This window comes from Pinus tabuliformis, chromosome 8 (assembly GCF_031772625.1).
Source record: "Pinus tabuliformis cultivar Carrire ecotype Pingquan chromosome 8, CPIR1, whole genome shotgun sequence".
Taxonomy (NCBI): domain Eukaryota; kingdom Viridiplantae; phylum Streptophyta; class Pinopsida; order Pinales; family Pinaceae; genus Pinus; species Pinus tabuliformis.
The window spans coordinates 180,430,221-180,574,399 of record NC_142294.1 but is presented as its reverse complement, the minus strand read 5'-3'; positions in this window follow the sequence as shown (position 1 = coordinate 180,574,399).

The window sequence follows — 144,179 nt, the reverse complement described above, 5'->3', positions numbered from 1 at the left end:
GCCAACGTAGTGGAACATCATCAATAGTGGCATACTCTGGGACTCCACGAGTTATCACCTCCAGATTGCGCTCTGGTCCAGATTTAAATAGGAACGCAACAAATTACAGAGATAACCATAAACACAAAGATGCAACAGAAATAATACTTCATTTCATTAATGTAAAATACTGAAATATGCTTACAAACAGAAATGGAAATAAACCAGCTAGGGCGATGGTAGCTTATCTTTGAGAAGAGATGTGGTGGCTACATGCCTCTGAACTGTCTTACAATGAGGCTCAAGGGCCTTTTTATTATTGAACAGTAAGAGAAAACCCTAAACAACCAAAACCCTAACCCGAGGAGATGTAACACCAAGAGTTTATAGGCCCCGTTGGGGTTAGATGGACAACCAACTTCCTGGGGTCGTGACTTGGTCATATTATCTCCATTTGACATGCATGATAACCCATTGGAAAGATCTCTTCGAGGACTACGATGAAAAAGACAATTTTAGACAAAAAATAGCAGGTGGTAGATTTCCAAAAAAACATTGTTTAGGGCCTCAAAACAGCTCCAGAAGTTTAGGACCCGAAAAAACCGCTAAAAATAGTAAACTGTGCTACAATTAAGGAAACTGAAAAACTTAAAGAAGCAATGGTGGGGGTCCAAGTGGAATTGGTGGGTGGCCACCAATATCCACCTGGATCACGCTCCATCTCAGCTAAGGCATCTACCCCTTCCTCATATTATGTGCTGACTATCTGACGCGCAACTCATTGTACTATTGGTGACATATCTGGTGGTCTCTCTGGTCCCACATCTGCACATTTATCATAAGTTGAGTCTCATTTTACACTTTTACAGAAAGTCATAAAACTTGAAAAAAAACCAAAAAAATAAGTTTTTACTTGCTTTGGTCCATTGTTCTTCTGGTGGCAGAGGCAGAGTTGGATCCCACCTAAAATCTGTGCCAACATAACCATAGCCATCCACCACGAGTAGTTGGAATTCTAGCCAAACGAAGAATTGTGGTGGGTAATGTATATGCTGACCCGTTCCTCCTCGAGGCATGAGTTGACTCCATCGCACGAGTCTCGGATCTCGGGGGGCAGGATCTGATACCTCTACCCACTGATACCAGAATAAGGGAACTCGCTCTAAAAACAAGGTCATCAATATAGAACCAAACCTGAATTGCTTCAGGTGTCCATGCTTCCCCTTGGTAAATTTTCGTTTCATGTTTTCCAAAAGACCTCCACACCAGTTGAAGACAGTGGGGGTCAAGCATGTGATAGCATATTGGAACTGAGATTTTGAAGCCTCATGTAAGGCTTGTGTGCCAGCTACGCATACCATAGTGAACAAAACTGTTCTCAAGGCGAGGTTGTTGGTGATTGTTGCTATCTTCACCTTACCTCCATTGGTCATTTTGGCACCGGGACGATGCCTTTGGACTAGAGCCCTTGTGCTTTTACCTCCTTAGTGAGATCCAAAGAGTTGGACTGCTTCCCCTTGTTGGGACAATTCCGTGATGAAGTAGATATTCATCTCCTCAAGTTCTAGTTCATGGGCTTTTATTATGAATATCTCTTGATCTACATCCCAAAGGCTGATCAGATAGGGCATCAATTCCATCTTAGCCCTTAACCCTGTAGTCCTGAAGAATTTCAACAGCCCATAATTCCTAAGAGCGTTTATGCATTCAGGATCCTGAGCTTCGTAGAAGTCGTCGGCCTCATGGCCTCTTTCTTTCCACTCCAGGACCATGATCTCCTACAAAACATCGTTTGACACTTATTAATGCCTTTTTCATGGATCAAAATCATCAATTTTTGCTTAAAAAGAGAGTTTTCTTTCCTAAAATCCGCCCTCGGTGCCATCGCTGTGTTTTTACAAACAGTGCGATGGCATCGTGCGAGCCTTTGGGTTCAAGCGCGATCATTGCGGGTCCGATGACCATACCTGCGATGGTTGTTGGCGCCCTAAAAAATCAAAATCCTCCCTTGTAGCATAAAAACCACCGTTTAAAATGCATAGAAAAGTGATAAAATGCAAGAGAAGGGATGAGCCTCTTACTTATTGCAGACGGTACCCTGGATCTCCCGCAATAGCCACTGGAAAATCAAGAGAATTAGGGCACAAAATGCACTTTCAAAGCTCACTTTGGTAAAATTTAAAAAAATAAAATTACTTTTGACTATTTATAATTTTTGAATGTTTTCATATTTCTCTCTCGATATCAGTGATGGGTGTGTTTCTTGTACAGTTACAGGTACCTTCTAAGTGAACAGTGATCATTATTGACCGATTATTGAAAATTTATTTATATATTTATTTTTATTTTTTTCAAACTCATTAAATAAACGAAAAAGGAACCCCCCTCGAGTCATCTTTGAGCTCTTTTTTGACTCTCAAAAACTGAAAAGATTGTCGAGTACTTGTAGTTTTGAATTCGTTAAAGTAAATGAATTGACGCCACCTCAATATACGTTTACCCCTTTTTCGTGTTGAGATTGACTATTTACAAAAAAAGGTACACCTTGGTCGACATGGTCAAGAGGTTCCCTCAGATATTGAAATGTTCAGTAAAATATGTCCTCCAGGAATGCCTAGATATGGATTAGGATATATTGAACGACTTGGCATTTTCTTGAATTTGAGACACACATTATTTTGCAGTTACTCTAGTGACTGCTTTAAGATGAAAGACAGACAAATCTGAATATACAGTGGATGGATTTATAGATGGTAAAGCCCATTGGGCTGAAGGCTGACTTTAAACTAGTTCTAATTCTGCATAGTTAACTTCTCTAGAAGATGCAGATTGAAAAAGATTTGTCATATTAAATTTGTCGTCTTGTGCCTCCTATTGAAGTTCTCTGAATGAAACATATTTTCTTTCTGAATCCATTTTATCAAAAAAAAATTAAGGATAAATACCCGATAGAACCAAAGTTATGGCTTTGATACCAATTTTAACAGGGGCTTCCTCCGCAGAGTTCTCAAAGCTTGCTTATTCAAAATCTCCTTTCTTCTTTCGTGATACATGACCTGTACACGAACTTCTGTGTCGTTAAGTATTAATGCTCTTCAACAACCTCCTTGCCTCAGTGAGCGGACGTCCCTAGACACCCAGCAAACCTCTCCTCTCACATAATATGAAGATTTCTACTCAGAAACGACTCAATACTCATAAAGAAAAAGTATTACTCAGAGTTATGACACAGATGAGTATATCAAATGCATAAATATTTCTTTCTATTGATTTCAGAAGATGGTTACAATTTTGAAAATCTTCAATTTTTTCAATCCAGATATTGACTGTGGGGGCATTTACCAATTATATCATCTGTTAAGCAAAAATTTATGCAGATGAGATTTGGGGGCTTCCTCGCCCGACATGGACTCTGTCTTTGAAGAAGATATAAAATTTTGAAGACTCTACCTATAGAGTTCAACCACTTTAGGTTCTCACCAAGGTTTTTAGGCCTTGATGTGTAGGCTTCCAAACTTGACTCTAAAGAGATCTTGCTTCGTGATGCAAGCAGATCGAATAGAGTGTTCGTAGATGCGAAAAAGGGAGATAACTCTCAGACTCAAAACACACAAAGCTAGAAATTTATCTAAGAATCAGATTCAACTCTCTCCAAACTCAGATGCCCAAATGAGCCTTACTCCTCTCCTTATATAGGATGAGTTGAAGGGGACAACTTTCCGATAACTCGTGTTTTGTACTATGATTCCGAGATGTGGATCAAATCACACCAAAAGTTGGAGAAGTGCTCCGAGTCTCGGAATAGTACATGACAGCTATACAAAGTGGAGATTTAAGGGAATCCCACAAAACTATAATTTATTTATATAGATATGGGAGATTTTTGTCGGGAATCTGAAGAAAAAATTTGGTCTCTATCATAGTCAAGAGACAAGACTTTATTGTACACTGTGGATGCTTTATATCAGGAGCCCACGTGAACCCATGAATATTTAATCATGTCCCTAGTGCGTTTGTACCAGGGAATCTTCCAAGTGTTGGATGATCATATGCTCCACATATGTCCCAAGCCTTTGAGTAAATTCTTCTAACAATCATTGGTTTTCCCAAGACAATCTAATGCTTGATATTGGTTAAGACAATCCACTGGAAGTGTCCACTCATAAAGGTCTTCAATATCCAGTCATTTGAGTATGAATTTAGGCATGCTATGGTTTTATAGGGATAATGGAAACAATCATGAGAATTTTGAGCACATGTCATGCAATCTCTTTGAGTATACTTTTCAAAATATTTGGGATCTATAGCAATCTTGTTGACTCCAAACCACATCCACCAAGTTTTCAGCCATTCTGGTCACCATAAAAGTTGATTTACAAATGTTGGCCCAAATTTTAAAATGGTGTAGTGGATTTTTGTTTTCTCATCTCGACATAAAAGCTCCCACCATAGATTAATGTAGCCTTTGAAATTGTAGATGGTGTCTGGAAATAATATTTCTAGATCTTTTTGTGGCCACATGTATTTTGAGAAATGGTTTGGGTTCTGTGTCCTGTTTATAGTGTAACTTTTATGATAGACCTTTGTCCTATCACTTCCTTCGGTCCAAATTACACTTATATCTTTGAAGCTTTCATATAAAGCTTCTTCTACAAGATTAGCTGCTAATATTGATCTTTTGTAGATCATGTCATGAATCCACTTGCTGGATTTTGGATAGATCTTCCTTTCGAGCACTAGATGTTGTAAGTCTATGTGGGGCTGCAAGTTGGCATCCATGACCTTGGTGTTTCTGAGTTTCCATGTTGGCTTCCATTGTTCTGTGTATACTAGCCAAGGAGTGTCATATGAAATATTTCGGAGTTCTTCTTGCTGAGTGTTTGGATTCCATTCAGTTACTATAACCATCAAATGGTCATTCTGTTCTAGATATTCTCTTCTTAGGAAGTCAGGCAAGCAATTGTGTCTGCCATCTGGAAAACGTGGCTTCTCTGGGCTTTTTATTTCTTTAGTTAGAACCTTTTTCAAGGCTGAAGCATCAGTTCTAAGAAAAAATTGTTTATGTACAAGGTGTATATCAAACTTTTCTATACTGTTCTATACAACTTTTACCTCTTTTTCGATAGTGGAGTAGTTTTTTCTGCTGGGTTCCATGTACCTGAGGAAAATTGTACAATTTTCTCAATCCTTTCTTTGAATTACTTTAGTATTCCTCCCCATCCAAGGTTGCTAACATCACTCTCAAAAATTTTGGGGAGATCTTCATCTTCCAGATAGAGGATTGGCAATGTATGGACTTTGCTTTTGATTTTCTGGACAACTTTAGTGTGATCATCTATCCATGGTGAAGGCTCTTTTTTCAATATTTGATTAAGAATCTTGCGGTTCACTACACACCCTTTATAAAAATTACTAACATAATTCAAGCAACCGAGGAACCTTTGCAGCTGTGTTTTGTCTGTGATTACATCTGGAAACTTATTAGCAAATTCTAGAGCATGCTTCTACAAAGTTATCTGGCCATCTTCTATCGTATGTCCTGGAAATTTGATTTTGGTTTGGAAAAATTCCATCTTCTTTTTGCTTAAAACTAAACCACTTCTTTTTACAGCTTGAGCAAAAGTGTGGATATGTTTGAAATGTTCATCTATGGTGTTGGAGAAAATTAACGCGTCATCTATATACACAATTAGCCATTCAAAGTAGGGCTTAAAAATTTGATCCATTACCTTCTGGAACTTAGATGGAGCATGCTTTAGTCCAAAAGGCATTACATTCCATTCATAGTGCCCTACTGGAATGTTGAAAGCAGTTTTGAATTTGTCTTCTTCTTTGATAGCAACTTGCCAAAAACTAGACTTCATGTCGAATTTTGAGAATACTTTGGCTCCTGCAATTTTTGCAATTAAGCTTCCTTTATGTGGAATAGGATAGGTATCATCTGCTAAAACAAAGTTTAGAGGTTTATAATTTATAACAAGTCTGGGCACTCCCTTGATCTGTTTTGAATGCTTATTTACATAAAATCCATAACAGTTCCACAGACTGCTGGATTCTCTGATGAGTCCTTTTTGCAGAAGACCGAAGATTTCTTTTTGGCAGAGATTTCTATAGTCTCTGTTCATGGGAATTGCCCTACTCTTACAAGGTTTTCCTTCATATTTATCTTTGAAAGGCAATTCTATTGTGTGTTGCTTTCTGTGCTAGAAAGCCTTTGGGTTTTTTGAACAACACTCAGTTTCCAGGTGCTTTCTTAGTTCTGCAATTTTTTGTATGATTCTGGGAAGTTGGAGTTGTTCTTTGATTCTGATTGAAGATTTAAAGTCTTTCAATTCTTCAATCTTTTTCTCTGACATTTCTACTTCTTGCATTGTTTGTACCATTGTGGAAATTTTGGGAATAGAAATATATGGTAAGGTCAGTGTTTCTAGAATTCATTTATGATTTGGTACTAAAATGAAAAATCATGCTTTTCCATTAGGTAATCTAGTTGACCCATGGGGTTCAACTGCTGCTAGAAACACATTTACCAATATGTAGTCTATGGGAATTTCTCCTACTGCAAATTTGAACTTCATACAATATTTTTCGAAACAAATGGTGGCAATAGGAACTTCATGAATCTGCACTGGGCATTGATGAAAGAATACAGAAAGCTGGCGAGCAGATAAATTGGAAAAATACTGCTCTTGAAGGGTTAGAAATGAATATGATCAAATCCCAGGACCATAAGGACTATTTTGATTGCTTACACGTTGCTGTAAAGTATGTAAATAATAATATGAACAATGTAAATTATTTTGTTTCTGGTTTGAAAGGATTCGTTAGAGAATCTTCTGTTCGAATAGAAAGCATAGAAAAGGAAGTAGATTTTGAATTCAAAACTACTAACAGTCTTATGGGAGAATTGGCTGAGAAATTTGAAAACCTTTCCATAGCACCTAAAGATAAGTGCATTCCTTATTCTATGATTTTTAGCCACCCTGTAAATATCCAACATGCTGTCAAGAAAGTAGAAAAATTTCCTTATTCATTCCAAAAGGAAAAGCCAGAACTGCATGAACAATCTCCCAACAGTCCACCAAAAGTCTCCTACTCATTGTTTTCAGCAGCTTTCACTAAAAATGAATATCCTAAGTCTTTTGAAAAGCATTTACTTCCCATCTATGAGCGCCTCTCAAGCCAATTTTCTAGATATCTAGCCCTTGACCTAGTTGGTAAGGGTAAACTTCTAGAAACTCACACCTTTCAAACTGGCTCTTTCAAAGAATGGAACATTGACAATCTCAACACTGGTCAAATCAGGAAAATGATTGATCAAATTTTTACTGAATATAAACTTATTTGTATGCGGGGAAAAAAAAAGTTTAAGCCTGTAAAACAATCATACAATGTTTTACCGGTACATTACAAAGATGGTGGGATGTTGAATCATCTCTTGCAATTATTACAGAAATGGAAGCAGAAGTAGTTAAGGACGAAGAAGGTGATGTCATCTACAATGAAGATGGTACTCCACAAGGCAATATGATAGGAGCCCTCATCCCCTTTCTTCTTGAGCACTGGTGTGGAGCTACAATTGAGATTGCTAACAAGCATGAGATGGTACTGATGAACATCAAGTGTAAAACCAAATGTCCCAGTATGAATACTTTCATCGTGACTGGACACAATGAATTTATGAAGTAAAAGAAAGCTAAAATGCATTATGGAAGCAAGTCTATCTTGTTGTTCTATCTTCTAAATTCATTGAGTATATCCAGAGGGAAGAAGTCTTCCAGAATTCTTTTGAAGCATACACTTGGGGTGAAATTTATTGCAATATCACCAAAGCACTGGTAGGACTTTCTGCCAGCATGAGGGTGAACAAATCAATGGAAAAGATGTCAAGACTGCCAGACAGAAAATCAATTTGTAGTAAGTATGGGCCTGCAATTGGTGATCCAATTGTTCAGAGAAGAAAGAGTAAGAAAAGCAACAAAAAGGCCCAGAGGCAGCCTACAAAAAATTCAAAAGTCCGTGCTTACATAACAAACCAACACAAGAAAGGATCTTACAGATATGTCCCTAAAACTCATTATTATGAGCCAAAATATATCCATATTAAAACACAAAGACAAGATGGAATATTATGTTGGTTATGTGGCCAAAAGGGACATACAACAAATAAGTGTCCTAAAGGTAAAGAATCTAAGATGAACAAAGGAAAGAAATCACAAGAAGTTGCCTCACGAAGATCCTAGAGAGAGACAAGAAGACATTATGGAATCAACTTCAAAGAAGAAGTGCATTTAATGAAAAATGATTGTTGCAGCACTTCAGAAACAACAAGCACTACTTCCTATAATTCTGATTCCACCATTAAGCATGTAAATATACAGCAATGTGAATGTACAGAATCTAAAGATTGCAATTGCAATAATTTAGAGTCAGAATCAATCCTCAGTTCAGAAGAAGAGACCGAACTCAGGTCAAATAAAGAAAAAGAAAAAATCTGTATGGCACACACCATTGAAGACGATGAGTCAAAGGTTTTGTCCAGTATCAAAATATTGGCAGAAGGAGAAATGAAAGAAAAGCTGTTAGAAGCTTTTCTACAAACAATGAACAAAGAATAGAGCATTAATTGGTTGTGACTCTTTCATTTATGCGTTCAAATTATTGTTTTGTCTTTCAATTACGGAATATTTAGGAGTCTTCAGTCTCGATGCTGACCGGATTAGAGAATCATAAATGAAAGAATCATAACCAAATAATGCACTCAAATTTATCAAATGTAAACCTCACCGAGCCCAATATCCACAAATTATTCAATCTCAGAGAAATATCAAATATATAAATGCCATATAGCAAGACAAATGTTTCAAACGATAGTGACAATAAAGAATTTACAAACATTTCAAACAACATAATTCACAATCAAATGCGAGTATGCTAAACTATACAAATAATGACCACATGTTAGTATTTTGTGCTAGGATTTCAAATTAGCAGCTAATTATAAAAATACGAGAATTTTATTGTTGAATGCAAGTATTTTAGTGTAGAAATGCGAGTAGTTTGAGCTAGGATTTTTAACTAAAAATACTTTTCTAGCATTCTAAGCTAGAATTCGAATTAATTAATGTTTGTTGAACTATGAGCATTTTAATAATAAAATGTGCCTTTTGTTCCACTTGCTTTAGTTTTTCCATTGTTGTACAAGTTCAGTTAGCATTCTTCTCTTCACTTGAACCTTTGGTGCCATATCATTTCCATGTGAGCCATTATTTTTTTATTTTAATTTCATTTCATGATTAACGACATTGGTATTTGGTAGTCTAATCTCAAATTATTTGTAATATTACGCAAATAGATATTAGAATAAATCTATTGGAAGAATTTTTTCTTTTATATGTTTCAATGTACTTTTTGCATAAGTTTTGATATACTTTTGTTCTTATCTAAAATCAATTATTTTAATGTTATAGGCACTTTCAAAATAAAAAAATATACTCGAAATTTTAAATATACAAATTTTGTTTGAAGTCTTTTTATTTCAAATAATTTCATGTTCACACATATCATTTCAACCAAATAAACTAGATGCACACCATTCATGTATGCAAATAAGCAGTGACATGCCACCACATGGCTCTTGTTTTTCTCTTTTTTGTTTTGTTTTTATTCTTAAGCTTTTTCCTCATTCCTTTTAAACCTTTTATTGTTTGTCTTTTTCCTTAATTGTGATTTTTAGTTGTTTTATTTATACAATTGTGATTTTTAGTTGTTTTATTTATACATTATACCATTGATTTATATTATGTTTATAGTTTTTTGTTATCTATTATTGTTGGTATATAAATACATATATAAGTGCACATATGGATTTATAATATTAATATTTTAACTGTCTAACTATTTAATTCTCTATTATATTATAATTTTGATTGTTAAGCCTTTTTAATACTAGTTTTTTCTTTTTTTTCTTCATTATTTACTATAATTTTTGGTATTGACCATTAATAAAATAGTCAATTACTTTATTTTCACTAACCTTTTTAAATTATTAATATTAATATTTTTATTTTCTTTAATCTTTTAAATTATTAATCTTCTTAATGTTTTAGTTTCATATTATAATTATCTTCCCATTAATTTAGTCTTTTCTTTTTAAAATAATCTTGACTTTTCCTTCCGATATTTTATTTTTAATTTCTTTGTCGCATTTATAAATATATTTATGTTCCTTTAATGTGAAAAAATTGTTATTTCTTAATTAATTAATTAATTTTGATCTTGATTTACTTTTTATAATATATTTTTATTTTTTAATATTTTTGTTAGTTAATTGATCTACATTTTTTCCTTAGATTCCTTATTGTTTTATTTTGACCTAGACTCTCCAATTTAATTTATGTATAACTTTTATTTGAATATTTTATTTCACTTTTTAATATATTATTCTAAAATATTCATTTTTAATAAATATTATATTGCATTATCTTTATTTAATATGATGCCAAGAATTGATTCTCCATCTTGTCCTGACGATGAACCACATGAGATGATTTCAGACATGTCCACAAAATATTTATGATATAATTTTGACCAAAACTCAATGGGAGCCTGCCTTTCCTTGATGTTCTTATTTCAAAGAAGGATGATGGTTCTTTCTCCAAGTTTTCCAGAAGAAAATCCACACGGAGCAGTGTCTTCATGCTAAGTCCCATCATTTCCATACTCAAAAGTTGGGTGTTCTCAACACTTTAGTTACTCGCGCATTAGGGGTTTCTGATGAAAATTGCCTTAATGATGAGAAAACCCATCTCCTTAATGTTTTACAAATAATGGATATAGTAGGCACCAATGTCTAAATTATTTCCTTAAAGTTGACAAAGGCCCTAAGATTATAAAAGAACCCAAAGATTGGATTTCAGGGGTGTATCTTTCGTTTATCCAAGGGACCACTGACAAGATTGCAAGTATCCTAAGGAAGCATAAGGTTCCCTCGACCTTTAGGCCCCTAAACATCATTTGAAGCTCCCTAAGATCAATAAAAGACACAGTGGACCCTAAGAATATGAAAGGTGTTTGTGTTATCCTATGTTCATACGGGACACCCTATATTGGTGACACTGGTTGCTCAATAAATCAAGGGACTCATGAGCACGCAACTGACCTCAAACATGGGAGGACCCACTCCTCATCATTAGCAGAACATGCAAACAAGATAAAACACCACATATACATTGAAGAGGTTCAGGTCATTGCAAGAATTGATCATTTCCATCACCATAAGTTTAGAGAGGCTTTAGAGATTGAAAGGAGGCCAAGTAATATGAATAGAGACAATGGCTGGAAAATTAGCAGTTGTTGGATCTCTGCCCTTTCTTTTTAATTTTTTATTATGTCACTGTTTACACAGTGACATCTATGATCAGTTTAGAGTTAATAGTTTGTCCATACTGCTTCAATTTTTCATTTGTCCATAGTTAACATTAGGATTTTAAGTGAAATTTTTGGATGACTTCAGCCCATCGCCACATGCTTGACTCCGGCTTTCGAGGGTGGAAATCATCCCAACAACGAACATATTAGTCTAGGTATAATACAATTATGTCGAATATTAGCTCGTATTGGATGAATCGTCCCACCCCTTTGCCATTTTATACTTTCCCAAAACTTGTCGTGAGTTTCTCAATCTCTTAACCATGTGATCCTATTGTTGGAGATCGAGTGTGGAAGTTTTGTCATTACCATAGTAGTGATCTAAACTTGCAAACAAACTAGTTGAACATAGAAGTGCTATAGTGGCTAGAAGTTTGATGCGTCGAGTCTCAATCACAATATAGAGGACTACAATGCAATGGTTTGTAGCTGGTTGGCCCCACCATTTACCTCTATCTTGAACTATTGGTTGAGATGGCACAACTTCTTTTCATCATCGAGCCATCCGTAGATAGTAGTCTTAAATACCGGTGAGCTTAAGTCAATTGCAAATTCCCGAAATATTCTGGGAACTGTAATTGACTTAAGGATGGCCCTTATATACGCCATATCGATCTCACTTTTATTCCAAAGGGTCTTTGTTTCTATTGATCTTTCCCCTGGCTTGCAGCTTGCTATCAATGGCAAGGTTCATCAACTCAATTCTTCTTATTACATAAATTGATGTCTCCAGTATTATCATAGTAAAAAATGACTTCTATTGCACTAAGTGTTTCGTTAATGGAAGACACTGTGAGTTTTGATTCTCAAAACTCAAGACTAACGATGGATGACATCTTGGTTTTGAAGCCTAGGCCTCTGGTGAAAATGAGTGTCAATATTTCTAGTTCTAATGACGACAGATTCATTGTCAATAGACAGACAAATTTTTGTCAAGAAAGCCTAGGTTATGAGAATCCGCGAAGAAGATAAGCATATTGTTGAGGATTTAATGGATGGTGTGAATCCAAAGGAAATATTTGGGTTTTTTCTAATGTCGTCGCAGATAAAGGACATGTTCTTTGAGTATTTGAGGCCAACATTCCTATGACCGCTAGGCATGAACACTAGAGTTTTCTCGCTCTGAGAAGACTCTGACACACATTTGAGTTTTGAGAAGGTTTTGTGTGTAGATATTTGGCTTTGAGCCACGAGGCATTTGAGGCCTTTTGTATATTAAGCGTTGTGAAGTTAGTTCTGTTTGTAAATGTTTTCCCTTTTAGTTTTGTTTAATACCATAAACTGGTTTCTTGGTTCCTTTTTCATTTTTGTTTGGTTTGTATCAGTTTTCTCCATATTCACATGCTTCTTTCCATTTTTTGTTTAGTTTGTAATAGTTTCTTTTGTAATCCCGAGACTTGTTTGCCGATTTTTATGATAGATTTCTTTTATCTTACTTTTAGTTTGTAGTTGGTTTTCTGGTTGATTCTTTTTTCTTTGTTTGTTTGTTCTGAGAGGACGGATTTTGTTTTATAGTTGAATATTAGCAAGGGAAATGAAACCTATGATATCAGAGGAGGATCAATTCTTCCACTGGAGATATGGTACTGAAGGGTGAGAACCATTACTAATGATAGTTGTAATCAAATCATCGCTTCGTCTGTTAGTTTTGTTGACAGAGAGAATGTCATCAAAGATATCTCTACAATGTTATCTAAGGTCAGCAATTGGTACCCATATTGACGATGTTTACTATTTTTTCTCTCTCCCAATGCATTTTTTTGGATAGTTTAGGGTAGATTCCAATGATTTTATTTTACACATAAAATATGTTTTATTTTATGTCCAAGTAGCACATTCCTTAAGAACGCCTCCCTAAGCTCTCAGAGGATGGAAGGGATTAGGGCCATAACTATGGAATAATGATGGTATGGTTTCTCAGAGGTTCCTCTGAGCCCTTCTCTTTTTCATGCGTGTGGCATCAACTTTTTCGATTTGATGCTCTACTTTACACATATGACAATTGTATAAACAAGGTGAAATATCTCATGTTGGTGATGTTGTGCTATGTGTGCAGTTTGAGCTACAGGAGTCCAGCTATGCTATGCTAGTCACTGGAGTACATTCTTAATGGTTTGAAATTCTTAGAAGGTAAATTTATTCCTATAGTGGTTGATCCTTTTATTCATTTAACAGTTGGGTATATTGCCCTTGATTTAGGGTGTGAGTTCGTTATTGCATTCTTCATGTTTGTGTAAGCCTTAATAGTTAGGGATGCATTTAACGGTTAGTTATGTTGCTTTTGATTTATAAATACCTTTGTTACTGCATTCCTCATATTCATGTAAACACTAATAGTTTCTTTGTACAAATATTATTATGCTTTCTTCTATTGCAAAGGAAATTATTGAAAGTTGTCTATCCAATGATGTAAACATAAACTGATTAGAGTGGTTGTTTGTGCCTTCTTTGTAAGCTTGATGCTCCGCCTCTTTTAGTCTTGGATTTATTAACCAAAAGGTCAAACATTGCCTTCAATATAACTTCACTATGTTATACAGTGTCATTAGTTTTAAACCCTGCTTCCATCTTAACTCCACCAATGATCTATTCTTATTTATTCTTATTTTTCCATGTTCTTTCCTTTTCCATCTCAACCCTCTCTATCCATTGGCCTCATTACATCATTAGTTTCAATGCATTTTTCCTTTCAAATAGTATTTGTGGAGTAATGGGGTTGCATTTAAGGATCGAGCTTACTCTAAAGGCACTTACTTTGATGCCACTAATGAAGGCTAAGCTATGAGAGTTGAGGACACAATATGATTTTGTAGATTCTTGTTTGACTTGGTTCTTAATGTTCAATGTTTTATGCCGTTGGCTATGAAAGTATGATTATTATGGGTATTTGCTAGTCCCAAAGCTTTATTTATTTTCTCGAGGGAAAGTAGAAATTAGATATATTTTTGGTATAGATGGCATCATCATCTTAACATTTGCCTAAGCCTATTTTTCAAAATTTGTGATCTATGTGTTGATAATAAGTTCATTGGACGTACTTTACTTATGGTGGTGGACTGTACAAATGGTGACCACTCTGTGTTCATCAAATTTTGTGCTCGGAAGTTCATAAAATTTGAGTGGTTGATTGCCCCTACATCACTCATTCCCACTTTGGAAGGGCATTGCTCACTGACCATCAAATTTTTTGATTGAAGATTACTAAATTTGGGTATTTGATTGCCATGATAAATATTATGGGAAGAATTTGTAATCCAATATCAAAATTTTCTAAAGAAAACTTACTATTGGATTTATCAATGTTATAACTTGTTTTATCAGTGTTTTCACCAAATTACCAAACCCACAACATAAATTTATCCCTTGCAATTTATGCTCTTATGAAAACTTAACAAATTTGGAGTAGCACTTGATCTTGAAGCAGTACCATGGGAAAATCATATCTTGCCAATAAATAATTTTTAAACAATTTCCAACTTTCATATATGAATTAGTAGATAAGCAATAGACATTGTAACCGCCATATATTATTTTGAGGAGTTGATATGGTGTTCGCTACCAAGTTAGGAAGTCTACTCAAGCAATTTGTAACTAAACATGTCAGTTCAACTCCTTCTATATACGTGTTGGTCATCTACAACATGTATCAGTGCATGTCCTCTAAAATTTTCGTTAGAGGAAAGCAGAAGAAGATAAAGGACCATCGTGCCCAAGCTCAACAATGAATTATTTGCCGGTAGTGGGCTAGTTGTTGGGGTCAGGGTCGAGGAGGAGGAGGGCCAACGACTTATGCCCACCCGACTTGAGGTCGGGGTTGGAAACTTCTCCTTATTCGTTAAACCTTCTCTCCGGCGAGCTCTGACTTTCGACTTTCGGAGGCACCCAAGATGCAAGGTTGAAGTCAAGCTATGTAATGGCTTCGTAATATGAAGAAATTTGTATGGCCGACCTCAGACCTCCCACAAAATCAAAATTAAGGAATAAAAAACCTGATTTACAAGATCCAAATTTAGGTATAAAAAGGCCACTCATTTAATCCCTGTAATGGTCAAAAGATAGTTGTCATAGGGCACAAATGAAGACAACAAGATTTCAAAGGTTTGTCTTCTTTGACTAAAATAGGCAATAAAAATTAATATCACGCCACTATCAAGGAATACACCCACATTCTCAAAAAACAACAATGCCTAGCTAGTTTTAAATTTTTTGTCATGTGCACATAAATCTACTTGTTATATTGTTGGCTATCCTTGTGCCTAATCTAGGCTTGCATTGCTAACAACATAAATATTTTTCCCTTGATTAAAAAAAGCTTTAAATGCACAACTTAATTAAATAAAACTAGCTACTTCTCTTTTTCTTTTGATTAAAAAAAAACATTTAGATGCACAACTTAATTAAATAAAACTAACTAGTTCTCTTTTTCCTTAAAAAACATTAGATGCACAACTTAATTAAATAAAACCAACCACTTCTCTTTTCCTTTGATTTAAAAAAACATTTAGATGCATTTGAGTCCTTTATATTTGGATCAAAGCTTTAAATTATAATATATAATTAGCCATATTATTTAAATGTTGATTACTCATATGAGAACAACGGTCAAGGCGGTTGGCTTCTAATATACCCTTCATGATTGCAATTGGTCATGCACACCTGAAATGGATATTTCTACATTTACATGTGACTTGAAATGGATATTTCTACATTTACATGTGACGTGACCTTGACTTCGTATACATAGTTCTGAGTTGGGATTCAAAAATGGGTGATTTTCTTGTTATGGGGTGATTTGCTTGTCAAATAAAGTTTAAAATTTTATAAAACCATTAAAATCTTTACTTGTTATTAAATTAGACGTCGAGAAAGTGTGAAAACAGTCAAATTTAACAAGTGAGTCTGTTTTGAAATTCCAACCCTAGTTGAGAGTAAGCCCCAAAACCAGTGGTAAACATTGCTTAACTAGCACAACCACATTTACCAATGTGATTGATAAACGCCGATATACGTATATGAAACATATATACAACCACATTTTCCAATATGGTTGATATAGGCCGATAGGATTATATCATCCACATTAATAATTATTATCGGTATTTAGGAGTATTAATAACTATATAAATATTAACAACCAGATTATTTATATATATTATTATATAAATATTATATTAATAATATAAACTCCTAATATATATTAATTAATAATAAAAATAGCTCATAATAATATATTATCATTATATTATTAAAATAATATAATAATATAAAATAATAATAATATATTAGGGTAAAGACTAATTATTTATGATAATTAATAACTATACAAATAATAACAACTATATTCTTATATATTTATATATTTATGATTATTATATGAATTTTATTATAATAATATAAACTCGTAATAATATTAGTATTATTAATTATTATTATTATTATTATTATTAGCCTTTAATATTTTTAATATTTATTTTAGGGTTTGTATACATTGGGTTTATAATATTAGTCCCTTTTGTTTAATATTGCCTAAGGGTTTGATACTAAAATCCCAAGGGATTATGAATCAACGGGAATAATATTAAACAAAAAGGACTAATATTATAAACCCAAGGAACTACCCAACTCTTTAATATTATAAACCTAAGGAATTAGTGAACCCAACAGATAAATATCAAAAACCTAAGGGATCAAGAAGCACAAGGAATTGATATTACAAACACGAGAAACATAAAGATGGCCATGATTGATATTATAAACCCAAGTTAATAATAAACCCAAAGGATTAATACTAAAACCCCAAGGGATTATGAATCGAAGGAAATAATGTTAAACCCAAGGGACTAATAATATAAACCCAACATTGGCAAACCCTAATATAAATATTAGAAAGACTAAAATAAACATGGTTTATTTTCATGGTGAGAGAATCCTTCTCACATCGTGACATCCAAATGATTGACAATGGTTGACCATGATCGATATTATAAACCTAAGGGAATAATAAACCTAAGGCATTGATATTATAAACCCCAAGGAATAATAAAACTAAGTGATTAATATGAAAACCTCAAGGGATTATGAACCCAAGGGAATAATATTAAACCTATGGGACTAATATTATAAACCCAACATTGTTAAACGCAAATATAAACACTACAAACACTAAAATAAACACGGTTTATTTTCATGGTGAGTCAATCTCTATCAAATGCGACATTCAACCAAGGGACTAATATTATACAACCAACATTGGTAAACCCAAATATGAATACTACAAATACTAAAATAAACATGGTTTATTTTGACGGTGAGACAATTCTTGTCACAATGCGGCATTCAACCATGGTTGACAATGTTTGGATATGATTGACAATGGTTTACCATGATTTATATTATCAACCAAAGGGAATAATAAACCCAAGGGATTGATATTATAAACTCAAATGAATAATAAACCCGAGGGATTAATACTAAAGCCCAAGAGATTATGAACCCAAGGGAATAATATTAAACCCATGAGACTAATATTATAAACTTCACATTGAGTAAAGTCAAATATCAATACTACAAACACTAAAATAAACATAGTTTATTTTGATGGTGAGACAATCCTTTTCATAATGCGACATTTGGCTACGATTTATATTATAAACCTAAGGGAATAAAATAATCCAAATTTTCATATAATAAATCCAAATGAATAATAAACCGAAGGGAGTAGTACTAAAACCCCAAGGGATTATGAACCCATGGGAACAATATTAAGCCCAAGGGACTAATATTATAAACTCAATATTCGTAAACCCAAATATAAATATTACAAACACTAAAATAAACATGTTTTATTTTCATGGTGAGGCAATCTTTGTCAAAATGTGACATTCAAGCATGGGACTAATATTACAAACCCAACATTGGTAAACCCAAATATAAATACTACAAACATTAGGTGAGACAATTCTTGTCACAATGCGACATTCAACCATGGTTGACCATGTTTGGCTATGATTGACAATGGTTTACAATGATTGATATTATAAACCAAAGGGAATAATAAACCTAAGGGATTGATATTATAAACCCAAATGAATAATAAACCCAAAGGATTATGAACCCAAGGGAATAATATTAAACCCAAGTGACTAATATTATAAACCCAACATTCGTAAAACCAAATATAAATATTACAATGTCTAAAATAAACATGATTTATTCTCATGGTGAGACAATCCTTGTCACAATGTGACATTCAACCATGGTTGACCATGTTTGATATTATAAACCTTGTTGGAATAATAAACCCAAGGGATTGATATTAAAACCCAAATGAACAATAAACCCAAGGGATTAATACTAAAACCCCAAAGGATTATGAACCCAATAGAATAATATTAAAACCAAGGGCCTAATATTATAGACCCAACAATCATAAACCCAAATGTAAATATTACAAAGACCAAAATAAACATGATTTATTTTCATGGTGAGACAATATTTGTCAAAATGGGACATTCAACCATGGGACTCATATGGTAAACCCAAATATAAATATTACAAACACTAAAATAAACATGGTTTATTTTCATGGTGAGACAATCTTTGTCAAAATGCAACATTCAACCATGGGACTTGTTGTACCTTAAGAAACCAATTTCATGGCTGTAGAGACATTGTGCTTAAGACATTAATAAATATTATTTACTGTCACTTATTGTTTGTTGTGTTCTCAAATGAAGGACCTGGAAAACTTGGTCTTTAACCCTTAATACATGTATGATCGAAACATTTCAGAATGCCATTTATTGTTAGATATAAATGATGAGTGAAGAAAGCTTGAAGGAGAAGTTAAAGACAATATGCTGGTTTTTCACAGAAACTACTATCTGTAACTTAGAAGAATTATGAAAATGAGAACTAAATCATAGACAATATGTTGCTTAACACAGAAACTACGATCTGTGACTCTTGGAGAAGATAAAGATAATATGTTGGTCTTTCACATAAATTATTGTCTATAACTTAGAAAGGAAGGTGGAAACTTCAAGTATAAGAGCGCTCTTTTAAGGAATTTTAACTTTATCCAAATAAGCAAATAAAGACCTACAACTTCATTACTATACTTGAAAGAAGAAAACATAACATGACACATGATAGAGAAGGTTACAAAATTATACCCAACAACTCATGGAAACTTCTGATTCTTTCATTAATCAACGATGATATAAGGAATACAGTGGCCTAGTCTTCGGGTTCTCCAAAATTCGAACCACCAACCTCTTCTCTGTAAATTTTCCTCTTTTTATACATTGTGAAACAATTGTTGATAACTGGCCAAATTATTTAACTGCTTCTCTAACTATATGAAGTAAAAACTATTACAAAATTTTACAGAGGGTAAAAGACACTTCAAAGAACATGAAATAACAAGAACATAACTGAATTTAGAAGAGGACGATAACTGTTGGCTTGCTCTGTTAATCTGTTGTCGAGTTCCTCTGTATATGCCCTAATGATGTTTAATTCGCTTTAGCTATAATGAAATGTGTTTAGCCTGTGTAATCCTAGGCTTACATATGTATCAAGCGTTTTGATTAGCCAAAATACAAAGAAAACATGCCCAACTGCCTTCCTCTTCAGATTTAGCTTTAACACTGATTTTTCCTTTTACACAACAAAATTAACGCAAAGCACGCAAAAGCGGAACTGAAAAAGAATTAATCCAGTTTAATAACTCCATCGGATCTAGAATCCCATCACATATCGCAATCGACACTTTTCATTGTTATATCAACGTAATGTTGGACTTATGCATAAATCCTTCATATTTGTGCTATTTCTATTATATCTCTTTTATAATAGAAATACACCATGAACATGCCTTTTCTGCTTTTAACGCGGGCTCTGCACAACTATCGAGGCATACCTTTATTGCAATCACAATCAGCGCTTTCCATTGTTATATCGACCCAACCCTTAACATTTTGCGTTATGACAGACGTGTCATAATTATAAAACATAACATGTAAACTATCGGGCCTGGATCGCATATCGCAATCAGGGAAACCATATATGTTATGCGATATGAAGGACCCTCCACAATTATAAAACATGATATATATGCTTTCAGGACCCGCCGGGACTTTTAAATACAGTGTATATATGTTTCGAGTTTGGCCTGCGATCACAAATCGCAATCAGCGGAACCAATCATACATATCATTGTGGACTCGCCAAACTTTATAAAACGGAACTTATAGTATTTCGAGTCCGGCTTTAACTCTTTAGCACTTGTTTCTTTTGCAAATCCGATATATTACTTTGTTTCTTTCTTGTTTCAATATGCACACACACACACACACACACATATATATCTGTGTATCGGGTCTAGCTCCATATAACCATTTATATAGTGATTTGTATAGCAACCTTGGTTACTCTGGGGCCGATTCTTTTACAAATCTTTTAGCGATTCCGCTATGCCATTATCACTTCTTCATCTTGCTTTTATCTCTTCTTTTCGAAGTATTTTCAAGTGATTCTTGAATGAAAAATGAATATTATAAATAATAAAAATGCATGTTACAACAGGACTAATATTATAAACCCAAATTTGGTAAACCCAAATATAAATACTACAAACACTAAAATAAACATGATTTATTTTGACGGTGAGGCAATCCTTGTCACAATGCGAGATTCAACCATGGTTGACCATGATTGATATTATAAACTTAATGGAATAATAAACCCAAGGGACTGATATTATAAACCCAAAGGAATAATAAAACTAAGGGATTAATACTAAAAACCCAAGGGATTATGAACCGAAGGGAATGATATTAAACCCATGAGATTAATATTATAAGCCCAATATACTACAAACACTAAAATAAACATGGTTTATTTTGATGGTGAGACAATCCTTGTCACAATGCAACATTCACACATGGTTGACCATGGTTGGCTATGATTGACAATGGTTGACCATGATTGATATTAAACCTAAGGGAATAGGAAACTCAACTTATTTACATTATAAACCCAAATGAATAATAAACCCAAGGGATTATGAACCCAAGGGAATAATATTAACCCCAAGGGACTAATATTATAAACCCAAGATTTGTAAACCCAAATATAAATATTAGAAAGACTAAAATAGAAATGATTTATTTATGGTGAGACAATCCTTGTGACAATGCGACATTCAACCATGGTTGACCATGATTGATATTATAAACATGAGGTAATAATAAACCCAAGGGATTGATATTATAAACCCAAATGAATAATAAACATAAGGGATTAATACTAAAACCCTAAGGGATTATGAACCCAAGGGACTAATATTATAAACCCAACATTCGTAAACCCAAATATAAATATTACAAACACTAAAATAAACATCATTTATTTTCATGGTGAGACAATCCTTGTGACAATGTGACATTCAAGCATGGTTGACCATGGTTGGCTATGATTGACAATGGTTTACCATGATCGATATTATAAACCTAAGGGAATAATAAACCTAAGGGATCTATATTAAACCCTAGGATTAATATTATAATCTCTATCAATAATATTATACCCTAGGAATATGAACCCTTATATTAATAAACCCATAAGAATGATATTATAAACCCAAGGGATCAGTAAACCCAAGAGATTAGTATTATAAACTTAGGGGATTAATATTATAAGCCATAATATTACAAATTATAAATCTAAGATATTAATATTAAACTTAAAATAAATCCAAGAGATTGATATTAATATTAAACCCAAGATATTAATATTCTAAACCAAGGGATTCATAAACCCAAGGAATTTGTATTATACACCCAAGAGATTTAAATTAAACCCTAGGATTAATATTATAAACCTTATGAATAATATTATACCCTAGGAATATGAAACCTTATATTAATAAACCCAAGGGATTGGTATCATAAATGCAAGGGACTAATAAACCCATGGGATTACAAATGCGTAGGAATATTATTAAACATAAGGAATTAATATTATAAACCCAAGGAAAAAAATATTATAAAACTTAGGATTAACATTATAAACCGATCTCATTAATAAACCCAAGTGATTAATATTAAAAACCCAAGGGATTTTAATCCCAAGGGAATAACATTAAACCTTAGGATTAATAGGGATTAATCAACCATGGATTAATGTTAAACTTGAGGATTAATATTAAATCCTTTCTCACAATAAAAATAATTACAGAGTCTCGCCTTGGCATGATTACACAAATAAAATACCTCTGTTTCAAATACAATCCAAACACCATTCTTGTTCTCGCTCCACTCAATCCTCTCCTGAATCCTTTCTCTTTGGCCTAATCCTTCAAATTAGTGGCCTATGTTCCTAATTTTCCCGTAGGCTTACAATTCAATCGTGAATCCTATCTCTCTGTCTCTTTCAGAAAAGAAGGAAAATACATATATGTTCTATCTAACCATCTCCTTCCACAAATGAAGGAATTCACAATATATTTAGAAATCAAATCCTACCCTAACTAATCATTCTAACTACTTGGCTTGATCTCCACGCAGGGAGGATCACTTGCCACTTATTCCCAATTCTGTTCAGAATTAGGCAACAATTAACTACTTACATACTTTGCAATTAATAAAATTAAACAACCAATTCTTCCTCCAAACTTTCATTAGCCACAACATGTGACCACACCATCACATTGCTGGCTAGGCCTAGATGCTCCTGCATCATTTTTATACTTGGAAATAAAACAATAATTATATTATTGAGGGGTTTTCATTATAACCTATTTTTTTTAAATACCCTATATTATTGGAATGTGGATTATGGGGTAATTATTCAAAATCAGAAAAATTACATATAATTTATAAAATTAGTTTGAAAATAAGTTTAAAACATTTATCTGTTAACATTCAATACTTCTATGATATCTATTAACATTCAATACTACTATTATATATAAATAGATGAATGGAAAATGTGGATTATATAAAATAATTATATTTATATGCAGTAATTATTTAAAATAAGAAAAATTACAATATAAACTATAAAATTAGTTTAAATATAATTTTAAAATATTTATTTATTAACATTCAATACTACTATGATATCTGGATAAATAGATGAATGGAAACTCATGTGTCTAAAATCTTAATTCATAAAAAAAACATTTAAACAATTTATAAAAGAAATTCTATATGAATTAAAATTAATATGTTTTGAGATAAAACCAATTTATTTATCATTGTAAATTTACAAACCAACACTAATTATATAAACAAAGTTTTTTTATTACAAGAATGGATTTCCTTCAGATGCATAAGGCCCCTACATATGCCAAAAACAAGACAAAAATATTTAATACAATCAGAATTTTTGGAACAACTACTTTATCAACAACATCCCGTAACAAACATATGTCTCTAGTTGATGGTTCTAGTCCATGACAAATTCAACAGTAACCTTATTGCCAGACAATATCATCACTAAACAGGAATAGAAGTTGCCCTAATGCACAACAATGTCAACAATAACCAATTGACATTGAGCTATTAGGGTTACCAATAAAACTATATTTAAACTGGTGATGCTCCCACGAACCGTTACAAACGGGTATTTGTGGGCAACAATGTTAATGTAATCTCCCTCAAACTTAATGTTAATGTTAATGTAATCAAACTTTTGTTACTTTAGCCATAATCCCTTACTTTAACAATTATCAGTCATGGGTCTATGGTTTACACCCTCAAAATCTTATCGGAAGCATTCTTCAAATGCATTAGGCTTTAAAAACCCGGGACCATACCTTTTTACCGAAATACACAGAAACACGGGAAAACCAAAGAAAACCCCGCTCTGAACGCTTTATTCGGATCTCAAATTTTATACATTCGCGACCATAATTATCGGCGAATCCATCTTTTGGTCCATCGCCTTTCTGCTGTCATTCTATATCTCTGATCTCCAATCGACTGATCTCCGTCCTCCAATTCTTCTCTGATCTAACAGTCAACATTCATTCCAAAAATTTAAACTGACACGTCAATCCTCCACCGTCGATCTGTGCGTAGTGGATCCAATGGTCCACATCTATTTCGGGCAGACAAGTAACACGGGAATTAACCGCCTGATAAAGCGGTTTCCCTATTCAACCTCGTGCTATGTGTCGAACGTTTAATGGGATCGGGCGACTGCCCTTCAATACAGCTTACGGCCTTTCGCTCGCCCGAAAACCACTTCCACTGTTGCGAAACCACTTTTGCGATCCAACGGTTGTAATTTATTCACGATCCAACGGCCACGATTGAATCGTGAATGAATCTGCCTTCCGTCGTATAGATAGCTACACATGGTCCATCGTGTACCAGAGGTGGTTCCCCCTCTCGGTATATGAAGATCTTGAAACGCTTCTCTAGTTCCCTATAACTCTTGATGACAAAAACACAGAAAAATTCAAATCAAATAAGCTCTACTAACAGTGACCGAAATCCATGTATTTAAGATATAATGAACCAGTGTGTGTATATATATTTTTGAAATAAATTTTTACTGCTGAAAGGCACGAGCATTTCGGTAGATGTCGCCGGTTGGAACAGAGAAATCCCCCGGCTCCGGTTTCTGTTCCCTTTCTAAAATTGCTTTCCTTATGGCTGCCCGAGCGTGTCTCAGGTCGATTTCCACCTTCGGAACATTACGCCTCCCCTTCTGCATTGCTTACCATGCATCCATCCACAAAACAAAATTCAATTCAATTATGTTCCCATTTCTTAAAACCCATTAAATTAACTAAAAATTATTATAAAAGTATCGTAAAATATTATTAAAATTGGTTGACCCATCTAAAATATTTCTTAGAATACTATTGACTATTATCAATGAGAAAACAGAAAAAGATTCACTGATATTAGGTTCAATCACCTTATGGACAAAGCTGCTGTTATAAGGAATTCCACCAATTGATTCGATCGAGGGTGAGGGTGCTGGGGACTGGGATTCATGTATTGATACAGAGGGACCAGGCGAAGGCAATCCATGATTCTTTGCGAAATAAACGATAGCACCAGATTGACACGATAGGAATCGAGGAGCAAAAAACCAGCGACGATTAATATAAGAGCGAGCACTAGACTCCGCTTCGGGTTACACAGTTCATCCATAATGACCAGCCTTCATGGCATATCCCCTTAACAAGATTTCTTCCCATGTATTTGAGGGGATCATGCATTCATCTGTCAAATCTCTGCAACTGTATTAATTTGCATTATATACATAGTTCCCGACATACACTATGTTACATCCCTCGAGCGAAGCTTCATCTAATGTGTTGCTCCATCTAATGTGTGGTTATCTGCATGGAGGAGGCCAATTGAAACATCTGCATGGAGGAGGCCAATTGAAATGATAAGTGATGGTTGTATGAAATTGAAACTGTTAGTGATTGCCACGCTAAATCAATGTCTTAAATCCCTCTGGCCATGTTTCATATAGGAGAATTGAAACGGTGAGTGATGTCTAGGCGGAATTGAAACTGTTGGTGTTCCTAAGGTAATTGAAACGGATGGTGATGGCGATTCGTACGTTTCACAACCATTTTTAATCTTTCCACTTCGTCTTAATCATAATAGGTGGCGATTAAAAAATGGTATGGTAAATTTTTAATCATTCTTTGTAAAAAAATAAAGTATGCTTTAAAAATGTGATTTAGATATGCAAGTATGTTAGTGGTGTGAATTCTATCCATTGATATAGTGGCAACCACTAGAATATACTGGCATCTTTCAATTTAGGCCATCCGATCAAAAATATTAATTAAGAAAATGATTAAAATGCCCAACTCCAATAGGAGAGACGCCTATCAGCGTAATTACACTAGACCTAACTCCAACCTTGTGTATGGTATGTAGTTGAGGGTCGGCCCAAAGCACCATAAGAGATATAGCCTCAATTGTACTGGCCTGACTCGACTCCAATTATTAATCGTTAACGCGAAGGATGTATAGTGGTTTCAACCAGTCTTAAATGAAATGCATGCCAATTTGGTTGTCATGCTAATTTTTTCAGTGCATTAATTGGTTTTGATTTATGCGTTCAAATTATTGTTTTGGCCTTTCAATTATAGACAATTTGGGAGTCTTCAGTCTCTATGCTGACCAGATTAGAGAATCAGAAATGAAAGAATCAGAACTAAATAATGCACTCAAGTTTATCAAACGTAAACCTCCCTAAGCCTAATAGCCATAAATTATTCAATCTCAGAGAAATACCAAATATATAAATGCCAGACAAATGTTTCAAACAATAACGGCAATAAAGAATTTACAAACGTTTCAAACAACATAATTCACAATCAAATGTGAGTATTTTAAACTATACAAAAAATGACCACATGTTAGTTTTTGTGTTAGGATTTCAAATTAGCGGTTAATTATAGAAACGCGAGAATTTTATTGTCGAACGCGAGTATTTTAGTCTAGAAATGTGAGCAGTTTGAGCTAGGATTTTTAACTAAAAATATTTTCTAGCATTATAAACTAGAATTCAATTAATTAATGTTTGCCGAACTATGAGCATTTTAATAATTTATTTATAGTATTAATCAAATAAATATTAAAAAAAACTCTTTGAAGAGTTTTTCCTCAAATACATTTCAATGTACTTTTTGCATAAGTTTGATATACTTTTGTTGTTATCTAAAATCAATTATTTTGAAGCTATACATGCAAAATAAAAATTATAATTGAAATTTTAAATATATAAATTTTCAATGAAACATTTTTATTTTAAATAATTCCATTCATTTTAAATAATTCCATTTTCATACATATCATTTCAACCAAATAAACTAAATGCGCACAATTCATCTATGTAAATAAGTACTAACATGCCACCATGTGGCTCTTGTTTTTCTCCTTTTGTTTTGTTTTTATTCTTAATCTTTGTCCCATTCCTCTTAAACCTTTTATTATTAGTTTTTTTCCTTAATTGTGATTTTTAATTGTTTTATTTATACACTAAATCATTGATTTATATTATGTTTATAATTTTTGATTATTTATTATTGGTATATAAATGCACATATGAATTTATAATATTAATATTTTTAATTATCTAAATATCTCATTTTATATTGTATTATAATTTTGATTGTTTAGTCTTTTGAATACTAGTTTTTTTCATTTTTTTATTATTACTATTTAATTTTGGTGTTGACCAAATTTAATTTATTTATAATTTTTTTTAATATTTTAGTTCACTTTTTAATATACTATTCTAAAATATTCATTTTTATAAATATTATATTGCATTATCATTATTTAATCTGATGCCAAGATCGATAAACCACACGAGATAATGAGATGATTCGAAATAAGTTGACAAAAAAATTCTAATGTAATTTTTATGAAAAAATTTCTCATCTTAAAAATAAAATTACAATACAACAAATTGAAATAAATCGACTTATTAATTTTATTACTTCTACTTATTATTATTTATTAAATTATATACTATTATCATTATTTTTAGATATAACACTTAATTTAATTCTTACAATAACATCTCCCAATATAACATTGTAAAATGCCTTTTAATCCGCTAACAATGAATAAAAGTTTTTCATAATCAATCACAACGTTAGATACTTATAAATATAAATATTTCATATTCAACCTTAAACATAAACACATTTAATGAAACTTTCTTATATTATAAGATTAAAACATACTCCAATAAGTAAATTTCAGTGATCAACAATATGCACACCTCAATATGCTTTAGAGAATTAACATTTTTTCACTGAAAATGCCTTACCATTTGGAGAAATTGACATCTTTTCCCTGAAAAACCTTAAAATTTGGAGAAAGCGTTCAAATTGGATTGCTTTGGAGAATTGCAATCTTTTCCCTTGCGAATGCCTTACAATTCTCCTTCCCGTTGTTTGACTCCGGTTTGTGGATGGTTGCCAAAAATATAGACCTGGCATTTGCCTCCAAAATTAAAATGTTTGGATGGATTGTGGGTCAAAATAAGATTCTCACATGGGAGAACCTCATCAAAAAAAGCTTCCATGGACCGGGCCAGTGCCATTTGTGTAAGATGGACAATGAAAATCATATTCACCTATTCCTCCATTACCCTGTTGTTGTTGCTATGTGGATTGGTATCCTTCAAAGATTAAACATTATCACTGGGTGGTGTCACACATCTATTGATGCATGTATTATGGATTGGCAACTGAATTTTAAGACTGAAAACACTCTCCCCTTTTCATCTTTTGGCGAATTTGGAAATTCCAAAATGCCTACATATTCAAAAATATTATGTCTTTTGAACAGAACTTGCAACAAGATATGGTCATTCTACAGGGAATATAGGATGCAACAAAATATGCTCGTTCTACAGGGAATATAGGATGGTGAACAAGAATGGGATTTACAAAGAAATCCAGCTAACCGATTGCTGGAGGAGATATCCAGTTGGATTCTTCGACAATGTTGCTCAAAATATGGTTTGTGAATTAGATGCTATCATTGTGATAGATCTGGGACATTTTTATCTTTTCAGCTGGAGTAGTGGTCATGGTGGTCATGGGACAAATTCTAGGGCAGAGATCACAGCGCTTTGGGGTCTTCTATATTGTGCCCACTAGTTAACTCTTGAGAGTATCTATGTTTTTGGGGACTCTAAAGTCTCTATCGACTGGATCAACCACGGGTCTATGTTTGATCCTCCTCTCCTATCAAATTGGCTCTACCGTATTAGATATATCCTTTTGCTGATGCCCAATCCAAACTGGGTTTGACGCTTTGGTTGGGTATGATATTCTATCAAGCTTATTACAAAGGCAGTTTCATTGGTGGTGGGCAGAGAACTGTTTATTGATTTTTGACGGTTTATGTTTATGATTTGTAAGGACTCTAATGTTTCTTTATCATATAGATTCTTTTCTTTTTTTTTGGATCGATTAGGTACATGGTTTTTTTGGTGATGGGAGTTAGGCACATGGTGCTACTTTTAAGGCGATATGATAATTGAAATAGTGTCCCCTGGGGATACAACCCAGAGATTGTTATATGACGATTAACTAGGACTAGACAGTGAATCCTTGTTATATGAATGTAAACTGGTTTTATTTTAATATAAAATCGGTTGTTTTTTCTTCCCTGAAAAGAATGCCTTACAATTCTCCGATTAGTTTCAAAGACTTACATTTTTTCACTGAAAATGCCATACAATTTGGGGAATTGACATATTTTTCCGGAAAATGGCTTACAGTCCTCCGAAATGCGTCCAAAAATTGACAAATTTTCGCTGAAATGCATTTTTTTTAGTACAAAAAAAGCTTGATTGTATTATGCTAGATTATCATATAAAGTCCAAATACATCTGAATACTCTGATATGAGAGATACTCCCAAACCTATACAAAACTGTAGAGGAAACAAAAATAACGTTGATATGTCTGAAAGCCAATATTCCACCAGAACTAGTGAAGAAAAAGAAGTATATGAGCTGCCAAACAAATTATAAACCAGAAGGGAAGACAATGCTTGAAATAGATAGATAGTCTAGATAAGTCAAGGCCCCATTAAAGGGAATCCTCTACTAGCTGAGAGGAGATATACAAAGTGCAAAATTGCAAGACAAACAGTACCTGGGGATTTTGAAATGAAAAAAGTAAGATTTATGAGCCGGGAAGAGAAAAATCCTGAATCGAATAAGTTTCAACTTCTATTTTAATATCCATTTTCCATTTGCCCATTTTTGATAGGAGTCCTCTCTTTGATAAGACATCAGCTTCGGTATTTTTTGCTTTGTTGACATGCTGAATAGAATAATCATTCATCCTCCCCCATAGTGAGTCAATTTTGTTCATCCAACGAGATAGATGCTGATTTTTAATATGATTCTTTGTTGTGACATGATTTATTATGATTTTGGAGTCACCAAAGATCTGTAGGGACTGTATATTTAGGAATATGCTGAAAGAAAGAAGTCCTGATAGCGCCATTTCCTCTGCTTTGTTATTAGTTCCTTTTCCCCCATTCCAGTAGATTTCAAACTGCTGATCATCATCCATGACAATGAGGATCCCACAAGCACATATACCATTTTGTGCCGCCCCATCAAAATAAGCTCTTGGGAAAACCATGTGATCTGTCGTTTGCTCTTTTGATTTTTCCTTATTGTTCCGAGAAGACTTATCAGGAATAGAGTTATAAAGAGAAATAATGTTCTCAAAAACTACCCCAAAACCTTTCGTTCTGTTTTGAAACAAAATATTATTCCTCCATTTCCATATAGACCAGAGTACTAGTTGAGGAATTAGTCTTCAGGATTCTTTCTGGTTACTCCCCCATTCAAGTGCTTCTTTTAGTGAAGATTGTAAAACAAAATTAAAACCATAATAAGAAGCAAGGTTTCTCCAAAGCTGTTGGGAGATAGAACATTGTAGAAACATGTGGTAGTTATTTTCTTCCGCTGTTTTGCAAATTAAACATATTCTAGGTCCTGACCAATTCCTCTTCTGCAAGTTTTCCCACGTCAGATTTTTGTCATGAAAAACTATCCATGAGAATATGATGATTTTATGAGGACAACCATTTTTCCATAATGATAAAGGAAAGATGTTAAGAGATTGATAAATGTTAATACTGATAAGATTTGTGTAGATATCTTTAACACTAACTGTGTCCTTTCCACTGATCCCCTTCCAGATAAGAACATCATCATCCTCGGTGCGGCAAAAGCCTTTGTACCTTAAACACCACTGAATCTGAGTCCACTGTTGTGCTAAAGATCCTATCAAGCCCATAGACGAAGCATTTTTCCAAATGGGGAAAGGGCCCTACCAGTCAGCAATGACTTGATTCCAGATAAAATACCCTTTTCTATGAAAGAATTCCATTAGCTGATGAGATGTATTAATGTCGTCTCCCCCACCCAGAATAGGATCAAGACCAATGAAAATCTTTTTACCTGTTTGAAGACTCCAGACAAGGTTTCAGAGGAAAATAGATTCAAGTTTACGGAAGCTCATCCATATGGCTGAGCCCAATGAAGACCCTATCTTCCCCTTCCTGTACCAATATGAGATATCTCTGCTAGCCATATATTTCTTCTTGATAGTTATTCTCCATGAGCTATCCCCAAAAACTCCCCTCCATAGAGACTTACATAGCAAGGCCTTTCCAAAAGTCCGGAGATCCAATATATTCCATCCGCCTTGCTTCTTTGGAAGGGTGACATCAGATAATTTTGACAAATGATATTTGCTTTTCTCCTTATTACCTCCCCAAATAAAATTTGTAGTCATTTTATTTAGCAGATGAATGATACTCGCTGGAATGTAATAAAGATGAGCCCAATACACTGCTAGTTGGGCTAGTACTGATTGAGCTAACACCGCTCTACCCGCCATTGAGAGACACTTATATTCCCATTTATATATCCTTTTTAAATATCAATACGAAATCCATAGCGAGTCAGATTTAGTATAGCCCTTTGATTTTAGATAAAACCCCAAGTATTTCATACCATCCTTTATGGGCCTCGCGTCAATCCAAAACAGTTGAACCAGATGCTCTATAATTTCCATATTAACTTCCCCATGATAAAAGGAGAAATTTGAATTATTTATGAGAAGACCTATAGCTCTTTGAAACTTATCCAAAATATCATGTAAACATTTCCAAGTAAGTCGACAGAGCATACTGAAGATCAAGATATTGTCCACAAATAAATTGTGAGAGATGAAATTACCCCTGCTGATATTCAAAGGCCGACATCTTTTTTCCATGACTGCTCTATTGATATGGAGGCTTAAGGAGTCCATAGCTAAAATAAACAAGAGAGGAGATAGTGAACACCCCTGTCTCAAAACCCTAGCAGCCAAGAAAAAGATGGAAGGCATATCATTTATGATAATTGCATAATTAACTTTTTCAACATTGGCCATTATCCAATTTGCACAGTGAGAATTTAAGCCAATTTTTATAAGAAGAAATCTTATAAATCCCCACTCCAGGCAGTCATAAGCCTTTTTAAGATCAATCTTTAGAATGGCCGCTTCAATTTTTTTTGTATGCATAGAGAACAGACTTTCCTGAGTGTTTGCTACTGCGTCCAGGATATTCCTTCCCTAGAGAAACCCGTGTTGATCCTGAGTCAAGTACCTGGATAATGTACCCCGAATTCTGCCCACGATAATTTTTTATATAATTTTATAAGAGATCTTACAGAGGGATATAGGTCTAAAATGCAGGAAAGATGATACTTCCGATTTTTTTGGAATGAGTGCCATGTAAGTAAATGAGATGAGTTGATGATTTTTTCCTGAGATTCTTGACTCCTCAACCATCTCCAATAATTCATTCTTTATCAGGGCAAAGAAATGAATGAAAAACTCAATCGTCCATCCATTAGAACCCGGACTCTTGTCTTTTTTAAAAGACTTCATTATCATCAAGAGTTCCTCCTCAGAGACAGGTTTGAAGAGACTATCGTTTTATTCCTCGTCAAACATTTGTGGGTATAAATCAATTCCCCAGAGGATATCCTCAATTCCACAAACCCCAAATCTTTTGTATGATTTTTCAAAATATTTAACTGCCTCTTTTGTGATGTCTTCCTGTGTGTGGAGAAAATTACCTTCCTCATCATTTATCCGCCAAATAGTAATTTTTTCTCGCCTGGAGTTTGCAAATCTATGAAAAAAATTAGTGTTTATATCACCCTCTTTTAGCCAAATTGCACGACTTTTCAGTCTCCTGGAAACTTCTTCAATGTCCAAAAGATTCTTTTTTTCTTTCCCAGCTCCTTTATACGACAGCACAATTATAATGAAATGGAGTTTTCTGACAATTTTCCAGTTGAACTGTCCAACTCCTTTTGAATGACATGAAGGGCATTCCTATTCAAGAATCTTTTTCTGTAATGCCAATCTTTTACACTTTACTTTAGAGATGTAAGCTTACCTATGAAGGACATAGAGTGTGAAATTTGGTCCTGAGAAGGAAAATTAATCCAGGATTTTTGAATAGGTTCATTAAATTCAGAATCCTCCAACCAAATTCTGTTAAATTTAAAAGGATAGCCTTTCTTGTAACCTTGATTCCTCCATTGTAGAGAGATTAGTCTGTGGTAAAAAATGAAACATTTTTCAATATTTAATACTGGTAAGCCCAGTCTATCTAATATATTGTCATGGATTATAAACCGATTTAACCTTTTTGCAATATATGCATCTTCAATTCTACCGTTGTCTCATGTTGGTCCCATCTTGGAGGGACAAATATCAACAAAATTATGATGAAACATCGTATCTTTAATGGAGTCTGCCAAAGGATCATTTTTCCTACCTCTACCCCAAACTTCGTCTGAATTCAAAGTGCAATTCAGATTACCAACTATCATCAAGGATTCAATATCCAATAACTCAAATGCCAAGAGTCTGTTCCAGAAAGTGAACCGATCCTTGTAAGGGGCATAAATATTCAAAATATGAAAAGATCCAACATACCCCCGAAAGTTTGCAAGGAGCAAGATGCAAGAAAAACCTTTGAATGCTTTTGCCCTAATCCAGCTAGAGTCCCATAAAACTACCAAACCCCCCGATTGACCATTTGCCTCTGTAGCCACAATGTGCCAACAAGGAAACATCCGTCTAAAGTAAATTATGGATTCAGGAGCACCATGCATAATCTCCTGAATGAGGATAATTTTGGATTGTAATGAATAAAATAGATGCTTTAGGGCCAAGAATTTTTGGTCTGCCCCAAGACCTCTTATGTTCATAGATAGGATGAGAGTTATGATGGCCTATTCTCAGGCTGGCTTGCTCTAAGAGGCCCATTTATAGACAGATTAATAATAGGGATATCAATGAGAGAGAGGTCACGTATCTCAATGCCAGACATTTCCTTCCTGCCCCTGAAATGCCTACTGCCTCTGTTTTGCTTTCTCCTTATAGTAATGTTCTTTGCCGAATTAGGACTAATAAACGGAGAAGAAGGCTTATCAGGTTTGTGAATCGTGAGAGGATGTAATTCAAGTGATTTTTTCCTCAAAAGAAAATCAAGATCACTTCCCACAGAGTTTAAGGGGGATGAGACAGGCGAATTTTGGGGAGTGACAGTAGTGTAAGGTTCTTTTCCTTTAGCTGAAGGTAAAATTTTAACTGGGGATGGAGAAGATGAAGGGATGTAGGTGATGTGAGAAGTAGATGGTATGTCATAATAGGGAGGAGGAATAGGAACAGGGGAGTGAATTTCTTTATCAGTAGGAGGCTCCGGGGGATATTGGTTAAAAAGATTATGATCTTTCCTCCCAGATGGAGTGGTCGACCTTCGGGATTTTTCAGATAAGGTATCTTTCTTCAGAGATTGATTCCTAGGAGAGATATGATTCACTACATAATTCTCAAGAGGAGATATAGATTTCCGGGGCAAATGAACATATGAATCAGTCTTCATAGAAAGGCTTCTAGACAATTTGGGAGATGAATCGAGTGGAGTAGATAACTTAGACATACATGTTGGTGAAGAACTTTCCTGCTCTTTTTTCGAGGATTTATTGGGGAATTTCTCTTGAAAGTTTCTTCCATATGATTTATAACCAGGATGATGAGGACAATTTCTTTTTAAGTGTCATGTTCTGTGGCAAGCCGAGTATCTAAAAGGGACCCCTCAGAAATCAAGTTTCTGTTTGATATTTAAATCTCCCCATAATAGTTCAATATGATCAGGAAATCCTCCTCTATATACCTATTCAATTAATATCCATGCTACTTTTTTGTCCTTTTCCCCGAGACACTTCGGGTCTACATAAACAAATTTTCCTATAGCATTTCCTATGTCAGGCAGCGTTTCCTTTGTCCATAATTCAATGGAAAGTCTAGGCAACTTCACCCAAATTAGATTGTTTGATGGAGTATTCTACAGAGGATTATATCCTATATACCATTTATGAAGAGCAAGAAAACTTTTTCCGTGAACCCATGGAAGAGTCTAAATAATTTCCAGGTCTTCAGCACTTATGAAATGAAAGCTATACCAATCCTTCATTAGTTTGACAATTGTTGGTATGTATCCCAATAAAGAATACCACTTAGTGCCAAGCCACTTTCTCATCTGATCCTCATCCATTCCTGGAAAGAACCAGCGACCAACAAGCGCTCGATTTTGTAAACTGGCTATGTGGTCTGAGAGAAAGACATTGTCCAAGTTAATAGCAGAGGGTGGCGGGATAGTTTTTATGGGACGCTGGTTCTGTTTAAGTCTCATGGATTCATATCCGCCACCTTTTAAATCACGACGCACGAAATCCTGGCTACCACCTTCTTGCACATGTCGCGCAAAATCTTGGCTACCACCATCCCCCCCCATGTGCCGGCAGAGTAGGAGGGATTATCAACTCCGCTAGCTTGGATTGCCAGTCACTTGGGGGAATGGATCCACCGTGGATCGCTTCCGCTTGGATGGTGGCCCGTACCATGGCTGACGAGGCAGATATGTCTAAGAGAATTTCCATAAGACCGGAGAGGAAAATGATAAGGACATCAGCCACGCTGACCTGTGATGAGATCGATATTTGGGTGCTGATTACCAAGGCTAAACGACTTTAAATGGAAACTGACAGATCTATGTACATCCAGATAAGGAATGATTTGGCCAAGTAATGTGAGAAAATTCCCATGACATGAGGACTGACAAAACTTAACACTAGAGAATTTAATAAATGCCTTTCCAGAAAAATCTAGGCCAAAAGTGGACTATGGCTGACATAAATCTAATATGGAAATGACCTAGCGTCCAGAAAGGATATGATGCAGACTAAAAGGTTTAAAACGACAAATACTTTTTGACATTACCAAGACATATCCTTCTAAGGACAAATGTCACAGTTCACCCGGTACCGGAGAGACAGAGATTTGAATTTTCCGATCCCGGAAAAACCAGATAGTAGGGAAAAACAAAAGGTTGGCCCTCAGAGGCTAAGACTCTAATGGATAATGAGCGAGCTTGATGATAGAAAGCCCCCTAATGATATCAAGAAAAACTTGATAAACTTATGCAGCAACAGTAACAACCCATGCATTTACACCACCAATTTCCAATTCTAAAACTGAAATCAACACATGGCCTGGATATTACATAGATATCTGATATTTTGAAGGAAGAATTACAAAAAAAGTTCAAAAACAATGCTTGCTTGACAAATATAGTTTTTATATCCTCCAAGGAACCGTTAAAACATTTTAGAGGCATATACAAAGCCTTTTGCTTCCTCTCAGATAACGAGAAAAAGGCAAGATATAAACTACAGAAACAGGTTCTCCTTTCTTCTTTTGCTTCATAAAAAAAGCTTTCATCCCTTAAAGACACTGTTAATACAAACCAGTAACATATATTGATCTCTAAACCTCGTCTCAGCTAAGAGAAAGAAAAGCAAATCAAGTAGGAACCATGGCAGATTTTTCCAAATATATACTAAGCTTTTCGAAGTTTCTCAGGATTTTACTGTAAGATATGTCTGTAAACGGCTTACCTCTTTTAACACGAAAACACCGCAGCGGAGCCACCCAAAGAACCCATGCTCCCTTCGAACAATCACGAGCCTTCCTCAAAAGTACCAGACGCATATCCTTTACGCAGACCAACCAAGATCAGAAACAAGTGAAATAGGCTTTAGGAACCCCAGGGCTGATGTCGATAAACAGAATAATCTAGGAGATGAGGATAGAATATATGGAATCAGGTATGTGAACAGAAAGATCCCAACAGGTAAAAAAATCAGCTGATTCACTGAGAGGCTCAAGGTAGAGAAACTGAAAATGAACCTATATTCAAGGAACTTAAGATGGACCCAGAGCATAAGCTCTCAGCCGATGCGCTGAGATCTTCAGGGAAGAGGATCGTAAAAAATAAATTAAGGTGAAAAGATCCGTTCCAGAAGAAAATACCACTATATACGATCATCGCCGAAAGAGAGGATAGGTGTTGTCTTTAAAAAATAATGACACGACACGTCTCATATAGAGAGCTCAGGAAATTGCATGTGAGGACTAGGTGTATCATTCATGGTCCATGAAACATCCCCGAAACAGTTGATACGTGTCCGAATTTACGATTCCTGCCTAGTCCCCAGTGAATGAACACCAGCTGTCGCAGCCCATGATCCTGTAGCACAGATAGTCATTGGCGGGTACTCAGGTTCTCGGCTCGTCTCCGCTCCCCCCAAAAATGCCTAGCAATTTGGACAAAGACTTCAAATTAAATTGCTTCGGAGAATTGACATCTTTTCTCTGAAAATGACATACAGTTCCCGAATTGTGTCGGAAAATTAGCATCTTTTCCCTGAAAATTCCTTATAGTTAGGAGAATTGGCATTTTCTTGCCCAAAAAGCCTTAAAAAATCAGTGTGCTGTAGACAAATTTTCACTGAAAGGACAAAATGGTTGAAAATGCCTTACAATTTGGAGAAAGCCTTCAAATTGAATTGCTGCTTCTAAGAATTGACATTTTTCCCCTGAAAATGACTTGAAAGTTCTGGAATTGCGTGGAAAATTAACATCTTTTCCCTGAAAATGCCTTACAATTTGGAGAATTGACATCATCTTCCTGAACAAGCCCTAAAAATCAGTGTCCTGTAGACCAATTTTCACTGAAAATGACTTACAGTTCTCGAATTGCTTCGGAGAATTAACATTTTTTCACTGAAAAAGCCTTACAATTTGGAGAATTGTTTCCCTGAGAAAGTCTTAAAATTCAGTGTTGTGTAGACAATATTGTGCCTTAAAAGCGAATTGCTTCGGATGATTGACATATTTTCCCTGAAAATGCCTTACAATTTGGAGAAAGCGTTCAAATTTAATTGCTTCGGAGAATTGCAGTCTTTTTCCCTGCAAATAGCTTACAATTCTCAGATTTGCTTAGGAGACAAACACTTTTTCACTGGAAATGCCGTACAATTTGGGGAATAGACATATTTTCCCTGAAAATGCCTTACAGTTCTCTGAATTGTGTCGGAAAATTGACAATTTTTTGCTGAAAATGCCTTATAATTTGGAGAAAGCCTTAAATTGAAGTGCTTCTGAGAATTGACATCTTTCCCCTGAAAATGACTTACAGTTCTCCGAATTGCGTCGAAAAATTAACATATTTTCCCTAGTAATGCCTGTCAATTTGGAGAATTGACATCTTCTTTAAAAATCAGTGTCCGTAGACAATACTTCTTCAAAATCAGCACACGCCTTACAATTTGGAGAATTGACATTTTCTTACTGAAGAGACCGTAAAAATCAGTGTCCCCGTAGACAATGCTTCTTCAAAATCAGTAAATGCCTTACAATTTGGAGAATTGGCATCTTCTTCCTGAAGAAGCCTTAAAAATCAGTGTCCCGACCAATGCTGCTTCAAAATCGGTTCGTGCAGAGAGTACTTCTGCAAAATCAGGAGAAGTCCTGCAGACAATGTTTCCCAGGAAGTGACAAAATGTTTGGAGTACTGTAAAGTACCGCCTTTCATGCTCATCTTCTTCAGCTCCTGCGGCTAATCGAACTCGCTACCTCCCACACCATAGTTATTTTGACAACCAAGAAGTTAGCCGGAGCCGCGGCAAATGTTTTTTTGCGTTTCCACTAAAATTTGAGGTCCTTAGATATACATCACTCATCATTCAAAGGATTTGACGGCTGCCGCTAGCCATGTAGAAAGGATTTTTTTTTTTTTAAATGTTTACCAAAATTCCAATTTAATATCTTTTAAAAAACTAAAATATTATTTTAATAAAAGTGAGTGTATTCAATAAAAGATCGTTTTATTATGGATGTAATTTTTTTATCATCATTCAATGAAAATGGGTGAACATAGATCTTCTAAGAAATTAACACCCAATACTAGAATTAATTGCACTTTACACTATGTTAGGCTTGGGAGGACATGTGAAATAGAGTCCTTGTGTTCTCAAAATGGATGCCCATTTTACCAAATTGGCACTAAACTAAATTCTATTAATATTTTAGGCTTTAAACACATTATAGGTAGATTTAATGAATTAAGTTAAGGATTTTATTGAGTGTAGATTTCAACATGAGGACGTCCACATTATAAGGTGGCAGGACATATTGACCAAAGTAAACCCACCATGTTGCATGGAGAACATCAACAAAAGAGGATCAACAACACAAGTATCATTTTTAGAATGTATGTTGCATCCTTACAAGTAAAAGGACCCTTGTTTATCAAAATTATTCAAAGCGTTCAAGCCCTCAAGTAGAAAGAGACTTAATTGAATATTATAATGCATTTTGAGTGTTCTTGGATAAGAGGATTTCCTTCTCAATTGTTGAACTTGCATAAATCATGTCCTAGACTCTATGTTGTACTAGCTTATATTTCACTACATTTTTCTAGTTCGAGAACTCAAGTAAATATTGGCCCTTGTGTTCTTCAATGTTGCTTGGATCCTTCCCAAGACATGACCATTGATTTAATCACATTTGATCATATTTTGGGTCTAGGATGTGGGTTGTAATGAGATTTTTATGCCCTCCTAGTTGCACGGTTTCTCAAAAATAAAATGCTCTTGGTCTTCAAGTTCCTAGGACCCCATTGCTACATAAGACCCTCTAATTGTTATTTGTACATGTTGGAATTTGGTTGTCATTGATATCAGCCCAAGCACTAGCCAGAAAAAGGCCCACATTTGATGAGGAAATTAAATGAGAATATCAATGAATTTACAAGCAATACCATCATAGGATGATAATACTCATCATGTCATTTCTAACGGTAGGTGACTCATGGTGCCCAATTTGAATCAGGAAAGGCACCCTTTGAATGGTCAAATCTTAGCATTAAAATTTATGAAATTAAATGGAAATATTATGGTCCTAGAAGTTTCAATTTGTTAACCAAATTGGTCCTTAAAAGAGGAATTTTTATTATTGAAAATTGAGATATGGTTGGCTCCCCTTACAAATTCAAACTTATATATTTAATTTATGTCTAATGAGCAGGTTGGCTCCGACTTTAAGAGAAAGTCGACCCTTCCATATTAGTCCCCCCAAATTGTATAAGGATAGGAGCTTGTCTCCATTCATGCATACAAGCTTTCATGTATATATGAAGGATGAGTGAACATAAATAGGTAACAAGAAAAGGGGTTTTCTTTGGCATATCAATTGTTCTTGACATATTCATCTTGATCCAAGATCGCATCTACTGTATGATTTAAGTTTTCTTCTGTGGAATTTTATATAAGTTATGGGCACAATTGAGGAGTTTTTGGTTTATCTATTGTTTGCATGACGTGAAAGGCATAACCATGAATGAAGCTTGATTCTGGTTGAACTTGTGAAGCTCTTCAGTGCTAGAACAAAGTTAACGTTGCAGGTCTAATCGGGGAACAAGTGACATGTCCTAATGTGAGAAAGGTAATTTTTATTATCCTAGCAACATTAACACCCCTTAACCAATTAAAATCAGTAATGCTTGTGGTGTTGGATGAATTATGACTATGCTAGAGGAAATCGATCAAGTAGTATGATTTGGTGAATCTTCGATGTGGCTCCATCTCATATCCGATGTGATGCAAGTGTGTTTCCCACCTTTACTCCCTCATATTTGATATCATTAGCATATACACATATGAAATGAATGATAAGCTGCATTTGTAGAGTGATCTAGTTGCTCACTCAGAGTGATGATATAGTTTGATTTGAGTATTGTCAACAATAATATTGTAACAAAATCTCTATGCTACTACGATTCTCAATGCTTATTGGTCATTAGTAAGTCGTTGTTGTTGGAGAAAATATTAGGAAAGCTTATGCATGTTTAGGACAATCATTTTATATTATATTCTTCCATTCCAAGGCTTTGAAATCACAAAAGGAGTCACACATTTATTTATAGATTTATTACATCAGGGAGACGTTGTTCAGTTTCATGAGGGTTATATTCCACACCTTTTGTCACATTCATAGTAGTGATATGAATTGTCTGTTGCATCTTCTAATTCTAGTATTGATGTTTTCTCAGCTATATAACTTGATTTAAAAAGTGTTATACTCTAGTTGAGCTGATGGATTATGCTTTGATTTCTATCGAAGTGGTTGTTTCACATTGATTTGCAAGGTACTTGTTTGAGACTGGTGTAGACACAATGTGATGTCCCTCTAATTGATGAAATGTAATCATTATTGATTGATCTATCATACTAAAATTGTGTTGTACTAGTAATCTATCATTGAGCTAAGAAAATGATACTGAGCAGTGACCTAGATTATTGGATTATGAACCGTGTTGATACAGTTTCTTGCAAACTTGAACATGAGAACATACTAGGCCCAATATTCCTTGTATTATGTCTAGATCGAAATTATAGTTGTGACATATTCTCATTAATATTGATAATTATATTACTGAGTATGCTAAAATTCCATTGTTGGTGTAAGTGTTTGTATTGGATGACATTATATGCTGCTAATTCAGTCTGATGAACATGGAATGTAGGCCATTCATGAGGATGTTGCTGCAGAGTTGAGAGGAAAGAGTTTGTTTTGTTGTTATTATGTGTATGTATTGATGCTTGAGGATGTATTCAGGAATTTTAAGCTTGATATTAATGATTTGTTTGTTACTACTCAGAGTTGTCATAGATCAGAACATGTACTAGGCTTTGTGACCATATTTCTTTATTGCAAAGAGATCGGATTGTTATCACTCCGTAATTTTTTAGGCTGCGAAAAAATCACAGAGGTAACCAAATAACCACATAACCACTTTGGAAACTGGAAGTCTAGCCCTTCTAGTTTCAGAGAGGGATCTCTCTTTATGATTTAGCTTTGTTTGACTAAAGGTATTAGGCTAGCTATTAACTTCAGGTTTGGGTTTTTTAGGTTGTTGGGTTGAAACTGGGAAGAAAGACCATCGTGCAAATGGACTCACAGGTTTGGGATGATCAAATACAGAGTTTACAGGCTAAACTTATAGGGCAAGTTAGGAAAATTCAATGGATCCTTTAAGATCTATGATGTGAGGGAGAGGAAAAGATTTAGAGATCCAATTAAAAACATAACAGTTAAGAATTTTGATTTTAATCTTCAGTAGAAAACATAAAAATTATTCTTAAGCCAGAGACAGAGTGTACATTCAAACAAATTTTGTTCTTTATCTTCTTAGAATAATTCAGATTTTAGAATCACATATGAGAATAAAAATAAAACAAATTGACAAAGAGAGATGCACTTCACCAATAAAAATGACACAATAATCCTATAATGATTGCACTGTATTACTGAAATCTGATCAATGGTGGCTCTGTGAGCTTCTTTACAATACAAGTCTTTTTCTTCAAACAAGTCCCAACCCTTTTTTATTACTTCAATTGATGAAGTATTTATACAAATTCTTCACAAAATATCTTGATTCAAAATATCAAGATTTATTATAAATATTTTAAAATTGTTTACAAAAATTAGACTAAAATATAGGACATTCAAAACTAATGAATCTGCTTGGCACTATCTTTGATGATTTCTGGTGGTAAGGAACAACAATTTGAATTTGATAGCAAGTCTTATTTGATTAGGTGGCATCCAAGTCACTAACTACCCATGAGATTTTTTCACATGAAATTATGAAAAATAGGATCCACTGATCCTTTTGAATATCTCAACCCACAACAATTGTGCAAAAACTGAGAGAGGTTTTTGTAGAGGAGGATGTTACCAACAAAAACCTCTTTCCGTTTTTGAAAATTCATTTTCATATGTTTGGAAACCACCCTTGAAACCAGTGGATTAAAACAGGTCATGCAAATCTCCTAAACCATAATAGATATTAGAAGATTGAGACATGCTTTTTTTAAATAGGTATGTTTTGGACAAAAACCTCTTTCATTTTTTAAGAAATTCATTCTTATTTGTTTGGAAACATGCTCTAAACCACAATGTTGCATAGGAAAGAACATATTTTTAACTTATTATTTTTCCAACTTGGTGTTGACTTCGATTTGCCAACATTCACTATTGATCTAGCGGGAGTGAGATGGAATGGATATATGACGTGGAGGCGGGAGGTGACATGGATGTGGGGGATGACGTGGAGGCACATGGTTGGTGGAAAGGAAGTGGGGTCCGCCAGTGTGAGGTGGCAGACGATGAGTGGAGAGAAGGCTAGTTGAGGTGGCGAGAGATTGTTGGCACGAGAGTAGGTGGTCAACGACGGATGGATTTTTGAAGGGGGGAGTGACGAGTGAAAAGGCAAGGGGGGTGTGAAGCATGATGAGGGTGACACGTAGCAGAGCCTTTCGGACACCCCACCGCCCCCCGTGGGTAAAATGGGATGGAGCTCGGGGGGGGGGGGGGGGGGGATTGTGCAGTTGATAATCATATGGCGATAATTAATCTTTGTCGCTTTTGACTTTGTTATAAAAACCAAACATTAGATCCAACACATATTATTACAATTTAGTAATCGTGTTTAAATGACACGATTATTTTATTACAAGCAGTATTAACTTATACTAAAACATACTTATTTTACCTTAAAGGCGCATTTTGTCTTGCAATCCCACTTACTTTTTCTATTTTTTTCTTAGAAATAATTTGCAGAATACAATATTATTTACAATTGCATCAACTGAAAGATGATAGCCAATCATCATTTGATCCTATGAATCATAGGACCCTAATAATGGCTACAGTGGGGGATGGCATCCTCCCCGTGAGCTGCCAAAGAACACGTAGACTAGTAGCCTGATCCATTGGGTTGAACCCAAGCCTACAACATGCTCTACCATGAAATCACTACAACTCAAAACCAATTGATCATCTGCTCTAATCCTCAAACAACACCAAATCCATTCATCAAGTTGTAATCTGAACTGTACACTGCAAACTGAAAATAATGCGACTAAAAAAATTCTCAAAGTCTTAAGCTTATTGGCACACACTTACCTACCCTACACTGCTGAGAATTCACTGAATCAAATGACACAAAAATGCCAATGAAGCCAGTCAAGTAGCTGCTAAAATAAGTGGACTGCTTGACTATGTGTTAACAAAATCAAAGCTGGAATACATAGTAACAATGGCAACTGATGATGGATCTGGTTCTCATAGTAAAAACATGATTGAAAACTCAAGCTGAAAAGACCCTTCATGTAGTTCACTACAGGATCAATAAAGACATGATCTATTAGTTGATCCTCCAGGTATTCAATGACCAATTTAACATGGCTGAGTTTTCCAGTTGTATCTTCAATGTTAATCCATGATTTAAATTGTACAGTGTCAATCTTGTGTTTAAAAACAAAACAATCATCAATCTGAAAATCAAAGGGCAGTACAATCTCCTCTCATTTTGGTGAAGGAAGATCTTTAAAGAATTGTTTCAGATCTTGGAAACTGTAGGACTGAATCTGAGTATCTAAGAGTTCAATATCCTTCTCAAGTCTTTCAACAAATAACTCAAGAAAACAAACTTTAATTTCAGATGAAAATTTGCATGATTTCAAACAATAAAACACGACTATTGAAAAAAATTCATCAATTTGATAATCTGCAAACTCATCCCAGAATTCTTTTAAAGCTTCAATAGAAAGATAAAATTTTACATATCTTGACATTGTGACTAATGTGGCAACTAGTTGTGCAATTTAAGCTCTAGATTCTTCAGTCAGTGGAGTTGTCATGAAAGATTTGAGCTCTAGATTCTTGAACATGGAGTCGCCAGGTGAATGTTTCAGCCTTCATATGTTTGACTGTTGTCCACCACCAGCAATCAGATCTGAAATTTGATAATCTTTCCTGGGGAAGATGAAACCGTTCATTCCCCAGTGTGGTCACTCGGATGTTATCACTTCGTAATTTTTGAGGCTGCGAAAAATCATAGAGGTAACCACAATACGACTTTGTAAACTAGAAATCTAGCCCTTCCACTTTCAAAGAGGGATCTCTCTTTATGATTTAGCCTTGTTTGAATGAAGGTATTAAGCTAACTATTAAGTTTAGGTCTGGGTTTTTTGTGTTGTTGGGTTGAAACTGGGAAGAAAGGCCATTGGGAAAATGGAGTCACAGGTTTGGGATGATCAAAATACAGAGTTTACAAGCTAAACGTACAGGGTAGGTTAGGCAAATTCATTGGATCCTTTAATATATATGATGTGAGGGAGAGGAAAAGATTTAGAGATCTAATTAAAAACAGAGAATTTAAGAATTCTGATTTTAATCTTCAATAGAAAACATAGAAATTATTCTTAAGCCAGAGACAGAGTGTACTTCCAAACAAATTATATTCTTTATCTTCCTAAAAGAATTCAGATTTTAGAATCACATATGAGAATTAAAAGAAAACAAATTGAAAAAGAGAGATGCACTTCACCAATAAAAATGACACAATAATCTTGTAATGATTGCACTGTATTATTGAAAATCTAATCAACGGTGGCTCTGTGAGATTCTTTACAATACAAGTCTTTTTCTTCAAACAAGTCCCAACCCTTTTTTATTACTTCAATTGCTGAAGTATTTATACAAATTCTTCACAAAATATCTTGATTCAAAATATCAAGATTTATTACAAGTATCTTAAAATTGTTTAAAAAAATAGGACTAAAATATAGGACATTCAAAACTAATGAATCTTCTTGGAAATATATTTGATTATTTATGGTGGTAAGGAACATAAATTTTAATTTAATAGCAAGTCTTATTTGATTAGGTGGCATCCAAGTCACTAACTTCCCATGAGCTTTTCCTCACGAAATTATGAAAAATAGGGTCAAGTGATCCCTTTGAATATCTCAACCCATGATAGTTGTACAAAACCTGAGAGAGTTTTTGTAGAAAAGGTTATTACCAACAAAAACCTCTTTTAGTTTTTGAAAATTCATTTTCATCTGTTCGGAAACCACCTTTGAAAACAGTGGCTTAAAATAGGAAATTTCTGGAAAATATGCCTTCAAATATTCATGTGAATCTCATAAACCATAATAGTTGTTAGAAAAATGAGACAATATTTTTTAAATAGGCTCATTTTGGACAAAAAACTCTTTCCGTTTTGACAAAAAATCGTTCTTATTTGTTTGGAAAACATGCTCGAAATCATTATGTTGTATAGGAAAGAACATAGCTTTAATTGATTATTTTTCCAACTCAATGCTGACTTTAATTTGCCAACATTAACTATTGATCGACAGGAGTGGGATGGAATGAATATATAATGTGGAAGTGGGAGGTGACATGGAGGTAGGGGATGATGTGGAGGCGCATAGTTGGTGTAAAGGAAGTGGGGTCCGCCGGTGTGAGGTGGTGGACAATGAGTGGAGGGAAGGTCAGCAAATGTGGCGAGTGATTGTTGGCACAGGAGTAGGTGGTCAATGTCGAATGACTTTTTTTTTTTTGGGGGGGGGGGGGGGCTGAGTAAAAAGGCAAAGGGGAAGGTGACACGTAGCGGAGCCTTTCTGACCCCCCCCCCCCCGGTGGATAAAATGGGATGGAGCTCGGGGGGGCTAGAAAGCACTCCCCCACCATTGATCCAAGGGAGATCTCAACCGTTGTTTCTTGCGCAGTTGATAATCACATGCCAATAATTAATCTTTTTTTCTTTCGACTTTGTTATAAAAACCAAACATTAGCATCAACGCATATTAATACGATTTATTAATCGTGTTTAAATGACACGATTAAATTATTACAAGAAGGATTAATTTATACTAAAACACACTTATTTTACCCTAAAGGCGCATTTTGGCTTGCAATCCCATTTAACTTTTCTATTTCTTTCTTGGAAATAATTTGCATAATACAATATTATTTACAATTCCATCAACTTAAAGATAATAGTCAATCATCATTTGATCATATGAATCATAGGACCCTAATAGTGGCTCCAACGGGGGATGGTATCATCCCCGTGAGGTGCCAAAGAACACCGTAGACTTGTAGCCTGATCCATTGGGCTAAACCCAAGCTTGCAACATGCTCTGCCATGAAATCATGTTGAGAAATGGCAACAAGAAATTCCAGTTTAATTTGCCCTTGAATTAAACTATGATTAAAATAGAATTCTTTTCTCATAGCAATTTGAAAATAATTAATTAAGTTTAATTAACTTAATTAATTTAGGAAATTCGAATTGGAAGTATTTTAGAAGACATGTATATGTTCTCCCTAACTTATAGGAGTTAAGGATGAGTTATGAATGAGTTATAATTAGTTAACTCAGTTTATTGAGTTAACTCCAGTTAAATTAGTTTCAATCAGTTTCAGGAACTGATAGTGAGTAAATAGTCAGTTGGGACACTAGTGACTTAATTAGTGCTACTCTAGTTAACTAAATATTTACCCATTAGAAACTCATGCATGTCGATTCCAAGAAAGACCGAGTTGAGACTAGAATGCAGGGACAGTGTACTGATTTTTTTAGATTTTTCTAAGTTGCACTGAGAGTGCATGCAATCAGGAATTGATCCTTGAGGGATTGCGCTATTTTTAGAGACTTTATTTCCCTTTAAATACAAGCTATCCTTCATAGGAATTACACATTAGAATAGAGACTTGGAGAGCTTGTGAAGAGGCTAAAGATTTGGCCTTGAACTTGCTTATGAGTTGGAGATTTAATTTTCTGAGTGTTGGGATTGTTATAGAGAGAACAAGCATTGTAATCTCATATTGATTTTCTAGATTAATACAAAACAGATAGTGGGGTTTTGTGTTGTGGCTTTCCCTGTATATTTATTGTGTTATGTGCCTTTGATTCTCTTCCTCTATTGATTATTGTTTGCTTGATGTTTATGGGCTTCCACTGTAAAGAGTAGGAGTATATTCTTGTCTCTTGTTTTAGTAGATTACATGAGCTTGTGAATCTACAGGTTTTTCTACAAACCACTACAGCTGAAAACCAATTGATCATTTGTTCTAATCCTCAAACAAAACCAAATCCATTCATCAAGTTGTAATATAACCGTACATTGGAAAATGAAAGTAATGCAACTAAAAAAATTTCTCAGAGTCCTGGGCTTATTGGCACACACCTACCTACCCTACACTGTTAAGAAGTTGTTGAATCAAATTACACAAAAATGCCAATAAAGCCAATCATGCATCTGCTGAAATGAATGGATTGCTTGACTATGGATTAAAAAATCAAAGCTGGAATACGTAGTAACAATGGATACCGATGATGGATCTAGTTCTCATAGTGAAAACATGATTTAAAACTCAAGCTAAAAAGACCCTTCATGTAGTTCTCTATGGGATCAATAAAGACATAATCAATTGGTTGATCCTCCAGGTATTTAATCACTAGTTTAACATGACTTAGTTTTCCAGTTGTATCTTCAATGTTAATCCATGATTTAAATTGTACAGTGGCAGACTTATGCTTAAAAAAAGAACAATCATTAATATGAAAATCAAAGGGCAGTACAATCTCCTCTCATTGTGGCGAAGGAAAATCTTTAAAGAACTATTTCAGATCTTGGAAACTGTAGATCTAAATTTGAGTATTTAAGAGTTCAATATCCTTCTCAAGTATTTCATCAAATAACTCATGAAAACAAACTTTAATTTCAAACGAAAATTTGCATGATTTCAAAAAATAAAACACAACAGTTGAAAAAACTTTATCAATTTGATAATTTGCAAACTCATCCCAGAATTCTTTTAAAGATTCAACAGAAAGAGAGACTTTTACATATCCTGACATTGTCACTAATGCGACAACTCGCTGTGAAATTTAAGCTCTGGGTTCTTTGGTTAGTGGAGTCGCCATGAAAGCTTTGAGCTCCAAATTCTTGAACATGGAGTCACCAGGTGAATGTTTCAGCCTTCATATGTCCGACTAATGTCCACCACCAGTAATCAGATCTGAACTTTGATAATCTTTCCTGGGGAAGTTGAAACCATTTATTCCCCAATGTGGTCGCCAGGATGTTATCACTCCGTAATTTTTGAGGCTGCAAAAAAATCACAGAGGTAGCCATAGAACCAGTTTGGAAACTAGAAATCTAGCCCTTCCATTTTCATAGAGGGATCTCTCTTTATGATTTAGCTTTGTTTGAATGAAGGTATTAGGCTATCTATTCAGTTCAAGTTTGGGATTTTGTGTTGTTTGGTTGAAACTAGGAAGAAAGGCCATTGGGAGAATGGAGTCACAGGTTTGGGATGATCAAATACATAGTTTATAGGCTAAACATACAAGGGAGGTTAGGAAAAATCACTGGATCCTTTAAGATCTATGATGTGAGGGATAGGAAAAGATTTAGAGATCCAATTAAAAATAGAGTCGTTAAGAATTCTGATTTTAATCTTTAGTAGAAAACATAAAAAATATTCTTAAGCTAGAGACATAGTGTACATTCAAACAAATTTTGTTCTTTATCTTCTTAGAATAATTCAGATTTTAGAATCACATATGAGAATAAAAATAAAACAAATAGACAAAGAGAGAAGCACTTCACCAATAAAATGACACAAGAATCTTGTAATGATTAGACTGTATGACTGAAAAATCTGATCAATGGTGGCTCTGTGAGCTAATTTTCAATACAAGTCATTTTCTTCAAACAAGCCCCAACCCTTTTTTATTACTTCAATTGATGAAGTATTTATGCAAATTCTTTACAAAATATCTTGATTCAAAATATCAAGATTTATTACAAATATCTTAAAATTGTTTACAAAAATAGGACTAAAATATAGGATATTCAAAACTAATGAATATCCTTAGAACTATCTTTTATGATTTCTGGTGGTAAGGAACAACAATTCAAATTTTGTAGCAAGTCATATTTGATTAGGTGGCATCCAAGTCATTAACTGCCCATGAGATTTTTCCTCTTGAAATTATGAAAAATAGGGTCCAGTGATCCCTTTGAATATCTCAACCCATGAAAGTTGTACAAAACCCGAGAGATTTTTTTGTAGAGAAGGTTATTACCAACAAAAACCTCTTTTAGTTTTTGAAAAATCATTTTCGTCTATTCAGAAACCACCTTTGAAAACAATGGCTTAAAACAGGAAATTTATGGAAAATATGCCTTCAAATATTCATGTGAATCTCATAAACCATAATCACTGTTAGAAAACTGAGAGAGACTTTTTTAAATGGGTTCATTCTAGACAAAAACCTGTTTCCATTTTGACAAAAATTCGTTCTTATTTGTTCGGAAAACAGACTTGAAAACACTGTGTTGTATAGGAAAAAACATAGTTTTAATTGATTTTTTTACCAACTCGATGCTGACTTTAATTTGCCAACATTCACTATTGACCTGGTAGGAGTGGGATGGAATGGATATATGACATGGAAGCGGGAGGTAACATGAAGGTAGGGGATGATGTGGAGGCACATGGTTAGTGGGAAGGAAGTGGGGTTCGCCGACGTGAAGTGGTGGACGATGAGTGGAGGGAAGGTCAGCTGAGGTGGCGAATGATCGTTGACACAGGAGTAGGTGGTCAACATCGGGTGACTTTACGGGGGGGCGTGCGATGAGTGAAAATGAAAGGGGGGGTGTGAAGCATGGTGAGGGTGACACATAGCGGAGCCTTTTGGACACCCCCCCCCCCCCCCCTTCCGTGGGTAAAATGGGATGGAGCTCGGGGGGGCGAAAGCACTCCCCTGTCAATGATCCGGGGGAGATCTCAACCGTTGTTTCTTGCGCAGATGATAATTGCATGCTGATAATTGATTTTTTTATAAAAACCAAACATTAGTGCTAGCGCATATTATTACAATTTATTAATCGTGTTTAAATGACACGATTAACTTATTACAAGCAAGATTAACTTATACTAAAACATACTTGTTTTACCCAAAAGACACATTTTGTCTTGAAATCCCATTTACTTTTTCTATTTTTTTCTTGGAAATAATTTTCAGAATACAATATTATTTACAATTCCATCAACTAAAATATAATAGCCAATCATAATTTGATCCTATGAATCATAGGACCCTAACAGTGGCTCCAACAGGGGATGGCATCCTCCCCGTGAGGTGCCAAAGAACACCATAGACTAGTAGCCTGATCCATTGGGTTGAATCCAAGCCTACAACATACTCTGCCATGAAACCACTTGATCCAGGTGGATATTGGGGGTCAACCTATTCCACTTGGACCCCCACCATTGTTTCTTTTAGTTCCGGTTTCCTTATTTGTAGCACAAATTACTATTTTTGGTAGCTTTTCAGGTCCTAAACTTCCGGAGCCATTTAGAGGCCCTAAACGACGTTTTTTTTGGGAAAATTGGGACCAACATGGGACTAAAATCAATGTTGGCCACTTGAAATTTCTATTCCTCGATAGATCTTTCTAATAAGGTATTGTACGCGTCAAACAAAGATCGTATACCAAAGTTACGATCCCGTGAAGTTGATGTACCAATTTACCCAAACAAGGCCCATAGTTTGGCGCTTCATCTCATAGGGTTAGTTTTTTGAATGTTTAGGGTTTTCCATTGTTTCTCAATAATAAATAGGACTTTGAGCCTCATTGTAACATAGTTCAAAGCCATGTAGCCGCCACATCTCTTCTTAGATATAAGCTACCATCGCCCGAGCTAGTCTTATTTCCATTCTATTCGTAAGAATATTTCAGTATTTGATATTAATGAAATGAAGTGTTATTTCTACTTCATATTTTTATTTATGCTTATATCTATAATTTGTTGTGTTCCTATTTAAATACGGATCAGTGGTATTAGAGCGATCTGCTCTTTCTTTGTTTTTCTTTGCATGTCCCCAACAAGGTTGGGATATAAGGTGTTAGGGCTCGATCTGGTTGAACCTTTGCAAGATCAGCCTTGCAAATGCTGACGGTTGTCCATGGGGGAAGAAAAGAAAGACGAGGGAGTAGGAGATCCTATCAAAATATTGCTCGAGGAGGCCCTAGAGAAACAAAAGAATGCGATGATGGATAACTTTGCGCAGATCCTTCAATGGTTGCCCACCAGCGGCACATCCACATCGAATAGCCACTCTGGAGGCTCCACTCCTTTTAAGGTACAAGTAAACTTTGACATTACCATATTTGAGGGCCAAATAGATGCAGAAGCCATAAATAAATGGTTAAATTTGCTAGAAGTATATTTTTCTATTCATGATTTTTCCAGCGGGGAAAATATTACTTTTGCTATTCTCAAAGCTGACCCCCATGTCAAGGACTGGTGGAAAACCTACTGTGAGAAAAAGGATGAAATTTTTCCCTCACTGTTTTCAGTGCACCCACTTGGAATTCGTTTTGGGATGTCATCAAGGAGCAGTACTACCCTGTCGGGAGCTATGAGGATAAATAAATAAAGTGGACCACACTACGGCAAGGAAGGGACCAAGATGTGCCAGAGTTTACTAATGTTTTTCATACCCTCCACACGAAGTTGGGTATCAAGGATTCTGAGAAACATTTGGTACTCGAGTACAGTGGCTGCCTGCATAGGTACATCTAGGATGAGATGGAGTTCCTGGACATCTCCTCGCTTAGCACAACGTACAAAGGAAAAGGCCAAGGTGGGGCAGCCGAGGACAACCCGCCAAAGTTGCAAGAAAAGAACAACACCGCGAAACTGAAGAAGGACATGTGAAAGTGATGTGAGTTCCATAAAAGCTCAACTCACAACACAAGTGAGTGTTAGGCAAAGTAGTCACTAGTGGTCAAGCTGAAGGCTTTGGAATCATATGTATGTTCCAACTCTGAGTCAAAAACTAACAAGGGGAACGACAAAGGGAAGCAGATTATCGATGCAGAGCCCAACGCCATTGTTGCCACCACGAAGATCCAAAAGGAGGAACCCAAAGATCCAGAGGAGGAGGAGTGCCTCTTCCACTCCCAGATGTGGGTAAAGGGTTCCCCGCTACAGTTCATTGTCGATAGAAAAAGCTAAAAGAACCTCATTTCGGCAGAGGTCATGAACCACACCCATAACCATACACCATCGGGTGGCTTCACCAAGGATGAGACCTTTGCGTGAGCCAGCAGTGTCAGCTTCCATACAACATCAATCCCTTCACGGATGAGGTATTATGTGACGTTTCTCCCCTTGATGTTTGTGATATTTATAGGTTTATGTTAAATATTTAATAATTTAAATTTGATATGGAAGAGACATGTTGTGTATGAGTCAAGGCCTCACATTGTTATTGTTACCTTGGGAAATAAGTTGTACAAGATACAAGAGGTAGCATCGCCTACCGCCATCTCTTTAGTTAATGCAAAAAAATGCAGTAAGCTCATTTCCAAAATCAAGGTTTTCCTGATGATATGCCCTCAGGGAAAGAAGAAGACGGAGGCCATGACCTCTAGACAGGGACCCTCCACATGACAAAAATTGATGGACAAGGTCATGGCAGAGTATGAGGACATCTTCACCTCCCCCACAGGGTGCCTCTACACTGTCAGCTCAAGCACTCCATAAATCTGACCCTAGGTGTGTTGTTTATGAATGGACCAATCGGCGCTCCATTCCAGAAAACAATGAAATCAAGAGGCAGATTAAGTAGTTACTACGAAAATGTCACATCCGGATGATTTCATCACCCTGTGGAAGCTTGATCATGTTGGTACAGAAGAAGGATGGGACTTGGAGACTCTGTATTGACTATCGGGTGCTGAAGAAGATCACTATCCAGAATAGGTACACGATCCCACAAATTGATGACCTTCTGGACCAACTCAGGGGTGGGGGGGGGGATATTTCAGCAAGATCAACTTGAATTCTGAATATCACAAGTAACCAATCGAACCCTCCAATGTGTGGAAGACTACCTTCAACTCCAAGGAGGACCTTTTTGAATGGCTGGTTATGCATTTCAAATTGGAGAATGCTCTTGCAACCTTCATGAGGTTAATGGATGACATCTTGCAACCATTCACCAACTCATTTGTAGTGGTATACTTAGATGACATCCTAGTCTTTAGCCAAAGCTGGGAAGAGCACATCCACCACATCTGATAGGTTCTCCAAACACTTCGACAACACAAGTTATGTGCCAATTTGGAGAATTTCACTTTTGGCATGACCCAAGTTCAATAACTGGTATACATTATTGATGAATGGAGGGTGCATGTGGATCCATCCAAGATCCGAGTCATTCGGGATTGACCAGCACCAAGCACTCCGATAGAGCTCCACCACTTCCAGGTCTTGCCAATTTCTACCGCAAGTTCTGGTGGGGTTCTCTTCGTCAGTACATTTTGGTCTAGTCTTTGGTTGATGTTGGACACCAAGCTCACTAAGTCCACATCTTTCCATTCCCAAACAGATGGCCAGACAAAGGTCGTCAATAGAATGATTGTACACATTCTACACATGTACAACTCAGAGCATCCATGAACATGAGATGAGAGCCTCTCCTATGTCCAGCATAGCTATAACTAGGCTCTCCATAGCTCGACTGGTGACAACCCTTTTCAAGTGGGCTTGGGATTCCAGCCACTATGTCCCATTGATGTCGCCATACCATTTGCAGCTACTCAGACAGATTCGGCTCATTTTTAGTCCAAAGACAACAAGGCAAACAACTTCATTGAGCACATCCAACACATCTGCCAATAGGTCCATGAAATTCTTGAGAAATCAAATTCCAAGTACAAGTAGCGACATGATCAACATCAAGTGCCACACAAGTTTCAGGTGGGCGACAAAGTCTAGTTGCATTTGCAGAAGGAACGCCTTACCAGATCCTATCAGAAACTCAGACCACTCCAATATGGTCCTTACACCATTACCAAGGTTGTAGGAGACAATGTATTTGAGCTTAGAATTCCCTCATTCCTTGGCTTGCACCCAGTTTCCAATGCGGACCGCCTTCGACCGTACTTTCCACCATTGTTGGACACATCAGACATTGAAAAACAACTCACACCTACAGAGTTAAATAGAGACTGCATGGAACAAGCCACAACTGATCAGATCATGGAATACCAAGAACACTTGACAGCAAATGATCCAACTATATCGAGTTTTCAAAGCATGACAACTCCTTCACCAAGGCAAGTGGCTCACCAAGGACCAGAGTTGGCAGAAGTTTCTTCATCTCATGGAGGAACTCAACGCAATGGGAACCATTGCTTCCTAAGGGAGGAGGAATGATCTAGGTGGATATTGGTGTCCACCCGCCTATTTCACTTGGACCCCCATCATTTTTTCTTTCAGTGTTTCAGTTTCCTGATTTGTAGCACAATTTTACTATTTTTGGCAGTTTTTCAGGTCCTAAACTTTCTGAGCCGTTTGAGGCCCTAAACGAAGTTTTTTGGAAAAACTGGAGCCAACATGGGTTATAAATTGATGTTAACCACTCAAAATTTGTAGTCCTCGGATATGTCTTTCTAATGAGGTATTGTGCACATCAAACAAATATTGTATGCCAAAGTTACGGTCTCGGGAAGTTGATGTACCAATTTACCCAAATGGGGCCCATAGTTTGGCACTTCATCTCCTAGGGTTAGGTTTTTGGATGTTTAGGGTTTTCCATTGTTTCTCAATAATATATAGGCCTTTGAGCCTAATTGTAACACAATTTAGAGACATGTAGCCGCCACATCTTTTCTCAGAGATAATATACCATCGCTCAATCTAGTCTTATTTCCATTCTGTTTTTAAGCATATTTCAGTATTAGATATTAAGGAAATGAAGTTTTATTTCTATTGCATCTCTATATTTATGGTTATATTTGTAATTTTTTGCTTTCCTATTTAAATCCAAATCACCACTACAACTAAAAACCAATTGATCATCTGTTCTAATCCTCAAACAAAACCAAATCCATTTATCAAGTTGTAATCTAAACTGTACAGTGAAAATTGAAAGTAATGCGACTAAAAAAAATCTCAGAGTCCTGAGCTTATTGGCACACACCTACCTACCCTACACTGCTGAGAAGTTGTTGAATCAAATGACACAAAAATGCCAATGGAGCCAATCAAGTAACTGTTGAAATAATTGGATTGCTTGACTATGCGTTAACAAAATCAAAGCTAGAATGCATAGTAAGAATGGCAATCGATGATGGATATGGTTCTCATAGTAAAAACATGATTTAAAACTAAAGCTGAAAAGACCCTTCATGTAGTTCTCTACGGGATCAATAAAGACATGATCTATTAGTTGATCCTCCAGGTATTCAATGACCAGTTTAACATGGCTGATTTTCCAGTTATATCTTCAATGTTAATCTATGATTTAAACTATACAATGTCAGTCTTGTGTTTAAAAACAGAACAACCGTCAATCTGAAAATCAAAGGGTAGTACAATCTCCTCTCATTTTGGTGAAGGAATATATTTAAAGAATTGTTTCAGATCTTGGAAACTGTAGGACTGAATGTAAGTATCTAAGAGATCAATATCCTTCTCAAGTCTTTCTGAAAATAACTCAAGAAAACAAACTTTAATTTCAGACAAAAATTTGCATGATTTCAAACAATAAAAAATGGTCGTTGAAAAAACTTCATCAATTTGATAATCTGTAAACTCATCCTAGAATTATTTTAAAGCTTCAATAGAAAGAGAAACTTTTACATATCCTGACATTGTGACTAATGCGACAACTAGCTATGCAATTTAAGCTCTGGATTCGTCGGTTAGTGGAGCCCACGTGAAAGCTTTGAGCTCTAGATTCTTGAACATTGAGTCACCAGGTGAATATTTAAGCCTTCATATGTCTGACTGTTCTCCACCACCAGCAATCTGATCTGAAATTTGATAATATTTTCTGGAGAAGATGAAACCATTTGTTCCTGAGTGTGGTCGCCATGATGTTATCACTCTGTAATTTTTGAGGCTGCGAAAAAATCATAGAGGTAACCACAGAACCACTTGGAAACTCGAAATCTAGCCCTTCCAGTTTCAGAGAGGGATATCTCTTTATGATTTAGCTTTGTTTGACTGAAGGTATTAGGCTACTTATTGTGTTCAGGTTTGGGTTTTTTTTGTTGTTGGTTTGAAACAAGGAAGAAAGGCCATTGGGAAAATGGAGTAACAGGTTTGGGATGATCAAATATAGAGTTTATAGGCTAAACTTACAGGGAATGTTAGGGAAATTCACTGGATCCTTTAAGATCTATGATGTGAGGTGGAGGAAAAGATTTAGAGATCGAAATAACAATAGAGCAGTTAAGGATTCTAATATTAATCTTCAGTAGAAAACATAAAAATTATTCTTAAACCAGGGACAAAGTGTACATTCAAACAAATTATATTCTTTATCTTCTTAGATTAATTTAGATTTTAGAATCACATATGAGAATAAAAAGAAAACAAATTGACAAAGAGAGATGCACTTCACCTATAAAAATGACACAAGAATCCTGTAATGATTGCACTATTTTACTAAAAATATGATCAATGGTGGCTCTGTGAGATGCTTTACAATACAAGTCATTTTCTTCAAACAAGTCCCAACCCTCTTTTATTACTTCAATTGATGATGTATTTATACAAATTCTTCACAAAATATCTTGATTCAAAATATCAAGATTTATTACAAATATCTTAAAATTGTTTACAAAAATAGGACATTCAAAACTAATGAATCTTCTCGGCACTATCTTTTATGATTTCTAGTGATAAGGAACAAAAATTCGAATTTTATAGCAAGTATTATTTGATTAGGTGGCATCCAAGTCACTAACTTCCCATGAGTGTTTTCCTCATGAAATTCTGAAAAATAGGGTCCAGTGATCCCTTTTAATATCTCAACCCATGACATTTGTGCCAAAAACGAGAGCGGTTTTTGTATAGGAGGATGTTACCAGCAAAAACCACTTTCATTTTTTGAAAATTAGTTTTCATCTGTTCAGAAACCACCTTTGAAAACAATGGCTTAAGACAGGAAATTTCTGGAAAATATGCCTTCAATTATTCATGTGAATCTCCTAAACCATAATAGTTGTTAGAAAAATGAGACAAAATTTTTTAAATGGGTCCATTTTGGACAAAAACCTCTTTCCATTTTGACAAATTTGTTCTTATTTGTTTGGAAAACATGCTCGAAATCATTATGTTGTATAGGAAAAAACATAGTTTTAAGATTATTTTTCCAACTATTGATTTGGCAGGAGTGGGATGGAATGGATATATGACGTGGAAGTGGGAGGTGACATGGAGTCGGGGGGATGATGTGGAGGCACATGGTTTGTGGAAAGGAAGTGGGGTCCGCCAATGTGAGGTGGCAGACGATGAGTGGGGAGAAGGTCAACTGAGGTGGTGAGTGATTGTTGGCATGGGAGTAGGTGGTAAATGTTGGATGACTTTTCAGAGGGGGGATGGGGGCAGCGCGATGAGTGAAAAGGAAAAGGTGGTGTATGAAGCATGGCGAGGGTGAGATGTAGCAAAGCCTTTCATACCCCCCACCCCCCCCAATGGGTAAAATGGGATGGAGTTTGGGGGGCCCGGAAGTACTCCCCCGTCGTTGATCTGGGGGAGATCTCAACCGTTTTTTCTTGCATAGTTGATAATCACATGCCAATAATTAATATTTGTCACTTTAGACTCTGTTATAAAAACCAAACATTAGCGCCAGCACATATTATTACAATTGATTAATCATGTTTAACTAACACAATTAACCTATTACAAGAAAGATTAACTTATACTAAAACATACTTATTTGACCCTAAATGTGCATTTTGTCTTGCAAGCCCATTTACTTTTTCTAATTTTTTTTTCTTGGAAATAATTTGCAGAATACAATACTATTTACAATTCCATCAACTGAAAGATAATAGCAAGTCATCATTTGATCCTATGAATCATAGGACCCTAACACAGACTATAGTGCCACCAGATTGGTTACTGCTTGTTGATGAGAGAGTATCTTATATTGATTACAGTTTGTATATAACTTGAGCAAAGTGGTTGAGACAGGGTTTACATTTGGTAGAGTTATTTATTCAGGGTCTACTAGTTAGGTATGTTGCTACAACTAAGTTGTTGAGCTAGGGTTTGATATGTTGAGTATAGAAAGTTGATATTGTTGTTGATGACCATGTGCCAATATTGTAGATTGACAGAGTCATCAAGTTGTTTTGATGTTGTTTATAATATTGAGGTGGATCCAGTCTGAAAATATATGAAACGTGGTCCACCATGGTGAATTGAATGTCAGAGCCTTCAAGGAAAGCGTGGTTTGTTGAGTAGGGTAGTAGGATGGTGCAAGGTGGAGATTGGAGTCTCCTTTAGGCTGGAGCCTAAGAAAACTTTAGGGTGGTAGGGTGGCATTAGGGAAAGTTGGAGCTTGTAGGATGTTGGAGCATCCTTTTAGTTGTATATGATAAATTAGGGTGTTGGAGCCCCCTTCTAGTTGTTACTGGAGAATCTTGTAATATTTAGGACTTATATTAAAAGTGTTCGACGATTTTTATCCCGGAATGTTGTGCGTTGTTTTAATGGTGTTGTTAATTGTTTAATTTTTACATGATATTATTGAAATTATTAAAAATTCCCCAATACTAATTCACCCCCCTAGTGTTGTTTAATATTCCAACAATTGGCATCAAAGCCAAGTTCCTTCAGTTGCAGCCTAATAGCTGGAAGGTAGATCTCAAAAGATCAGAAATGGGAAATTCAAGGAAGCATGCATCTAAATGATCAAAGGGGGTCTTTAGTATTGCACCAATTTAAGGTCCTATTACAACTGATGAAGAGAAATAGGTTGGTCAAGTTCCTTTGTTTGTTGAAACAAGCTATGAATTTTAGAAAGGTAGAATGGAAGCCTATTTGGGAGCTCTTGGATATGATGTATGGTATTTAGTTAATTTTGGAAACACATCTACTGATGAGTCAATGAGGTATAATACAAAAGAAACAAATGCCATTCTAAGTTCTTTTCCAGATTTTGTGAAATCCAATGTAGATCAATGCCCATCAACCAACATCATTAGGAGAAGCTTAAAAATCTCTACTTAAATAAGCATGCACAACAATATGAATATGATGATGATACTCAAAGCAAAGATCCTAGCGAAGATAAAGAAAAAGAAGAATAAGTGGACACGAAGAGGGAATTGACCAATGCCTTAAGTGATCTTAACAAAATAAGGAAGAAAAATCAAATACTTGAAGTTGAAGTTATTCAAAGAAAAAGGAACTTGATGTAGCTCTGTCAAAAATAAACATGCTCAAAAAGGAAAGTGAATGACAGAATGAACAAATGTAGGATTTTGAAAAAACAATAGAAGAAGTTTCCCTCCTAAGACTTCAAGTTGAGGAAGCATGTAGAAATTAATGTGTAGATTCAATATTTCTCATGAAATTTACTAAATCACAAGACTTGAAGCAACTCTACTAATATGTGGAACTTAATTCACCATATAGAACACAAATAATACACATGTAAAAAGAAACATCACACATGCACAAAGATTTATCTAGGGAAAATAAACTGCTCAAAACCTCTTACTATCTATATTGCATTAAGCAGACAATAGACATGAAATACATATGCTTGATCAAGCCTGATCACACCCTAAAAGTGTATAGTCTATCTCTTTGCCTGAATGACTGAATCTAGCCAACACTTAGCCCATTTTAAGCCCTCCAAGCTCATATTTCCTTGCATTGTTCCCTTGGGAAATTAGCCCCTATTATTTAGGAATTTCTCACTATTGAATTGCGTAATTCCATAGGGTCCTTCCTGTAGAAAATCTGCTGGTAGGTTAACCCGATAATGCAATATAAATCAAAGAATAATACTATAACCTACTTCTACTATCAATTTGCAGAAGCTTAAAGATTGAGCTGAACAATATAACCAGAAGAAGAAGAATCAATGGCACAATACACATGAAAATTATTTTGGGGAAAGCCTCAACTAAAAACCCCACACTATTGTATTATCATACATGGTGGAAATACATAGGAATTATACAAAGCCTTAGCTCTCACAGCTAGCCAGCCCTCAGTACAATCCTCACAGATGCTCATAGGCAATCTTGGCTTCTCTCCAGCCTTCCTCTCTACCCTCCAAGCTCCTAATTTCTTGTGTTGTTCCTTGTGGATGATTAGCCTATTACCAAGTGGAAAATCTTCCCTCAAAACTGTGCAATCCTCAAGGATAAATCCTTGACTGCATGCATGAGTTTTCTCCATCAGAAAACACATGCAACTGATAGTACACTTTCTTTGAACATTTATCTCAACTGTTTCTTTCTCATAATAGACATGCATGAGTTTCTGATGAGGGAATCTTCAATTAATTGGAGTAGTACTAGTTGAGTGCATTAATGCATCAACTAATTGTTAACTCACTATTAGTTCCTCAAATAGTTTGGAACTAATTTAACTGGACTTAACTCAGTAAACTGAGTTAACTAATTACAACTCAAATATAACTCAATATTATCTCCTTAATTTAAGGGATAACTCTTGCATGACTTCATAAAGACTTCTAAGTTGAATTTCTCCTACTAATTAATTTAAAATAAATAAATTAATTAATTAATTCCAAGTAGATGTTAAGGCTAAATTCGATTTTAATTCACAATTTAATTCAAGGACAAATTAAATTGGAATATTCTTGTTGCCATATTTCAACACTTCCTTTAATTGCATGCACCACCTATACACATTGGATTATGCTACAACTGATAGTAAACTTCCTTGGAATCTTCATCTCAACTGGGTAACTTGAATTCTTTGCATGCAACAATTATTTTGGGTTGAATTATTAGTTAACTAGTTGATCATTGAGTGTGGATGAAGTTCCACTTCATGACAACTTGACCTCCACTAGTTCTTATGACAGTTAGAACTAGTTAAACTGATAAAAACTCAAATTACTTGAAATGGATTGCTACAAATTAGCAATCAAACATATTGAACTAAACTCAAGCTTCCCCAACTCAAATTAACAGAGTTAACTAAGTGAAAAGCGCCATGTCACCTCAATTAACTACCCCCAAGATTTCTGTTAAAATAGAAATTCGAATCTTCTCTAGTTTGACCAAGGAAAAGTCAAACTGAAATTTCCTTGTTTCATTTTCAATAGTCCCTCTCAGCAAGAAAGGAATTATCAACCACCCCATCCTGCACCTGTGGAACTCAAACTTCCCTCTTGACAAGGTCTTTGTCAAAAACTTAGCATCTTGTTCCTATATCAGAATGTACTGCAACAACATAATTAACCTTTGCACACAATCTCATAGATGGTGATATTGGATATCAATATGCTTGGATCGCTCGTGAAAAATAGGATTTTCAAGGAGTTTCATACAACTTTGATTATCACAGTAAATCACAGTTAGATCCATCATCTAACCAAACAAGCCAACAAGTATATTTCTTATTGAGATCGCCTCACATGTTGCTTGACGTGTAATCATGTGTTATGCTTTTGTCAAGCTGAGTGCCACAGATCTCTGCTTCCTATTGTACCATGAAACCGTTGCGGACCCAACACTGTCCTTGAAAATTTATCTCAACCGGGTCTTTCTCAGAATAGACATGCATGAGTTTTTGATGAGGGAATCTTTAGTTAACTGGAGTAGCACTAGTTGAGTGCATTAATGCATCAATTGATTGTTAACTCACTATTAGTTCCTCAAATAGTTTGGAACTAATTTAACTGGACTTAACTCAGTAAACTGAGTTAACTAATTACAACTCAAATATAACTCAATCTTATCTCCTTGATTTAAGGGATAACTCTTGCATGACTTCAGAAAGACTTCTAATTTGAATTTCTCCAACTAATTAATTTAAAATAAATAAATTAATTATTTCCAAGTAGCTATTAAGACTAAATTCGATTTTAATTCAAGGAAAAATGAAATTGGAATATTCTTGTTGCCATATTTCAACACTCCCTCTCAACAAGAAAGGGATTATCTACCACCCCGATCTTGTCTCTATGGAACTCGAATTTACACTTTGACAATGCCTTTGTCAAAATGTTAGCATCTTTCTCCTCTATCGAAATATACTACAACAACATGATCCTCTCGACCTATGAAAAGCCATGGGCAACAAATATTGCCTTATGCTTCTCCACACTACCATCAACAACTTGATTTACCTTGTAAAGCCAATAGGAACTCACAACTGACTTGTTCTCCGGTCTCGGAACCATGTCCCAAATAGTGTTATGAACTATGGAGTCATACTCCTCCACCATAGCATCAACCCAACTCGGCTACTGCACTACTTCCTCAAAGGAAGATGGCTCGGTCTCAACACATTCCCTAGCAAGGGTCATGTATCCAGTGTACCTCTCAGGTGACCTCCTCTGTCTGCACTGAGAACATGGTGCTCCCACATTCTCTCTCGCATCCTCCAACAATCTATTAACTTCTCTTGTGTGCTTCCGTCCATCTCTAGAAGAATCTGCTTGAGTGGATGTCTCCACTATGGAACCTCTGCATGTGATTGCTCCACATCAGTCCAAGACTCCTCCTCCTTAGGAACCAACAGTTCCTCCACAGCCTGTAGTCAGAGCTCCCTCTCAAGGGAAACTCGCATGGCCTTCTACTCATCAAACTTGAGATCTTTGCGAACCACTGTCCTTCGATTGGTAGGCAAGTACACCCGATAGTTGTGAGGTGTATCAGTGTACCCCACAAATATCCCCAACTTTGTTGTCGGCTCAAGCTTCTTCCATGCATCCTTTGTCACATGGAAATATACCGATGAGCTAAAGATCCTGAAGTGACCCACATCTGGTCTCTTACCGGAGAAAGCTTCCTCTGATGTCTTCATCCCAAGTATGTGATGTGGGCTTCTATTATGCAAATATACCGTTGTGTTGCATGCCTCAGCCCACAAGTGAAGTGGTAGGCCCTGGTCATGCAACATTGCCCGTGCTGCCCCTACAATAGTTATGTTCTTCTTCTCGACCACCCCATTCTACTGTGAGTTATGAGGTGCTGTCAAATCTCGTTTAATTCCTTCCACTGCACAGAAGTCCTTAAACTCTTAAGAGACATATTCTCCACCGTTGTCGCTTCTCAAGGCCTTGATCTTCTTCCTTGAATCTTTCTCGACGAAAGCTTTGAACTCACAAAAATTTGTGAAAGTTTGGTCCTTCTCCATGAAATAAATCCAGCATTTATGAGAATAGTCATCAATGAAAATCACATAATACCTTTGCTTCATTGTGGATGCCGTCGAGAATGGTCCACACAAATCAGTATGAACTCGCTCTAAGATAGCCTTTGCTCGACGGTCTCAATCATGAAAGGAAGACTTGGTGTACTTTCCCAAGGTACAACCTTTGCATGTGTCAACTTGCTCAAGTTTACCTTTGGCAAGTCCTGTAGATATTTGTTGCATTATCTTCAAAGCCCCATGATGCAAATGGCCCAACCACCTGTGCCACAACTCACCAATGCCTTGGATTTGCACCAATTTTGCTTTCATACTCAATGCTACACAATCATCTACCTCTACTTTATAGAGATTCTTCACCCGAATCCCTATCCTCTTGGTCTGACCCGTGGTTATGTGTCTTAGGAATGCCTTTCCTTAACTGAAGACAACATCGTGGCCTTTGTCCTCCAACATCACGACCGATACCAAGTTCTTCTTCAGTCCAGGCACATACATCACATCTGTCAAGGTGAGAGGAGCTCCATGCTCCCTCTGAAAAGAAACCATGGCCACTCCTGAAGCACTATACCTTCCGTCGTCACCCATATCTATGTGCATCTTGAGGTCTTTCTCCTCTAAGGCACTGAATAAATTTTTATCACTGGTCAGGTGGAATGAGGCTCCACTATCAAGAGACCAGACACAACCCATCATCGATGACACTATGCATGCGATGAGGGTAAATTCCATTTCGAATTGAGATGCTAATGCCTCATCTTCCGATCCTTCCAAGGATCCCTTCTTGGACTTCTTCTATGGGCAATTAGTCGCATAATGTCCCATATTGTGACAATTAAAGCATCTTATTTTAGACATGTCACCCTTCTTCCCTCCATGAGAAGAATTCAATTTGAAATGGGAAGGCTTCCCCTTCCCTTTCCTTGCCTTACTTGCTAAGGCCAGATTTTCTTCATCATCAGTCTTGGATGAAGAACCATCTCATGTGATACTCCTGATATCCTCCTGCATAAGATCCGACCATAGTCATTCCCAATCCAGGAGTTTCTCCCTTCCATTCACAGAGTCCTGGTAGCTATTCCAACTCTTTGGAAGGTCAAGGAGAGCGAGGCTCACCATATCATCATCAACAGTAGTTATTCCCACATTTCCAAGCTCATCTCTGCAGGTGGTGAGTTTGTTCAAATATATGGAAATAGTATCGCCCTTCTCCATCTTGATTCTTCGAAGCTTATCCTTGAGTGCCAATTTCCTCTAGTATCTATTGTTCTGGTAGAGGTCCTTCAATGTCTTTGACATTGAAAATGGAGTATCCTTCCCATGGATACTCGAGATAATATGGTCTCGAACTCCCTCAAGGATGATCCATCTCGCCTTCGCCACACACTTCTTCCACTCATCCAACTCTTGTGCATTAGTTGAAGCTGGTTTTCGGATTTCTTGATCAATGGATTCCTTCAAGCCATTGTCTTCTAATACAACCTCTATTCTATCCTTCCATGATATGTAATTTGAGCTACCTTCCAAGGAATACTTGAGTCTCAAACCATAGAACGCCATTGGCCAACCTTGAACTACGATATGAATTCGATTTGCACCTGCAACCTTGAACTTCAAACTTTGAATTCTCTTCCCAGTATACTATTCACAGCTCCGATACCATGTAGAAAATATGTGATAGGTTAACCTGATAATGCAATATAAATCAAAGTAGAATACTATAACCTACTTCTACTATCAATTTGCAAAAGCTTAAAGATTGATATGAACAATATAACTAGAACAAGAAGAATCAATGACACAATACACATGAAAATACTTTTGGGGAAAGCCTCAGCTAAAAACCCCACACTATTGTATTATCATACATGGTGGAAATACATAGGAATTATACAAAGCCTTAGCTCTCAGTACAATCCTCACAGATGCTCACAGGAAATCTTGGCTTCTCTCCAGCCTTCCTATCTGCCCTCCAAGCTCCTATTTCCTTGTGTTGTTCCTTGCGGATGATTAGCCTATTACCAAGTGGAAAACCTTCCCTCAAAACTGCGCAATCCTCAAGGATAAATCCTTGACTGTATGCATGAGTTTTCTCCATGAGAAAACACATGCAACTGATAGTACACTTTCTTTGAACATTTATCTCAACTGTTTCTTTCTCATAATAGACATGCATGAGTTTCTGATGAGGGAATCTTCAATTAATTGGAGTAGCACTAGTTGAGTGCATTAATGCATCAACTAATTGTTAACTCACTATTAGTTCCTCAAATAGTTTGGAACTAATTTAACTGGACTTAACTCAGTAAACTGAGTTAACTAATTACAACTCAAATATAACTCAATATTATCTCCTTAATTTAAGGGATAACTCTTGCATGACTTCATAAAGACTTCTAACTTGAATTTCTCCTACTAATTAATTTAAAATTAATTAATTAATTAATTAATTCCAAGTAGATGTTAAGGCTAAATTCGATTTTAATTCACAATTTAATTCAAGGACAAATTAAATTGGAATATTCTTGTTGCCATATTTCAACACTTCCTCTAACTGCATGCACCACCTATACACATTGGATTATGCTACAACTGATAGTAAACTTCCTTGGAATCTTCATCTCAACTGGGTAACTTGAATTCTTTGCATGCAACAATTATTTTGGGTTGAATTATTAGTTAACTAGTTGATCATTGAGTGTGGATGAAGTTCCACTTCATGACAACTTGACCACCACTAGTTCTTATGACAGTTAGAACTAGTTAAACTGATAAAAACTCAAATTAATTGAAATGGATTGCTACAAATTAGCAATCAAACATATTGAACTAAACTCAAGCTTCCCCAACTCAAATTAACAGAGTTAACTAAGTGACAAGCGCCATGTCACCTCAATTAACTACCCCCAAGATTTCTGTTGAAATAGAAATTCGAATCTTCTCTAGTTTGACCAAGGAAAAGTCAAACTGAAATTTCCTTGTTTCATTTTCAATAGTTCCTCTCAGCAAGAAAGGAATTATCAACCACCCCATCCTGTACCTGTGGAACTCAAACTTCCCTCTTGACAAGGTCTTTGTCAAAAACTTAGCATCTTGTTCCTATATCAGAATGTACTGCAACAACATAATTAACCTCTGCACACAATCTCATAGATGGTGATATTGGATATCAATATGCTTGGATCGCTCGTGAAAAATAGGATTTTCAAGGAGTTTCATACAACTTTGGTTATCACAGTTAGATCCATCATCTAACCAAACAAGCCAACAAGTATATTTCTCATTGAGATCGCCTCACATGTTGCTTGACGTGTAATCATGTATTATGCTTCTGTCAAGCTGAGTGCCACAGATCTCTGCTTCCTATTGTACCATGAAACCGTTGCGGACCCAACACTGAAAATTCCACCTAATGTACTCTTCCAGTATGATGGACTTCCTGCCCAATATGCATCAATGAAGCCACATAACTTCACTCCCTCTGTTTGTTTGTACCGCATTCCAAATTGAGTAGTACCTTTTAGGTACCATAGAACATGCTTATCTGCCCTCCAAAACAATTTAATTGGCATAACGATAGCTTCGTTCAGCTGGTTGACTACAAAGCACATGTCTAGTCATGTGTTCACAAGGTACATAAGTGAACCCACAAACTGTTGGTAAATAGTCGAATCCACTTCCTCACGTGAAGTGGAATCCTCTTTCCTCGAGTTGGTCACTAGAGGAGAATCCATGGGTTTGCACCTATCCATGCGGAACCTATGAAGTATCTCATTGGCATACTTTCCTTGAAAGAAAAACAGTTCCCCATCACCTTTCCATACTTACAATTCAAGGAAGTAGTGCATGAGACCCATGTCCTTCATCTCAAACTCTCTTGCAAGGTCATCCTTGCAATATCTGATTAGTTGCTCTTCGTCAGTTAATATAAATTCATCAACATATAAAACAATAACTAACAACTTACCTTCTACCAGAATATGATAGAGGTTTGCATTCACTTTAGTTTTGGTGAAGCCCAAACTGGTGAGATAGCTATCGATCCTGGTGTACCAAGCACGGGGTGCTTTCTTGAGACCATACAACACTCGCTTGAGTTTTCACTCATGAGACTCTCAATCAAAAGTTTTGAAGCCTTCTGGTTTCTCGATATACAACTCCTCCTCAATAACTCCATTTAGGAATGTTGTTTTCACATCCATCTGGTGGATCTTCCACCCCATCTATGTAGCCAAAGCAAGGATTGATTTGATGGATGAGTACCTTGCTACAAGAGAAAAGGTCTCCTCATAGTTAATCCCATCAACTTGAGAGTAACCCTTGGCCACAAATCTAGCCTTGTACTTTTTTATGCTTATGTCTGTTGCTTGCTTCACCTTGAATATCCATCTCGAACCCAAAACTTATTTTTCTTTTGGTCTTGGGACCACTACTCAAACACTATTCTTCACAAACGATTCATACTCCTCCACCATTACATCAACCCATATTGGTTTCTCTATTGCTTCCTCAAAAGAGGATGACTCAACCTCTACTAGCTCAGTCATTAGAGCCATGTAGCCAGTGTACCAATATGGTGACCTTATTGCATGTGCTAATTTGAAGGAGCACCCACATTCTCCCTCACATCATGCACAAATCTCTCAGCTTCCCTGGTTCTCTTCTTGCCTTCTCTGGATGGTTCTTCTTGAGTGGTTGTCTCCACCCTCTGCTCCTCAACTTGTGGCTGCTCCACAACATCCTGAAGCTCCTCTTTTGGATCTAAAATCTCCACCTCTAGTGGGAACTGATGTTCTCTCTCAAGATAACATTGCATGGCTTTGTCTTCATCAAATTTTAATCCCTTTGCACAACTGTCATTCTGAGGGATGGAAAATACACACGATAATTGTGGGGAGTTTTTGTGTAACCCACAACAACCCCCAACTCTGTTGTCAACTCTAGATTCTTCCTTGATTCTTTGGAGACATGGTGGTAAACAAATGCTCCAAAAATCTTGAAGTGCGACACATCCGAATTCCTCCCTGAGAAATCCTCCTCTAGTGTGATAATGCCAAGAATTCAATAAGGACTCATGTTCTGCAAATAGACCATTGTGTTGCATGCTTCAGCCCACAAGTCCAAAGGTAGGCTTTGGTCATGCAACATTTTCTGTGTTATTCCCACAATGCTACAGTTATTCTTCTCAGCCACCCCATTGTGTTTTGGGTTGTGGGGTTTTTTCAACTCTCATCAAATTCCTTATTTTTCACATAAATTTTTAAACTCATTCGACACATACTCACCTCCATTATCACTCCTAAGAGATTTCACCTTGTTGCCTGTTTATTTCTTCGCAAGTGCCTTGAACTCTAAGAACTTGGAGAAAGTCTCATCCTTCTTCCGGATGAAGAAGATCCAACACTTCCATGAGTAGTCATCAATAAAGATGACAAAATATTTGTGTCTGGAAATGGAGGCTGACAAGAAAGGCCCATAGACATCAGAGTGGATCCTTTCATGGATTTCATGTGTTATGTTGTCCCGATCATGGAAAGTGTCCTTTGTGTACATCTTCAAGGTACACCCTTTGCATGTGTCTTTCTAATCTAGCGCTCCTTTTGGGAGGCCTATGGTAACCTACTGCATGATATTCAAAGCGCCATGATGCAAATGGCCAAGTCTTCTATACCAAAGTTCACCAACATCGCGGATCTACACCTTCTTTGCTTTTGTGCTCAATGAAACACATTCCTCCACATACAAATTGTAAAGGTTCTTCACATGAACCCCAATCTTCTTTACTTGTCCCATGGCTATGTGTCTCAAGAATTCCTTCCCTTTGTTAAAGATCACATCACAACCACGGTCTTACAAAACTATAATCAAGACTAGGTTCTTCTTTAGACCTAGAACAAACATCACATCCTTGAACCTAAGAGGGGATCCTGAATCCCTATGAAAGTTGATTGTACCAATCTTGGTCATGATGTACCTTCCATAATCTCCCATCTCGATGTGCATATGAAGATCCTTCTCCTCTAAATCACTAAAAAAAATCTATTCCCCGTCATATGGAACGAGGCACCATTGTCGAGGTACCACATGCTTCCCATGATTGTGCTAGCCATGCATGCAATGAGAGTAAAATCAAGCTCGAATTGTGAAGCCAAAGCTTCACTTGTTGCTCCTCTTGAGGTCTTCTTGCTTGTCTTCTTGTGTGGACACTTTGTGGCATAGTGCCTGAATTCATGATAGTGAAAGCAATTGATTCTGGACAAGTCTTTCTTCTTGCTCCCTTGACTAGATTCTACTTTGGATTGGGATTTCTTCCCTTTCCCTTTCTTTTCCTTATCAACCAAGTCATAGTTCTCTTCATCCTCACCCTTGGATGAAGCCATGTCTCTGGTATTTTTCCTTATTTCCTCTTGCACCGATTTGGACCATAAGCGCTCCCAACTTGGTAGTTTCTCCCTACCATTTACAAAATCTTGATAGTTATGCCAGATCTTGGGAAGGCACAAAAGGGATAGAGCTACCAAGTCTTCTTCAGGGACATTAACACCAAGCCCACCAAGTTCATCATGAAACTGTGTAAAATTGTCCAGATACTACAAAATTATGGCATTCTTTTGCATCTTAATACTTCAAAGCTTTTCCTTGAGTGCCAGCTTATTGTGGTCACTACTATTATGGAACAATTTTGTGAGTTATTTCCACATCATGAACATAGTATATTTTCCATGGATATTTGAGACAATATGATCTTATACTCCCTCAAATATGATTCTCCTAACTTTGGCCACATCTTTCTTCCACTGAGCAAGATTCTGGGCATCAGATGCTTGGGGTTTTTGTACATTTGTCTTGATGTATTCTAGCAACCCATTGTCATCCAATATCTCCTCCATGTGGTCCTTCCATGTAACAAATTTTGAGGTTCCATGCAAGCCATACTCGAACCTAAGTCCATTGAAATCCATCTTCTTAGTCCTGAAGAAAACCTGCAACACTAATATTCAAATTCAAACCTACTACAATGGAAACTTCGAAATATATGTTCTACAATGATTCCATCTCTAATACCATGTAGATATTAATGTGTAGATTCAATACTACTCATGAAATTTACTAAATCACAAGACTTGAAGCTACTCTACTGATCTGTAGAAGTTAATTCACCATCTAGAACACAAATCATAGACATGCAAGAGGAAACATCACACATGCACAGAGATTTACCTACGGGAAGGCAGCTACTCAAAACCCCTTACCATTTATATTGCATTAATCATAGAATAGATATGAAACACATATGCTTGCTCAAGCCTGAGCACACCCTGCAAGTCTGTAGTCTATCCCTCTGCCTGACTAACTGAATCTAGCCAACACTTAGATAATTTTCAAGCCCTCCAAGCTCCTATTTCCTTGCGCTATTTGATCAATGAGGATCTCGTCAGGTCAGTTGCATAGGTTCATCGTCAGTGTGTAGTGTCGTTGTCAGCATTCAGTTCAGTGTCATTAGCTTCGACAGTGTTGTTAATGTTGAGGTTGTTCAGGAGATGTTAATGGTTTTCTTGGTGATGGTTTTTTATCTGGTTATTGACAAGTGTTCCTCGACAGTTTTTCCAGGTTTGATCATCAACATGGGTGTGTCGTCCATTGCAGGGGTTCGATATGGGTTATCGTCATGTGATGTCGTCGCAAAAGTAGCTTGTGTTGACGATATGTATGTGGGTGAATGTCACTTTGTGACATTTAGTTGTAAAGGGATTTTTCTTATTTGATGTAAACCTAATACACACCTAAACCTAGAACCTAATGCAACGTTCAAAAATGCATTAAAACCTAAAACATTGAGCCATACCCTAGTCCTAAACCTAGCCCTAAAAAGCTATGTTAAAAATCATATATCAAAACCCAATTTCCTAAGTCTAACCCTATGTATGAACTTTCGAACCATTAAAAAACATTTCACATCATAAAAAAATTACAAAATAAATGACACAGTTAACCGCACAGTTCCTAATCGTAGTCTTAGTGCCGGGAGTTAATCATTTGGAACAAAGCCTAAAACGTAACTGTGTCGAGACTATAGTCACGTGAACAAAGGAACCGCTAGATTTCACCGCAGAGTTAATGTAACTGTAGCGGAGTTGTTGTCGTAACTATTGACATGTGAGTAGCGATGTTAACCGTTAGAGCAATGGTAGCCGGAACCACCGGGGGAAGACCGTGGAGGTGGTAGTTGGTGGTTAGAATGTTGCCTATTCACATGGGCGATCAACCTCCTCCACTTGGTGAGTAAGCCACCAATGGCTATGTTTAATTCAAAGTCTTTTCATGGGTTTTGTTAAGTTTTTTTGCTATTATTAATATAACCACCATGCAACCCTATCCTAAGGAGTCAAGACATGAATGGACCGAGTATCAACCTATCCAAATCAAGCCTATTCATGCTTATCTTAGTCATGGGAGCCTTGAATGTACCTGCAGCGCTATAATAGGGATTTTTGCTCATTGAAGTAAAAAAGAGTGATTTTGGTTTTTGTATGCAGATTCTGGAGGTTGGAGGTTGTTTTTATTTTCAGTGTAACAGGAGCATCCAGAGTTGGAATTAGGAACCATGACAAGCATTGAAAAGCTGGTTCATAGAGCTATCCTTTAACAATGACTAGGTGTGCCTATGTGCAACATAAGTTTGGTCAAATCTATGTGTAATCAACCTCTTATGTTTCAATCCTAATAAAGCGGTCGCCCATCTTGAAAGCGGACCCGGAGACGTATTCTATTAGGGACGAACTTCGTAATCAATTTTGTTGTCCGATATCACTATGTTTTTGTTGTTTTTCACCTCTGTTATGCATCTTACTTATGTTTTATCAGCTGTCATAAAGTCTTTCTTCTCAAGCAGCTCTCTTGGTTTCCGCACTTTTAATTAACATTCAAATCATTAATGGCTAATCAATTCTACATCATTTTTAACTTATGATCATTTCAGATCATATTATTTTGTATCAGAGTAGGTTGTGTTTGTAGAATTTTCCATTGAATGTTAACCAGGTCAAAGTCGCAACGTGGAGAAGGAATCCTTGAGTAGATTGATCCGGAGATTGGAAAGTGACGAGTCATTCATAAGTCGACCATGACAGGATCTGATGCAGGTGAAAACACTGAAACTAATATGAGTGATGAATAGTTTCAACAATAATTCTTGACTATGCAGCAGATGTTGGGAGAACTGTACGAAGACAAGAAGGCGAGGGATGCAGCTTCTTCTTCAAAGACATCGAAGAAGGAAAAAGGTAAAGGCAACGCTAATAAACCACCTTCACCTCCATCATCTCCATCATCATCTTCTTCTTCTTCTTCCAGTGCAGAATCTGAAATGGAAAAGAAACCTAAGAAAACATATCTTTTGAAACTTGATGTAAAATTTGAATTACCTATTTATGATGGTGAAATGAATCCTAAAAATTTAGATCACTGGATTAAACAGTTGGAAGTGTATTGTCATATTTACAACATCTCTGACGATAAAACGAAATTTCAGTTAGGTACACTTAGAATGGGGGGAACAACTTTAATCTAGTGGGAAAGTAAAACTCAAGTAGATGTAAAGCAAAAAGGAAAAATCATCTTCATGGTCTAAGTTTTTAAAAGCTCTTAGGACACAATTCTATCCTTTGGGACACATGTAGCAAGTTGTTATTAATTGGTAGCATGTGAGGCAAGGTAAAGGGCAGAGTGTTCAGGAGTTTACTCAGGAGTTCAGAAAGAAAGAATTGGCGCTTGATATTTCACTGGATACACGTGAGACTTTATTAAAATACATCGAAGTTTACATTCATATTTGTAACATACGTTATTGATGTTTAATCCTGATGATTTTGATGAAGTGTGTGTTTAGGCCATACATATTGAATTACATGGCAGACCATTCAAGTTTTCATTGCAATCATCCAAAGAGTTGGAAATCAAGATTCCAATTACAGTAAGGGGAAGAATAATTCAAAGAGAAAGAAGTCAATGATAGCTCAGAAGGAAAGACCTACTTGTTCTCATTTCCAGAGAATCGGTCATGATGAATCTAAGTGTTGGAAGCTTCATCCAGAACTTAAGCCCAAAAAGTTCCTTAAGGAGAAGGATGAAAAGAAGGCAATTGCAGTAGTCCAACAAGATCCAGGTTCAGATTCAGGTGATAAAAGGAGGATAACTGCTATGGTTATGACAAATAAAACTTCTGACACTGGTTCAAGTTCAGATACTATTGCATCTTCATCAAACATAAATCCTTCAAATGAGGATAAAAGAGTTGAATTGTTTAACATAAGGATAACTTATAAGCACACAAAGATAGATACAATGTTTGACAGTGGATCACAAGCTAATCTAATTTATGAATATTTAGTTAAGAGTTTGGGTTTGGAAACATAGAATCATCCAAGACCTCATCCATTATGATGGCTAAATAAATCAACTCAGATAAAAGTCACCAAACAGTGTTGACTAAGATTTTCCATTACAGCTAATTACATTGATGAAGTGGAAATAGATGTGGTTCCAGTAGACATATGTGGAGTTGTCTTAGGAAGTCCTTATCTTTATGATCATGATGCAGTATTTTACAGGAGAGAGGATAAATATCACCTTAAGAAAGATGGGGTTGAATTTATTGTTAGGGCACATCAAAGTAAAAATCATTTGAATATTAATGATAATCAGATGAAGCGATTAATAAGTTCAAATAAAATATTTGTGAGCATGTGTGTAAAGGAACAACATAACAGTCAATATGATGCTTGTTCAAGTTATGAGACTCAGCTTAAAGATAGTTTGATTAAAGAGATATAAACTATTCCAGTTCTATGTAAAACCAAACATCTTACTCCTAAGCAGGGAATATAATATGAATTATAGTTTGTGCCTAAAGCTACTCTTCCTAATGTCATAAAGAATTAATTAAGTCCAAGTTTGGAAATTAATAGTTACAGGGATACAAGTCAGTATTGGGGAAAGTTAGTATTAAATTTCTCTTATATTGTGTCACCATTTCATGTTTCTAACAGTTTGGCAACCTCTTTTCAAGTGGAGAGGAAATCTCTTTGTTTTCATCTCAAAGCTTTTTCTAAAGCAGTGTTAAAGTATCTAATGGGAACTTAAGCATCAGGGGAAAGTGCTAATTAATGGAAACATCATTTAATAAATGAAGAAATAATGATTCAAACAAATCTACAGCTAATTCAATACTTTCAAAGACAAACTAAGTTGCAGCAATTTTCACCTTACAGTTTGATGGGTTTATGGCAGCAAGTTCACTTAATAATCAGGAAGTAGGAAAGTATGTCAAGTCAAGTAGTTGGTTTGATGTCAAAAACATCTTTGATTGTCTCTATTATTCCGCAATATATATTTTTAATACATGTCAAAATTATTGAACAATATCCCATAGAGATTATTTTCAAAGATGACTATGAATCACTAACTCATGGTATTTCATGGAAAGAAATCAATTTCCATGTTCATAATAGGTTGTTTGACTAGTGTCACAATTTGTACATACTGTAGATGGATGGAACAGGCCACCGAATCAAAATTTTCCATGGTTAGCATCATCAGGGTCATCACTTGCAGGTGATTGATCGAATGTATTGGTACATCCTCAGGTCAAGGTGGAAAGTGAGGGAGCTCTACCCTCATCGACTATTTGTTTAGTCAAACTTTTGTGGTCCAAAAGCTTTCAATTGGAGAGGATTGATCCAGGAGGATCTCGTCAGATCAGTTTCACAGGTTCATCGTCAGTGTGCAGTGTCATCGTCAGCATTTAGTCCAGTGTTGTCAGCTTCGACAATGTTGTTAAGGTTCAGGTTGTTCAAGTGATGCTAATGGTTTTCTTGGTGATGGTTTTGTATCTGGTTGTTGACAAGTGTTCCTCGACAATTTCGCTAGGGTTGGTCATCGACATGGGTATGTCTTCTGTTGCAGGGGTTCGATATGGGTTGTCGTCATGTGATGTCATTGCAAAAGTAGCTTGTGTCGACGATATGTATGTGGGTGAATGTCACTTTGTGACATTTAGTTGTAAAGGGGTTTTTCTTATTTGATGTAAACCTAATACAAACTTAAACCTAGAACCTAATGCAACATTCAAAAATGCATTAAAACCTAAAACATTGAGCCATACCCTAGTCCTAAGCCTAGCCCTAAAAAGCTATGTTAAAAACCATATATGAAAACCCAATTTCCTAAGTCTAACCCTACGTATGAACTATCAGACCATTACAAAACATTACAAAATAAATGACATAGTTAACCACACTCTCAAAATCGCAGTGGAACCACATTCATGTGAACAGAAGGGTTAACGGTTAGTGGAGTACACCATAGTTCCTAACCGCAGTCTTAACCGTGGAGGAGATCACATGCCATGTGAATGGTTAGTGGTTAGCTGTCGGGTTAGCACTGGGAGTTAACTGTTTGGAACAAAGCCTCAATCGTAACTATGTTGATACTATAGTCATGTGAACAGAGGAATCGTCGGAGTTCACCACAGAATTAGTGTAACCTCAATGGAGTTTTCGTAACTGTTGACATGTGAGCAGCAATGTTAACCATTAGAGTGATGGTAACTAGAACCACCAGGGGAAGACCGCAGAGGTGGTAGTTGGTGGTTAGACCGCCGCCTATTCACATGGGCAGTCAACCTCCTCCACCCCATCAGTAAGCCGCCAGCGGCCATGCTTTAATACAAAGTCTTTTTATGGGGTTTGTTAAGTTTTTTTGCTATTATTAATATAACCACCATGCAACCCTATCCTAAGGAGTCAAGACATGAATGGATTGAGTGTCAACCTATCCAAATCAAGCCTATTCATGCTTATCTTAGTCATGGGAGCCTCAAATGTACCTACAGGGCTATATGAGGTAGATTTTGCTCATTGAAGTAAAAAAGAGTGATTTTGGTTTTTGTATGCAAATTCTAGAGGTCGGAGGTTGTTTTTGTTTTCAGTGTAACACGAGCATCCGGAGTCGGAATTGGGAACTGTGACAGGCGTTGGAAAGCTAGTTCATAGAGATATCCTTTGACAGTGTCCAGAAGTGCCTATGTGCACATTCAATTTGGTCAAATTTCTGTGTAATCAACCTCTTCTATTTCAATCCTAATAAAGCGGTTGCCCATCATGAAAGAGGACCTGGAGACGTAGTCCATTAGGGATGAACTCTGTAATCAATTTTGCTATCTGGTATCACTGTGTTTTTTTTGTTTTCACTTCTTTTATGCATCTTACTTATGTTTTATTAGTTGTCGTAAAGTCTTTCTTCTCAAGCATCTCTCTCAGTTTTCGCACTTTCAGTTAACATTCAAATCATTAATGGCTAATTAATTCTACATCAGTTTTAACTTATGATCATTTCAAATCACTATTACCTTGGGAAATTAGCCCCTATTATTTAAGAATTTCCCACCATTGAATTGCACAATTCCTTAGGGTCCTTCCTCTGACTGCATGCACCACCTGTACACATTAGAATATCTTACAGCTAATAATACATTGCCTTGGAATCTCCATCTCAGCTGGGTAACTCGAATTCTCTACATGAAACAATTATTTTGGGTTGATTGATCAGTTAACTGGTTGTTCACTGAGTGTGGTTGAAGTTCCACTTCCACAACTTGACCTCCACTAGTTCTTATGACAATTAGAACTAGTTAAATTGATCATAACTCAAACTGACTTAAATAGATTACTACAAATTAGCAATCAAACATACTGAACTAAACTCAAGCTTCCGCAACTCAAATTAATTGAGTGACAAGTGCCATGTCACCTCAGTTAACTACCTCCAAGATTTCTGTTGAAATAGAAATTCAAATTTTATCTAGTTTAAACAAGGCAAAGTCAAACTGAGGTTTTCTTGTTGCATTTTCAACAAAGCAGAAAAAATAGACAAAATATTAACAAGATAGGTGAAGGAAATTGTTTTGAAGTACAAGGAAAAAGTTACTCAAAAGAAATTGGAGCTTATTTTTCAATTGCAAGATACTGAAAAGAAGAATCATGTTATTAATGAAAAGGACCAAAAAAATTCTTGCTAAAAGATGAAATTAAAAGAAGGAAGTGAAGCTCCATGCAATGAAGGTACAAGTTCCAATCCCACACAAAGAAAGATTGAAGGAAATCCTAAAAGAAAAATCCTTTAAAAGCCAAATCGAAGTGAAGGATAGAAGAATATTGAAAGTGTCAATTCTCGAAGAAGTAATGATGAGGTGATCAATGACAAAGAACAACAATGAATTAATCCTCCTCCAATAATTAATGTCTTAAAAATATCATCAAGACAAGACATTTCATCTAGGTACACTCATATATCTTTTGGGTATTGTTTTTCATGTATTAAATTTGGCATAAGGGTAGGGATTGCAAAGCTTATGACAGGGATGATTATCAAGGATATATCAAAATCCAGGAAGGAATTTCATAAGAACACAAGACATATATCCAAATGGATTCATCAATACAAAATATATGTAACTTATTCCACCATTTAGGTAGTGCATTGAATGCTTAAAATTCCATAACTATGGACACATAGCTCATCATTGTAGATACATGATGGAATCTTCCATGAAGGAGAAATATAATGTTAGGTACAAGAAGGTTTGGAGAAGAAGAAAAAAAAATATCAAGTGAATGAATAAATCTCAAAGGTCATGCTCTCAGGATTTGTAAAGTCGCAAGAACCTAATGAATCTATAGGTAAAAAGGAAGATGTCAAGGTTCAAAATGGGTCTAAGAAATTATATCTTGGAGACTCCCAATCTTGTGAATGTTGAAGAGGGGGAGTATAAGTAATTATGGTTACAAATTTGAAGATATATCCTTCGGGAAGTTTGATTTTGTAAGGCATATTCATAATGTCTTATTAGGAAATCATGACAGGGAGAGAAGTTGTCACGGGGGTGCAGTGATCACAAGGGGAGTTAGTGTGTTGCCATCAATTACAAAGGGGGAGATTGTTGGACTTTGGTTGTCATAGATGTCAACTCAAGAAGCATCTAAAATAAGCCTCACATTTTATGAGGAAATTGAACGAGAATATCAGTGAATTGGAAATAAATAACATCATAGGATGATAGTACTCTTTATGTTGTTTCTAATGATAGGTGGTTCACCTCGTAACTCTTCTCAAAAATGATGCCCTGAAAATGTGGTCATGGTTCCCAATTTGAAAGAGGAATGGTATCCCTTTGAATGGTCAAATATTGGCATTAAAACTTATGAAATTAAATGGAAATATTGTGGTCCTAGTAGTTTCTATTTGTTTCCGAAATTGGTCCTTAAAGAGGAATGTGTATTATTGAAAATGGAGATCAGGTCGACCCCCCTTAGAAATTCAAACTTATGGATTTAATTTATGTCTAATGAGAAGGTCAGCTAAAACTTTAAGGGCATGTCATCCCCTTCCATGTCAGTTATAATTCCCAGGCTCATTTAATAGTGGTTGTAGTTTATTGGGCGAAATACCCACATATCTCGTAATTCTCCTCTGCTCCCATATATCGAAGAATCCCTATCAGAGTTTTGTTATGTGTCTCCACTCAAAACCTCTAATATCTGATATGTGATAATCATGCACCTCCAATCTCCGACTTCTGATAATCATCCATCTCCGATCTCTGATCTCTGATTTTCGATAATCATCCATCTTCAATATCCAATATCTGACACGCTATTCGCTCTAATAATCCAAACCCGATATGTGTATCAACATTGATTAATCGAAATATTGTGTCCGCCTATCTAAGCAGAATTATTGAAATGTCACATATGTGAAATCGCCGATATGACTTAATCCTTTGATTTCTGATTTGGTTACGGACCCAATATAGTTATCAAGAAGAATTTAATGGAATATCATGTCCGCTCTATATCAGAGCTACCCAATATCACAAGTATTTTTTGTTGTCTCATTTTAAAAGTTGCGATGAGCCTTTCTCTGATACCACTAGGTTCTTGCCACTTGTCACTTCCATATGGGGTTTCTGTTATAATAATTAAAAAACTATTTTAAATGGTTTTACAAGAAGTTTTTTTAGTTTTCAATTCATTTTTCATCTAAATTAATAATAGAACTCACTGCTCTGTTGTATTTTGAAAAAGAGATCAATCTAGGATCGATAAGGACGAAGTAGTAGTTTGATCTGAGATTTCCGAATCAAGTAGATCATTAATCAACAACCACTCAACCACGTGTCAAGAGCCAATCCAAAATAGACAGAAGAAAAAGTTTAAACTAGGACTAATATCGTGAAGAGCGTCATCTTGTCGTCTAATTTGCTCAGTGGTTATCAACAAAAAAATAAATCGAACTCAGCAGTAAGCTAATCTGGGCACTTTATCAAACATAAGAGATATACACTTGTCTGATGATTCAACAAGAATTAGACACCTAATTTAATTTGTATCTTGGTTGTTGAGAGATGCATGGAGTTGTTGTTATTTTCACGATTTCACCTTAATCTCTGTATAAATACAATCTCCTCAACAAAGAGAGAGGGTCACGATCCACACACAGGGGGATTCTCTGTAATAATTTAATTTGTGCTTTTGCACTATTATAGAGCGTTGAGAGTTTTATTGTAGAGATTGTAGAGAAGTTATGGATTTGTTATAAAGGGACTTTGCAATATTGCAAGCACTTTCATTAAGGGTCAGAGATACTCTCGGAAATGTGGTGATAAAATTTTGACATGGTTTTAATTAAATTCTTATTCTTGTGTACTATGACCGGAATGCAGGATTATTGCCTCACTGTTAAAGTTTCATTTTTGTTTCTAATATTTATTCTAAACAGTATTATGTTTATTTGATATTATGCATTATTATTGTGTCGTTGACATTTTGTTGTTAAAACTTTCTTAAAGTTATGTTTGCCGGCTAAAATGAGATTGGAATCAATCTTAATTCATTAAATTTTTCGTGTGGTGATTAATAACCATTTATTATTCATTTGCAGGCTTATTTTACTTTCACTTGTATTTGTTAATGTGAACTACTTTAATTAATACAAAATCATATGAGGAATTATGTTAGTTCTTTCCCCCTGTTTTAGTTAAATTTCTCTCGGATTAGGATAGGTCTACCCCCTTATAGTTTGATATATGTTTTTTTATGTTTTAGATTAGTTTTGCATTTACATCTTAGTTTGCATCAAGTCCTCTCTCAAAGAGGCAAACTTTAGTTGTGGCTTGGTTGATCCCCAGATTAGCTTGAGGATCACTTTCCTGCCTGATCAATAAGAGGACTGATCTGATGTATCTTCTCTATTGGTAGGTGGAAGTCATATTTTAAGCCAGTGGAGATAGAGAGTAGGTAACTGGACCTAGTTTAACTAGTCGGAACCACCATTTCGATGAAAAAGGAACTGCTCTAAGTTCCCGGTTGGGTGGTCTCCCTTATAATGTTGTAAGGAGATATTTTCAAGCCTTCAATAGATTCTCAGAGAGCTTGATGCAACTATGATTATCATAATAGATCACAGTTGGATCCATCATCTGAACAAACAATCCAACAAGTGTTTTTCTCATCCAGAGCATCTCACATGTTGCTTGACTTGCAGCCATGTATTCCACTTCTGTCGAGTTGATCGCCACATATATTTGCTTCCTACTATACCAGGAAACTGTGGTGGAACCAACACTGAAAATTTCACCTGATGTACTTTTTTGGTCTAATAGGCTCCCCACCCAATCTACATATGTGAAGCCACACAGTTTCATTCCCTCTGTTTGTTTGTACCATAGTCCAAACTAGGTAGTGCCCTTGAGGTTCCATAAAACCTGCTTAATTTGGTTGGAATAACCATGGTTTAACTCAATTGGTTGACTACATAGCAGATATTTGGTTGTGTGATCACAATACACATGAGTGAACCCACTAGTTTTCAATAAATGGTAGCATCCACTTCTTCACTTGACGTGACATCCTCCTTCCTCTAGTTGGTCACTTGAGGTGTCTCCATGGGTTTGTGAATATCCATGTAGAACCTCTGCAGTGTCTTATTTGCATACTTTCCTTGAGAGACAAATAGTTCCCCATCTCCTTTCCATAATTCAACCTGAGGAAGTAGTGCATGAGACCTATGTCTTTCATTTCAAACTCCCTTGCAAGGTCCTCCTTGCAAGATTAGATCAGCTGATCATCACTAGTTTAAATCAAATCATCAACATATAATATAATAATAAGAAATGTACCTTCTACCAAAATATGTTAGAGGTTTACATCCGCTTCAATTTTAGTGAATCCCAAACCGGTGAGATAGTTATCGATCCTCGTCTACCAATCTCGGGGTGCTTGTTTGAGACTGTACAATGCTCGCTTGAGTCTGCACATATGAGACTCTCGATAAAAAGTCTCAAAGACTTCTGGTTGCTCGATGTACACCTCCTCCTCAATAAATCCATTAAGGAATGTTGTGTTTAAATCCATCTGGTGGATCTTCCACCCCATCTACGCAACCAGAGCAAGAATTGATATAATGGATGAGTACCTTGCTATAGGAGAAAAGGTCTCCTCATAGTCAATCTTCTCAACTTGAGAGTACCCCTTGGCCACAAAGTTGGCCTTATACTTCTCTATGCTTATTTTTGTTTCCTACTTCACCTTGAATATCCATCTCAAACCCACAACTGATTTATCTATTGGTCTTAGTACCACTTCCCAAAAACAGTTATTTACAATGGATTCGTATTCCTCCACCATTTCATCAACCCATACAGGTTTCTCTATTGCTTCCTCAAAAGAGGAAGGCACAGTCTCTACAATCTTGGTCATTAGAGCCATGTAGCCAGTGTACCAATCTAGTGGACTTCTCTACCCGCGATGATTTGAATGAGCACCCATATTCTCCCTTGCACCCTGTGCAAGTCTCTCAGCTTCCATAGTTCTTTTTCTTCCTCCTCTAGATGGTTCTACTTGAATGGATGTCTCCACTCTCTTCTCCTTAAGTTGCAGCTTCTCCACAACTTCTTGAGGTTCCTCGTTTGGAGTTGAAAACTCCTCTTCTGTTAGGATCTGAATCCCCCTCCCAAGAGAGCACCGCATCGCTTTGTACTCATCAAATTTTACATCCCTTCACACAACCATCATCCTGAGGGATGGAAAGTACGCATAGTAGTTGTGTGGAGTTTTTGTGTAACACACAAATACCCCCAATTATGTTTTCAGTAATAGGTTCTTCCTTGATTCTTTGGAGACATGGCAGTAAATAGAGGCTCCAAAAATCCTGAAGTGAAACACATCTGACTTCCTCCTTGAGAAAACCTCCTCTAGTGTAATCATGCCAAGTATCCAATGAGGACTCCAGTTTTGCAAATAGACTATTGTGTTGCATGCATCAGCCCACAAGTACAGAGGTAGGCCTTGGTCATGCAACATCGCCCTTGCTACTCCCACAATGATACGATTCTTTCTCTCAGCCATGCCATTCTGCTACATGTTGTGGGGTGCTATGAAATCTTATCGAATTCCTTCTTTCGCACATAAATTTTTTAATTCATTTAACATGTACTCACCTCCATTATTGCTCCTGAGAACCTTCACCTTATTTCCTGATTCTTTCTCAACTAGTGCCTTGAATTCTATGAACTTGGAGAATGTCTCGTATTTATTTCGCATGAAGAAGATACATCACTTTCATGAGAAGTAATTAAAAAAATGAAAAAATATTTGTGTCTGGCAATGGAGGATATCAAGAAAGGTCCACATACATCAGAGTTGATCCTTTCAAGAACTACATGCGCTATTTTGTCCCAATCATGGAATGTGTATTTTGTGTACTTCCCCAAAGTACATCCTTTTATACATCTTGTTGCTTGATTTCTCCTTTTGGGAGGCATGTGGTTATCTTATGCATAATATTTAGGGTGCCATGATGCAAATGGCCAAGTCTTTTGTGCCAAAGTTCACCAACATCGTAGCTCTGCACCTTCTCCACCTTTGTACTTAATGCAGAAAATTCTTCCACATCTAGCCTATACAGGGTCTTCACATGAACCCTGATATGCTTCACCTATCTCATGGTTATGTGTCCCATGAATTCTTTTCCTTTGCTGAAGATCACATCATAACCATGGTCTTCCAAAACTGCAACAGAGATAAGTTTTTTCTTTAGGCCCAGAATGAACATGACATCCTTGAGCTTGAGGGGGGAACTTGACTCCTTCCAAAGGGTGAATGTATCAATCATGGTTATGTTATGCCGTCTGTCATCCCCCATCTCAATGTGCATCTACAAATATATTTTTTTCCAGGTCACTGAAAAAGTCTCTACACCCTGTCATGTGGAACGATGCACCTGAGTCCATGCATGTGATAAAGGTAAAGTCAAACTCAAACTATGAAGCCAAGGCTTCACTTGCTACTCCTCATGAGGTGTTCTTTCTTGCCTTTTTGTGTGGACACTTCGTGGCATAGTGCCCGAATTCATGACAATGGAAGCATTTCATTTTGGAAAAATATTTCTTCTTGCCCCCTTGACTGGATTCTGGTTTAGATTGAGATTTCTTCCCTTTTCCATTCTTTGCCTTTCCAACCAATGAAAAATTTTCTTCATCCTCGCCCTTAGACAAAGTCCCATCTTTAGTATTCTGCCTTATTTCCTCTTGTACCAAATCAAGCCATAGGCACTCTCAATTCAGTGGTTTCTCCCTCTCGTTCAACAAATCTTTATAGTTATGCCATATCTTGGGAAGGCCCAGAAGGGCTACGCTTATCAATTCTTCTTCAAGGACATTAACACCGACGCCTCCAAGTTCATCACAACATAGTGTAAACTTTCTCAGATAGTACAGATTTGTGTCATTCTTCTGCATCTTGATACTTCAAAGTTTATCCTTGATCGCCAACTTCCTGTGGTCACTATTATTCTTGAACAATTCTATAAGTGCTTTCCATATTGTGAATGGAGTTTCTTTTCTTTGTGTATTTGAGAAAATTTGATCCCATACTCCCTCCAAGATTACTATTCTTGCTTTCGATACATTTTTCTTCCACTGAACAAGGTTTTGGGCATCAAAATCTGGTGTTTTTGCAACATCTGTCATGGTGCATTCCAACAATCCCTTGTCATCCAATATTGCCTCCATGTGATTCTTCCATGCAACAAAATTAGAGGTGCCTTCCAAGGCATACTCTAGCCATAGTCCATTGAAGGCCATATTCTCAGCTTTGAATAAATTTTTTTGCACTAAGCTCGAAATTTGAACCTCCGGAGAAACAATGTGATATCCCTAATTTTGATTTTTTATTTAACAATATTAACTAAGTTTATTGGGGAAGCGCTAAGCATAGCACAATTTTGTAATCTGAGCATTGGAGACATTTTTGGTACATGGGACTTAGGAGAAAGCGAAAACTTAAATATTAGTGGAATAGGTGGCCACCCCTCATGGAAGACGCACCCCTTAGAGGAAAAATTGATTTTGTGGAAATGAGGTCAAAATATTTGGATGAGGGACCCATAAGAAAATGTAAGGCAACAATTATAAATAGAGGGTTAAAGGCGGTATTGGGCACTTTTTGATAATTTGACATTTACACATTGTTGCTCTAGTTGTTTAAATGAGTCACAAGTGTTGTTTAGCACCAGAGGTTTCCAAGGGAAAATATTACCCTCTTCTTTAGTGGACCACGAGTGCCAACCTAGGGAGGTATTTTCACGACTTTGTGGAGACTTGGGGGACCAGTCTTAGGTGGTACGACTTGCCTTAGCTTCATCTTAAGCGCAAAAGAAGAACCACATAGTTCTTGGGTGAAGTGGGGTACTAGCAGGGTAGTGGATCCAATGATTGGATTTGACACATGGGGGATCATTGAGACCTCCACTGTATGGCGAGGCAGATTTATCATGTTGTTGCTCAGGACTGAGATTGGCAGTGGATGGGTAGACATTTCCACCATGGAGATTCTTGGGTAGGATGAGCTTGGCCTTCACAAATTTTTCACCATCAGGTCCCAAGAGAGGAGGGTACAGTCTGGTCACGATGGGGAGTATGTCATAGTCAAAGTGGCGTAGTGCCAACATGGTGGCACCCTTCTGAGACTAGAAGGGGACTCAAGCATCACAATACTTCACAACTCAACAACCTTTAGGGATGAGATGGCTACTACATGGGGAGATCATTCAAATCTTCCATTGGGATTTAATGAGTCATTGATGGTGTGGGTAACTTCATTAGCATGGAAGGTTGGTCACTAGGATGATATCTGGAGAAGCTCATGTGAGTGAGACTTTATCTCCACAAGGAATGGGTGGTATCTTCAAGAGTTTACTCTTGGAGTGTATGAGATGGACTACTTGGTAGGGTCACTTCGTGAGGGGTTGGACATGGTGCCACATTATCATGATTCCCTACTCATTGATGGTATGCGGAGGGCTTTTGGTACTTATACTTGGAAGGGTAGTGAATGGAGCAAGGGGAGCTTCATGTTGGACAAGATGGCTTGGGATCCTAGTATTGACAGATTCCTTCATGACAGGATAGTGCAGAGGTCGAGGACAATTCAATGGCGCATCTAGGACCCTGGCATATTTTGCAGTGATAGTGGGGATCAACAACCAGAGAGCGTGCTTATTCAGAGTTTTCTTAAGGACAAGCAATTTTTGGCGGGGAGGACTGTGATATCCCCAATTTTGATTTTTTATTTAACAGGATTAGCTAAGATTATTAGGTAAGTACTAAGCATAACACAATTTTGTAATTTTAGCATTGGAGACATTTTTAGTACATGGGATTTAGGAGAAATCGAAAACTTCAATCTTAGTGGAATATGGGGGGAACCCCTCATGAAATACACACCCCTTGGAGGAAAAATTGATTTTTGGAAAGGAGGTCAAAATATTTGGATGAGGGACCCACAAGGATAGGTGAGGCAACAATTATAAATAGAGGGTTAAAGGCAAGATTGGGCACCTTTTGATAATTTAACATTTACACAGTGTTGCTCTAGTTGTTCAGCTAAGTCACAAGTGTTGTTCAACACCAGAGGTTTCCAAGGGAAAATATCACCCTTTTCTTCGGTGGACCACGAGTGCCAACCTAGGGAGGTATTGTCACAACTTTGTGGAGACTTGGGGGACTAGTCTGAGGTGGTACGACTTGCCTTAGCTTCAGTTTGGACATAGAAGAAGAACCACAAAATTCTTGGGTGATGTGGGGTACTGAAATTAGAGGCTATATGATTATTGGGAAATTCCTTTTCCAAATTGTAGGTGAAGGAATAGAATTTACAGGAGTTAAGAGTGTCGTTCTTAGCAAGACAGATTTCTTTGGTTGGGCATGCGTAGACTTGTCTTAGGACTGCACAGTCATTGATGGAGCTGATTGTGAGGAGGCTTGAGATAAGGATTTAGGAGTTGAATTGTTTGGATTTCATTTAGAGGGCCATTAGAGAAGGATTGTTGTAGTTTGGAGATCAGAGATTGATAGGAGTAGCCACACTAATAGAATTTGAATTTGGTGGAGGGTCAAACTATGAAAGGTCAAATTTTAAATGTTGGTACCAAGGGAAACCCTTTCTGGGTTTTTTTTGGGTTTTTGACAAGGATCTCATATCTAAAATTGTAGAATTTTCTGGGAAGATTTGAAGAGTCAAATAGGGGTCCCAACTTAGCCAACAACATGAGGAACTAGGGGAAATTTAGGCTGAATTTCCAAGGTCAACATTTGGCCAATTCCTTCATGGGTTTTTGGTGGAGAGCTCGGGGTTAATTTCCTGGAATTTTCTAAGTGCTGGAGGAGGCCCTAGCAGTAGTACTTCATAGCCAGTAGCATATTTCTTAGTAGTTTCAGTGCAGAGCCAGGAGAGAGATGCATCAAATTTCGAAGGGACTTCTTATTGTTCATTTGGGCTTAGCTAGCTTTCCTTTAGCAAGACGAAGTGCACTCTTTCCATCACCTCATTGTACCCTCTTCATATTATAATAAAATGGCTCAACAAATCAATTTTTGTTGCAATTTCATGTACTAATTCATGTGTTTGATTTTCATGGTTTTTATGTCTATGTTTTCTTTGTTATTTACTGTAAATATTGCCTAGGAATATTACAAACAACTTTGAAATTTCTTCTCTAATGTGAATTTTCCTATGATACCATGTAAAAATTATGGTATAGATTTGAAATTTCTCATGAAGTTTTAATCAAAATCACAAGACACAAACCTACGCTACTGCTATGTGGAAAGTAATTCACAATATAGAACATCATACATGCAATAATAAATAACACACATTCACACAATATTTTTCCTAGGGAAAGAAATCTGCTAAAAACCCCAATGCATGCTTTCATTAATCTGATGAATATAGATGTATTACAATTGATTTTCTCAATTGAGCACAACTTGCAAGTGCATAACCTATCTCTTTTCTCACAGAGAAGCTTTGACTCGTACCTAGTCAATTTTTGCCTTTGCTTGAGCCCCTGTTTCCTTGTGTCATTCCTTGAGAAATTAGGCTCGTATTATTTAGGAATTTCTCCAAAATGGATTGTGCAATTCCTCGGGTCGATCATCAAGTTGCGTGCAACACCTGTACGGTCTGGAATAGTCTAAAACTAATGTTACACTGCCTTGGAATCTCCAACTCAACTGGGTAACTCGAATTCTTTACATGCACTAGCTATTTTGGGTTGATTGATCAGTTAACTGGATGATCGTTGAGTTTGACTGAAGTCCCATTGAACAACTGGCCTTCCACTAGTTCCTCCAACAACTGGAACTAGTTTAACTGAAAACAAATTGAGATAATTGACTTTGATTACTACAAATTAGCAATCAAACATTCTTACCTAAACTGTAACTCCTCCAACTCGAATTTACTAAGTAAACTAGGTGACACAAGCCATGTCACACAAGTTAATTGCATCTAAGTTTTTTGTTGATGTGGAAATTCGAATTTTCTCAATTTAATCAAGGCAATTTCTTGCTACATTTTTCAAAAAATAATCGAATCACAAGCTCTCCTACAAGCATGAAAATATGATTACATTCCCCACATGGTCTTGAATACCAACTGTGAGTATATTCATGCCATAGGTTTTATTAGCCCAAGTAATGGAAATGGATGTGGTATCTCTGAAATTATAACCACGAACTCAACAACACCAACAATATCTCCTAAAGCAACTCATTTCATATAAAAATTGAAATTTCATCCCATATTTTTCTCAGCTAACTACAATACTTTAGTCCACCTCCATTTCCATAATTACTAAAAAGGTTCTTTAATAATATTTCTGGAGCATCTATTGTGACATGCTTCAAATTACAAATTATTATTCACAATCTTTTTCTTTTATGTAGATTCAAAATTTCTTAATTTCACTCATCTTCAGCATTACAAGTCTTCAATCATTGGCAGCATCCATGAACATCAACTTGCATCTCCCAAAAAATTTGGCATGCAACTTCTTCATTTGATTCATCCTCATCTCTTGCAGGTTCAAACCACCTACATTCGTTGTTGTTGTCACCTATCCAAATGCAGAGGCAACGACACCAGATTTTTGTAAGCAAACAATAAGAACATGTCACACACATATACATAAAGAACAACATATTATTGGGAGGGAATTCCAACCAATTTTCTATTAGAATTTAGGTATATTTATACATAGATAAAATAGTTGGAGCCGTTGTACCTACTCTCAACCATCCTTTATTTACTTTATCTTACACATTTACTGAGGATTATTGTCATTTACATGATACATGATGAAAACATAGATCTAAATACCCTTACAACAAGTATCTTCCATATTTTTCCTTTTCTGTGATGTTACCATTTATTGTATTCCTTCTTTGCTTGGATCTAGATTCATAATATCTTTTGGAAAATCAAGCTATTCTTCTTGATTAGTAAGAACTCATAACTTATTTTGGGACTGAATAAAGTCCCCTCTTTGTTTGGCTAACATATTTTTTTTTGTGTTTGGTTTCTTCATCTAGTCATTTGTCTTCTAAATCCTTCTAAGTATGTTTGTTGGGAGTCTTTCCTAGGCTATCCTAGAGAAGTGGACAATCTCACAAGAGGTGACCATATTGATGACAACTATGCAGCGAAAGAGCACATGTTCATAATCAAGGGTTTGCTTTTAGTCTTTGTCTTGATATGAGATTTCAATAGATTTTGGCAATGGTTGAGAGACATTCATATAGATGCAAATATTGGCATAGGAAGTGTAGCACCCTCGTCTTGTAACTTTTGAGATCTTCATAAAACAATGAATTGTATTTCCTGTCCCCTCAAGGATTTCTAGATCCTAAAACTCTTTAAGTAACAAGAACATGCACACCCATACTGATGCGGCCAAAAAAAAAAATCTCGATAATATTTTTCTTCCTAGAATCTCATGAATAACCAGACATTATTGAAAAAATATGGGCCATTTTCAAAAACTTTTTCTCGACCCTCTAGATTCTTGAAGATGACTATAAATAAACCCCTGACACCTTATTCTAGATCAACATGACCTCTAGGTTTCCATTTGTGTTGAATACATTTTACTAAGTCCCTTTTAGTGCACTAGACACCGATAAAATTACACATAAGAGCATGGTCTTTCATATATTGTATATAACTGTCAAGTTTGGTGGACCTTACCTTACTTTTGGGATATTTCTTAGCTTTCGACAAGTGTTTGTGATGAAAAAATGACTAAACTGAGGGGCGAGTGGGGGGGGGGGGGGGGGTGAATCATTTTAGTATATTCATGGACATTAAAATTCTTTTTATTAATCTCATTGACTGAAACATTACATGAGCATCTTAACAAATAATTACTAACAGATTGAATATGTGAACATCAAGTGATTACTAAATCAAAACAACTTATCAACACATAATAATAGCACATATTGACACCAGATATCTGTGGAAACCCATAAAGGGAGAAAACCGTGATTTTATTATTGTTGTGATGCAAAGGCAAGCCCCTACTCCTTATTACGTATGATTTTTGTAGGCTCCAACCTACATGAGGCTACTACCTCAATTTTCTGCAAGTTGCAACATGCCAGGAAGCTCCAACTCCCATATGTTTTCTATGGGCCACAACCCATAGGAGGCTCCTACCTCAACAAGATTCAACCTAATGTTTATCAAGTGACTACTTGAAAGGATATTGAAATCCCCTGATGCAAACAACAACAATGTGTTGGTTTACCTGGTCATACATTTTTCATATCTCCATCTTCATTTCTGCCTCTTCTTCCCTTTAAATCTACTTCACATAAGCTTCATATGTTCCAGGTAACTAATGCATATCACCTCAATTAGTTCTCCCACATTCTCCCACTCTCTAAGCTCCCTTTTGATTCCAAAAACAATCATCTTTTATAAAGATAATTTGTTGGTTATTTGTATTCCACATAAGAATATGAAGTGAATAGGCTTGACTCTTTCCCTTCCACTCATTTGTTTCCAAACTCTTCAAATTTTGAATATTATAAAATAAATAAGTGCTTCACCACATGTTATTTCAGCCATCTATAATGATTAGGTGCATCAATATCAACATAGTGCCAAGAAAAACATTATACCACCACAACTCATGAAAGCATTCTCCAATGTAAACAATATGCACTCAATGCAAGCATATGTGTGCAACATTCACTTTCCAAATCAATTTGTATGATCAAATTCATTTTTTCTTCATGCCATTGCCTCAACCTCCTTGAGTCTTGTTTCATTGTCATGGAATCTTGCCTTTGATGTAATGGAGTCTTGACTTTGTTGTCATGGAGTCTTGCCATTGCATCACAACGATTCAACTTAACAACAAATTAGTGTCACTATAAATTCTCCATTAAATAGTCTCTGCAACATTATCCAAGCATCAAGCCATCAACATGCCAACATAAATGTTCTACTAAACCATGAAGGTATTTGCTACTCCTTTATCTTGTTGTCATCAAGCATGCCAATTATTTTGGCATTGATAGTCGGCATGTCAACTAACCCTGAAATGTTGATAACCCCATTGTCAGTGCACTGTTCTTTATTGATCCTGATCTGCTCTTTTGCCCTTTACTAACATTTTTACTGCTCTTGCGTTGCTCCTTTGTTTGATGCTTTTGTGTTTCTCCTTTGCTTGTTGCTCATTTGCTTGATGTTCCTTGTGCTACTCCTTTTATTGTTGCTCCTTTGGTGCTCCTTTGCCATCAATGAAAAAAATTCCAACAATCTCCCCCTCTGGCATTGATGGCAACACATTCATCCTCCCCCTTTTTTTTCTGAAAGATATTTCTCATTGCTGCCCATAACCTCTGCTTACCTCCCCCTTTGACATCAATGGAAAGGGTTGCAGATATCTTGTAGCTCTCTAATCCACATTTATCCATTTTTCGTTATTAATGTACTGAAAAATATGGTCTTCAACTCACTGTAAAAGAGTCCTTAATGTAATTGTCATCATTGCATTAATTCTCTACAACCTGCAATATCTTGTTCTGCATAAACAATGTTGATACTATGATTGAATGAATTCCACTCCAGTTGGCTTATTAGGGATGCTCCAGATTGAATGAATGTTGCTCCAAAATGATTTTTTCTCCATAAACATTGCTCCAAATATGCTTCATAAATTTTTAACATTGCAAAAGCGCTACAAAATATTGTTGTGAGAACACTCTGTAAAATATTGCAAGAACTCATTGAATGAACACATTGTCAAACCCATTGTCAAACCCATTATCAAATACATTGCATGAATATTGTTGGGAAAACACTTTGTAAGATATTTATGTTGTATATAGATAAAAAATAATCTATAAAAAATACTTGCCAAATAATAAGTACATTGCACATTGTTGTGAGAGGATATGAACACATAGATCATTAAGTATATGAGACATTAAATATGCAAGTATTGAGGATCACCATGTATGAGTGCATGAACACATATAAGATATGCATGTATTTGATACAATATGAACGCTACCATTTCCACACCATAAGAATAAGATTACCAAAAAAACATCTCAATGTGAATATGAACACTGCACACCAACACTCCATGCTTACAATTCCCTTTTCTATGCATCTGAACAAATGAAGGTCACAGAAATATGCTTCTCTTTCAAGCTATCAAACTATGAAGATAATTCTCAGACCGTCACAATACCTTTTCAGCAAGGGGATATCAACTTTGTACTCACCCATAACTTGGTTACAAATGAGAAGGCCTTTGACTAGATTTTCCAATGATAACATGATTTGAATATATAACAATAGCAAGAAAAGGTTTGCGCCCCCTACTATTTGTTTGAAATTGTTTCCACAGTGAAGGGGAAAATGAAAACAAGAAGCAAATTATCATTCATCCTCCTAAATAGCTTCATAATACTTAGTTTTCATTAATAAAACATCAAGCCTTGCTTCAGCCAAAAAAAAATTGTGATGATTTTGAAACCCGTGTGGTTTCTCACTAGCTTTGGACCTACAGTAATCAAAATCATCCATTGTGATTAGCACTTCTTCCCTTGCCAATGATCTATCACATTTTTCTGAAATAATTCTTGAGTTTGAGGGCACTTGAAGAAGGAACACAGATATGGGAGTTGGTCATGACAACCTCCTCTCCTAATAGTCTCAGTGTGGGAGGAATTTTTGTTGACAAAGTCCAATTAGTCGAATAATTTTGGCAGCATTCAATTAGTCGAATCTTTGTTGACACAACTTGTTCTGTACTGTGAGATTTAGTGAGACGACGGGGTCGGAGATGAAACTGGGACAATTCTTCTTGATGCAGCCTTCGATGGCGAAGGAGCTAATAGAGAGAATTGATTAGCTTAAGACCAACATCATGCATGTAGTAGTGCTTATCTGTTCTGGATCACTCTACTCTTCCTCATTTTCCACTGTCCGGCTCTCAGAACCTCGTGCAAACCACTATAACACCGAAAACACACACATATAATCATACGGTGGAGAAAGTTGTAGAAGAGAGTGATATCTTCAAAAAAAAATTGTGGTTTGTGATGCACTATAACGCCAACCCCTAAGTAATGTAATGTGCCAAGATCTAATTCATTATGCCAACGACAATACGTTAATTCCTATCTAACACCAATGCCAATATGATAATGTATAAGGCTATAAATGTTGTCGTATGATTTGAATATATCAGCGATGTCATCAAATAATATATCATATCAATGCTATGCACCAATATATCAATGTTGTATATGATAACCATATAACTTTTCAATTAATGTAGCCACCTTCATATAATAATTTTATATCGACCAATGCCCACCAGCAATATATCTACGAATAAGTTGTGCATGCTTACAGTTTTATAGCTTCTCCACTACTTTAATGTGGCTTCCTGCGCTTGTGTTCCAAATAATCCTTTCAAAGGCTGTTTACTGCAAAGCGTGAACCGTTGTAGCAAAGCACACGCAACAATAATATCATTATTGTGTTGAAAAGGTCTCGCTAGTCAAAACCCTAATGTTTTCTTACTTTTCATACACCTGGAAAAATCTCTTTTACTATTGTCTTTTGACACTATATGCATATGCATGGTGTCAATGTATATATACATATATGTATATATATCAAAATATCCACACAAATATCAAAGCATTAATAACACCATATATAATATCAACGCGCCAATTTCATTACGTACAATTTAATTCACGAATTTGCCGCAATGTAATATATGTCAATGTTAATCAACGTATTGTTGTGATGAAATATATGCCAATGTAATAACACCAGATTCTGCTGCGACGTAATATGCCCCCTATCAGATTCTAAGGAGTTCTATGACTCCAAATATTTTTCATTTCAACTGGATGCCACGAGTTAACAGAACATACTGGTCTGCTGATAGACGTTTGTTTTCCTAGAGGAGTGTGCTTGGTTGGGACGTCGTGACAAAAGAAATATCAATACTGACTGCACTGTATTTATTTTTTTGTTTCTTTGACCTCTACTCGTTATATCTTGATGTCCATCGATAAAATTGAAACTTTCAACCACGATCCTCAGTACTCTGAGAGCTTTCACGCAATCTTCGTTGATACTATGTTATCATTTGGGAAAACTCTACATAAATGAATTTAACCTTTTACGAGCATAGGTTTCTTCCAAATGAAGTCAGTCACGCTTAGAGCATAAGACATTGGCTTCACGCTTGGCCTGTTTTATATCTTCTTTTGGTACCTAATATCTTCTGCAGTCTGTTCATGCATCTTCTGGGTAGTTTCCCGATAAATTTCCACAAGCTTCCGAAGATCATTCCTACCCTCACTTGGAGAACCTTCCACGGGATAATGGAAGAAATATCGATTTCTAATTTCTTCCTCATAAAGTCTCATATACATTCCCATAATTCCCTGGAGTGACTCAATCATACTCGATTTCTCTTCATTTTTAGTTTTTTTCTTCACTTAGAATCCTTCTATCTACTCTTATACTTATCCCTGATATAAATTCCATCAAACACTCATGTTATTCTGACATCTTTTCTTTATGCACATTATTGTGTATCTTGTTTAAACCACTGTTGTTTACTAACTTGGTATTCTTATCTGTGTTAAGGTGCAACTTCCTATGTATATTGCTATAGTTATCTAACACCAATATACCTCAGTTCTCTTTAATTACTTCACCTTAATTTCATAGATTCAAGATAGCAATGTTGAATGTAGATTATTTTAAGAGTGCATGTTGAATTCATGTGCAGATTTGTTCCTCTCGTATATATTTCCTCTTCTATGGGCTACTCTCCCCCGGAGATGTCGTTGGTTTTTAATAGTGACACATTCTTCTTTCCTCGTGACTATTTTCATTTTCTTAAACAACTCCCCCTTAGATCAAGCTAGGTCATTGGTTGTTCTTTATTCTTCCTTTTCCATACCTTCGTTAGCTACCTTCTTGTGTCTACATTTTCTTCTGTCTCACTGTTTGGATTTCTTGCAGTGTCCATATTTTGTCTCACTCTTTGGAAATGAAAATATGAGATATATTTCCTCCTTTGATATATTTAAGACTTCATAACTTCATTCTTCTCCTTCTGGTTATGCTGCTTATTTTTATTTGTTTCTTCTTTTGTAGGTCCTTTTGGTGTTTCTTTGTCATCTTTAATGATTTCCTTTTCTAATTTCTTCATGGAGGAAACCTCCTCTTCTAGTTGCTTATACCAACTATTCTTTTCTTCTAACTTACTTCTAGTTGAACCTATCTCAGTTTTTAATCTTTCACATTGTAGGTCTCTCTCCTTGAATTTACTGCTCATTACCTCTTCTATTCTCCTTGCTTCTTCAATTTGTGTTTTCAAGCTGACAATTTCCTCCTTGTACTCATGCTCTCTCTCATCACATATCTGCACTAGTTTCTTCAAAACTTTGTTTTCATTCTTCAATCTTTCTATTCAAGCCTAACTTGATTTTCATTTGTCTTTTCTTCATGAGAGTCAGGTACATTCACACAGGTAGAGATTTCATTTAATTGAACACTTTCCTTTTGACAAGGTTTTTTCTTCTTCTTCTTTCTCTTTCTTTCTCTACATTTTTGTTGCTAGCATCTCCATGCATGGGGCACAATCTATCCTAGATTTCTTTTGTAGAAGTAAATCTATTATTGTATCAAGATCCTTATTATGAAGATTGGTATACATAACACATTTTTCATTAGCATTCCACTATTGTTCTTGTAAAGAGGGAGGGTATTTGCAGTAACCATCACATACAAGCTTCCATACACCAATTCCATAAGCTTTTAGTTGTGTTTTAACCTTATCTCTCCATTCATGAAGTTTGTTGCACTCAACATAGATACACTTTGATAGTCCATGACTCAACCAGACCTACCTCAAGTTTTTAGGCTTATGTTGATACCAATTTATAAAAACTTGACTAAACTGAGATGGGGGGGGAGGAGGTGAATCAGTTTAGTATATTCATGGACATTAAAATTATTTTTATTAATCTAATTAACTGAAACATCTTAACAAATAATGACCAACAGATAGAATATGTGAACATCAAGTGATAAGTAAACCAAAACATTACATCAGCATATAATAATAGCACACATTGACACCGGATATATGTGGAAAACCCATAAAGGAAGAAAATCATGATTTTGTTATTGTTGTGATGCAAAGACAAGCTCCTACTCTTTATTACATCTAATTTTTTGTAGGCTCCAACCTACAGGAGGCTACTACCTCAATTTTTGCAAGCTACAACATGCAAGGAAGATCCAACTCCCATATGTTTTCTATGGGCCACGGCCCACAACCCATAGGAGGCTTCTACCTCAACATGCTTCAACCTGATTATCATGTCACTACTTGAAAGGAGACTACAATCCCCTAATGCAAACAAGAAAAAACAATGTGTTGGTTTACCTGGTTATAAATTTTTCATACCTCCATCTTCATTTCTGCCTCTTCTTCCCTTTAAATTTGCTTCACATAAGATTCATATGTGCCAGGTAACTAATGCATAACACCTCAATCATCTCTCCCACATTCTCCCACTCTTTAACCTCCCTTTTGCTTCCAAAAGCAATCATCTTTTATAAAGATGATTTGTTGGTTGGTATTCCACATAAGAATATGAAATGAAAAAGCTTGACTCTTTGCCTTCCACTCATTCGTTTCCAAACTCTTCAAATTTTGAATATTATAAAATAAATAATTACTTCACCACATATTATTTTAGCCATCTATAATGATTAGGTGCGTCAATATCAACATAGTGCCAAGAACAACATTATACCACCACTACTCATGAAATCATTCTCCAATGTAAACAATATGCACCCAACATATGAAAATAATACAATCATATGTGTGCAACATTCACTCTCCAAAGCCATCTATATGATCAAATCCATCTTTTCTTCATGCCATTGCCTTAACCTCCTTGAGTCTTGTTTTGTTGTCGTGGAATCTTGCCTTTGTTGTCATGGAGTCTTTCCTTTGCGTCACAACAATTCATCTTAACAACAAATTAGTGTCACTATAAATTCTTCATTAAAAAATCTCTGCAACATTATCCAAACATCAAGCCATCAACATGCCATCAACACAAGAATCAAGGCACCAACATGCCAATATCAATATTCTACCAAACCATCAAGGTATTTGTTGCTCCTTTGTCCTGTTATCATCAATCATGCCACTTATTTTGGCGTTGATAGTTGGCCTATCAACTAAACCTGAAATGTCGATAACCCCATTGTCACCGCATTGTTCTTTGTTGTTCCTGATCTTCCCTTTTGCCCTTTACTGACCTTGTTACTGCTCTTGCCTTGCTGGTCTTGTGTTTCTCCTTTGATTGCTTCTCTTGTGCTGCTCCTTTGTTTGTTGCTCTTTTGGTGCTCCTTTATCATCAATGACAACAATGCCAACAATTTTCTCTTGAACCGAGATTGCCATTGTATTGTTAATGGAGTATTAACCATCTTCTCCTTATCTCTACCTTATCCATGATTCTCGCTATGTAGAATTGGTTCAAAGGTGTCAACGTCAAAAACAATATTCCAATAGAAGGGGCTCATGCCCCTCCCTCTAGGGGCTTTCATTCTCGGTTGTTAGTGTTTAAAATTCCAAAGAGTCTACCTTTTCTGTGGTTAAGGGAAGCCATAATAGGCATATGTTGTAAGTTGGAGAGATTAGGAAAAAGAGGGGTCAAAACCTCTAGCAGAGCACACTCCACTCCCATTAAATTACCACTAGAATTTGCACCAGATGTTGCAAAGGAAATTTCGTAAGGCATAAATATAAATTGAGGAACAATCATGACATGGTAATGGGAAAATCTAACTTGCAATTTTTTTGACATGATGAATATATTGGACTTTGCTAATAAATCATCTGAGCTATTTAGGTTGTCAAATGATTCATGATGTTGATATTATGATATTTACATGTTTCTAGATGATATAAGATATAATAATAAAATACATATTTTTGTGGTTGTCTTTATTACATTATGTAGATTATGATCTGAATTATATATATTTTCCAGTGGACAAGCATAATAAGAAAGTGCAAGCCTCACTTGTTGTTGTCTTTATTACATTATGTAGATTATGATCTGAATTATATATATTTTCTAGTGAGCAAGCATAATAAGAAAGTGAAAGCCTCACTAACTCCCTCTGAAAACCAAAACCAATATTATATTGGGCAATTGCACTTGCTCCGAATATTTCTTCTTCAAGCATAACTTTCTACACTCACTATCCTGCGAGAATCAATTGGTGTAATCATAAAAAACCTCCATCCATTATCTTACCACCTGAGAACCATCATGTGCGTTTGTGAGCCATCAAAGATGTGGTGTAGTTATTTTAAAGCTAAGCCTCTGCAAAGTATTACTACGGTTCAATCATTAATACATCTCCAAGTCAAGATAATAGCGTTGTAGGTTAAAGATGAAAGCATTTTACAATTATAGGATATAAGATGGTTAGTGATTATGAGGACAAAAAAGTAATTTTTATTTTGATGTACTCTAGTAGAGTTTGAAATTCTTTTAATCTAGATGTATCGTGTACTGACAGTTTTGGATGATATTTGGTATAACAAATTATTTTTCTTAAGCTATTTCAGAGGTTACTCTCTTCAAAATTGTTCTTCATGAGGAGTTTTTCAGCAATTTGAACAGTCAAGGTTGTATACCGTATCATTAAGTGTGAATTTTTTTTCTTAGTTTTTCTTCTAGAATTGAATTGTTATTGTTGAATTGATTATTATTTTATTTTATTTTTATTTTTATTTTTTTTCACGATGCTAATAGTAACTGTGAGTGTTTATGTACAATGTTCTTTCTTTTTCAGCGAGCAAATATTTTTAATGTTAAATACAACATATTGTAAAATGCCACTATCAAAATCAACAGAATCAAGATCATGCAAGACTAGATATAAAGTAAATTTTGATTTGATATTAATCTAATTTTTATATTAGATAAAAAAATATATATATTCAACTATAAAATACTCCTATCAAGATCACACCGACTAAATATCAACTCAAAATGGTGCTATCAAGATCATATCGACACACTAGACCTCCACACTATAGATATCAACAAACTAAACTATCCTACTCATTCCACTGTTATCAACAGACTAAACTATCATACACATTCCACATACTCATTCCACTATTTTGCACTAGACCATCACATTCATTCCACTGATTTGCATGAGAGTAGTATATCACACACATTCCACATTTCACTATTTTAAATAAGGACAAATTTTGACTTGATCGTATGTAGTTTGCAAATGAAAAATGGATAAAAATGAGTAAATTGTCAAATCTCTAAAATATATTAAAATCTACAAACTACATAAAAATACCATTAACCAATGTAAACCTAAATCTAAACCCCAACACCACCTCTGAGGCAATTTTTAAATCAAATCCCACCCCACCCTGGACCCTTTCTATCCCTCCTAGACATACAAATATCCCTCTAACTAAAATTATATCTAGGGAAATCCCGTGTATCCTTCCTGCAACAAAAGCTAAACACAGAAAAAAATGGTTGTAACAACTAACTTCAATTAAAATAAATAAATAATTAATGGTCTAGTGTCACGAAGCAAATTACAATTGTGGAAATGTAATGTTGCCTCCTCTTCCCCATTGAAATGGAAAGTATCACAAAAAGTAATGAAATGAACACTCACACCCAGGCTTGCCACTGACATCCATCCACTCAAGAGTTAGCAGGCATATAATCTAGTACTAAAGAAGGGCAATTCGAGACTATGTTGTGGACAACATAGGAAGTGGGTTCGCTACGAATGCATTTCTAACCAAAGCCATGGTGAAGTCAAATTCCAATAACACAGATGTTTGCCAAGTGTTGACATTCAGAGGTAATTTTCTGGACATCAGAACCTTATCATGTATGGTTGGTTCTGCAAATTTGATTTGCTCTATTGTTTTGGCTCTACTTCTTGTATTTGAAGGAGGTACTGTTGAATGGTATGATAACTCCATGCAACCCTATGAAGCTAGAGTGTTGTGATAATGACAACCATTCTTATTGCTTTGGTCATGGGTTGCTCGGATTTGATGTTACAGAAACCAGTTGCTTCAACTACTGGCACATTTATGTCAGAGTCTTGATTTTCAGAGATATGTTCTAAGCTCTAATCATTATTTGCCTTGGGATCAATTTCCTGTGCAGAGTGATTGGAAGAGCTGAAACTCACAAATTCCTGGCAGTGGTCTTCAGGGGAGTTAGTGGTGGAAGTATCCCTCCTGCAACTAAAGCTAAACACATAAAAAATGGTTGTAAGAACCACTACAAGAAAGAAGGTCATTAGTGAGGGTCATCCATGTGACGGACCTTTAAGGTCCATCACCAATGTCACATATGGTGACAATATTTAAAGAAGTGTTGTAGTAAGTGTATATAGTGATGGTCCTTTAAGTTTTGTCACCAAAGCCATTTTCAATGACACTTTTGGTGAGGGTCGTTAAAGTCCTGTCACTAATTCTCTCTTTGGTAACACTTTTGGTGAGGGTCGTTAAAGGCCCATCACTACTTCTCTCTTTGGTGACACTTCTAGTGGCAATATTTTATTGACCATCAATAATGATATTTTTGGTTACTTTTGGTGACGGTCAATAAATGTTCGTCATCATTGATTATTCCAATGATTTTTTGATGACGCTTCATGCCTGTGATAAACCTTTAAGGTCCGTCACCAATGTCGCATATCCTGACGATCTTTAAGAAATCGTTGTTGTAAGTGTATATAGTGATGGTCCTTTAAGGTTTATCACCAAATCCACTTTCAATAACACTTTTGGTGAGGGTCTTTAAAGGCCCATCACCAATTCTCTCTTTGGTGACACTTTTGGTGAGGGTCGTTAAAGGCCCATCACTAATTCTCTCTTCTGTGACATTTCTAGTGACGATATTTTATTGACCCTCACCAATGCTCTTTTTGGTTACTTTTAGTGACAGTAAAAAAATGTTCGTTATCATTGATCATTCCAATGAGTTTTTGATGACGCTATGTACTTGTTACTATATTTTTTGTCAAAATATAAATATTTAAGGCCATTGTTGTGGAGTCTTTTTCATTATGTGTCCAAGGTCATAGTGGTTATAATATTCAGTCAATTTGTTAAGAATTAATTAGTGTGTATCATTTCCCTCAAGTCATAAGAATATAGTTTTCCTATGAATCAACACATGATTCATCTCTATTAGGTTTATTATCAAGCAAATTTCCTTTAAATAAAGTTCCACTAGTGTGTGTAGGAACTATATTATTTAATACATAATCAAGCTTGCCAATTCTATTAATGAGATAGACCTAGCACTCCTCAACACACATGGCACACCTTAACATGCTTTGGAACAATACATTAACATTCCTTGGCACCTCGCATGGCTTGGAACATCTTTGTACCTAGAACATCTTGCCATGAGTAGGACGCCCAAGCACATGTTGGCATGCCCTAGCATAGCATAGCACTCCCCTTTCATGTGTTGGCATGTCCTGTAGTCCCTAGCATGCCCTGGAACACCTTGCATAATATTTCATTGACAAACATTAGCACTTGGCATGTATTGGAACATATTATTAGTGTGCCTAGCGTGCCCCTTTTGAAAAAGATAAAGTCTCAACTTATTAACCCTCTTAGGTGTTCATTTTCTTGCATTTTAGCTTGATTATTCCTTTTGTTGCCTTGAAACTCCTTGACACATATTGGCATACTCTGGCACCCTGCACATCCTAGCATGTCCTAGCACCTGGCATGCCTTGGAACTATTTGGTACATGTTAGCACACTCTGGCACTTCTTGACATTCTGTGATATTCCATGGCATGCCTTACCCATGCTTAGCATACCTTTTCACTCCCTCCTTGACATGAGAGCTAACACTCATTGACACTCCCCGACACACCCTCATATTATTTCACTTCCATGCATTTTGACTTAATGCTCCCTTGTGTTTTCCTAGTACTCCCCAACACTCCTCAGCATGCATTGGCACTCTCTAGCATACCTTAGCACTCTTGAGTCCCAAGTGATGGGATCGCATGTGTGAGCACCACAACATCCATGCTCTTGAATACTTGTGCATGGGAAGCCTGCATGCTAGTGATGAGTTGCGGGATGTCCTCATAGCTATGGATATGACTCTGAATATGTGCTTGTAGCTTGACCGCATTGGCCCTCATCATCTTTGTCAAGTGAAGTGGGGATCCTTGTACTTCATCGTCCATGTTTGCATGTTATCAACAACAACATGCACATTTTTCAAGATGCATGCTCTTCTAGCACATCGCTGTTGCCATCTGTTAAGATGGACGACTGCCTTGTGCACGATACCAAACTTGGAGTACAATGCTTGCATAACTGTGTCAAGGGATAATACTTCATCTAGTATTTCCTTCTTTAGTTCATATTGGGCAGATATTATCACCAAGTCTCCTCCTTGCTTGGCCACCTATAGTTCCTTCTCCATTCGCTCATTCTCAGCTATCAGAAAGTGAACACTTGAGCTAATGGCTTCAACATACATTCTAGTTACATCGACCAAGGTAACTGGATTCTTATGCACATTAGTCAGGATCACTCGCTACTCAACTTGTGCAGGAGATGTTTGATCCTTTGGAGTTGATACTCTATGAGACTGCACAACTCTGTGATGAGATTCGTCAAAAGTGACGTTGTGCATCTCTCCTTTCGGTTGACCACCAAGGATATCAATGCCTCTTTGGTCATTCGAGACTTTCTCATCATCTCGATGTAGTGAAGTGCGTGAGTCGACCTCTTTGTGGTGAGGCATGAGGTTGGTATCCTATTCCAACTCCTGCTGCTCCATGTTTGCATCCAACTGTGGAAGTTCTTGTTCTATCTCATGAGCGAAGTCTTGCTCCTGCGATGGTTCACCCTGTTTGTCTGATGTCAACTATTAAGATGAATCAACTACTTGTACAGGAGATGCTTCATCTATCTGCACATGTTGTGCCCCCTGCTATATATGTTGTTGATGCACTTCCCTCTCCTGTTTGTGCAGCTCTTGTTCTTTTCGAAGTTGCTCCCTCAGCTCATACAAATCCTCCTCTGATTCGTCCATTCTCTTCTTATCCCTCTACCTTCGAGTGATTCACTTGTCGTGCTACTACCTCTTTGCCTGAATAGCCATAGCTGCTTGTTATATAAGTGGATCTACTCAAAACTTACAACTTGTTCCCCTCCATGCAATCGACAATATTTCTCTTCCCTTTGTCGCGCACATGTATGCTTGGCTCTGCTGCCTCTACTACTGTTGTTGCTGGTGCTCTCCGTGATGTTGATTTATGTTGCTTTTCTAACCACTCCATAGCGAAGCCGACATGTTCATTGGGTTTGGAGGAGTTTTAGCAATACCTCCATGAGTCCTCCTCAGCGCAATGAAATTCCACATGGATCTAGTTGAACTAAAATCTCGTGCAGTGATCCTTCACAATGAAATGTGGGTCATATGGATTGAAGCTTCGAAGGTCGAACGGGTACTTCTTCATCTATTCTGCTTTGACATCTGCTTTCTTGATACTCCGGATCTCATATAACCCAATCTGCAATGGAAGAGTAGGCCAAGGTACCTTCTTCTTCTGTTGCAATCTAGTTGTCAATCCTGCTAAGATGTGATATGCTACTTCTTGCATGATAAGTACATCCAAGGAAAACTTGGGCAGAACATGTGGAGGCTTCTCCGCACTGAACATTCGGATGAAAGTGTCGGATGGTGAGGCATACCAATCTGCAATGCCTAACAATACCTCCATTGCTTCCTTTGACATACAGGGTGGATCCTGTTCGAATATCATCTTGTACACTGGGGTGAAAAAATGGTCGGACAACCGTGTGATTATTCCTCTGGAGATGCATTCGGATAACAACTTGAAATATGTGTTCACAAAAATCTCCGTCGGTGACCATGCCCACTCCAATCTCGGGAACTCATGTCAGGCACAAACTGCATCCAAGATGTAGGTAGACATGTAAATCTATACGTGCATACCTTCGGGTGACTGTCGAGCCTTCGTGACTTGCTCCTTCAGCTGATGAGCCAGTATGCCAGACCAGTTACATGGTTTTCCTTCTCTAGCTAGTTGGTCCAGTGCAATCACCCAACTCTGTGGAAAGGTTTCAGTGCTTGCTTGGCCACATAGTCGACATGCAAATATGACCAAGTATTGGTATGCCTTCCTTAGTATCTTCGTCTTGTAGATCTAGTTGGGTGTCATCCTGAATCGAGTTGGCTCCTTTACCCAATCCTTCATAATGTCTCTGGAGTTAGCTCTGTTGTTGGGCAAGCTGAATGGAGGACTCATGATAGTCATAAGCTCTGGCATATGATACATCTCATCGTACTCTCGTGCCCAGAAGGTTGCAAACTTCGTCCCACTAACACTTCTCAAAGTCATCATCTCGGGATCAGTGTGAGAGAGGATCCAGTGTATCATGTCCGCACATGGGAAAACAGGGTATCTGCATGCAATTTGGTACAAGCCAAACTTGTGAATGTTCACGTACACTTGATGGTCTTTGAGGTCTTCCCCAAAAGTGCCTGCGAATGTTTCATTGACCTCTTGCCACTTCAGTTTGATGTCCTTGTCTAGATATAGCTTCATATCTTCATAGATCAGTAGACTAGAGGACACCTACTCAACTGTTGCTCCAACTGCAATTCCATCAGTGTCATGTGATCCTCTTCTCTTGGAAGCCATTAAGATAGATGGACCCCTAAAAAATCTAGAAACAAGAAACATGCATGGCAAGAAATATGTCAATGAAAAAAAAGAAAATTCCGGGGAATGACATAGCACATACCTGGGAAACTGATGAGAAAGATTGCGCAATTTCTTCTAGGAGGTTGGGTGACTGGCTTCCAGAACTGTGAAAAATGAAGTCTGGGCTATCTAGGAGGCAGGACTGGCTACTGGATTTGCGAAATGCACAATCCAGATTGGTTGTTGGCTATTGGGATTGCGCAATGTGCAATTCCAACTGGGAAGGATTGCAGGCCCATGGACTACATTGCGCAATTTCCTGGACCAATAGTCACTGTCCTCCAGAAATGCGCAAAACAGTCCTACAAGCTAGTGCTAGGTAGAAATGTACATTTCTGGAGAGGAAGGCAGAGCCTTCCTTCCCCAGATTGCGCAATGCAGCCTCAGTGAAGGCAGAGTCCAGGCCAAGGTTGGCCCAACTCGCCGACAGGCAACTGAAAGAAAATAAGACAGTGAATGCATGGCGACACTAAGTGATAGCAGAAGTGATTGACAATGCATGCAAAACATGAATGAAATATTTAGCAAATAGATCAACATGCAGGTGGGTGAGGCAATTCGTCGGTTCGGCGAACGTTCGTGCAAAACAGTTTCATGCATGTGACAACAGTGAGATAGCAACGAAAACTAAAACAAAGATACGACAAGCTAGTATACATGTAAACGATAGCAAGAGTTCAAAGAAATCAAGCAAACAACACTCATGCAAGTGAATACACAAAAAACGACAAAAATGTTGAAAAAGACAAGCTGAGGCCACTTACCCATGAATAGCTAAGACCGAGGTGTAGAAGAGTCCTTGATGTGCTATGGGATGTCAGAGCTCCAACATCGATGTGAATGAATGAGCTCTGATGCGTCGAATAAACAAGTTTAGTCTCATGAAGCGCATGCCACAAATCTAGGAAAAAGCGACACTTGGAGGGAAGTTTCTAAAACAACTTTGCATGTAACCCCTAGCTGCTAAAAATATCTCCCTGAATCATGGGATGCCTTTTTCATGTTGCCTCTTGCTATTCCAGGAAGAGAAATGTCATGCATGCATGCAAGTCAAGTTTCCTTGGTTCCAGGTGGAACTGGTCAACCAGACTGCTCATGCATGCAGTTGCTCAACTGCTTGGGAAAAATGTGCATTTTTGGCTGGGAGTTGGGCTGATTGTCCAGGAGGTTTGTGCAATTTCTAGGCAGAGGAACTGACTGCTGCCCATATTTGCGCAAATGTTGGGCTGAGTAGCCCTGCTAGGGAAAATTGCGCAATTCCTGCTGGGAGTGTTGACTGGTAGGATTATGCAATCATGGAGCCCAACAGGCTGCCAGGCAGGATTACACAATTTCTGGAGGGAAGTCTGGTTTCCCTCCAGAAATGCGTAATTTTCTAGGGGAAGTTGATCAGCCTGCAGCTGGACCAAGTCCAGGTGAACAGCTTGTGAGGGGAATGGATCAAACTGTGATCGATAGGCTGCCTTGAGTGTGTTCGCTTCAAAGATTCTAAGGCTAAACCCAGATTCTCATGTGTCATGGAAATTCAACATGTGCCTTGTTCACCTAATAACTACCTGTAACTCATCTTAGGGTACTCATGTACAATCTCAACTCATCCCACTTAACAAGTTACCAAGACAAGGATCATCACATCCAATCGTGGTCTAAAACAATTAAGCAACACAATTTACATCTTGACATGCTATAGCACCTGGCATGTCTTAGAATGCCTTGGAACTATGTGGCATGCGTTAACATCCCCTAGATTCCTTGGCATGCTTTAACACTCCCTAGCACACCGTGGCACTTCCTGACATGCCTTGGTAGTTTAGCATACCTTAGCATTGCCTAGCATATAACCTTGTCACTCCCTCCTTAACACACCTAGAACTCATTGAAACTCCCTCTCACACACTCTTATTCGTTCATTTCCATGCATTTTGACCTAGTGTGTCCTTATGTTTCCCTAACACCCCCTAACACTCCCTATCTCACCCTAGCACCTAACACATCTTGGCCTACCGCCCTAACACTCTAGCATTCCTTGGCACTACATAATATACCTTGTCACTCTCTCCTTAGCACACTTAGAGATCGCTGACACTCTTGGTCACAAAATCTTATTCATTCATTTCCATGCATTTTTACCTAGTGCTCCCTTTTGTTTCCCTAGCACTCCTTATCACTCCTTGGCATGTTTTGTTACACCCTAGCACCTATGACATCTTGGCATGTCACCTTGGCCTCTAGCATGCCTTAACACTGCCTTGCATACCTTGTCACTTTTTCCTTAGCACACCTGGAACTCGCTGAAACTTCTAATCACAAACTCTTATTTGTTCATTTCCATTGAATTTGACATAGTGCTCCCTTGTGTTTCCCTGGCACTCCCAGCTAACACTTCCTTGTACGCGTTGGCACATCTTGGTCGCATGTTGCCCTAGAACTCTAGCATTCCTTAGAATTGCCAATCATGCCTTGTAACTCCTCCTTAACACACTTGGAACTCACTGACACTCCATGCCACACACTCTTATTCCTTCATTTCCATGCATTATGACCTAGTGCTCCCTTGTGTTTCCCTAGCACTCCCTAACACTCCTTGGCACACATTAGAACGCCATGGCACTTGTCACATCTTAGCAAGATTTCCTAGCACTCTATCATCTATTGGCATTGCTTATCATACATTTTCACTCCCTCCTTAGCACACCTATAACTTGTTAACACTCCGTATCACACACGTACATTCATTCATTTACATGTAATTTAAATGATTCATCCCTTGTGTTTCCTTGGCAATCCCTAACATGTGTTGGCGTCACATCCTAGAACCTAGCACACCTCGGCATGCCTTAGCACTTGGCATGTTTGACATGCTTAACATTCCTTCGAACTTTCTAACATGTGTTAGTACTTCCTGAAATTCCATGCACACCTTGGCACTCCCTAGTTTTCATGCCCTCATAGATAGCCTTACTTTTATTGTGACTTGGGAACCCAACCAAGTTATTGAAAAAATAGTGTTGTTACTAGACCAAAGTCTCCCTTTGTCTAAAATTGCTTTTTCCATCCTCTTATCACAATCGTAGGATTTCCTCCTAAAAGTCCTAATATGAAATTCTCCTAACACACTTCGTCCATGGGACACCTAGAATTCACTAACACTCCCTAGCATAATCTCTTATTCATTCATTTCCATGCACTTTGACCTAGTTCTCCCTTGTGATTCCTTGACACTCCCAAACACTCCTCGACATGAATTGACACTATCTGGAATATGTTAGCATGCCTTTTCATTCCTTGGCATGCCATGGCACTCCTTAATTATCATGCCCTCATAACTACCCTTAGTTTCTTTTAGACCTAGGAACCCAACCAAGTCCTGCCTCGACTACAACAAATTTACCAAGTTACATTTACTACAACTAGACTATGCCTTGTTCCCCTAATGGCCTATAACTCATCTTAGGCTTCTCATGTCCAATCTTAACTCATCCCGCTTAAAAAGTTACCAATTTAAGGCTCGCATCCAGCCGTGCCCATAAAACAACTAAGCAACATAGTTTACACCTTCACATGCCATAACATCTGGCACATATAACAATCCATTCGCACCACATGGAACACATTACCATCCCCTGCATTCCTTGGCATGATTTGTCACTCCCTAACAGACCCTACCACTCCTTAACATGCCCTGACACTCTAGCATGCCTTAGCACTACCTACAATATTAACTTGTCACTCCCTCAACACAATTGGAACTTTCTAACACCCCCTATCACACACTCTTATCCATTCATTTCCATGCATTTTGAACTAGTTTTCCCTTATGTTCTCGTGGCACTCCCTGACACACATTGGCACACCCTGGGACTTGGCACATCTTGGCATGTTGCCCTAGCACTCTAACATTCCTTGGAACTACCTAGCATACCTTGTCACTCCCTCCTTAGCACACCTAGAATTCACTAACAATCCCTGTCGCACACTCTTATTCATTCATTTCCATGCATTTGAAACTAGTGTTCCCTTGTTTTTCCCTGATACTCCATAACTCTCCTTGGCATGCTTTGACACACATTAGCACCTAACACATCTTGGCATGTTTCCTTGGCCTCTAGAATTCCTTAGCACTGCCTAGCATACATTGTCACTCCCTCCTTAGCACACCTTGAAATCATTGACACTTCCTGTCACAAACTCTTACTAGTTCATTTGCATGTATTATTTTCACCTAGTGTTCCCTTGTGTTTCCCTAACGCTCCCTAACACTTCCTAGCACTATTTGGCACACATTGGCACCTAGAACATATTGGTTGCATATTTCTCTGGCACGTTAGAATGATTTAGCACTACTTATCATACCATGTCACTTCCCTCTTACCACACCTAGAACTCATTGACACTCCCTGTCACACACTCTTATTCATTCATTTCCATGAATTTTGACCTATTGCTCCCTTGTGTTTCCCTAGCACTCACTAACACTCAGGATACATTGGCACACCTAACTGCAATGAGTTTAACTAACATTCAATCCAAAAACCCTTCCAGAGTCTAGCTAGTTACTTGTTCTTCACTAAGATATTATGGTTAAGTTTATTTTATAGTGTTCAGTGTGAAAATATTACTAGGTTTTTTTATCACATTAGTTGGAAGGTGGCCAAGCCACAAGCATAATGGTAAGGTTCTTGAATCTTGGATTGTAAAACTAACCAACAAATATATGACTGTAAGATCTTTGGAAAATTGTAGTTCTCTAAAGAGATTCATGGTAGTGATTTTCCCATTGCACTAGACCTGAGATCTCGATTGTTAATTAGATGCAGAGAAGTGGTAGTTTGATGCAGTAAATGTCAAATGTACAGTTCAACAACATGATGGAGGCTTACCTTTGACATCATAATTCAGTTTGTTATCTTCATGGTGCAAACTCCACGATGTCCAAGTGTGACACCCTCCTTGCAACTACACCCTTCAAGTAGTTACCCAGTGACTTCCATGCCTTTGATTGCCCTCTCCTCATCTTGTTCACTCTCAATTCCTTCTCCCTTACTCTCCTCTCACTGTGCTCTTTTTCTTCCTATTGTCCTTATCCTAATTTCTCTTCTCTTTCTACTTCTCACTACATCCTTCTGGTTAGTTAGGGCTTGGCTAACTGGATTTTCCCTTTCCTGCCATTTGGCCTCCTGTTTTCTCCCCATCTGTCATTTGCGCTCTTCCTAGGTTTGTTCTAGAATCGACAAGGTGTGAGGGAGGAGAAAAATCCATTCATGTGTTCTAATAGGTTACGAAATATCTCCCCGCCTCATTGACTGCATCAAGGCCTGTAAATATTATGCCTGTGAGTGTCTGTGAGTCTCTTCTTAGGTCTTGGGTCAAATTATTTTTTCTCTTTCAACTATATGAGTCGAGCAATATGCTCTTTAACCCCCCCATTAATAGAGCTCCTTATACTTGTATCGTTCCCCTGGTATAAAGACATATGTATACGTTATTATGGTATATGTTGAACTTTGGTTATTACGCTCACCTTGAAGTCATTGAGGTTCCATCTAACTCCCCCTAGTTAATAAAAGGTTCATTGAGTTAGAAAAATGTGCCATCAAAAATTATAAGTGGTTACCTTAAGGAAGGACCATTGGTTGAAGTCTCATCAATGGATATTGGGTCGATGGTAAGGGTTTTTATTCAGTTAGACACTATTCACTATTATATTTGTGGGCATAGATTAATTATGATCTTCCCCATGTACACAAGGATAATTGAGAAGTGTTTCCCATAATCATGCAAGTGGAACTTCAACATGTACATTAGGGTAACCACAAAATATTTATCATATTTATACAATGCAAGGTGATAGGAAAATATTTACAATATATACATGAATGTAATAAGATCAGGACCATTAGCATCATATGTACATACTTACCACAACACGAGGGTCATTACAACCCCTTAAAAATAGCCATAAGGTCTTCCTCTATTGCAGCTCCTTGACCACAAGGGTTTAATTGAAAAACACATAGTTCCTTTAAAGATTTGAAGGTTGAGGAAACCACTTCAAGCCCTTGAACTTAAATATAATCAAATATTTTCAATTTGTTACAATAATAATGTCCATTATGCACACTCCTCATCTTAAAGTTGGGTAGAGAGGGAGAATAATTTATTGATTCCGACCTTGTAAATGAACAACGTTTCCTACTCATTGGTTGGACTCTCCACCACTAGTTTACACCACTAACACACACCAAAAGTCCAAGATACCCATAAGATGTGCCCTACACCCAAGGGCTTAGACTACACCTCCACAAAATGTACCTTCAACTTTAGATGTCCCAAAACAGTAATATCCTAACCCAATATAGCCTATTTGTTAGATTTTTGTAACTTTTTCCTTAACTAACACTTGTTTTTAACTATTTAATCCACTTACCATATACTCTCTCTTGTTTGCACCCACCTAGTATACAAGAACACTTATGTTTTTAATACAACCAAGTTAAGAGGGTATGTTTCTTTCTTACACTTAAATGTTTTCAATACAACCAAGTTAACAACACATGTTTCCTTTTCAAATTCCAAAAGTATAACATGTCTATCTCTATAAACTAACAACAAAATCCTTGCATAAAAAAGGTAAGATTAATATTAAATTAAAATTAGATTATTATTATTATGATAAATACACCAAATATATAAAAAAATGTTTTCAAACACAACCATAAAAAAGTGTTAGTTTGTCAAATACAACTACAAACTTATTAAACCATCCTAGATCCATCTTAACCTGGATCTATCAAGTGTCGAGAGGGATCCAATCTCTCAATGTGCAAACCTCTTTTTTGGTGTCTGATAGATCTAGGTTAAGATGGATCTAGGTTGGTTATATAATACTATATAATATCTATATTTGTATCTATGTGTCTCTTTCTTATTCCATCTCTCTATCTCACCCCCCAAACATACACACACTTTGTCCATATATATCTCTCTCTCTCCCTCCCTCTTCCTCTCTGCCTCTCTCTCTTCCCACTATCTCTCCTCTCTCCATCGCTCCCTTGTCACTCACTCACTCTCTCTACCTTTCTCCCTCTATGTCTTTCTTCTTCCTTCCCTCTCTCTTCCCCTCCAACTTCATCTCTCTCTCCTCTCTCTCAGTCCTCTCTCTCCCTTTCTCTCTCACCTCCCTCTGTCCCCCCATCATTCTCTCTCTCTTCCCCCCTCCATATTTGTGCCTCCCTCTCTCTCTCTTTCACTTCTCTCCCTATCTTTATCCCCACCTATTCTCTCTCTTCCCTCCTCTATTCTCTCCCTCTCTCTCTATCCATCTATCCCTTGTCACTCCCTCTCTCTCCCCACCTATATCTCCCTATGCCTTAGTTCTTTCCTCCCTCTCTCTCCCCCTCCTCCATATCTCTCTCCCCCCCTCTCTTCTTTGCTCTCTCCCCCTCCAAATCCATATCTCTCTCCCCCCCCTCTCTTCTTCTCTCTCTTCCCTCTCTCTCTCTTCCTACCTCCTTCTCTCTGTCTCCCTCCATCACTCTCTCACACTCTCTTTCTCTCTCTCTCCACCCTCCATCTTTGTCACTATATCCCTCCCCCTCTCTTCCCTTCACTTTACTTGCTTTCATCACTTGGATCCTTAGTTAAGATAGATCTATGTTGGTTCTTACTAATATTTGTATTAAATAAATTTCACATCTTTAAATATGAAAGTATTCTCATTTTTAATTTTATTAAAACCTTAATTTAATTTATATGGGAATAATTTTAGTAGTCGTGCGGATAGAGGGTTTATATATATCTCAAAACTAATTACACCCCTTTTCCTATTAGCTTCAAATAAAAAATGTTATAAAATTAAATTAAATTAAAATATTTTTATTGTGAAATAAGTTATGGTTTTTGGGCATGTGCTATTGATAAGCCATGGTATTGGCCCATGGTATTGTAAACAATCCTATTCACAAGTTAATAATATCCATGGTAAAGTGGGGGTGAATATCGATGGTTAAGAATCTTTTCATATTGTTATAAAATATTTAGATTGTGAAATAAGATATTATTTTTTTGGCATGTGGTATTGATAAGCCATGGTATTAGCCCATGCTATTGTAACAAACCCTATTCGCAAGTTCATAATATCAATGACAAAGCGGGGGTGAATATCCATGATTAAGAATCCTGTCATATTCTTATAAAATATTTTAATTTTGAAATAAGTTATGTTTATTGGGCATGTGGTATTGATAAGCCATGGTATTGGCCCATGGTACTATAACAAAGTCTATTTACAAGTTAATAATATCCATGGTAAAGTGAGAATGAATATCTATGGTTAAGAATATTTTCATATTGTTATAAAATATTTTGATGGGGAAATAAGTTATGTTCTTAGATCATGTGGTATTGATAAGCTATAGTATTGGCCCATGGTATTATAACAAAGCCAAATTTTTACAAGTTAAAAATCTTGTCATATTGTTATAAAATATTTTGGTGGTGAAATAAGTTATGGTTTTTGGGCTTGAGGTATTGACAAGCCATGGTATTGTAACAAAAGTTAAAACTTATTCACAAGTTAATAAAAAAATCAAAATATAACAAATTGAATTTTATTATTTTTATTATTAATTGAGCCAACATTTATATTTTTGCATTCATCCCCATACTTTTGAATTTTATTATTATTACTATTATTATTTAACTAAGGTCATATTTAGAATTGTTTACATACTTACATTACACCTACACATCTACTATATACTCTATAAATATTGTATTTATTATTTTTTAGGGAGGAAAATTTTAAGATTTTTGAAAAAACCATACTTTTGACTTTTATTATTATTATTACTATTATTATTTAACTAAGCCCATACTTAGAATTGTTTACATACTTACATTACACCTACACATCTACTATATACTCTATAAATATTGTATTTATTGTTTTTTAGGGAGGAAAATTTTAACATTTTTGAAAAATTGAGCTTAATTTTGATGTAACAAAGCCCTCCCAAATCCAATCTTTATTTACGTTCTAAAACAAGTAGTATATTTTCACTTTTCACAAGGCGGGAGGGGAAACGAGATTAAAACAAGTATATTTTCACCTTTCATAGGGTTGGAGGGAAAACGAGATTAAAAGAAGTATATTTTCACTTTTCATAGGGCGGAGGGAAAACGAGATTGAAGAGAGTTGTGAATTAAGGTTTTACTAGATCTTCAGTCCATTAATGGCGCCGAGGTATGTTTCATTTCTAACCTCACTGCATTTCCACCAGACTTTTAGTCTTCTTCCACATAGGGAGGAGTACACACACCTCAGATCTCTGGTTCAAAATTCACTTTTTTTCATCCTTGCTATTAATTTTATGCTTTAATCTTTGTGCCGCACTTTGTTACTGTTTGCAAGGATGGCATTGACATTTGATGACTTTGGGAGGCCATTTATCATAATAAAGAAGCAGAGGCAGAAGACCCAAATGAGAGGATTAGATGTTCAAATTGTCTAACATTGTGGTCACCAGGGCTATTATGAGAATATTGCGCACCTCACTGGACTCCAATGGAATAAAAATGACGCTCTAGAATCCCTGTGGTGATGTCATCATCAGTAAGTTCATATTCCTATTATTCATTCTCTATTTCTAATCACTAAAACTGCCCTTAAATTATAAAAATTAGTAGCATTTACTTTAAAACTTGTATGATTCATAACTAAAAATTACTTAAATTTTCTGTAAAGACTTAAATAAGCCAATACTCTGTGATCTACTCACTCTTTCTCACAAACCCTAAGGCCCTCCGAGCTAGATGCTCTACATATGTCGATGCCTGCCTACTAAAGCTCTTAAAATTGGTGAATGCGTTCAGATGTCATTTGGATCTTTGGACGTCTAATGTGCATTAAGGGCATTTCAACCCCTAGATTTGTATGTGCCATATTCCATCATGTTGGTTCCATTTATAGGTGCATGTCGGTTTTCGTTGTGGGTAGAGCTTGACACAATCATTTTGGTTAGATTTCGAGAACTTTCTATTTAAAGTAGTTCTCCTATTTTATAGGAGCTAAATTTTCAGGGCCTGCATGTCAAACATAGCTACATGGTATTGGTCCATGCATGTAACTTTTCCGCACTTTGAGGATGTGGTATTTCCATTTACCACTCAAATTCACACAAAAACTGAACCCAAATTCACACAAATTTACGAAGTAACTAAACTAAATAATTCACACAAAAATTGAACCCACACTCACACAAATTAATGAAGTAACTGAACTGAATAATTCACACAAAAACTGAACCCAAATTCACACAAATTTATGAAGTAACTGAACTGAATTGTTTATTTTATTAATAATTTACTATTTCCAGGCATGAAACTATAGATTTGTGCAACCTAAATTCGCACAACCATTCCATTATTCACGAATCAGTTAGAGGCAACCTAAAAATTAATTCATCCATGAAATAAACCATAAAAAATTAGTAATAATTCAATATAATTCACATATACATTTAGGAATACTTATCTGTTTGGAATTGTTCAATAATTAATTGAAGAAGAGGGAAGTAATATCACAACCATATAACCGAAGATCAATCACAGTTCATATTCTACTCGATCACTTGCTTCATCATTGTCATTAACACTATTTCACTTGATCACAGTATCCATTGTTAGTAAGATCTTTGTTTGACAATAGACCACACATAAGGGTATGCAAGCGTATTGTCTTACTGTCCATAAGCATCCATGAAATATAATCTCGTCATGAGTATAATTGATGGTCTTTACTATATTGGAGCTAAGTAGTTGCTAAAATGAAGATTGATTTTTGCAAAGGATAGTGTGTAATTTTAGTGCCTTTTTTTTTATAAATCTTCCTCCCAAGCCTGTAGTTACTCCTGGATGATAGGTACAGACAAAAAAACATGATGCACTTCTTGTCTTCACATTATTTTTTGTCAAGTCTATGCTTCGAACAAGACATAATAGCTCTTTTGACGATACAAAAAAAAAACACTTAACACTTGGTGAATAATCTGAAGAAGTGCCTTGGTGTTGCTATGCACAAACTTATGGACAAGAACAAGAAAGTGAAAGAGAGCTATAAAATTGATTAGAACATAAATTTTCTATTGATCACTAGATCCATAACTAATGATCCCACAGTGTTAGTAGATAATCATTCCTTCAAATAATGATCCTCATATGTCTTGGGTTATTTTTATTTTATTCCACCTTCCATGGCGTTGATCTCTAATGTGGAAGAAATTTTATGATGAAGGCTGTTAAATTAATCCACCAACTTCATAGGGATGAAATTGAAGTTCTTATGTCCAACTTCTAATTTCTAGTCTTTAAGCTCTCTCGCAATGGTATATATATATTGATGGGCCTTTTCGGACTATCTATATAAACAACTGATATTTCACTAGATAGACAACGGAGTTGGCAACTTGAAGTTTTCTATCACATTTTTATTTTAAAAGAGGGTCCTCTAGTTCTTCTCTCAGGGTTCCTTGTTTCCCTTCATGTTCACTTCCATCATTTACTTTGGCTATATTTTTTCTCAGTTGGGTTGTTTCTATGGTTTCAATGTTGTAGTAATTGTTCTCAACATCTCCATAATGTTTTCATTTCTTCGATGTATGCTTCTCCAATTCACGTCCACTCCTCCACATACCATGTTTTTTCTCTTTTCGCAACTGGCTTCTAGACATCATATTACCATTTCTCATCCTGGAGCTGCTTCTCTCCCCTGAATCTCCTTTGTTGGATTTGCAACAAAGGAGGGAGAAAAAATATGCTTTGTTGGATTTGCCTCATTGCAGGTTCTTCCTGCTTTAATACTAATTGATGGGTGTTGGAAAATGCAAAACTTGCACAAATGCACACCAATCTATTGTAGGTAGATAAGAAATAAAATTTACTACCCATCTCAATGGATGGTGTCAATCACAATCAATGTACTTCGCTAAACAGAGGCCAAACAATTCCCCATGATGATTTTATCATTAAACGTGTATTATAACATTCAATTAAATTAGTGAAATAATACTGATGCTGCTCAATTACATTCACTTTACTGTAGAAATTGATCCTCATGCATGATATTAAGAAAGGATAAATAAAAAGAAATATTATGTTTCTCACAGAACAATGGGTTGCACAGTTTCTTGTTTAGGCAAAGATTCCATGCTAGTTCTCTTTCCAGGAGTTTACCCTTCTTGCTGCTCGGTGATTATTCCTTAACAATCTCCTTCATTATTAGTGGAGTGATCTTCCTCAATTTCCCAATGATATGCCTCAACTGATCCAAGGATCTGCTTGCTCAATGATTGTTCTCAATTGCAGTTGTGGAGAATACAGAAGCCCTCTATAGTAACATCATTAGACGTGAGTACCAAATACATGGAATTTCCATTCTCCAGCTTTGGAAGTAATTTCCCCTTCCACCAGAGCTATAGTTTGGCTCCGCTTCAAAGATATGTCGAGGGAATAACCAACATCCAACCTCTACCTTTCTAGCCTTATATTTCTCATGGCGATGGCCTTGTTGGACTAACCATGGTATCTCTGAGTGGTTTTACACCAGTTGTACAAAGAGGGTGTTATCACCTAGATTTACCTTAGGCTTAAGGGAGGCAACTTCCAGGGTAACCACAAACCAAGCTTAGCCTTATAGCTAGCCCTACAAGGCCGAGAGAGGGCTCTCTCCTTTAGGATCTCAGTTGAGATGACTAGATTAGGTTAGGATTTTAGGCTAGTTATAGTAGCACGGGAGTTTTGATTGAGTTTGTAGGTGTTTTGCTGGATTAGGAGGAGTTGAGCACTTTAGGTAAAGGGAATTAGGTTAGAATTGCAGTGTGTTCTATGGGGAAAGGTAGGCATAGGTTATAGCATTCTTAAGCTTGATGAAATGAAGTGTTTGACTGGTGAGAAGCTAAGGAGGGCATGTGGAGATCATGGATCCTTCTTAAACAGTAGAAAAAACATGAAATATTGAGTGTTTTCCCAAGGCAGAGCATTAAATACAATGGATTCTACCTATCTTACTTGAAAACATTCAACTAGAAGCATTCAGATGATTGAGAGCATACATAAAACAAGTAAACAAATGATCACATAAGGAAAAACTATGCTATAACTCCATACCACAGGGATCCCATAAAAATAGCAGTAATTCTTATTAATGGCCTGCCAGAACTGCTTACAAGAGAAATACAATCAAGTGCTGAGAATCCAGCTAAGTCCAACCTCAATAAATGTCTAAGAAAATACGTAATATAGGCATCAAAACCACTCATCCTAGCCTTAGGGGTCGAATCCATGATAGGAGGAGTAGTTACATAACAAACTGAAATGAAAGCTAAAGACTAGGGAGGTCAAACTAACTCATCCCTAAGGTGAAGGAAACTGATTCATTACATGCCACCTTGGCTATTTACCTTATGTATCTACCCTAGATAACCAAAATATACATTAATTACATCATTATTTTACATTACATCAGTAAAAAGAACAAAATCCCAAAGATGAAAGCAAATTCTGGAAGAAACAGTGAAAAATTGAGCAATCTGTCAAGTGCGCAGCGCCAGTGTCAAACACGCAGCGCCTAAAGGGAGTGCGGAGTGCCAACTTCTAGCTGAATTTTGACTGTCATCCTGACCTCTAAATTTGGCTCATGATAGCTCATTGGAAATCTTGTCCTGTCCACTTTTAAAATCTGCCCTTATTTTCAAATTTGAAAATAGTAGCACGGGGGTTTTGATTGGTTTTTGTTGATGTTTTGTTGGATCAGGAGGAGCTGGGCACTTTAGGTCTAGGGAATTAGGTCAGAATTGCAGTGTGTTCTATGGGGCAAGGTAGGCATAGGTTATAGCATCTTAGGCTTAATGGTGTGAGGTGCTTAAGACTGATGAGGAGCTGAGGAGGGCATGTGACAATCATGGATCCTTCTCAAATGGTAGAAAACATGGAATATTGAATGATTTCCCAAGGCAGAGCACTATTAAAATGGATTCTACCTATCTTACTTGAAAACATTCAACTAGAAGCATTCAGATGGTTGAGAGCATACATAAAACAAGTAAACAAATGATCACATAAGGAAAAACTATGCTAGAACTCCATACCACAGGGATCCCATAAAAATAGCTGCAATTCTTATTAATGGCCTGCCAAAACTGCTTACAAGAGAAATACAATCAAGTGCTGAGCATCCAGCTGAGTCCAACCTCAACAAATGTCTAAGAAAATACATAATATAGGCATCAAAACCACTCATCCTAGCCTCAGGGGTCGAATCCATGAGAGGAGGAGTAGTTACAAAACAAATTGAACTAAAAGCTAAAGACTAGGGAGGTCAAACTGACTCATCCCTAAGGTGAAGGAAATTGATTCATTACATGCCACCTTGGCTATTTACCTAATGTATCTACCCTAGATAACCAAAATATACATTAATTACATCATTATTTTACATTACATCAGTAAAAAGAACAAAATCCCAAAGATGAAAGCAAATCCTGGAAGAAACAGTGAAAAATTTAGCAATCTGTCAAGTGCGCAACACCAGTGAGCATCAGGATACAATTTTTGTTTGATGATTTGATCATCCAAGAAAAATTACCTTCAAAACCCTAAGAGAGGGAAATGAGCCTTACCTAAGCACAACTAAAGCACAAACAAGGTGTAAAATGACCCATTGGAACCTAAAATAATGATGACAATCTTTGGATGATGGTACACTCAGTTGAATGGTGACATGGACCAATACTTGGAAGACTTTGGAAGGAGTGAAAACAATCCTAGACCTAATACCTAATGACCAAATTTTTCTTTAAGACTCACTGAAATGACAAAAATTTGACTTTGACACCCCAAGGCCACTTTATAAGAGCATATTTGATCACTGGTGGAAGGTTGAAAAGACTAACACTAACAGAGGACTCTAGGGCCTTGTTGGCTTTCAAGGACTAAAAAAATCTGCCACAATGGAATGCTAAGTAGGGTTGAATCTTCCATACCAAATCAGATGAACATCCACAGTAGGACTACTTGTGAGCAGGGGACCATTGTGATAAGCTAAAACAAGGGGTTTTTATTCAACCAATACGGAGGAACACAGATCAATCAAAAGAAGCAGACACACAATAAAGTTAAACCCTCCCATTCCCAAAATCAGAGGAACCCTACAAACCCTAGTGTTGCTAGGTTTTGCCTGACATATAAGAAACACCTAAATTTTTTTCTCCCTCCTTTGTTGGATTTTCCTCACTGCAGGTTATTCCTACTTTAATACTAATCGATGGGTGCTAGAAAATGAAAAACCTGCACAAATGCATACTAATATGTTGTAGGTAGATAAGAAATAAAATTTACTACCCATCTCAGTGGATGGTGTCAATCACAATCAATGTACATCACTAAACAGAAGCCAAACAATTCCACATGAGGATTTTATCATTGAACTTGTATTATAACATTCAAGTAAATCAGTGAAATAACAATGATGCTACTCAATTACATTCACTCTGTAGCAGAAATTGATCCTCATGCACAAGATTGAGAAAGGATGAATAAAAAGAAATACTCTATTTCTCACACAACAATGGGTTTCATGGTTTCTTGTTTAGGCACAGATTCCATGCTAGTTCTCTTTCAGGAATTTACCCTTCTTGTTGCTCAGTGATTATTCCTTAACAATCTCCTTCATTTTCAGTGGAGTGATCTTCCTCAATTGCCCAATGATATGCCTCAACTGCTCCAAGGATCTTCTTTCCCAATTATTGTTCTCAATTTCATTTGTGGAAGTCGTTTCGTTCTTCTCGAGAGAGTTTGTTGCTTCTCTTAATTTGTTTTCCTAAACATATTGTTCCACTTTAGCTTAGTGATTTCTGGTCTATGTTAAAATTTCTTTCTCAGTGATCTTCTCCTTTGCAATGAATGTCTTAATTATTGTTGGAGTTGATTTTTGTTTAATCATTCAGCAAGATGTTTCTGGAAACAACAAGATCCATGATGCCATTTCATCGCACCCTACTGTATTTCTGTTAATTCAGTATCTCTTTGTTTTTGTCTTATTTCTCTAGTAGCAACAATATATCATCTCAACTCCTCTTGTTTTTATTGTGATTCCAGTGTAATGGGTGAATAAACTAAGTACACTGTATCTTGCCTTTCCTGCCAACTATTTTTATAAATTTCATGTTTAAAGTGGGAGTCAGTGAAACTAAGAGTGATCTCATGTGGGCTCATGTAAGTCTCACAAGCACAAATTGATGATTAAACATGAATGAGATGTTGGAATTTAAACATGTTTTTGGTGATGCAAGAACAATAATGGACTGGGAATGCTCTTGCATCACTCATTCCAATGTCAAGAAGATAACCTTTGTTTGAAAATATATGTTGAAGTTACAATTTATTTATCATGTGGCACCATTTGGTGCAGTTATAACAGATTGAGTAGACAAGTAGATGACTAGATTCAATAGAGAAGTGAATCCAAGCCTGAGATTCCAATGGTAGTTTTCTTGATTTCAATGATAGGAATTGGATTTGCAACATGCCCTTGATGTTTTGAACTGCTTTCAACTTTTCCATTTGACAACATGTTTATGCCCTTGTTTGAATGCTAGAATTTAGTTATTTTCCCAATAACTATTTGGAGTAGTTTATGTTCTATTTGTAGCAGTAATCTTTATTTGTCAAGGTTCTTTGCATTTATAGGTTCATATTTAAATACATATACATTTGTGGGCCTAGTTCATTTTATTTCATTCTTTTATTCTATCAATCCTTGTGTTAGTTGGTGATTTACAATTTGGTGATATCAGTTTCTAGCTGCAACACCTTGTTGGATTTCTTAAAGATGTTTCCTTACCTTTATCTCACTATATTTCCTTCGAAGCATGATTATTTTTTTGCATACGTAGGGTTGAAGTTTAAGCAGTTGGTTCTGCATTTGAAGGACAATTTTATTATATGATTTGGTTTTGTTTGGCATGTATATCAACCTTCAAAAGAAGAAGTGATGGGATCTCTTGATCCCTATGTAAATATAGTTTTCTTAGATTGTAATGAGGCTGGTGCTGGTGACCTTTTATTATTGTGTGATCGCTATGATTCAACATATCATACATATTGTGTTGGCCTTGGAAGGGCTATCCCTGAAGGAGATTGGTATTGTCAAGACTATCAAACATCTATGCCTGGACAGTCTAGCACACATGATGAACGTGTTGAGGATTTTGTGCTTAATTTTGACAATGGGGATGAAGCTTAGGAATCAAAGGATTTGTGGAAGATGCTCCAGTTGGGATGGTTGTAGAAATAATAAAATTAGATATTAATTTATCACCACCTTCTTCTTCTTCTACTCCTCTGGCAGAGACAAGGCCAACTCATGTAAGAACAATTCACAAAAGGATTTTGTGACGAATCACTCAAAATCCATCTCCAAGATTTCCATATGCAGCAAGGGCTTCACTAAGGCAAACTAAATTATCTAGGTCTACATCCCAAGTACCCATTGTATGGACAAAAACTCTCTCAAGTTAGCACATACTTCAAGAGCGTGTATAGGATTTACATGACAATTTGTCTGCACCAGGAAGAGGCTTTTAGCAGTTTTCACCTAGCTCTTCCCTTGACATATTTCGGGCCAAAGATGGGACTGATGCAATTGTACAACCCACACCCAATAGTAGGTCACTTCTCTTTCGTGAATCAGCTTAAAGAAGTAATTTAGCCCCTGTTTTAGAGATGGAAAATTATACAGTTAAATCTGATGTTGATCAGGCGTGGGCAATGATGGAATGTACTCTAGCATCAAGAGAAGATAATATAGGTCCGGCTAATTCTCATAAAGATGGAAGACATTGGCAGGGATCATCTTCTGGTCATAAAAAAATGATTTATAAGAATTTATGGGCAATGCAAGGTCAATTGTTGTGAGCGGAAGCATCTTAACTGCTCATGTACGATCAAGAACTAGATATAGTCAAGATAGACACATTCCTGCAACTACTAACTATTTGGAAAATCCAGAAAGGATAACAGAGGAGATCTCATGTAGGGATGTTGGAAATAATAGGCTGCCAGCACCTAGTGTTTCTAATGAGATATTGGGTATAATATTATCTGAAAGAAGTAACAGTTTACATCATCAGCTAAACAATGGCAGTTCATTTAGTAAACCTCATGAAAATGGAGTCCGCAAAGTTGAAGGTGCAAAGGAGAAGGTGATCTCCATGGTAAAATCTTATATGAAGCACACACTCACAAGGGAAAATAGTTAAAATCATTTGTATTTTTCCTTCTTTTATGGTTTGTCTCTATAGAGTTGATTTTACTAGGTGTACACTGTATGCATCTCAAAATTTCTCTTTAGGAAATCATATTTTTATTCTTTTCAAGAAAAAATCTCTGGGGAATCCCAATGGATGTTTCCCCACATTCATGGATGGCATCCCTAGTAAACCCATTGGCATTGACTAGTGCACCTCACCCAAGGGATTTCGAACAAGGCACCTGCCAGCACAGAACTAGCCAAATACCTAGTAACATTAATGACATTCGGTTGGGCCAACCCCTTGGGCTCACTAAATCATAATCAACTACACTATTTTCCACATTAACATATTGATCCTGTTTAACATTTTGTTGGAGTAACCATAACAATCCAACCCTGTTCCTATTTTTATTTTGGTTTTTAATTCCTTTTTTGGTGTGGTGACAACTTTATATGATCGTATAGATGTTAATGTTTTTCAGATTATATGTTGAAAAGTAGATGCTCTCTTACCTTCTACCTTGTCTGTCTTGTATTGATGGAGTTCAGTTTCATTACTTGTGACCAAAGAACTGTGTCAGGCATGTACACAAGGATTCCGGTATCACTATTTATAAAACAAACATTGTCCTTAAACAATAAAAGTAGATCCTTAATGCTACATGTTTTCATCTCAGGGAACTTCCAATCCTAATAAATGAGGTGAAATCTAAGTGTTTCCAGAATCCAAATATCAAGTTCTATGGATTCTCTCATATATGGTCCTGGAAAAGCAAAGTGAAATTTATTTATTTCCAAATCTTAAGTTCTGTGAATTCACTCATATTTGGTGCTGGAATATTTTGAGCAAACGGGAAGAATTTCTTTTAGTTGCATTCAAATTTTCCAAAAATAATACTAAATTTCTCCCTGACTAAAATTCTCCCTGAAATGGCTTTGGGATTGAAAATTTTGTAAATATTTTTAGGGAAACAACCCAAAATACTTTTTCCATATTAGAGTTTTATAACACTAGGTACTAAAACAATCTTCTATTTTCTATTGCAAATGTCTGATAGAGTCTGCCCAGAAACCGATCAGAAAATTAGGTAGATGTGCTCGACGGACTAAATAATTTTGAATGAATAACCACTTAACATAAATGTTATATTAGGTTGCATAAATATATAGCTTAGAAGCATGGACAGAAGAAGAAATCTCAATGAGATTGATATATTGTAACTGAGTTGAATGAGGCCAGGAATAGCTTTGACTAGAGGGTGTTGAAAATGGCATAATTTTGTTATGGTTGGATAGATTTAGAACTGAAAATAAGCAGTTTTCTTGCTTGCATAACTTGGGAAGATTTTTGTATCTCAAGTCTCAACCTTAATTAATAGCATGATTCATGCCTTTCAATGTTGAGATATTTTGTGATACCACTTGATAGTAACCTAAACACTTTGGATGAAAAATTAGTTGTGAATTTTACTTGCAAAAGATATAAGTGAAAATATAGATTAATTGCCCCTTCTGTATAATTTCCTTTAAATTCTGCTACTGCTTGAATTAATAAATATGAAACTAATTGTTGCATCAAGATAAAAAATATCTCTACCAATTTGCAGTGGAATAGGACAGAAATAAAACACAGTCACACTATAGAAAAAAAAAAACAAAAGGTTCTAGGGAACCCAACTGGGAAAACCCTCTGCTAGCTGTAGAAATTTAAAATACTATCCATATTAGAGTTTTAGACACCTTCTTCAAGACCAGGTTCATCGATGCTTATTGCTTTCCATATTCATTTTCATAAGCATTAGGGTTGTTGTCCATCAAATCAGAGTAGCTAGAAAGTGTCTCTTTGATTTCAAAAAGTAGACCAGGATCAACTTCATCCTAGAAGGCTCATCAATAGCAAGAAGAAAGGTATATTTTTATTTTATTTCATCACATGCATCCATCATAGTCACTGATTTGTCTTCATTTATTTCACAATGATTTTCAATGGTAGATGCAAAAGGTAATTTAGTATGATATAATCCTTAGGTGACCAACCTTAAACATATCGTTGGTTAATTTATGTTGTTTGAAGTTTATTGAGTTTGAGTTTTATCATGAAACTAATAGAAGCATACTATCATGTGTGAGTTGATTATCTTGATAGCAATGTTATGGTTTGATCTAGTCCTTGAAAGGAACTTATAATTGATGGTCAAAATTTCACATTCCTTTCATTTTTTTATCTTCACATATAACAAATATCTTTATGTTATAGCCTCTAGCTAGATATATACAATAACTACCACTCAGAAGTTAGATGCCATCATTTTGGAGCTTGAGATTACTCAACTTACCTTTGTTTGAGTTGAAAATGTAATTAGATCTCATTATAACGTCTATTGCAAAGAATTAATCCAATTTACCTTTGTTCCAATTAAAAATGTGATTAGATCTTGCTATATCATCTTTTGTAGAGAATGAATCCAATTTCTCAGAGTCCATTTGCTTGAGGTTTAACAAAGCTACTTTAATTCATTAAACTTGATTTTCATATTTTGTTTGCTGATTGTGATTCTGCAGGCCACATCTGCATTGGAAAAGAGGCATATTTAATGAAGTGTGGAAGGATAGGGAAGCTTCAGTTATGTCCTCTCAAACTTTCTAAGGTATGTAATAAAATTTAAAAAAAAAATCTCCATAGAATGTTGTGCTTTAACTTTTTCTTTTGATAATGGATTATTTATGTGATCTCCCCTCTCTCACACACAACCAGAGTCTAGAAATACATGGTTTTTTGGGATATGTGGATAATGGATAGATTTAGGCTAGCCATTTATCTATAAATTTACATTATAGAAGGTCAGAAATTTACAGTTGAATATTTCCTTGCCACTAAATTAGAGTTGAAGAGTCAGACTCCTATTTGTCATGCATATACCTTACTTTATATCAATTTATTACCGACTCTGTATAGACCTTCCATGGGAGGGAAAAGAGTGATCACTACCATTTCTTAATCTTTTTGTAGACCAAGCAAAGATTCCAAATGTGTATAAATTAGTGGTTCCTTGGAGAATCCCAAGCGTGGCACTATTGTCGCAATAAGAAATTAATTTATTTTGAGTTCTTCATTAGTCCATTGATAGTATATTGTTTATTCCATACAATACCTCAACAGTGTATGATCAAATTACAGTTAAGCCTGTCATAATATTTTGACTTACCCTCTTTTAGAGGGAAACTAGAGTGTGTGTCAAGCTTGCACGTCACAATTGTATCATGCAGAGTTTACCTGGGACAATTTTTGTGGATCTAAGCAGCAAGATACCTGTTGGAATTCAAGAGGCAACAATACTACAAAGTGGGAAAGAGGTTTCACAGTTAACCTGACTTTCACATTATGGTTGGAGTCGGTTTGTTGGCAAGATGCTAGATACCCCAAATTCCTTTTTATGACTGAGTGCAAGATTGAATCCTTCGACATATTCCTCGCTCAATTTTCATTAAGTGATGGGTTTTCTCAGAAGTGCTTCACACCTATAAACTTTACCAGAGTTGTTCTTGAGTCTTTGGAGGTGGTTAGCTTTTCAAAGCACACACGTACAAGAAGACGAGAAATAATATGCCTAACTAATTTGAAGTTTCCCCCCTGTGAATAGGGCGTTCCAATTCATAAACCTAACGACTCTCTCTACTTCTTTCTAGTGAAAAACTTTGGGACTTGCCATGAATCATGAGACAATTCCAACCCCATAACTATAAATTTCTTATTTAAATCTATACCCACTAGATTAGAATCTGCACAAGGAGAACTCCATTCTTGTTTCGAAATAACCTGCAATCGACTTGTACCATGCTATTTAATCTTTTATGTATTTATTCACATCCTTGGTCTATGACATAAAGATGCAACATGCTACCTTGCATTTTCTATACTAACACTCCTAAAAAATAATAAAGTATGCCCAAATCTATCATTTCAAATGATTTATGTAGCTCACCTTTTGGTTTTTCAATTATCAAAGTTGTTACCTATATTGATGAGATATTCTACAACCGATACTACAGTGACAATATATGTTATTCTTTTATCCGTGTTGCTATGAAGGCGTTTCTCCTTCAGTAGAGAAAAAATACACTGCGGTTTCCATTTAGGGGAGAAGTGTACCCAGTAGCAACCTTGGCCTATGTGTAGATGGGTTGAATGCACATTAGACTCTATCTGTTGTTTTTAAGGTGTTTCTCCTTCAACAATACTTCATCTCAATAGATTCTTTTGGTATGCACCTTCAGTAGATGCATGCAGCCTTGGGATACACATTGTAGATTATATTTTTCCTGTGAGGGTGTAGCAGCGATGAAAGAAGTGCATTGATTTTAGGCATATTGTGGTTGTTGTATGCAAGCATGCTTGTTTAGTGTTTCCCAAACTTAGATAGAGCCATATTTAGTATGCTTTTATAGTTTGACTTAGATGCTCACTTTTCTTAATTTAGGTGTTTTTCTTAGTTCTGTTTTATGCACAAATTTATCTTTAAGAAAAGTGCACAGTAGAGAAGGGTCCTATATTTCAAGTAGGGGACACACTTCTAGGTAGGAGGTACTCCATTGCAGGAAGCTTTTTCCATGCAGGTTAGGTGCTTTATCTGAGAATCCCAAGAGTGGCGCTATTGTAGCAATAAGAAATTCGTTTATTTTGAGTTCTTCATTAGTGCATTGATAGTATATTGTTTATTCCATGCAATACCTCAATAGTGTATGATCAAATTATAGTTAAGATTGTCATAATATTTCGACTTACCCTCTTTTAGAGGGAAACTAGAGCGTGTGTCAAGCTTTCACATCACAATTGTATCGTGTAGAGTTTACCTGACACAAGTTTTGTGGATCTAAGTAGCTAGATACCTGTTGGAATTCAAGAGGCAACAATACTACAAAGTGGGAAAGAGGTTTCGCAATTAACCTACCTTTGCATTATGGTTGGAGTCGGTTTGTTGGCAAGATGCTGGATACCCCAACTTCCTTTGTATGACTGAGTGCAAGATTGAATCCTTCAACATATTCCTCGCTCAATTGTCATTAAGTGATGGGTTTTCTCAGAAGTGCTTCACATCTATAAACTTTACCAAAGTTGTTATTGAGTCTTTGGATGTGGTTATCTTTTCAAAGCACATATGTACAAGAAGACGAGAAATAATATGCCCGACTAATTTGAAGTTATCTTCCTGCGAATAGGGTGTTCCCTTCCATAAACCTGACGACTCGCTCTACTTCTTTCGAGTGAACAACTTTGGGACTTTTCATGAATTGTGAGACAAGTCCAACCCCACAACTATCAGTTTCTTATTTAAAGTTATACCGACTAGATTAGAACCAACACAAGGAGAATTCCATTCGCGTTTCAAAAGAACCCGCAATCAACTTATACCATGCTATTTAATATTTTATGTATTTCTTCGCATCCTTGGCCCGTGACATAAAGACGCAACAGGCTATCTTGCATTTTCTATACTAACACTCCTTAACAATAATAAAGTATGCCCAAATCTGTCATTTCAAATGATGTATGCATCTCACCTTTTGGTTTTTCAATTATCGAAGTTATTACCTATATTGATGAGATCATCTACAACCAAGGCCATAGTGACAATATATGTTAGAGTTTTACCCGTGCTACACTAAAGGTGTTTTTTCTTCAACAGAACTACAATACATTGCAGTTTCCATTCAACGGAGAAGTGTACCCCGTAGAAGCCTTGGTCTATGTACAAATGGGTTGAATTCATAGTAGACTTTATCTGTTGTTTTGAAGGTGTTTCTCCTTCAATAGTACTTCATCTCAGCAGATCCTTTCAATCTATACCTTCAGCAGATGCGTGCAGCCTTGGGATACATGCTATAGATTCCAATTTTGTTGTGAGGGTATAGAAACGTTGAAATAATCGCATCGATTTTAGGAATCTTATGGTTGTTGTATGCAAGCATGCTTATCTAGTGTTTCCCAAACTTATATAGAGCCATATTTAGTACAATTTTATAGTTTGACTTAGATGCTGACTTTTCTTAATTTAGGTATTTTTCTTATGGTTGTTGTATGTAAGCATGCTTGTCTAGTGTTCCCCAAACTTATATAGAGCCACATTTAGTATAATTTTATAGTTTTACTTAGATGCTCACTTTTCTTAATTTAGGTGTTTTTCTTAGTACTATTTTATGCACAGATTTATCTTTAAGAAAAGTACACAATAGAGAAGGGTTCTATATTTTGAGTAGGGGACACTCTTATAGGTAGGAGGTACTCTATTCTAGGGAGATTCTCTCATGCATGTTAGGAGCTTTATCCTAGATAGAGCTCCAAGTCCTTGCTAGACAAGACACCAGTGGACAGAGTTCCAAGTCCCTAAATTTTCCAAAAATCCACCTGAGCCTAGCTATCTAGCCTAAAATCCTTTACATTCCAGTCATCTCTTGGCTGTGATTTCATAGAGAGCCCTCTCTGGTTTGGTAGGGATAGCTACCAAACTAAAATCTTGATCTGTGGTTACCTCCATCGATCTCCTCATCAGCCTGGGACATTATGGAGGATAACAGAGGGAATGACAACTAGGGAGTGCCAAGGTGTTCTAGTGAATGTAAGGTTCCCAAGTCATGGAAAAATGTAATGCTATTTGTGAGGTCATGACTACCAAGGTGTGTTAGGGAATGTTGGGGCATGCTAACATGGGCCAGATAGTATGGAGACATGTCAAACAAGCTAATATGTGCCAAGTGCTAAGGCATACCATGATGTACAAGGGTTCCAAGTCCCTGCCTCCTCTTCTTCCATATGTTATCCACTTATGGCATTTCCTTTTTAATATTTGGTGCATTTGCTAGTTATAGGTCATTTATAGGTTATAAATGTCTTCAGAGTTTCACTTCTAATTGAGTATTCAACTGAACATATTGATTCTCTTATACAAAACTATTTTTCCATCCACCCACTTTTCATAACTTCAATAACCATTAGGTAGGGACTTGCAGCTTCAATGTTGCTTTGCTTGTTTAGTAAAATATTGCCGAGACTTTAATTTATTGAAAGTTGTAGAATTTAAAATTTATGAAGTTTCAAGGTCTACTTTTTAAAAGTATAATTCTTTAAAGGGTGCTAGCTCAATGGAAGAGCACCTGCTTTACAAGCAGGGGGTTGGTGGTTTGATTCCATCATGCCCTAACATCCCTATGGCATGGTGACGATCAATTTTTGGTGATGGAGGCTCTTTTGACCATCACCAATGACCTTCGGTGACATTTTTCGACCCTCACCAAAAATATGAAATGGTGACGGTCAACGAATACCATCATATATACGCATCAATAGTGACGACCCTCAAAGGTCCGCAACCATAAATCATTGTTGTTGATATGAAATGGTGACAGTCATTGTCCATCATTATAGTCATTATTCGTGACAAACCTTGAATGCCACCACAATACCTATACTTCTAGAAATGCGGATTTTGGTGGCGGTCAACGAACATCACCATATATATGCACCAATAGTGACAGCCATTAAAGATCCGTCACAATAAATCATTGTTGTTCATATGAAACGGTGACAGTCACTATCTGTCATTATAATCAATATTCGTGACGGACCTTGAATGTCACCATAACACCTATACTTTTGGCAACGCCACCTTTGGTGACGTTCAGTTTTTGGTGATCGAGACTATGGTCTGTCACCATTGCTCATATGCAATGGTGATGGTCACTATCCGTCATTATAAATCATTATTGGTGATGAACTTTGAATTTCACTACAACACCTATACTTTTGGCAACGCCACCTTTGGTGACGTTTAGTTTTTGGTGACGGAGGCTATGGTCCATCACCATTGCTCATATGAAATGGTGACGGTCGCTATCTGTCATTATAAATCTTTATTGGTGACGGACTTTGTATGTCACTACAACACCTATACTTTTAGCGACGCTACCTTTAGTGACGTTCAGTTTTTGGTGATGAATGCTATTTTGACCGTCACCAATGAGCTTATGGTGACATTTTTCGCCCCTCACCAATGTCCTTTTTTCTTGTAGTGAACTAACTTTAATTAAAATAAATAAATAATTAATGGTCTAGTGTCACGAAGGAAAAGTACAATTGTGGAAATGTGGAAATGCAATGTTGCCTCCCCTTCCCCATTGAAATGTAATGTAACCACAGAAAGTAGTGAAATGAACACTCACACCCAGGCTAGCCACCGACATCCATCCACTCAAGAGTTGGAAGGCATATAATCTAGTACTAAAGAAGGGAATTTCAATACTATGTTGTGGATAGCAAAGGAAGTGGGTTCATTGCCAATGCATTTCTAACCAAAGCCATGGTGAAGCCAAATTCCAATAACACAAATGTTTGCCAAGTGTTGACATTCAGAGGTAATTTTTTGTACATCAGAACCTTATCGTTTATGGTTGGTTCTGCAAATTTGATTTTCTCTATTGTTTGGGCTCTGCTTCTTGTATTTGAAGGAGGTATTGTTGAATGGTATGATAACTCCATGCAGCCCTCTGAAGCTAGAGTTTTTGTGATAATGACAGCCATTCTTCTTACTTTGGTCATGGGTTGCTCGGATTTGATGTTACAGAAACCAACTACTTCAGCTACTAGCACATTTATGTCAGAGTCCTAATTTTGAGAGATATGTTCTAAGCTCCCATCATTATTTGCCTTGGGATCAATTTCTTGTGCAGAGTGATTGGTAGAGCTGAATCTCACAAATTCCTAGAAGTGGTCTTCAGGGGAGTCAGTGGTGGAAGTCATAGAAACATTAACTATCTCAGTGGATTCAACCCCACATTCAAATGTGCTAGAGCTTGAAGAACAACTTTGACACAATGGATTCAACATGATGGAATTAACACCATGGACAATCTCTGGGCTCTGATCATGGAGAGTTGGACGATTCAAAATTGATTAATTAACTCAAAATTAATTAAGTAATCAAGTGATTAACTATGGAAGTGAAGGGATTCAGTAGAGTTCTTACTACTCGAATTGTGAAGTGATTCAGCAGAGGTTTGTGAAGTGATTCAGCAGAGTTCTTACTACTCGAATTGTGAAGTGATTCAGTAGAGCTTTGTGACTACTTGAATGGTGAAGTGATTCAGCAAAGTTGCTACCCAAATTGTGAAGTGATTCAATAGAGTTATTCCAGCTTGCGGAATCTTGGGCAACTTATTCTGTACAAATTAGACCGAAACTTCCAAAACCTATAACAAATAAACTACATAATAACAAAAAATAAAATACCTGTAACAAGTAGACTACTTATAACAAATACCTATAACAAATAGACTACTATGTTCATATATATTCTAAGATTAATAAGAATTTAAAGGCCCTTACAATGATATCCAGACGATCCAGACTGTTAAGAAGAGGAAAAGTGGTGGAAGCCATAGGAGAAGACACTAGCTATCTCCTTTGCTTTATGCTACTAGTTCCATTTCCATTCATAGACCTATTACTTTCCTTTTCCTTTTCATTTGACTCATATCTCATTTTTTCACTACCTTTCTTACTAGACATCTTTCCATGGCTTGAGTCAGCCTGTTTTATTTCAACAACATCACTAGCTGCTTCAACTACTGGCATATTTATGTCAGAGTCCTGATTTTGAGAGATATGTTCAGAGAAATGTGGATTCCTGGACCTCTGCAGATGCATTTTATTCTTCACAATAGTAGAGGTCACAAACCTTCTTACTCTTAGGATGCCCAAAACCCTAAAAACAACTGCCTCATTCCCAGTGCCTACTGCCATGTCTGAACTGCATGGAAAAAGGATGCCATGGCTACAACCAGGAATTGGACCTGTTTCTTTGGGAGGAGCTAGAGGAGAGATTGCCTGAGGATGTGATACATGTGGAATTCTGTGCTGCTGCAATTTGTGAAACTCTGAATCATATTATTTGGAGATCCATGCAAGAAGACCATTGCTCGGATTTGATGTTACAAAAACCAGTTGCTTCAACTACTGGCACATTTATGTCAAAGTCCTGATTTTGAGAGATATGTTCTAATCTCCCATCATTATTTTCCTTGGGATCAATTTCCTGTGCAAAGTGATTGGTAGAGCTGAAACTCACAAATTCCTAGAAGTGGTCTTCAGGGGAGTCAGTGGTGGAAGTCATAGAAACATTAACAATCTTAGTGGATTCGACCCCACATTCAAATGTACCATGGATTAAACACAATGGATTTAACCTCATGGAAAATCTCTGGGCTCTGATCATGGAGAGTTGGACGATTCAAAATTGATTAATTAACTCAAAATTAATTAAGTAATCAAGTGATTAACTATAGAAGTGAAGTGATTGAGTAGAGTTCTTACTACTTGAAATTTGAAGAGATTCAGCAAAGGTTTGTGAAGTGATTCAACAGAATTCAAAGTTAGTGATTCAACAGAATTCAAAGTTAGTGATTCAACATAGTTCAAAATTTAGTGAAGTGATTGAGCAAAGTTGTGACTACTCGAATGGTGAAGTGATTCAACAGAGTCGCTACTCAAATTGTGAAGTGATTCAGTAGAGTTATTTCAAATTGTGAAGTGATTCAATAGAGTTATTCTAGCCTGGAATAAATCAAATTGTAAAGTGATTCAGTAGAGTTATTTCAAACTGTGAAGTGATTCAGTAGAGTTATTCCAGCCTGCAAAATCATGGACAACTTATTCTTGACAAATTAGACCGAAACGTCCAAAACCTATAACAAATAAACTACATATAACAATAAATAAACTACCTATAACAAGTAGACTACCTATAACAAATAGACTACGACATTCATATATATTCTAAGATTAATAAGAATTGAAAGGCCCTTACAATGATATCCAGACAATCCAGTCTGTTAAGAAGAGGAAAAGTGGTGGAAGCCACAAGAGAAGACACTGGCTCTCCCCTTTGCTTTACGTTTTTTATTCCATTTCCATTCATAGCCCTATTACTTTCTTTTTCATTTGACTCATATTTCATTTGTTCACTACCTTTCTTACTAGACATCTTTCCACAACTTTATTCAACCTATTCTATTTCAACAGCATTACCCGTTGCTTCATCTACTAGCACATTTATGTCAGAGTCCTGATTTTGAGAGATGTGTTCTAAGCTCCCATCAGTATTTGCCTTGGGATCAATTTCCTGTGCAGAGTGATTGGCAGAGTTGAAACTCACAATTCCTAGCAGTGGTATTCAGGGGAGTCAGTGGTGGAAGTCATAGAAACATTAACTATCTCAGTGGATTTGACCCCACATTCAAATGTGGTAGAGATTTGAAGAATAGCTTTGACACCATGATTCAACACGATGGATTTAACACCATGGACAATCTTTGGGCTCTGATCATGGAGATTTGGACGATTCAAAATTGATTAATCACCTCAAAATTAATTAAGTGATCAGGTGATTAACTATGGAAGTGAAGTGATTCAGCAGAGTTCTTACTACTCGAATTGCATAGGCAATGCATCAATTATAATGACAAGCTTATTAAGACGAAGATTTGATCTGGAGTTAGGTGCCAGAGATGTTTTGGCCATCATGACAAGTCCCAAGCTCAATGACATAGAGGGGTTTGGGCTCACCACATGTAGCGAAGGCGAAATTAAAAAAACTTTTGTTGTGATGCTATCAACCCATACACCCAATTCTTCTATTAAGCAATTTATGAAGTATATATCCAATGGATATCATGTGGAATCTGTCTTGCTAAAATTCCTTCCTTTCAGATCAGTCCTTGCAGAGAAATGTGGATGCCTGGACCTCTACAAATGCATTATATTCTTCACAACGACAGAGGTCACAAACCTTCTTGCTCTTAGGATTCCCATAACCCTAAAACGACTGCCTAATTCCCAGTGCCTACTGCCATGTCTGAATTGCATGGCAAAAGGCTGCCATGGCTACAACCAGGAAGTGGACCTGTTGCTTCGGGAGGAGCCAAAGGAGAGATTTCCTGAGGACGTGATACATGTGGAATTTCGTATTGTTGTAGTTTTTGAAACTCTGAATCATATTCTTTGGAGATCCATGCAAGAAGACCAAATTTGCATCTACATTCCAATGCATCACCGTGATGACTGGACAAAGGTACTCATTAGATCTTTGAAGTCTAAAGATAAAGAAGAGAGAGGAGTCACAGTCATGGAGGTTGATGCCCTAGAAAATTACATGGCTCAGAGTGGAGGAGCACCGTTATTGGAACTAGAAGAATACAAACAAAATTACACCAAAGACTGTAATAAACAACTCCCCATACATATCGAGTTGTTCCTCATGCTGTCTGGTAATGAACAGGCTTAGGGTTAGATGCACCCAGCGGAGCCAACTAACCGAGTTGAAAGAATTTCAAATGGGACTATGGTTATAATAGTGCAAATCTGTTGACTTGACACTCAGTAGTATCTAATGGTGGAAAAATATTTCAGCGTCTAACAATAGATCTGATGGTCAAGATTATGACAAAAATACAGCTGGGGGAGTTGATTTTAAAAGGGAATGCCTTACGGAGTAAGTATGATTATTAAAAGAATTAATATGTGAGTTAAACATGTATACATTAAATAAATAAATAAAACACGTAACAAAATTTTTAACCATGGAAATTCATCATTTCTTTACCATAGAGATTATTAACCCGTAAATAGGCATTGTTACAATACCATACGTCAATACCATGTTTTATTAATACTACATGCCCAAAAACGCAGCTTATGTTGATATGACATATCTAATTAAAAGCGCAAAAAAGACATAACTAGTTTTAAGGTAAATTTCAACTAAAAATATTCAAAAAAGTTAAATAGAGATTAAATCCTTACCATCCAAGAGATGTTGTAATGTCCTGTAAACATTTTGACTCAGTCAAAATACATAAAATTAAAATTAAATAGAAATATTAATGTAATGTAATGTAAACATTTTCACTCTCTCAAAATAAAATAAAAATATCCCTATGTTAAAATAACCAACCCAATATGCAAGAGATGTTGTAATATCTTGTCCTATCAACATTTTGACTGATCCAAGAGGATATCCTCAGATCGTTGCACAGGTGTTCAAGTGTCGTCGTCAATGTTCAGAGTCATCATCAATTCAGTTCAACTTCGACAGTATTGGTTATGGATAAGGTTGTTCAGGTAATGTTATGGTTTCATGGCGTTCAGTTGATATGGGTTTGTACCTGGCTGTCGACTTAAGTTCATCGATAGTTCCGCCAGGATTGGTCGACGACATGTGCCTTATTGTTCACTCGCAGGACTTGGTGTCGACATGGTTGTGTCATCCGTTGTAGGGGTTCGATATGGTTCGTCGTCAGGGATGTCGTCACAAATGTCACTTTGTCGACGAAATGTATTTGGTGAATGTCGCTATGTGACATTTGGGACAAATGGGTTTTTCTCTATTTTTATGTAAAGTACTAAAACCCTAATCTAAGTCCTAAAACCTAATGTACATAATCCTATATCCAAACTTAACCCTAAACTCTAATGACCCAAGTCCTAACCATCGCATTGTTAAAATAACATCAAATCCTAACAAAATCCAAACCATGACTTAAAAACCTAACATATTAACTATCAGCCTATGTTTAAATATAAAACATTACAATTACAATGCATAGGCCTTAACCGCGGAGTCAAACCACATCGAAGCAGGTTGGGCATGTGAACAGGGCAAAGGGTTAGTAGTGACCGTCGGGTTTTCATAAGCCGCCAGTTATTAGACCGCAACAGAACTTTAAACATGTGAACACGCGGAGGTTGTAAGGCTAACCGTCGGAGTTTTAGCTATCACCGCATCGGAGACCGTTGACATGTGAACGTGTTGTGCACATCCATCGAGGTTAGCAGATAACCGCAGCCTTGACCGTAGCAGAAACTGTCGGGTGGTTATCACATGTGAACGCTAGCTACCGGAACCTCCGATCGTAACCGTCGGGATAGCCGCCAGACGACAGACCATGGTTATACCGCCCCGTTCACATGCAGGCGGTCAACCTCCTCGACCCGGTTAGTAAGCGCCAGCGGTTCTAAGTTATTATACCGTTATTTTGGGTTTTACTATGGTTTTTTGGTCAAATTATTAATTCGATGACCATGCAAGCCAACCTATGTGTCCATTTCCAACTAGACCGAGGCTCAAACTTATCCAGATTGCAACCACATTCACCTCAAACCTAGCCAAGGTGGTTTTGGTGTATTTTTAGGCCTTTAAAAGGAATTTTTCTTTCATTGATCAGGAGGATGAGTGGTTGTTGGGTTTTTGTATGCAGATTCTGGGGGTCATAGGCAGTTTTGTTTTCGGTGTTACGGGAGCATCCGGAGTCAAAATTGGAATCCGTAAGAGGCATTGGAAAGTTGGTTCAGAGGGCTATCTGATGACAATGATCAAAAGTGCCTGTGTGCATATTCAAACTGATCAAATCGCTATTTAATAAACTCCTTCTTTTCATTCCTAATAAAAACGGTCACCCATCTTGAAAGTGAACCCGTAGACGTAGTCCATCAAAGAGGAACTCCATCATCAATCTCATTGTCTGGTATCGTTGTAATTTTACTGTTTTCACTTTTGTTATGCATCGTTTTTATGTTTAATTAGTTTTCGTAAATTCTTCTTCTCAAGCAGTTTTCCTCGATTTTCGTGTTTTGAGCTAACATTCAATTCATTAATGGTTAATCGATTCTACATCAGTTTAAGTCTGTGATCATTTCAGATCATATAATTTGGTATCACAATAGGTTGCGTTTGTAGAATTTTCCATTGAATTTTAACCAAGTCAAAGTTGCAACGAGGAGAAGGAATCCTTGAGTAGATCGATCCAGAGATTGGAAAGTGATGAGTCGTTCATAAATCGACCATGTCAGGATCTGATGCAGGTGAAAACACTAAAACTAAGATGAGTGATGAACAGTTTCAGCAAGAATTCTTGACTATGCAGCAGATGTTGGGAGAATTGTATGAAGACAAGAAGGCGAGAGATGCAACTTCTTCTTCAAAGGCATCGAAGAAGGACAAAGGTAAAGGGAAGACTGATAAACCACCTTCACCTCGATCATCTCCATCAGTATCTTCTTCTTCTTCTTCTTCTAGTGCAGAATATGAAACATAAAAGAAACCTAAGAAAACATCTCTTTTGAAACTTGATGTGAAATTTGAGTTACCTATTTATGATGGCGAAATGAATCCTGAAAATCTAGGTAAATGGATTAAGCAGTTAGAAGTGTATTGTCACATTTAGAACATTTCTAGCGATAAAACTAAAATTTAGTTAGCTACACTTAGAATGGGGGGAACAACTTTAATCTGGTGGGAAAGTAAAACTTAGATAGATGTAAAGTGTAAATGAAAACTCATTTCTTCATGGTCTAAGTTTTTAAAAGCTCTTAGGAAACAATTCTATCCTTTAGGATACATGCAGCAAACTATTATTGATTGGCAACATCTGAGGCAAGGTAAAGGGCAGAGTGTTTAGGATTTTACTCAGGAGTTCAGAAAGAAAGCATTGGCACTTGGTATTTCATTGGATACACGTCAAACTTTGTTAAAATACATCGACAATTTACATTCATATTTGCAACATACATTATTGATGTTTAATCCTGATGAGTTTGATGAAGTGTGTGTTCAAACCATACATATTGAATAAGGTGGCAGACCCTTTAAGTTTTCATCGCAGTCGTCCAAACAGTTGGAAATAAAAGATTCCAATGACATTAAAGGGAAGAACAGTTTGAAGAGAAAGAAATCAGCGATCGTTCAGAAGGAAATACCTACTTGTTCTCATTGCTAGAGAATCGGTCATGATGAATCAAAGTACTGGCAACTTCATCCAAAACTTAAGCCCAAAAAGTTCCTTAAGGCGAAGGATGAAAAGAAGGCCATTGCAGCAGTCCGGTAAGATCTAGGTTCATATTCAAGTGATGAAAGGAGGATAACCGCCATGGTTACGAAAGGTAAAACTTCTGACACTGGTTCAAGTTCGAAAACTATTGCATCTTCTTCAAACATAAATCCTTCACATGAGGATAAAAGAGTTGAATTGTTTAACATAAGGATAACTTCTAAGCATACAAAGATAGATACAATGTTTAACAGTGGATCACAAGCGAATTTAATATCTGAATATTTAGTTAAAATTTTGGGTTTGTAAACACGGAATCATCCAAGACCTTACCCATTAGGATGGCTAAATAAATCAACTCAGATAAAAGTCGCCAAACAGTGTCGATCAAGATTTGCCATTACAACTAATTACATTGATGAAGTGGAATTATATGTGGTTCCAGTAGACATATGTGGAGTTGTCTTAGGAAGTCCTTATCTTTATGATCGTGATGCAGTATTTTACAGGAGAGAACATAAATATCACCTTAAGAAAGACGGGGTTGAATTTATTGTTAGGGCACATCAAAGTAAAAATCAATTGAATTCAGTTAATGTTAATCAGATGAATCGCTTAATAATTTCAAACAAGAGGTTTGTAATCATGTGTGTAAAGGATCAACATAACAATCAACATGATTCTTGTTTAAGTTATGCAACTCATCTTAAATATGGTTTGATTAAAGAGATAGAAACTTGTTCAGTTCTATGTAAAACCAAACATCTTATTCATAAGCAGGGAATACAACATGAGTTACAGTTTGTGCCTAAAGCTCCTCTTCCTAATGTTAGAATGAATCAATTCAGTTTAAGTTTGGAACTTAACAATTACAGGGATACAGGTCAGTATTGGGGAAAGTCAATGTTCAATTTTTCTTGTATTGTGTTGCCATTTCATGCTTCAAATAGTTTGGAAACCTCTTTTCAAATAAAGAGGAAACCTATTTGTTTTCATATCAAAGCCTTTTTTAAAGCAGTGTCAAAATGTCTAAGGGAAACTTATACATCAAGGGAAAGTGCTAATCAATGGAAACATCATGTAATAAATGAAGGAAAAATGATTCAAACAAATCAACAGCTAAGTCAATACTTTCAAAGGCAAACAAAGTTGCAACGAATTTCACCTTATAGTTGGATAGGTTCATTGCAGAATTCACTTAGTAATCAAGAAGTAGGAAAGTATGTTTAATCGAGTAGTTGGTTTGATGTCAAGAGTATCTTTTATTGTCTCTGTCATTCCACAAAATAGATTGTTTATACATGTTGATGGTATTGAACAATGTTCAGTAGAGACTGTTTTCAAAGATTATGAATCACTAACTCATGGTTCTTCATGGAAAGAAATCAATTGCCATGTTCATAACAGGTTGTTTGCCCATCGTTGCAAGTTGTTCATATTGCAGATAGATGAAACAGGTCACCAAATCAAAAAGTGCCATGGTTAGCATCATGAGGGTCACCACTTGCAGGTGATTGATCGAATGTATTAATACATCATCAAGTCAAGGTGGAAAGAGAGGGAGTTCTACCCTCATCGACTATTTGTTTAGTCAAACTTTTGTGGTCCAAAAGCTTTCAAGTGGAGAGGAATGATCCAAGAGTATCTCGTCAGATCATTGCACAGGTGTTCAAGTGTCGTCGTCAATGTTCAGTGTCGTCATCAATTCAGTTCAGCTTCGACAGTATTGGTTATGGATCAGGTTGTTTAGGTAATGTTATGGTTTCATGGTGTTCATTTGATATGGGTTTGTACCTGGATGTTGACTTAAGTTCATCGATAGTTCCGCCAGGATTGGTTGACGACATGTATCTTGTCGTTTGCTCGCAGGATTTGATGTCGACATGGTTGTGTCAACCGTTGTAGGGGTTCGATATGGTTCATCATCAGGGATGTCGTCGCAAATGTCACTTTGTCGATGACATGTATTTGGTGAATGTCGCTTTGTGACATTTAGGACAAATGGGATTTTCTCTATTTTTATGTAAATTCCAAAAACCCTAATCTAAGTCCTAAAACTTAATGTACATAATCCTATATCCAAACCTAACCCTGAACTCCAATGACCCAAGTCCTAACCACCACATTGTTAAAACAACATCAAATCCTAACAAAATCCAAACCATGACTTAAAAATATAACATATTAACTATCGGCCTATGTTTAAATATAAAACATTACAATCACAATGCACAGGCCCTAATCGTAGAGTCAAACCGTGTCGGAGCAGGCCGGGCATGTGAATAGAGCAAAGGGTTAGCAGTGACCGTCGGGTTTTCATAAGCCGCCAGTTCTTAGACCACAACGGAACTTTAAACATGTGAACAGGCGGAGGTTGTAAGGTTAACCGCTGGAGTTTTAGCCGTCACCGCAAAGCTACCGAGGTTAGTAGATAATTGTAGCCTTGATCGTAGCAGAAATCGTCGGGCGGTTAACACATGTGAGCATTGGCTACCGGAACCGCCGATCGTAACCGTCGGGATAGCCGCCAGACGGCAGACCACGATTAGACTGCCCCGTTCACATGCGGGCGGTCAACCTCCTCTGCCCGGTTACTAAGCCGCCATCGGTTCTGAGTTATTATATGGTTATTTTGGGTTTTATTATGGTTTTTTTGTCAACTATTAATTCGATGACCATGCAAGCCAACCTATGTGTCCATTTCCAACTAAACCGAGGCTCAAACTTATCCAGATTGCAACCACATTCACCTCGAACCTAGCCAAGGTGGTTTTGGTGTATTTGTAGGCCTTTAAAAGGCAGTTTTCCTTCATTGATCAGGAGGATGAGTGGTTGTTGGGTTTTTGTATTCAGATTCTGGAGGTCATAGGCAATTTTGTTTTCAGTGTTACGGGAGCATCCGGAGTCGGAATTGGAATCCGTAAGAGGCGTTGGAAAGCTGGTTCAGAGGGATATCTGATGACAGTGATCAGAAGTTCCTGTGTGCACATTCAGACTGATCAAATCTCTATGTAATCAACTCCTTCTTTTCATTCCTAATAAAAACGGTTGCCCATCTTGAAAGCGGACCCAGAGACGTAGTCCATTAGGGACGAACTCTGTCATCAATCTCGTTGTCTGGTATCGTTGTGTTTTTATTGTTTTCACTTTTGTTATGAATTGTATTTATGTTTAATCAGCTGTCATAGAGTCTTCTTCTCAAGCAGTTTTTCTCGATTTCTGCGTTTTGAGCTAACATTCAATTCATTAATGGTTAATCGATTCTACATTAGTTTAAGTCTATGATCATTTCAGATCATTGACTGTCAAAATACATAAAATTAAAATTAAATAAAAATATTAATGTAATGTAAACATTTTCACTCTGTCAAAATAAAATAAAAATAACCCTATGTTAAAATAAAAATTCTACATTATTATTTTTTTATTAATTTTTGTTGAGTATTTAAGGTAAACTTGACTTAGTTAACTCATAATCTACAAGCGTTGAGACAAATCAAATATCTTGAGATGGAAAGAGATTTGTCCATGCCTATGGAAGCTTAATAGATCCAAAATTAAAATAAATCTAGATTGATTGATAGTTAAATTTAAATTTAAAAATTTTATTCCAAAATAGACATCTATTAATGTGATAAGTTAAAAACATATAACAACTTATAGAAAATCGTTCATAATTATCAACAATATAAACAC